The sequence below is a fragment of the Temnothorax americanus genome, unplaced genomic scaffold (assembly GCF_048541705.1).
Source record: "Temnothorax americanus isolate GAGA-0224 unplaced genomic scaffold, ASM4854170v1 Scaffold32, whole genome shotgun sequence".
Taxonomy (NCBI): Eukaryota; Metazoa; Arthropoda; class Insecta; order Hymenoptera; family Formicidae; genus Temnothorax; species Temnothorax americanus.
In genome coordinates this window covers 166,915-288,343 of record NW_027509464.1, presented here as the reverse complement: position 1 = coordinate 288,343, position 121,429 = coordinate 166,915, and the positions used below count along the sequence as shown (strand labels likewise).

General features: G+C 37.9%; 7 protein-coding genes and 1 pseudogene across 13 annotated transcripts; 4 read left to right on the top strand and 4 right to left on the bottom strand.

Moving 5' to 3' along the window:
* Window positions 1-7,047: 7,047 nt before the first annotated feature.
* On the bottom strand, window positions 7,048-45,509 carry LOC143901173 (ATP-binding cassette sub-family G member 4). 3 transcript variants are annotated; one of them, XM_077413226.1, is made up of 13 exons: window positions 45,114-45,509; window positions 42,024-42,137; window positions 32,643-32,773; window positions 19,059-19,176; window positions 15,141-15,330; window positions 14,590-14,735; window positions 12,876-13,114; window positions 12,384-12,680; window positions 11,317-11,480; window positions 10,860-11,028; window positions 10,643-10,743; window positions 9,848-10,189; window positions 7,048-9,761 (listed from the first exon to the last, which is right to left on the bottom strand). In XM_077413226.1, exons 2-13 carry the CDS (start codon window positions 42,080-42,082, stop codon window positions 9,603-9,605), a joined length of 2,115 nt encoding a protein of 704 aa, XP_077269352.1. In that variant the 5' UTR covers window positions 42,083-42,137; window positions 45,114-45,509; the 3' UTR covers window positions 7,048-9,602. The 3 variants fall into 3 exon arrangements, with proteins under 3 accessions (XP_077269352.1, XP_077269351.1, XP_077269350.1); XM_077413225.1 differs by lacking the exons at window positions 42,024-42,137; window positions 45,114-45,509 and adding an exon at window positions 34,075-34,468 and having other exon boundaries at window positions 32,643-33,003; XM_077413224.1 differs by lacking the exons at window positions 42,024-42,137; window positions 45,114-45,509 and adding an exon at window positions 34,075-34,468 and having other exon boundaries at window positions 32,643-32,968.
* Window positions 45,510-46,392: 883 nt separating this feature from the next.
* LOC143901178 (small ribosomal subunit protein eS28-like) lies at window positions 46,393-47,064 on the bottom strand. Its single transcript, XM_077413234.1, has one exon. The coding sequence runs from the start codon at window positions 47,047-47,049 to the stop codon at window positions 46,702-46,704; it is 348 nt and encodes a 115-aa protein (XP_077269360.1). The 5' UTR covers window positions 47,050-47,064; the 3' UTR covers window positions 46,393-46,701.
* Window positions 47,065-47,557: 493 nt separating this feature from the next.
* Atet (ABC transporter expressed in trachea) lies at window positions 47,558-72,690 on the bottom strand. Its single transcript, XM_077413223.1, has 12 exons — window positions 71,895-72,690; window positions 64,395-64,564; window positions 55,808-56,037; window positions 54,779-54,896; window positions 54,512-54,701; window positions 54,190-54,397; window positions 53,950-54,126; window positions 53,364-53,728; window positions 52,405-52,573; window positions 52,226-52,326; window positions 51,990-52,145; window positions 47,558-51,795 (listed from the first exon to the last, which is right to left on the bottom strand). Exons 2-12 carry the CDS (start codon window positions 64,553-64,555, stop codon window positions 51,451-51,453), a joined length of 2,220 nt encoding a protein of 739 aa, XP_077269349.1. The 5' UTR covers window positions 64,556-64,564; window positions 71,895-72,690; the 3' UTR covers window positions 47,558-51,450.
* On the top strand, window positions 61,192-63,649 carry LOC143901176 (uncharacterized; annotated as a pseudogene).
* An 11,790-nt stretch (window positions 72,691-84,480) lies between the features above and the next one.
* LOC143901175 (uncharacterized) lies at window positions 84,481-97,055 on the bottom strand. Of its 5 annotated transcripts, none has more exons than XM_077413232.1 (10): window positions 97,026-97,055; window positions 89,155-89,247; window positions 88,573-88,692; window positions 88,256-88,376; window positions 87,107-87,368; window positions 86,511-86,627; window positions 86,351-86,441; window positions 85,259-85,404; window positions 84,937-85,069; window positions 84,481-84,768 (listed from the first exon to the last, which is right to left on the bottom strand). In XM_077413232.1, exons 4-10 carry the CDS (start codon window positions 88,362-88,364, stop codon window positions 84,718-84,720), a joined length of 909 nt encoding a protein of 302 aa, XP_077269358.1. In that variant the 5' UTR covers window positions 88,365-88,376; window positions 88,573-88,692; window positions 89,155-89,247; window positions 97,026-97,055; the 3' UTR covers window positions 84,481-84,717. The 5 variants fall into 5 exon arrangements, 4 of the variants coding, with proteins under 4 accessions (XP_077269358.1, XP_077269354.1, XP_077269357.1 ...); XM_077413228.1 differs by lacking the exon at window positions 97,026-97,055 and adding an exon at window positions 90,384-90,598 and having other exon boundaries at window positions 89,155-89,771; XM_077413231.1 differs by lacking the exon at window positions 97,026-97,055 and adding an exon at window positions 90,384-90,488.
* On the top strand, window positions 90,653-95,300 carry Tbc1d15-17 (TBC1 domain family member 15/17). The gene is made up of 9 exons (XM_077413227.1): window positions 90,653-90,809; window positions 91,558-91,650; window positions 91,741-92,239; window positions 92,706-92,876; window positions 93,190-93,284; window positions 93,369-93,567; window positions 93,646-93,863; window positions 93,947-94,261; window positions 94,336-95,300. The coding sequence occupies exons 1-9, from the start codon at window positions 90,687-90,689 to the stop codon at window positions 94,636-94,638; spliced, it is 2,016 nt and encodes a 671-aa protein (XP_077269353.1). The 5' UTR covers window positions 90,653-90,686; the 3' UTR covers window positions 94,639-95,300.
* LOC143901177 (uncharacterized protein F10E9.5) lies at window positions 95,983-97,036 on the top strand. Its single transcript, XM_077413233.1, has 2 exons — window positions 95,983-96,339; window positions 96,422-97,036. Exons 1-2 carry the CDS (start codon window positions 96,110-96,112, stop codon window positions 96,912-96,914), a joined length of 723 nt encoding a protein of 240 aa, XP_077269359.1. The 5' UTR covers window positions 95,983-96,109; the 3' UTR covers window positions 96,915-97,036.
* Window positions 97,056-112,291: 15,236 nt separating the features above from the next.
* Window positions 112,292-113,989, top strand: LOC143901214 (protein dachsous-like). The gene has a single exon (XM_077413309.1). The coding sequence runs from the start codon at window positions 112,292-112,294 to the stop codon at window positions 113,987-113,989; it is 1,698 nt and encodes a 565-aa protein (XP_077269435.1).
* The last annotated feature ends 7,440 nt before the right edge of the window (window positions 113,990-121,429 follow it).

Sequence of the window (121,429 nt, the reverse complement as noted above, 5' to 3'; positions counted from 1 at the left end):
TATATATAATACATATATATTATTTGGAGGAACTTTTTTGCTGTACGTTATCTTAATGAGATTCCACTTTAAAAAAAGGCGTGTTAACTGAGTGATTGGCTATCTCGCGAGGTTAATATTATTATTAATGTGATCTCTCATCATTATTATAAATATAAAATCGTTTAATTCTGAATTTCGGTCGCGTCACGCAAGGATCGAAATGCCACGCGAAATATCAGCGGATCGGAGATAGGAGATAGGTAATTATAGTGACTCCTCTTCTAAAAAGGGCATGTCGTAGGTATTGTTGTCACTTTTCCGCGATGCCGATTGGTTCTCTTGCTGCGCTTACTTCATTTGCAGCTGTCATTGTATATTTTGACAGTTGTGTGTATCAAGGGTTAATAGTGTAATAGTAATAGCATATTGTTAAAGCTAAATAGCGCGCGCGAAACGCGCGTCTGTAGTGTCTAGTAATTAAAAAAATGCGTGATAATTAAAAAAATTGCGTGTTTTCAGTCTCTTACCGGAGAACTTTCCGGAGAGAATAAAATTATTTTTAAACACCTCAGGGTGACCTCTCCCCTCTCCCGGCCTTCTGTTTTACATTTTTGTATACATTATCGATGAAGTTTAGTATTCGAAATAACTTGTCCGCTTTTCATTAATAAAATTTGAGTAACCGTCATCAACATTACGTATTTAAAATTATTAAATACTGATGTATAAACAAGCGTTTAAGTAAGCTCGTAAAAGCTGGTTAAAGAGTTATTGCTGATCTTTATCTTTTCATAATTCTACAATGATTATACCGAAGGAATCTCATTTACTCCTTTTGCGGAGATCAGTCATGTAAAAAAAATGTTTATGACGCTTATTCATCGCTTCATCGGTCTATTTAGAGCTTATCTAATTTGTATATTTATAGTTATCTGATTGAATTATTCATCGTATCACACATATAATAAACTCAAACTGATCGTGCGTTGATCGCACTTCAGAATGTACGTCGCAAATCAATTATCGAAATTTTCGCGTGATAACGATTGATTCGTACGTAATCAGTGACTATTATACTTACGTTTAAGTAGTCACCGCGCACTTCTCTCTATCGATCGATCGATCGGGGTTATTATAAAATCTTTTTAAGAAATCGCGAAGATTCGGCGACAGATCATCGCGTTGAATGAGAAATTGACAGTCGATCTTTATGGCGCGAATCTCCACGGCAAATTGGTGTTAAACATAACATATGATAATCTAGGACAACGATAACAGCGTTTTCCGGTAAAGGTATAACATGTGCGTTGCTCTCTCCACGCGCGCGTTCGCAATACGATGTATTTATTAATCTCGATACTTTTTGTTATTTATTTTAACTAATGCCAGTAAGTGATACTAGAGTGATACACGGTACTGATGGTTACGAACTCATAATTAGCCTCGATATAAGTATATCGCTATCGATTATGCCGTAGAGTTTTATAAAAAAATTATCAGCGCTTGTGTCCGTGTAGTCGAATCTTATCGCTGTTCTTTTACATTAATTAATGTCATTGACTTAATAATCATTCTTTAATTATTTAAATATCTGAGTTGTGATTCATTTGCAAAGTATCAAAACACAATAATAATATTGATTATATCACTAAAAATACAGTACTTTGAAACAATGCAATATGAAGGACTTTATTTTTACACTACCTGCAAATAAAATATTTTACTATTTAGCATAATGCCTATTAAAGAAAAATATATTGTATACAATGTACTATAAACGGTAAAAAATATTTTGTATTTGAGTGGATTTCTATTAGTAGAAATTTTTGTGTTAAACTTTTGTGTTAACATACACTTATGTTAATGTAACATATATATAGCTATTGTGTTACTATTTTGTCTTTTCTGCGTTAAGTTAATATTCGCGGTTTCTATAAGAGTTAAAATAACACAATTTATATGCGTAAATGCACGAATTCTTGGCTAACATATATTTTATATGTTAAAATAAACACTTAAGGATGTTCTACATATACAATCCCTACCCAAAGTTAGCTTTCAATAAAAAATTATTAAAATGAAGACTTTGCATGTATGTCAAACAACTCAAAATTTTTTAAATTTTCGAAGTATAGGTTTTAATGGAAATCCGCACGAATGTAGAAACTGAGCTAACTAAGAACCAGAGCGGTAAATGATGCGCGAAAGTTTTATTTATATTTTTATTTTACATATTTTCCAATTTTTAACTGCATGCCGACTAGATTAAAAATCTTTCAAAAAAATCTTAAAACTTACTTTAAAGAAAAACTTAAAAAAAATTAAAGGTTTTGGACACTTTAAAAAACTATTGTTTAAAGTAATCTTATAACTTACACTAAAAAAAAAATATTCTGTTATTTAGTGGCTCCCGCTTGACTTTAGAGCATTTTCCTTTGAAATATATAGTCTCAAGAAGATATTTTAAAAATAAAAATTTTTTTTTAAATTTTATTATTTAATTACAATTTTATAACTAAATATTTGTTTCTTAAGATGCAGTCTATGATTATAAATATTTTCTCGTATTTGAAAAACACTTACCTGGTGGGATTCGAGAACTCGGGACCTCTGTATCGTGAGCTAACTGCCTTACGTGGTAGACTACTTCTTAATTTGATATAAAGTGTTATAGTCTACATGTCATAACCCCAGCGCAAATATATAATTTTTCAAAAATTATCTTAAGAAACAAATTCAGTTTAAAAAGAGTAATAAAATTTTGAATTGAACATATATGATATAATATTTCTTAATGTCGGGTGAATGTCAGAAACCATGCAGTGCCGACTCATTAGAAATTTGCGGCTCTATTTGTTAAAATACTGCAATTATTGTAAAACATGCTACTTAATATATTCAAACCTGACGATAATTTAATACAATTTTGTTTTTTACTTGGAATTCTTTATACGAATCCTTTATTCTTTATACTCGTTTTAATAGAAACAAACTATAAAAACTAAAGAAAATCTTATAAATTATCTCTTCCTAATATAAGTACAAACATATAAAAGAAAATAAATATTTATTTTTTATTTTAAAACTTAAAAACACATTAAAAATTCCAGATGCAATATAGAAATAATAATAAAAAAAAAATAACTTAAGAGTTATCTTCTATAACTGTAAACCTTATAACTTTAAAATACTTATAACTTTAACTTTATAACTTTAAGGCCCAGTTTCACACAAGTGTCGGTTAACTTTTAATCGTAGATTAACTCACTCTTCGTCTCCTTCTAACATCCACCTTAGAAAAAGACGAAGAGTGAGTTAATCTACGATTAAAAGTTAACCGACACTTGTGAAACTGGCCCTAAACCTTGAAGATTTAACCACATGAGATAAATCTTCTTAAAAGTTTGCTTTCATGTAACTTTTAAGTTAAGATCGAGATTCATAAAAAAACTTTAAAGTTTAATGATTTCTTATGATTACCTAAGATTTATTAAAATTACTTTAAAGCTACTTTTCCACTCCTTTAGAGTATCAGAATGCTATTTTAAAGTCAGTTTTTAAAACCTTTGGTTTTCTAAGATTATTTGACAGTCAGTTTTGAAATACTTTTAAATTTCTTAAATTACTTTAGATTAACCTTGTACACACTTTAATTTACCTAAAAATTTCTTAAGTAAACTCTTGAATTTTTAAAATTATTTTTAAGAACTTTAAAGTTATTTAAAGTACATTTTCCCCAGGGATTTTTTAAATATCTCCAGAAATGGTTTTTGCTACTGTTTGCAATTCACGCGCGTCTTAAAAAAATAATAATTGACTCAAGATTGCATAATGGTATAATAGTTTCCGACATCTTCATTGCATCCTTTAATTGAACGACGGAAATTCTACGTTTTTATTGTTAGATACAAGTAATTTTAAAGCCGCTAATGTACACAGTAAAAAAACGTGTGTACTAGCGATCCATATGTTAAAATTTTCTTGTGTCACCAAGATTTGATTATTATTTTAATGTAAAATTAACATACAGCTGTTATTTTTTTCTTAACATTTTTATGTGTCACATTTATGTCAACGTAATAATTTAACACTTTATAGGTATATGTCATTTAGAAATTAAATATTATTTTGAGTTCTTTTAAACACAATTATTTTAAAAAGTCAACACGTCTTAAAGTTATTTTAACACAAACAAAAGTTAAACATAAATGTTTAAATAATATATCTGAGCAAAATATATCTGAGATATAGCCAGATATCTTTATGCCTACATCTACAGTCAATATGCCATTATGTTCTGTCAACAGATTCTGTTACATTTCTGCTGACATTCTACCGACGAAACTTGTGCAGCAGGCACTTTCAAAATAATTTGCTCTCGACAGATTTGGCTATATACATCCGGGATTATATATATAAGTTATAAATGCATGCCATAAAAAACAAACAATGTAAAACGCCGCATTTACGATTTGTCTCGGAACTATAATTACTATAATTTTTTATTCGCGAATTTATTTAAAAAAAAACGACATTAATTATAAAATGTAGATTTTATAGCATGTAAATTCAATCGAAAAAGTTAAAATAAACGTTCTGTGAAATTGATGCATCACCATATAGATATAAATCTTATATTTGTTCTTTGATCTTTGATCTGCCATTCAGTCATATCACTAATAATCACGTAAACGTATTACCAAATATATTTTATCACGGTGTATGTTTCAATCAGTGTATTATATTGTTCTTGGATAAATTGTAGATAATAAAATCCAAATAATGGAGTTGAATAAGAAAACAGCCAAACGAGAAATCATTAAATATGACCTTGCAATGATTTATCTGGTCAAAAGTTCAAAAGTCCAAAAAATTGTGAAAGAATTATCTTTATAAATGTAATTATTGTGATTAAAATATTCTTTTAACGCACATAAATCTAACAGGATATATATTATTAATCTCTTACATAAAGATCAAATGAAAGAATAAAAATCGAAATACAGAAATCTAACAAAATAAACTTATTGTTAGAGTAAGAGGGAAGATGCTAGTAAGTCAAAGATGCCTGCACTTTGTTAATATTTTATTCATTATCCGTTAGATGGTAATGTTTTTTAGTCATTAACGTGAGATTGTGTGTGTTATTCATACAACGAGTGGAGACACATACAAATTTCTCCAGTTTTATCTTGTGTATCCGAAGAATCTGGGTAGATCTGTTTAAATCAAGTAATGAATAGGCTTTATATAATATATTATATACTCTTCTTTGTTAAGATCTTTTATAGTTTCTTTTTATTGAAAGTGGATTTATTTAACATATTTTGAAACCACGTGAAATAACTGTCTCATGACCTGAATAACCATTTCTTTTATGACGTTAGTCGTTAGTGTATGAAGAGTCAGAAGTGGAATTTTCTCCTCGTCATCGGGATAAAATGCCACTTTAGGAAAAATACTAGGGTGAGTGCACCAGTGAATGAACGATTAAGCGCACGGTCAGTTTTGGGAAAGGTTTTCTTTGTACTGGATGGTTATGGACTGACAAAACCAATTCTATTCGACATATTATATCCTAAATATTTGGATTAGATCGTTAAAACGTATTACTCGAACAGAAATATATATAAAAAACCCTATTGAAAGTGAAAATAGCAGTTCCCCCAGTAATTGAACACTCGGACCCAATCAATGAACAGCCTCTGCACCAGTAATTGAACAGACCAATCCAGTGAATGAACACTATCAAATAAAGTATAGTTATAGGTATTATAACGTATCATTTATTTTGCAAGATTTTATACATAAAGTAGGTATCTGCAGTCTTAACAGTAATAATTATCAAACATTTTTCAATAAAGTGATATAACAAAAGTAATATAACAAATAATTAGGAACTTTAATTATTATTGATAATTTTATACTTTTATTCTTGCACAGCGGTGATATGTAGGTGTCTAGTAGGTAAGTGGACTAATGTCAGTATGCTAAAAAAATGATGATCAGGTATTTACTAGATATTTCCTGTACCCCGCAACGAAAATAATTCAATTCTGATAGGTATTAGTATTATCAAAAAACATTTTAATTCAAATAACATCTCATAGTCCGGGAGCCCACCGATTTGTTCGACACTTCTTAAGTAAATAATATTACCTATAAGTGAAGATGAGGGGAAGCGGCCATACTTACTATTTTTATCAATTTCACGCGATGGGCCGCACACTCTCGTCGAAAACAATTTATAATATTACTTCACGAGCGAACTTCACGTATGTGACGAGTGGTGCTGCTACATAACGATACATAAATTCCGCTTCAAAAAAGTGCGGAAACCAAAGACTATGCTGACACCTTATTTCTTCGAGAAAAACGTGATACTGTTCATTCACTGGTGCACTCACCCTATTAGCGCGACGGATTATTTTATTTACACAAATATTAACATAAAATATTTGTGTTCTTATATTTTAATTTTTTAAATTATTGTGAACGCTATAATATTCGCATATCTAAATATATATCTAAAAAATGTATATCTAAAACAAAAATGTCAATTTTTCTGAAATTGTGTGTTTACTAGTTGTTAAACTAATGGTTAAACAGTTTATTGTTAAAAATAAATCTATGCATGTTTTTGTACGCGTATTGCACTTCATTTATTGAGTGCTGCATGTCTCTCACAAAATTTATATTGTCTTCTTCCATTACAAGTGGCATCTTACCTATCCAGGTAATTACTACGTTTACGCGAGCGTTACTTCTGTAGTAACTTACGATAATTCCTTCGCGTAAACGGGATTTTGTAGTAACTTACGATAATTTACTCCGCGTAAACGAGTGATATATCGTAAGTTACTACAGAAGTAACGCTCGCGTAAACGTAGTAAAGATTGCCAGTTTTGCAGGGATGTAATCAAATTACATTTTAATGATAACTTTTAGGGTGGCTATTTTCAGCACTGCTATGTGAAAACTTAAGTCTCATTTTGCAAAAATTTCGAAGCGATTGTGATTATATTGGTATATGAGGATTAAAAAAAATAATAATAACAGAGATCATTAAAATTTAAATTTATCGTAATACGAAAAGCATATTTTATTCGTATTATACATACAACATAAAGTTAATTACCTATATATTAATGATCATGCCAAACCGACATAATCAGGTACGTGCACATCTCGACAAAACTTGTTTTATAAAAGTATATCTATATTAACAATCGAATATGCTATCGATTGATTATTGTTCATTTCATTTTTAGGTAAAAATACACATATCGCATCGTAAAAATTACATTATCCGTTTAAGCGTCATGATCGTATTAGTATGTAATTGCATTTGTAAATCGTCGATTCAAATTCTCAACTTTGGTGAATTATGAGAATATACAAAGAACTTTATTTACTAATTTACAATTAGATCGTTTTTTAAATCGCTGTTTTCCTCTCCCGTCCTTAAAAGTTTTCTGTTATTTTTTTTGTCACTTAACGACCCAGACAACCAAGTCTGTCAAAAGTAGATCTTGCCAAGTATTTGCTATAAATTTTGTCGATAGAAAGACTACAGATTTGATACCGAATCTGATATATCACATAATGTCGGCAGAACGTCAATAGAAGTATAACAGAGTCTGCTAACATAATCAGACAGCAGATTCTGCTGGAACCGTTCAGGCTCCGCGCGGTTTCTGTTGCCAATCTACTCACGTTGCCTGTCAGTAAGCTCTGCTGCGCGGTTTCTGCTACCAATCTGTTGTCTGATTATGTTAGCAGACTCTGCTGGCAGAACACAAGCTGAACGCGGACGCAAGTTGATGTCAGTCTGCTGACATGTCTGATCAAATCTGTTACCAATCTACAGACTGCTATCATTTTGCTTACTAGGAAATTGATACTTGACACTAGAAAGATCGGGGTTCACGCTTGTTTAGAAGAATAACCTCGTATTCTGTGTATAAAAAATAGTAACAATTCATAAGTAAAAACAAATCAACTTGATAATTTAATCATTTGTTCTTGAAAATTTGTACAAACTTGATTTCTGAACTGATACAAGTGTAGAGTAGCGTAGAAAAGTTCGTCATTATTCGTGATGAGCTGTCAAAGGAATATCCTTACGTACAGTTGCTCGCCGTTATCTTTGGCGACGAAATGTGGCTGCGAATATTCATAAGCTTTTACAGGAATGCGTAAACACTTGTTTCGACATAGTCTATTTATCGGAACCGCTGTTCTTTATAAAGCGTCAAAAACATCTGGTCTTCAAAGTACAAAATTAATCTGGCAAGATACGTAGAAATTCGTGCGCTTATATAAATCACCTTGGACGTTCGTTGTTTGGTCCGAATATAATTTTAAGAACACAAGCATTCACATTTGATTTTTTCTAACTCTTTCTTTTTTTTTGCATCATGAAACTCACAGCCATTGGATAGAATAGAGTGATCGTTCGTGAAATACGTCATCGTTTAAGGCCGCGTATTCGTCCATTAAGGGTATTATAGACCCGATCGAGGGCAACTGATAAGTCCTCCCAAGGATCACGCGTGAATTGATCCTCTCGCTTTGCCTTCCCGTAGAGCCGCATAATTTAGTGATAACCGTTTGAATTCTTCTTTTGAAAAATTTTTCAAATGACTCAAGCGTATAAAAATTCGAATTGCCTCAAATATTATTCGATACTGGAAGAGTCTTCAGTCTTGAAAAATCTCGAAAGTTTCGAAATTCTTGAATTTGTAAAGAATCTCTCATTTGAGGTGTTCGAATATCTGAACGTTTAAAGTTTTTAGAAATAAGATTATTTTTCGTCTATGAAATGGATAATTGAAATTAATAAAAGTAACATAAAATGTTTAAAGAAAAAAATTTTTTCAAAACGTTCAAGATCATCAAAATAACTTCAAACATTTTTTTATTTCGACTAATATTCGAAACAATTCTGGACGTTCATTATATAGAAGTAATTCGTACTTAATGTCTCGAAGTCATTCTGCGATCGCATCGCGCTGACAAACGCTTGAATTTTGACGATAAACTCAAGATCGATGCGTGTGCTTGGTTGTGTTCTAACGAAAATGGGTACAGTAAAACAGGGAAGATACATATTTTGGATATTTATACGTGTATACTATAGAATAGTACCCTGGATAAATATGTTACAATATCGTTAACTACCAGCCGTCGTCGATATATTAAACTAAATCATATAAATAAGTTACATTAGTATTGGTCCTATATATCAACTAAGCAACCCTAAAACACGAAAGAAGTAAGTCATATTTTGTAGTACGTTCGAGACGTACCTCTTCGACGGCGAATGGTTGTCACCGTGAGAGTTCTCACCGAGAAATGCTGCGGAAATCTATCATTCGCGTAAAATTCCCTGTGTCTTGACTATGTTGTGAGGCGCCGCAAGCGAGTCTTTCTTATCGCCAATATCGCCATTTTACAATATCATTACGAGATTACCGATTACAAAAAAAATGCGTCCGTTGTTGTCTGCGCAGTTCTACGCGGTAAAAGGTAAACGTGAAAGTATAACACTTGTGCTAACTTGTTCGTCCACTCGCAACCACATCTGATTTTACAAGATGCTTAAGCGCACCGGTAGTCTACCGGGCGGTCTTGATCTTCCAACGCAGGAAGAGATACGCGGCAATTCGCAGCACGACGAAGATGAGTAGGAGAGCGAGAATATCCAAAGTAAAGTCAGCGTCGAGCATGTCCAGTTCCTCCAGGGTCGTCTCCGGATTCTTGAAGTGACAATACACCTAAAAAAAAAAAAAAAAACACGAAAATTTAGCAACATTGTTTGCCCGCGGGTATTAACGTCATGCGGATGCGGCACCAAACCTACCTGGAAACATTTCAGTTTCTGCCGGCCATAACCGTAAATGGTCAAAGCGGTGCCTTCGAAACCGTATCTGATATAACTAAGGTACGTGATCCATCGTAGATAGACCGGGATCGCGTCGAAGCTGACGAAGAACCCTGAGAAGAGGAGGAAAGGCACCGACATCACTGGCGCCAGGAACACACCGTTCTGCACATTCATCGCCGCGCCGACCACGAGACCCACTGATTGCGCGACGAAAGAAATCAGTAGACAGGTGCCCACGAACATGGAGAACCGCGTTATATCCGCCGGTTGACTCGTCAGGAAGTACACGACGGTGACGTACAATATGCAAAATATGGTCTGAAAAGCAAAGGACGTGAGAGTAACCATTTATTCGTCGTACAACGGTTACATATACATTGACAGCTAAGTCTGTCGAAAGCAGATCTCGCTGAAGCATCTGCTACAAATTTTATTGGCAAAAAGACTACAGATTTGATGCCTGTTCTGATATAAATATCACATAATGTCGGCAGAACCCCAACAGAAGTATAACAGAATCTATTTATTATCAGTCAGCAGATTGGCGGCAGAACTTGAGCAGATTTTGTTGAAACCGTTCAGGCTCCGCGCGGTTTCTGCTACCAATTTGTTGTCTGATTATGTTAGCAGACTCTGCTGGCAGAACACAAGCTGAATGCAATTGATGTCAGTCTGCTGACATGTTTGATCAAATCTGTTACCAATCTACAGACAGACTGCTATCATTTTGCTTACTGGGTTTCGCTTATATCGTTAATCGATGAATCTTACCTGGAACGGTAGATCTGAAACGGTAATCGCTAAGTAATACGACTTGAGAGAGTACCATCTGTTAAAGTTTTCTTTCAAAAGCACAGGCAGTTCCAGCGGGACTACAAATAAAAAAGAAATTAGTGTTTTATAGATATGTCACGATGTATCCATGAAAATAGTTTTTCGCGGTTGCGAAAGTAATAAGTATGATAAGTGTAAGTTGCAGACGACTTACAAGACAAAATTGTGATTGTCATGGAAGTGTACATGAGGAACAGCATGTTGAAGAACAAGAATCCCAGATTGCTAAGTACTTTAGCGCCGTCATTTCCGATATCGTAATACAATGCGCTGATTAACGCTGCCACCAGAATATGAGCGAAGAGTCGGAGATACATGAGAGTCTGTAGACATAATAAAGAAATATTAGAATTAGATAATATCTAAAAATTGAGAAACACATATTAGAGAAGTAATGGTATATTTCATTATAAGTAGTCGCGGTTATATTAAAGTTCCCAGACACCACCGTGTTCAAAATTGGGACATAAATCATATCATACGACGTCTTAAAAATATCTTAAATGTCTTTAAGACGTCTTATGTACCGATTTTGGACATGCATACTGTTTAGGTTGCAAGTATCGTAGAATTCGCAATTACAAATAGACAATGTTTCTTCAAATACCTACCCAATCTCTACGACTGAAAAGTAAAGCACGTTTCAGAATGATGTAAAATTGCGTTAATTCAGATGTGGGATATCTTTCCGGTGTAACTACGATGGAGTCGTCGAGCAAGGCTATGTTAGCATTGTCCTTCTTATCCGGATCCATAGATATTGCCACATCCAGTGCTAAAACATTAATTTTAATATATACATTACTTTATATTATTTTCAAACATTGCAACTGTAATATAATCAGAAGGAAGCCTATGTGGTGTCAAGGTCCACATACACAGAAAAAAAGAAAGTGTCAAATCAACACTGATATACTTATATCGAGACTTATATACTATATGCAAGAATATAATCTTAAATGAGATTATATATATTGCATTAAATGAAGAAAACTTGCTTGAATGAAATTATTTATATAGTTAAACGAAGTTTTATATAGTTTAATTAAGAAAAAAAACTTGAAATAAAAAGTTGAAATTCTTATAAGAAGATTACTGATACAAAGTATATCAGTCGAGAACAGAAAAATATCTGCTGCAAATGTTGCCGATAGAATGCCAGCAGAAATATAACAGATTCTGCTAACAGAATGTATATAATGGCAGATTGATAATAAGTGAATAAAATCTACCATTTAATTTTAAATGATGTATTCCATTTACATGTATATATATATATATATATATATATATATATATATATATATATACATATATATATAAACATGTATTGTATATATAGAAATGGATATATTATTTAACACTTTTAAGATTCTATAACTTTTGAAAAAATATGCACTTAATTTATCAATACTTTATTCTTATCGAAGTTAACAGTTCTTTTTTAAATTGACTATATATAGTCATATATAATTAGATATAATTATATATAATTATATATGATCATATAGAGACAAAATTCATATATAATTGCATTATATATAATCATATATATTTATATATATGATATATAATCTTTTTCTCGGAGGTATATACCATATATGAAGTTATACATAAACGACTGAAAAGTTATTATATCGCAGACATCATTATACCAATATAAAAAAGTGTTATATACCTTGTTTAGCAATGTCGTTTGTAGCGTATCCGGAAATGAGTTTTCCATTACTAATCTCGCTAGTTTTCTCTTCCGTGAATTTCTCCTCCAGATTACTGATGTCATTCTTGTTTTTGATCTTCAACTTGTCCAAGTTATCACTGTTCTTCAAAATACCCGCCGCAGCGGTGCAATTGTTCATTCCCTCTTTCGTCTCGGGGAACGGGTGTCCTTCGCGTATATCGTATTTGCCGTTGTTTATCGCGTTAATTAAGTTCTTGATATTATCGCCGTATTCGCCGCATGACACCTCAATGACTGAAAAACAGATCAGGAATCGTGCCATAAATGTTTGCATAAAAAAAAATTACTAATCTATTATAAATAAAAGCAGATCTTACAGAAATAATTTTTTTCGAAACTATTTTCCTTAATATATATCGCTCTAATATATAAAACAGTTATTATTATAAAATGCTAGAGAGCGCATTAGTATCATTTAACAATACTCACTAAACGACGCCGGATTGTGATAGCTCGGGCAATTAAGGCCAATTGTCCTTAGGAAAGGCACCAGTTGCGATGTAGAACCTTGGTAAACGCATTGACCCTCGGCCAATGTGTAGAGAGCATCGAACATCTCGAAAAGTCTCGCGCTGGGCTGATGAATGGTGCATATTATCGTTCTGCCCCCACGTGCCAGAGTCTTGAGTAACGAGATACATTGGAAACAGGACGAGGAATCCAGGCCGCTATAAGTGTAAACAGCCGAATAAATCAGTATCGTTACAGTGTACTTATACTTTCTTCTTCATATTCAGTAAAAAAAGTGCAGTAATATCCTTTAATATATATATCAACACTAATAAATAAGAATTAAGTCTTATTAAAAGTCTCCCCATCTCCAATATTAACGTGTAAACGGCGCCGGTGGCGCTAAATAAGAGTAATCTTTTTAAAGAGAGGAGAACCAAAAGTTCTTGATTCAAGTATAAGCCTTGAAAGGACCGGTCACGGGTTTACCCGCGTGACGTCGCGTTCTGTCATCATGGTCCATGGAGGAAAGTGATATACCGAGCGATCCGATCCTTACAGAACCGGTTGCGAGACAAAAGAATGTTTCGAGAAGACGCGTGATACGATAGGTCAGGAAACTGACTACCGGACTTAAACTTTGAACAGCATGAGTAATTTATTATTTATGTCGCACTTATCATCTATCAAAAGCATTGCGCGCGATAATTCGTGGAATAAGATGCGGCGCCATTGTAAATGCAAAAATTCCAATGTAGGTGTAGGTATACATACGGCGCCTCAGTGAAAGTTGTCGGCGAGAAAGAAAACATTTCAAAAACCGAGTTTACTTTCTCCCGTTGCGTGTTAAACCCTTTTGTATCTCATTTTATCTAACGTAAGCGAGATGATTCCAGATATTCACTCGGTATTCGTGTATCTAATGATTTTTCTACATATATCAATATGTGATTTAAAGCGTGGATTAGTTTCCAACCGATATTAAGTAGAAAGCACAAAAGCCAAATTAATTCAAGTTACTTAATTTCCGGTGACAGATTTGATGTTTTCAAGAATAAAAAAAATGTTCGTGTAATTATTTATCGTTAACATAGCTGATAGCTGCATCGATATTCCTTGAAAGTTGCAAGGAGAAATTCAACCTGAATTATACACGTTTTATTAAAATTTAAAAAAAGTTCGCTCGTTTCCTTGCAACCTTGTAGAAAGATAAGAGATACCATGGCATTGCTCGTGCCATTGCCCGTGCCATTGCCCCAAGATCGACATTCGAAGATCAAGGAAATTATTGAGGAAAGGCGAAGTTTCTCTTATTTAGAGAAAGCAAAAGAGATCGTTATACTAGATTTCCTGTGGGTTGATTGACTATAGAGATCAATTCGATCAAACGCTCTTAAGCATTCTATACTCTTTCTTTATTCTCTTTTCATGCTTCATTTTCATTGACAAATCACATCACAAAGTTCGTTCTTGAATTAAAATTGTTGTGTACATGGGGAATTAAAATTATAATACGTGATACGTCACTTATGGACAGTTTATCAATACATCGTAATTTTTATCTAGCTGCAACATGTTTATCTGAGTTAATGCGTCAGAGTTTTAATTTTTAAAGGCAAAATTCACTTTCAAATTTATGTGAACACGATCATAAATATTGAATTATGTATTTTGCATAATAATTAAAACTTACCTAGTTGGTTCATCGAAAAACATTATAGGGGGATTGTTCACTAACTCCAGAGCGATGGACAGCCTTTTCTTTTGACCGCCGCTCAGGTTCGAGGTCATGGTACGGCGGTGCTCAGACAAGCCGAGAGTCTCAAGGATTTCCTGGATCTACGCGGAAGGATCGACGAAATTCATGGCAATAAACTGAATAGCATGTAAAATCATATTGACCTTAATTGAGGATAAAGGCGGAAGTTGTCGCAAAACGGTTTGAAGAATACATTACATTTTTATTTGATATAATTAAAATAATGCCGATAATTAGCTGTAAAATTGCGCAGATTTCCTTTTAATAAATAATAATTTTTTCGTAGCGCCAAAGTAGATAAAACAAGCAACAAGTACAACGATAAATTTTACTATTTATCACTATATGCAATATTTTTATAATGCAAAAGATAAAATTTATATGTATTACATATCTGTACACGAATAAACAATTTCACTCAACCGTTATGCACCTTGAAGAGTTCGTCCGAAAGGCAAAAGATTAAATAAGAAGATTTAACTTACCACTTCTTCTTTCTCTGCTTGGCTAACGTGTGAGCCGAGCTTGAGGTTCGCTGCAACCTTCATAGCTTCCGCGACCGTTAGATTCATGTGAAGCTGATTATCCTGCATGATGTAGCAGGAGAGTTTCCTGAAGGCACTGAGGTTTCTTTCGTGGCCGTTCATCGTGACGCTGCCTTCCGCGCCTGTCGTCCTGATAAGAAATTTCTAATGAATAATTCTAAATATTGGGGAAAAAACAATCTTGATACATTTTGCTGCCAGCAATTCCCCGCAGATCCATATGTTGTATCATAAAGACGATTTATAGAAGATGCAAATTTATGCACACGCATATCTCTTCGCCAGTCTCATTGTCCGAATATAAAAACGTCTTTTATCCGCTCTTACGTCAGAACGATGCTTTTTTACGTCAGTAAAACGTTCGCTGAAGAAATTAGAATTTAGGCTGCCCTGATGAAAAAATTTATCATATTTTCTCAGAAATTTTGTAAAAATTGAGAACTTGTAAAAAATTAAAAAAAATAAAATAAAATTTCTCAGATACTTTACGGAAATAATTGGATGAGGATTTTCGAAATATATCAGTATCCATATAGAAAATTTCTGATAAATTGCATAGATTTTCTCATATTTATTCACATTTCTACAAAGTTGATATGTTGATTGGAAAAATCTGAAATATTTTATTCTTATTTTGTCTGAGTTTTTCTGAAATACGTTCCAATTCGTATAAAAAAATCTGAAAAATTCTGAGCATTCTGATGAAAAAGTCTGAAAATTTTAATAGACATTCTGACTAATATTATAAAAAATTCTAAGACATTTTTCCACCAGGGCAGTAGTAGACGCTCCGTTCTGTTGGCCAAAAATACAGTCATTAATGACTCAACGATTTTTCGTTCCGTCGCATAAAGACAGGCTCAATGTCAGATCGTCGTGCGTGCATCGTGAAAAGGTTCTCAATCGCGGATGCGCGAAACGCGATTCGACTCACCGCGCTGGTTGACTGTGAAACCGGTTTGGAAAATGCGATGGAAAAGAAGCGAACGAGCGGCGAAACAACTTTTACGTGCCAACAAATACACCGTAGGTCACGTTGCTCGCAGGCAGACTGTATCGAGCCTGCCAAGCTGTGTACCACTGTGCAAATATTGCGGGGAGCAGAATCGAAAAGCTGATCGATCTCGAGGCGCAATTAAGCAGGTGAAATCGGGTGGATCGGAAGAAATCACCGGTCGTATTCGTGTCGCACATTTGTGTTCATATAATTATTCATATCTTTTATATATTTATATATTATATATTTTTTTAAATTTTAACTTAAATTATGCGCAGAATATTCATGCATTTAAACAGACCGCGACGTACAAAGTCGACGACTTTGAGCAAAACAATTTATTATAATTGCATATATTGCTTTTTATACCGTAATTGACTGTCTCGATCGAAATGCGATCATGAAACGTCGTTATATCGAGCAATTAGCGGCCGAGATCTGCGTGCCGGTTTCTACAAAATATCGAAGACCGGTTCAAATAACAGTTCAATTTGAGAGCATTCCTCGGAAAGGTGTCATTTGCAACGCCCTTGTACATATACGATTTAGAGGCAGCAAAACGCACGTTGTCACGCTATAGTTTCTTGCTTGACAGTTGTACTTACAATCTCTACGTAAAATCGGAGGCAGGAACGCGCCTTGACATCGCAACTGCTCTATTCGATTTGTACGCAAATGAGAAGGAACTTTTTTTTACTATGCGGAATGCTAAGTAGGCAACCTCTGACTAGGCGATAGCTCTCGACGCTCGTAACATTTTGAAAGATAATTTATTTCTCGGACAAGTCAGTTCGGTATCCATTGATTTATTTAAATAGATGCATAATCGTATTATTTGCATTGCAGCATTAATTAGCTTAATATTCCGATGCAATAAATAAAAAATATATATCGCGCTTTAAAAAAATACGCTAAATGAAAGAACCCAGAAAAATTTTTCTGACAATTTACATAGTTCTTTTGGAGTATTCTTGAAAAAGTACAAATGTAAACTGCTTCATCAAGCAGAACGTTTTGGTAGAAGTTAATCGGTCGAAGCATATTGCATGAAGTAGAAAATATCAAATGCGTTGTCAATTTTTTATAAATTAAATAATTCCGAACGCTTTTGCGGAGTGGTTTCTATACGATACGCAGCTGAATTGTACATACGCATGGCTGTATACAAATTGTCGCGCGATATATGCGGGCATGGATATTCCTGTCGCGCGTATAAGCAAAATTTTTTATTATCTCAAATATCAACGGCGGAATATTTCGGTTCCGTAGCAGTTTCATAACGGTACAAAATGCGAAGAAAGTGAGAACGTACACATATCGCCGAAGAAAGCGAGACCGTAGCATGGCGAAGAAAGCGAAACGTTTGGACAACGTTTGGACAAAAAACTGAAAGTGCGTGGCGACGAGGTCATGGCGAGAGATTACGCGACGAAATCTTTCCGCAAAGAGACGCACGTTACTTTCCGTACGCTGCATACACTTAAATTCGTAGTGTTAAATTATACTCAACTATAGAGTCATTTTTAACTATTCCTATAGGTCTGCTACTCCTATTCAATATGTCGTTAATTTAACTAAACTAAAGGCCATTGCACGTAACAAAGTTTTAGTCATAATCGTATAAAGCCGTAAGAAAATAGACCACGCACACTCGATTATTCTTCGAGCTCAAGGAGAATAATCGACTTACGATTATAACTAAAAATTTGTTACGTGCAATGGCCTTAATGAAGTTAAAATAATACTGTTTTGTGTTAAAATAATAAATTCTGACGCGTATAATAATCAAAAATAACAAAATGTTATTCAACTCAAGATATTGGTTTTAAATTTCCTTTAATATTTAACAGTGTAGATTTGTACGAATGCCCTAATGTCCAGTAATGAATTAAAACTTTAGACTAAACTAAACTTTATACTCAATTTTTGCGGAAAAAAAAGACGTTGTTATTCTCTGTTCGCGCATTATTCTCCTGATTGCAGTTTTCCCAATAGGTGTCGCATTTATTTATTGACGTATGAACAACAGACGCGAGGATTTCTTTTACAGGAAATACCTGTTACTCGGCGTTTCGGTTAATAATCTGACGTATATCTTTTCTAAAAAAAAGGTCCGACGAAATGCTTCGCGCTTTGATGCTGGAAGAGACTGCGAATGTTCTGCGATCGGAGAAACTGAATAAAAAGCCGCTGATGGCGACATTCAAACCGCTTGAATATTCTTTTTGTTTCAATATTCTTTTCAACTGGTCTTTGAGAAATGGAAGTTTGCAAAGTATATGCAGTATTTTGTAGCAATATATCAAGGTAATCGAATAATATAATAATATGATTTAATATGATTTAATATGAATAAATAGCGAGCAAAAGAATTCTAATTTATGGAGATTGTTCTGTATGATAAATTAAAATCGACTTTTTCGAAGTCGCTTATTATTCCCGAGTGAATTTCTTGTCTCCCCGATTTTTCTTTTAGTAACTTTACTTTCAATAATACAGAATTAGTGACAAAATGTAGGGGGAATAATTAGAACGAGAGTCGTACACTCGAGTGAATCATGGAACACTATCAAGCTGTTCAACGGCAAAGAATGAATAAAATGACTTTTCATCTGCTACTACTACCAGCCTATTTGTATATATGGTAATATACATTAATTGCAACATGTTGCAAACTATTACGATAACAAGACGACAAGTATGCGCGAGTTTATATCTCGTTCTACCGATTAATATTTGCGCAAGATATATTTAATTCGAAATATGCGTGCGCCTTTTCGCGCCATTTTAATGCGCCGTTACAGACGTTACAGTATTATTTTACTGGCAATAACTGTATCATGTGGAAGCAGCTGACTCACTTGTATCCGGTGAGGATATTTAGGAGCGTTGACTTTCCAGCGCCTGAAGGGCCCATAATAGCCGTCAGTTCGCTTGACCGCAGTCTGCCGCTGACGGATTTGAGAATCGTCTTCACATCTGAAAATGGAATAAAACTTTTAGATCCGTGATAATTAAGAGTAAATCTTAATATTTTCTGTTTGCCAATAATATTGGCGATAACCTAGACCATTAAAAGATTTGCATTAATTGACAGATTTGAATTATAAAGAAATGATTTTCTAAAATAATTATCTTTTAACAAATATTTTTTTTTTTAATGCAAATTAAGATAATAAAGAACAAGGATAGATTATGCTTATTTATTTTTGAACATGAAGTATATTTTCTAATGACTTATCGGATTAAAATATTTGCGCGTATCGTGAAAAACAAGTTTACGGTACGCACGTATTTGCAATGGCAAATAATTGAGTATAATTGGTACTCTCGATGAGCTCATGGATTAATCAGAATTAAGTATTTCTTTTTTTATACAATCAGTCAACCGTTGACCGTCGTACCGAGATGGCACAAGTGTAATCTCTACTTTTTATGACTTACGACTACTAATACATATCTTAGGGATATCGGACAAAGAGAACAGGACAAAGTCCAAGACAAATAAACTTATACATTACATCGCATTCGCGTGTACAGCTTGTATGATTCATATATAGACGCAAGGCCGAAAGAGCTATTTTAATTGATAAATTCGCTGCAACGTAGAAAGCTAAATTATTCCGTTATTTCAGGCTCAGTGTTGTTAATTGCGATCATTAAGTGATTTATATAATAATAAAAGAAATAAAGCGATCAGGAGTGATAAAAATTTTTGGTAATAATTAAACGGATATGTATAACGTATATATTTTTAATTCGTAGTTAATTATATGAGGATTCGGTTTGACGCAGTTTCTACTTATTATGTTTTAATATGTTCAAAAATCGAAAACGCGAATCACTGTATACATTTTATTTTATATTTTATCTGATCACTATCAACTACTTAGTTGAATAAATAATGCGTAATACCTGTTCTACATTTTGTATTCGTTAATAATAGCCTTCCTTGAGGAATAAAGGGATTCCTTGTTCCTTATTAGTTATTCTACATTTCATTAACCTTCCTTGATCGATCAAAAAACCTTAAAATTTATGAAGTGAAAAATGAGGAACAAGGAATCCTTACTCAAGAAAGTACTATGAATACGGCTATAAATATCTTAATTTTAAATCAAAATTATGACAAAAGAAATTCATCCACGTATTTTCAGACAAATATTTTTCTTGCGTTGTAATAAATATAAATAATATTTATTTACTCCCAGTAACATAAAAACATTTTAATATTCTTGAAATACGGGAATCCCATTCTATTTCTGCCAGTAAAATTATTGTTCCATTCGATATCGATTCGATCGAAAAACACGTTTTATTATTTACCAGCCAAAAAGGAGAAACAAAACTTATTGCTTTTCAACGCAAAAGCAAGTGTAATCTTGTTTGAATTCCGGTATGCAAAAAATTTTTTTCTATTTCTGCCAATATTGGTAAAAGAATTTACAAAGCGAAAGAGAAAAAAGTATCTGCTTCGACTGCATGAACATGAACAAAATTTATCAATCTGACTTGATACGTCAGAAGCGATAACGATACGATTGTCTTACTATAGGGTCGTATAACTTGACCTCCCGACTTTATAGCTCTCGATTTCACTAGTGTTCTTATTTCAAAATCGTAAGTGGAGAAGTGGATAATGGCCTGAACACGATGCTTTAGCAATCGCAGTCCCCTTAACAGGAACACACTTTGATTTAAAGTTAGGCTACTATTGCAACGTACGTACGTACGTCTGTCCCAAAGAAAAAAGACATCGGGCACGTTAATGTATATTGTTGACCGCAAAACTTTGCATATTCTTTCTCACGTCACGAACTGCATAATCAGTGAAACAATGAGCTCTGCAGAACAAAAGCTCGGCAGAACGATTTCTCAGAATCTGTTCTTCGACTTTAAAACTTTAATACATTCGCAGAGACTATGAAAAAGCACATAAAAAAAGTATATAAATTATATTATATATATATATATATATATATATATATATATATTATACATTATATATTATATTATATATTATATATATATATATATATATATATACACTCTTAACAAAAAATATATAATATAATATAAAATATATAAGAAATGCACACACAAATTTTACTATATACAAAATAAAAATTGAATACTTTTTAACTATTGTAATGTTGCATTTTAAAAGTTTATTTTATAGGCACGCTTTTTCTCCAAATCTGATAAACGAAAAATTGTTTAAAGGACGTTTTAGTCTCTGAGATGTCTAAAAGCGTCACAAGAAATATTTCGTTCGCTAATCGTTAGCCGTTAATTACCAAGGCAAGGAAGTACTGTCTATTTTCATTCATCTGACCATCCGGACGAGGTATTTCGTACGAAAGTAACAACGAAATAATCGCTTAAAGACACACTCCGCATTACATTCACGTGTTGTCTTGCCATAAGATGGTGGCGTTACGTATGCACGCAAAGTGGCAATTTAACGTTCCCTGAGGAAGATAAATGCCACCGTTGTCACGTACGTCATTCATATGAGTATCCTCCACCTGGCCACCCGGTTGCTCGCTACGTGCGCAAATATTTGCGAATCGAACGTGAAGATGCATAAAATCGCAATGACACAAGCTACTAAAATGCTATTTTGATTTCAATTCAAGGCGAACCAGTTCCAATCCACTTTTATAATACATGCCGAGACAGTGCCCGAGAGTTCTAGGATGTGATATTAGTGACGAAACAGATCGCATGCAAATCTCTTATAATGTCGAACGCAAATCATTCTGAATTTGCAATAAATAGCGTACGAATTTCGATGAGATATCTTTATTGTCTATATCAATATATATCTTTGTCTTTAAGCGCGTCTGTTATATTTGTCACGCATTATATTTGGCAATATTTGCACTTAAAAAATCATTATTTGCAAGAAAATAGGTTTCTTTGAATTTAGTTTCTTTAATTCAAAGAAGTATTAGGTAGATTCGAGAAAATATTTTAAACTCGCAATCAGAAAAATGTTTTATTAAATCTACCTAATACTTCTTTGAATTAAGGAAACTAAATTCGAATAAATTTATTTTCTTGCAAATAATAAATTTTTTTCCAGTCTATAAATTCGCTTTAAACTTTTATTAACTATGGCCAGTATTCATAGTCGGTTCTTATATGTAAGATCGTTTTAAGTTCATCTTTAGATACTACGTAGCCAATCAAACATTATCTAAAGATAAACTTAAGACAATCTTAAATAAAAGATCTGACTATGAATACCGGCCTATACGTCTATTGTTCTCTCTGGAACGCTCTGGAACGTGTGTCACTCTCTCTTCACCAGGCATTGTTGCTGTTTCTAGGAAATCCGATAATGTGTGGGCGTTGTGCGTTCTCTTCGCATGGCTTTTAATGTGATCAACAGGAAACATACGATTTCTGGAATATCCTGTACATTATTCCCTCCCCACATGCTTGGCAAAGTTAACACACGCGAGGCGTTTATTGCCTCGTAAGATAATTTCGCTGTGACAGTTTATCACCTATGACGTTTATTGCTCGAATGCACAATATTATGATCGTAACTACTATGACCGTATATACACGTTGATCTTATATAATTGCTTTTTCATGAATCAACGTTATACCCTACACATGTAAATATGACATTATACGCGCGAATATCGCGGATAAATTATTATGAACCTATCTCCTAACTCGGATTTATCGTGCCACTTATAATTAGGCCAAATAACAACTATTATTATCGATTAAAAATTAAATAGGGACATTTCGTATATAATGCCGATATATCTAGATATATATAAATATATACTCATACAGTGAGTCACTAACTATTCTCACATTCGATAACTTTGTAACTATTTTGTTGCTAGAAAAATTAGTTCAAATCACAAGCATTTAATTATATATGTGCATCTTATAATTTTCTCGTTATGTTTTAATTTGCGTTTGTGAATTCATTTTTGTATAGTAACAATAGTTACAAAGTTATTGGATGTGAAAATAGTTAGTGACACACCCGGTATATATATACAAATGTTAATGACTCATAAATATAATTAACGTTTCTACTTTTAAAATCACCGGTATATAATTTTTACGACGTTTTCTGACTTCAACCTTTGTGTATTCCAGAACACTGATGAGAACACGGCCATGTGTTATAATCAGAACGCGGGTTCCTCGTTATCGCTCGAATAGAGAGCGGTTTGTTTGAAGAAAAAGCAAAATATACAAAGTGCAAATACTAGCTGTTAACCCGGTCTCTGTTCCTCGATCCTCGAAAAGCGAAGAAAGCCAATGACCTATGCACGCTGATGGCTGCTTTCCTAAGTAGCAAAGAGCTACGTGCTCGATTAATGTAATTGAAGTAAGTGTCTTCGTGGAAAGATCCGCGTCTTTAATATACCAACTGTTTCATAAGCTTAAAAAAATGGAGAATGAAATACGACGAATCGTGCATGGCGAAGATCGTCCGACAATCTAGATCAGGAGGTTTCTGATATGTGCCGCACTATCATTTTAGATCACTATTACCGATACGTTTTACGATCGTTGCAACTTTCCAAAATGATTGCGTCACACAAAAATATATTTAAAAAATGTAAAAGTTACTCCTTAAGAGGATTCAAACTCGTTAAATGTTGTGAAATTATATTAAAAGTTGATTAATATCACAGTTAATACATTTTATTTAATAATAAAATATATTTTAGACTTCAATCAAATAATTTCAAGATGACTACCGCTCCTCAGTGACAATATAAAGTAAATATCTACTGTCTGTAATAACGTCCACTAATTGCACCATTACCGTCGATTGATCACGTACGTAGAATATCGCCGACCATACACGAACGAGCCTTCGGACTTACTCGCAAAGAGAAAGAGAGGCGAATCGAGTTTGCCAATTTCGAGTCTGGAAGAGGCTGCATGAGGCGAATTGCGCAAAACGTGGATTGCAAAGTCTCGCTTTGACATACGGCAGTTTACAACGCTTAAATTACTCCGATTGCTCAGGCTGTATGTTCTACGACCTACGTGCATGCGGATACGTTTATGCATTGAATGTATATAAATACAGAAGCAGAAGATATATATATATATATATATATATATATATATATATATATATATATAGAGAGAGAGAGAGAGAGAGAGAGAGAGAGAGAGAGAGAGAGAGAGAGAGAGAGAGAGGCAGGAGGAGAGAGAGACGAGAGACAGACGAGATCTCAAAATCTCATGCCCGGCTAGCTGTCTTTTCGTCATGTTAACATGACGTCACGTTAAACTTTCTTCATTTTATGTTGCAACTGTGCGAATACAACAGCACAAAAACGCTTCACGTACGTTTCATCGAGGCGCTGTACCTTAATTTCACAAATGTATTGTGTATCGTATGACCATCAGCCGCGACGAGCAATCCTATCTGAATAGTATTCGCACACGTCCGATAATTTCAACACAATATTTGCATAAGACAACACGAGATAATCTCGCGCGAGAAATCCTCAACATACTATAGAAATTATTCCTCGTGGCATCTTCGCAGGCTGCTCTGAAGAATCGCAATTATCTCGAAGAGAACGAAAAATTCTGTGGACATTTTTTCCTTACTCCGAAGAAAAAATATCGAGTCTTTTATTAATATAATAATTTCGTGGTGGGGAAATGAAAAGTGTCCAGGATTTGTTCCAAATTTTTCGTAATCTTGAAATATGCGTTTACTCACGAGACGACGCCGACGTTCGACCCCTTGGCTCGTCGCTATTCTTATACATTATTGATAAACATTTTAACGACCGTAAGGAAAGTGATAATTGCGAGCAAGGGTATTTGATAAGGGACGCTCGATGAGAGAGTCACCTTAGTATGTCAAGTTTTATTATGTGAATACTGCGTTCTTGATGAAACAATGACATAGGAATTTCCGTAGGGAGAAGGGGGAGGAAAGAGATTGTAATAAAAACCGCTAAAGACAGCATCGCAATTAAGAGTAAGTTATAAAAACGTAAAAAGTGGGAGCCTCGGTAATGGGATGCAAAGTTGTATTGTTCCATGCACGAAACAGGTTTCTTTACTTTTTGCGCACGTCGAAACGTGTCGTTCAGCCACGCGAGCGATGTAGATTTTACTGCTACTCGAAATGCATCTTGCTCTCTAAATCAACGAAAAAACACGCTCGATGGCCGTTACAAGACACGAATTCGATAAGTGTAAGCCGAAGTCACAGCTCGTGCTTTCCGCGTGCCGCGATATCTGTGCGCTGATATCAGTTTATCTGTGATACACCGTGACATAAAAGATTCGTCCGAGCTCGTCAAGTACGTGCACATAAATAAATTTACTCGATCGAAAACCAGAGGCACGCGATTATGTTTCCCTATAGCGCAACGTCTTTGTAATAATGAAACGGGTAGACTTAACGGCGGATGAGCAAATGATATATATCTTAATTCAAGATATTATATTAATAGAAATAAATTTTATTCCTAAATGTAATGGATATAAGGTAATCGTTTCGAATTTACTTAGTCTTCTTCAGTATTAAAATAGAATTTACTTCTATTTTCGTATTGAAGAAGATTAATTGTAAGTGAAGTCGAAACGTTTATATTTATTACGCATTTAGGAATAAAATTTATTCCTATAATAATGTAATTGTATCTTGAATTTAGCTCTAGTATTGTTGGTCCATTATTTTCTCCTATATCTTTACATAAAAAACGAGCCTGATATTTCAATAATTAAATATCATATCTCGTTGTGTTAATGACAGTCGTCATTATTATTTATTTTCGATAAGACACCCTTATAAAAGACAAGATCATCAAAGTACGAGTGTCCCTGCATCCACGAATGCACACCTACAACCATATGTGTCCCGCGATAAGAATTATCTAACACATTGAAGTGCCGTTCGTATTTTTATCTGGACTATAACAATAATTATCGTTTGTAATACACGTTTTCTTGGTCCCGAACAAACAATTAGTCTTCTGATAATGTTACACATTAAACGAATGATATTTCTTGTTCTATCAGTTCTATTCCGAGTTATGAAAGCATGGCATCCGAACGATTGATCATCGAAATGTTCGCCGCGCCGCGCCGGCGCGCCATGTAACGTCTATCACTGGAAAAGGGAAAAATAACGAATATATACGACGTATCATCGTCCGGTGCTTAATTATTGCCCATACACGACAAGAAGATGAGTATTATTACCGGAGGTGTCTCTCCGCAAAAGAGAGATAGCATTACTAGAATAACGTAATAATGCTACTACGTCCTGAATTACGTGGTCGCGGCTGTACTTATAGACTCCAAATGGCGGTCGTCAAGGCCGCCAGAGTATGATTTTCAGCACTCCCAGATGATGCGTTATCGGCGGATTGCAAAAGATATTTTGATTTTCACATTCGATCTCACGATAAGGCGCGCGATCGATCGATATCGCGTATCTTCGCCATCTGCTATATACGTATCACGTTCGGATGCTTCAAATCCATTACCAATCAATTCCATAATCAAAGTGTCTAAAGTTCTAGAATATCCAAAGTAGAATCATGACCAGCGGGTGATGCCAATAAAATGAAGTTTTAGCGTTACAAGTGAAGCGATTCACTTCGCGCTCGCGAGAGCCACGATAAGACGGAACAAAGACTCTTCGATGATGTTTACCGCTCGATATTATTATTATACGTTTATCTGTCGACTACACGTCGATTCAAGCGTGCCATGCGTTTCGAGCTAGAAAGAAACGTGTTCCGTTCTCGTTTCTTCAAGAAAATCACATCTATTCCCTAAAAATTTCCCCGAAATATTTTCAAATGTAAGAGGACAGGGCTAGCGAGTAAAGCTGGATATATGTTAGTGCTTAGAATATGTTGATTTTTATATTCTGACCAGTATTTTTATCAAATCTCTCATAGCACAGGTTTCATATACACACCATCAATTATGAGAATCATCAGAACGGTGAACATCTTTTTCGGCACTAATTATGAGGTTTTCATACATATGAAGGGGTAAAAGCCATAGTGATGTAAGTCAAATTTTTTAAAATATTGACTTACACCACTATGGCTTTTACCCCTCCATATATGTACAATATATCGGCTCTATTGTAATGCGAAATATTAAATTAAGTTTTTTCGTTGGAATTCAACAACTCTTATTAATTTGCGTTTTTCCGTTGAAATAATTTGTAATATCCATTACGCACTGAAGATGACCATATTGAAGGTTGAAACGTTTGTTTTTAATGTTACTAATTTATGATACATATTTTAAACATCAACATCCAGCTTTGTTCGCTAACCCTGTCCTCTTATATTGTTTATAATTATACGAACGTGGTAATATATTTACTTTTACATATTTTCCAAAGTATTTAAGATACACGCACACAGTTCAACTCAAGATTCATGTGTTTCTTTGTACACTCAAGAATTACATGCCGACATACCTTGGAGATCTCTAAGATACCATGTCGTAATCGGCCTTCTTGCAAAATTGCAGTCGCTAATCCTATTCGTGAAAAGCAAACATCGAATTACACCTCTTATTACGAATTCTTCATCGAAAACTTGGAGAAACACGCACGTTGCTCACGTTACTTTCAAATCGGTTTGCGCTGACGCTAATAAAGGATAAAGAGGTGAAGGCAATCGTCCAGTGATCTGATTCTATAACGTTATAATTTCAATAATAACAAGCAGCAGAGTGAACGATCGATTTTAATACTCGGTTAATACCCTTACATTCATCAAAGATTGATTCGTTGCGGAAGTACTTTCATATGAGCTATATAAGAAGAGAAAGAGGCAAGACGAGTGCGTCATGTTCTCAGGCTATAAATAATCGGAATATACAACGTAATCTATGACGTGTATAGCCATAAAATATGCGGCGAAATGTCACACATCGCGAATATAGTCTGACTGCGATACAAAGGGCATTACGGAAAATTAATCGTGCTTATGTGTATACGATACGACTTCCAAGCACTATTATTAATATATCGATCTGGTGCACATCAGGTACAACGGTTCACCTGATACCGATACCGAGCACAACAGGTGGTATTGCTTAGCCTGCGCCCGCAAACCGCGCAGCATCGATCGTATCGGATGGAGTTTTCCTAGGTTTTTCCTGTTCAAAGTACGAAAGAGAATCATTTATGAATATTTCCTTTATGAACCGCGTTCCGGCACCGCCTTATCTTTCGCATGCCGTATCACGATGATAAGAATATCCAAGAGTGCATTCGCGGGCGCCCGTTGCACGCGGTTACACCGTGCCGCATTTCTTCAGACACGCATTTCTTCGACGTGTTTGGCATGCGAACGGTGCACTTTCACTCGACGGTCAATGTCATCGGAAACCAGTTTCCAACCGTTTATCTGACGCCGGCTGGTTCCTGCATACGGGAAGGTGCGGAGGATATAAAACCGGGAAATCCGGAGTTCGGTTTAGGGGTCCTTTCTCATGGGTATGTGCAAATGATCCGTAATACATTCACGGACGTTCCTGAATAATGGAATTATCTGCTACCGCATTAAAAAATATTCCACACAAAGTTTATAAAAAAGCGTGTAATACATTGTGTTACACTGTGTTAATTTTGGTCTACATCGTAAGTTTGAAGCGTTACTTACATGAGGCAAATTGAACTTTCCGCGCAAAAATGATGTGCGCCTAAGGGTCGGTTTCACCATCTCCGATTAACTGTAACCTTCGTTTAGTTCGTTTAAATCACTCTTCGTCTCTTTTCAAAGCCGGGTTCAGACTTGTATCGTATCACCGTATCGTACCATGATGTTTTCTTATCAAAATACGGATATGTTATAATGATCGATAGGATGGTTATAATTTATAATGATATGCCAAGGCTTTTTGTTTTCAACCTGTAAGATACGGGATACAAATATACGGATTGAAAACAAAGGCCTTGGCGTATCATTATAACCAACATATCCGTATTTTGATACAAAAATATCACGATACGATATACGGTGATACGGTACAAGTCTGGACTTGGCTTTAGGGAGACAGTTAGAAAGAGATGAAGATTGAGTGAGTTTAATCGAAGGTTACAGTTAACTGACGTTGGTGAAACTGGCTCTAAAGCAATTCAGATGCAAAAAACTATTCCGGTATTTATAGTGTTGCGCAGCGCCCAATTTTATGAATAAAAACCGGGATTTGAAATGTATTCAAGATAAATATCCATCTAAAATTTTACATACATATATATATTACATATACGGAAAATAATGTTTTGCTTAGTCAGTGACCAAAGGAGGATGTTAAAAAAGGCCGATTTTCTGACTATCTATGGATGGAACCTAAATTTCGAGTTGCATGGATATCTATGAGCCATATAAGAAGTGGAAATCACAGCCCTCTTTTCCAGGAGACCTGTGGGAAGGGCAGAAAATCCGTCAAAATTGTTGAAAATTGCGTCATTCTTTCTATCTATCTGGAGACAACTAGAATCGGCGACATTTCAAATCCTAACACTAGGAATTGCATCAATGATTTTGAAAGCTGTCACTTGACTACTCGCGCCCATTTTTTATATGTAGTGCAAAACATGCAAAAATCACAATTTTTTATATTCTGGTCCGTCATATTGGGTCCGCCATCTTGAGGCCGCCATTTTGAGTTTCGGGATCTCGATATTGAAACATTATTAGCCATCTCATAAACTATTAGATAAGTATTTAACCGAAAGCTGGTTTGACTGAAAATTCTTCCATGTCGCCGATTTTAATTGTCTCCGGATAGAAGAATGACGCAATTTTCAATAGATTTGACGCCGATTTTCTGCCCTTTCCACGAGGTCTCTTGGAAAAAGGACTGTTATTTCCACTTCTTATACGACTCATAGATATCTATGGAACTCTAATTTGAGGTTCCATCCACAGTCGGAAAATCGGCCTCTTTTGACATCCTTCTTTGAAATGATAAAAACATCGAGGGGCAAGGGAGTATATTAATTGCGGGAAAAATCATATAGGTACTTATTACTTATTATTATATGTATATTTACTTTTATTATAAATACTTTTATTATTAATATCAGTAATATATAACATTATTATATGATTATGTAATATTTATCATTATTCACATTTAACAAAAAATAATTTTCGCAGTAATTACATTTCTGTCTCAAAAATGTTTTGTTTATCAATTTATTGAGTTCAAGAGTGCAAGAACTTCAGGAGACAAAGAAGAAATCTTCTTCGAAGGCAATTTTCTTAGCAACGTAATTGCCTTCGAAGAAGAATTCTCCTTTGTCTCCTGAAGTTCTTGCACTCTTGAACTCACCACAAATTGATAAACAAAACATTTTTGAGACAGAAATGTAATTACTGCGAACGTTATTTTTCGTTATGTGTTAATAATGTAAAATATTACACACATATATAATAATAGTGTTATAATAATATTATATATTACTGATATTTGTTAATAATAAATTTGGCGTATGCTTGCTAACTGGGATATTTCCAGTACAATAAAATATAGTTGAATTATTTTTATATACGCGTCCTAAATAATAAAAAAAATATAATTTATATTGCATAGGAAGATTGATTGTCGCTCGTTATTAGTAACATTCGAGCTGCTAGAGATAAAGCTCCCATCTGCGTTTCTAATTATAATGACCCAATAGTGAATCATTATGTTCGAACATCCCATGCGCTACAATAAAATATATGCGAAGTAACAATATCAATAAATTACAATTTCGACATTCATCAGACTTTATTTATAACTCTAGCAGGAAGTTAGATTTTAAATTTTAATTTTGCCTTTTATAAAAATAAAATACCGTATAATAAAGTAATTTAATTTGACATTGAACTTTTTTGCATGCTTTTTCGAAAAACAACTTGTGACAACTCCTTGTGTTACATTTATTCGCTTACATCTGCGGTCTGTATGCAAGTTTCAGCGTATCATGTGTAAAAATACAGGATCATCGCGGACTTTACGTAATTAAATAAATAACGCAAATCAAATTATTACGCAGAAGTAGATAATGTACGATAATGTGTGATATTTGCGAGGAACACGAGTGTTTCTGGATGTTCAATAGGAAGCTATCCGATTTCCATAAGTTATGTATGTTTATTAAGCAATTATGGTAATTACATAGACCAGGGATCAGGCGAGTGCTTTTTAGAAAGAAACTCGTCATGCTGAATTCGTATAATCGTATAATGTAACACGTGGAATGCAGTTCAAGGGCGCGGCACGTTCACATACGGTATGATTTGCGAAACAATCTTTTTACAGTTTCTCGACTTTTTTTTCTATGACACTACATCGTATTCAACTATAATAATGTATTATCATGTCCGGCTAATGCCTAATCGGGGTTGGGTATTAATGCTATACGTTACGCTCTGACCGTTGGCTTGTCTTTCCACCTCCAACCAAGTTAAATCGCGACTTTTTAACTGAAGTCCCATGGTATCGGCTTGCCCAATCAAACCTTATCCAATTACTGTAAACCTGAGGTATGCCGACCGCGCGCATGTTGGATTACAAAAGTCTCAGATGATATTTAAATAAAGAATATTCATTATAAACTGCAACACTGACAGAATATACAACAATTAATTAAAAATCTACTATACTATTTTTATGCAATTTGGCGATATCCATCAAGTGTGAAATTGGTTCTGACATTTCACACGTGTAGAATACTAAGAGTTGTAGGTGAATTAATATTATATTATAGTTTATGATTCAAATACGTGCGAGGAACGGAATGAAGAGTCATCTTGATTCTTCGAATGTTTGTAAAGAAAAAAAATTGCACGCTAATTGGCATCGCATTAACGTTGCGTGTGTCGTCTGTTAAAAAATGATGTAACTATTTGTAACGTGAAGCTTAAGTTCAGGGTAGCGATCATGTAACTTTTTCCTTAGAGCGGAAACGTGAAAAGTAAAAAGTTTTATGTAACTATCTCTTTTTATTGCTGTTGAATAGAAAGAGATAAACTTTTCACTTTTTACGTTTCCGTCCTAGGGGAAAAGATACGCATGATCCCCAGATCGTGTCGAAGGTAGATATGATAACACCATGAGACGCCCCTTGGTGCTGCGCGTTAGATTGTAAAAACGCACGAACATGCGAAACGCATTTGGAAATATTGTGAGATGTTACAGCAATTTAGTAAAAGTTAAGCGATATCGATTTTCTCTTTTTTTGCAACACTCAATTCTTTTGTAATATATCGCCATATGTATTAATCCACCTTGCCTGAATCAAAAGTGAAAACGCGTCGGGGTCTTAATTATTGACGAAAATTATTCGATGTACGACTTAATTATTGGCAAAAAGGCGTTGAAGGACGTGTACGTTATTCGACCGCGTATTGAGATCAAATCGACATTAAGTATAAGAATAAAAGTGTACTTACTGCTTTTGCGGCCTTCTCGAACTTTATACGTGAGATCGGTGAATGCCAAGTCGACCGGCGGCCTCTTCGGCAGATGCGTGATCGTTTTCGGCTGCGCCGGCACGATCTGCAGTCGCACCGCCGAACTTTTTCTAGTTTGCAACAAAATTCCATTGCAGTCCTCCGCCGTCGAGCAATTTCCCTCATGCTTCATCTTTCAGCGAGATTGTTCTTTGTACTTTCGTCCCGATCCGCGCGCGTATTCGCAACGTTTAGAGATCGATGAATCACCTTCGCGCGGGTAACACGCGAAAATATTCCGTAATCGGCGATTTATTTTTCACAACCTGCAATATCGTGCGCCCATATGATGCAATGCACTCTGCAAACCGACCATGTTAGGGATAGCGTTTTGTTTCGAGGGGAAAGAGAATATTATATCCGTGTTACATCCGGAGCGACAACTTATTTCGAATTTACTTAAGTTTGCCAATCTTTTCCGTAAGAAATATTGCGCTTCTTTCAACTCAACCAAGGCGTCAAAGTTTTAAATCCTGCTTTACGATGATTTACCCCATTCACGAAAGATTGCAAAAAACCATGTTTGTGGTAGAAAGAAATTATAAGTGTACAAAGACACACGATAATCGAAAAACTGTTATTTGTATATATTTGTATAAATTATTTCATTATTTTTCAAACAGAAGTATGACTGTAACATTAGCATTGGCCGTTTCACCGCAGTACAACCATACGAGACATAAAATTAATGCGATTGCGGCTACTAACTATGCAATTTACGTTACTTTAACGAATTATTAAAGATTTATTCCATCAAACTACTTAAACTAACTAGAGTACTTATTAAAAAACGCAATTTAACTGTAATTTCAATATAATGATAACATGGAACATCGATTGCACGCAGAAAGATTATATGCCATAAAAAATCTATATAAAACAAAATGAGGAATAAACAAGATCTAAAATTGACCTTGTTGTAAATTAGTGTTTTATAAAACAGCGCGAGCAATTTTTAATCGCCATCGCATATCAATCGCTAATTTTTTTTATGATGTTGATTACGATTTACCCGCATGCTTCACACACAAAGCTAAAAATTTTTCTTTAACTTTATTCCTTCCAAATATTTACTTATGCAGTAAGAAACACTTGAGCCCCGTCGTATCGCGTTGTGACAACACCGCGAAACAGGAAAGACCATTCGGTTCTCGCGGGAACTACACGCAAATCAACCTTCGTGGAAACGTTTAGAAAATTAATCTATATCTTTCTTATGAAGTAATACTATAGTACTACTCCAGCAAATCATTTCAAGAAAACTCCATTTCTTGACGACAAAAATCACAGGATGGAGAATGTCTCTTTATGAGATACTCTTCCATGGAAAAGAGAAAAGAAGAGAATAATTTTGATGCACTGATTCTCTTACACTGTCCGACTTGGCGGTGTGCCGTTGAGAAATCTTCGTCGTTGGAGAAATCTCTCCGCGGACGCCGAAGCCTAGCCCTGAGATATAACGAGGCGCATCTCCGGAGTTTGACCCAAAACGATCGCGAGTAGTACAAATGTGTGGACAATCAAGAATGGTAAGACACGACGACGCGACGCACTCGATCCGCACGGCTGCACGTGTCGCGGTGCACTCCCGAGCGTGCGCGACTCACCGCGGCTTTTAGAATCCCACCGGATGCGCTCCGATAACAAAGCCCGCGGCAGGAAGAATCCGGTGGGGTAACAGAGTGAGAGGAGCGGCGCGCTTCGTGCCTTCGCACCTTGTCCCTCGCGATGCACTTGCCGCTTGCCGCCACGACGACGACTCGAGACCAACTGAGCTAAAAAGCTACGAGTCTACTCCTACTGCAAGTCCGTCGCCGTTGACCGCCACCGTGACGCGTCCCTTTTGTCTCGCTCCCCTGGCCTTCCTTCCCTTTTTCCATTCCGTGCCGATCAAGGAAGAAGGCATTCACAGTGTTGCACATGGGAACAAACGCGCTATATCGACGGATCAAAGTCTGCGCAGAAGGCGATGACTAACGTAATGTTGGTAATATCCGCGCCGCGGGAGGTCAGCCATCCTCTTTGATCTTATCACAATCTTTTCGTAATTTGTTATCGCGGTGGAAAATTAGAAAGCTATATATAGGCGGATGTGACTTCCGTCGAAAATCCAACGATCTCTCACCGCGTTTTAACGAATCGTGCTCGGATAAGGAACACCGTCCATGCTGTATCCCAGTGAATATAATGTCCCAAATCGTGACATTGTCTTTTAGACGTCTTTTAGATGTTATATCATCATAAGACGCCTTGAAGACGCCTTATGTCCTAATTTGGGACATACGTGTTGTCTAAGATGTAGCGAATTTAAAATAAAATTAAATATAACAGTTATTTTTTAATCATGCACTTGCCGTCAGTTTTAGGACTGGATTATACAATATATTGCGTTCTTAATGAGCAGGGCGTAAATGGATCGCGTCTTGAATTGCCACCGTGGAAACTCGCGTATAAATGGTTTCAGAGACAAAGATGTTTATCCATCGCAATGGTTCGCAGAAGAAGAAACAGACTCTCTAAATCTCATAGAATTGTTTCGTCACTAGTATATGGTGAATGACGATGCACTAAAGATCGACTGATTTATGATTCAAACAGAGTGAAATTTCCCACTCAAAATTGGGACATAATTCACTCCTATTATAGGGACATTGATCTACTGCACTCGAAAAGAGTGCCCTTTCACTCAAATGAAGTGCAATTTTATTGCAACTTATAGAACGCAATTTTACTCTTTCTCAAAAAGTGGCGAATCACTCGAAGGGCACGGGCTCAATTTTCACTTTCCATTACACTTGCGTTTCACTCTTCAACTTTTAGACAGGAGGAAACAGAAAACGAGACTTCTAACTTTATCCCTATTTCGAATTAGAAGACATAAATAGACTGCGAAGAGTGCACTAAAATGGAGTACAAGACGTAAATACATTAGTTAAGGATATCTCAGTTGGTTGTAGCGCGTCATGAAAGAGCTTAGTTGTCCCAAACTCAAAGTTTTCGACGTTTAGAATCAGGATTTGTATGTTACGCGCTCAGCAATAATGCGAATACCTAGCGATGACCCTTCTCGATTTCATTTGCAGTCAATCATCTGAAATATACCGATTGATAATGCATTACGCAAGCCATTGCTGCTGAAACAGCACTATCCACGTGTACCTGTATCGATGTTTCATAAGCGAGCTTATCGTCGAAAGCGGTTAATTAACATCCTTCGAGGCTATGCACGCGTATACTTATGTATACAACATTACGGACTAGACGTGCGCGCTACAACATTAGTTATAAATGCGCGATCGGAAAATTTTTTATTTTTCTTTTTTTAATTTCAATGAAGTGTGCCTCCTAAAGGCATTCTTTACTTTAGGCTTCCACTGGATTATTAACGAGCTGAGGCATCCAAGGTAACGTATCATATAATTGCGACAGTAACAGAGTTAAATCTCATTGAAGCCCCATATAACTATTCGTAATTTTGACGAGACGACATTCTGGAAAAAAATTTCCTAACAGCTACGTATGGAATTAGTTTGCACGTCATATATACTCATTCATAATGCAGAAGAGATGTAGAGCGGCCATTGTAGCGCCGTTAAAGGCTCGAGCCATTAATCGATTGACGTAAGTGCGTAATGATTTAATAGGAATCTATAAAGACCACTACGGATTAATTACGATTATCACGATTCTTTGTTCTCCAATACCTTTAAATCATTATTACGGTAGTTGTTGAAAAACTCTTGCTACTTCAGTGCGCAATAATGACATAATGTGTTAATAATAATCATAAAGGACAATTTTTCTTTACAAAAATCTCTTTATAATCACTTCTCTGCATCTTCTATCAGGTTAAAATAAGATACCAGCCATACAATTCGACGTAGACTCGTTTGACGTCAATTGAAACCTGTGTGTACTTCGCATGAATATACAATCACCGGAAGACTGAACGGTCAAGCATTGAGACGCGTTCGCAAATCGAACGCGGTTCGACAGCAAAATTCTGCTTTATACGTCACGCGAATAAGCGTTTCCACTCATTAAATTAAATGCAACTTGTACATTTTTTGCGCGTTTGATCGGCTATAATTTGCCTGAGGTCATATTACTACAGACCGAAATTTCGGCATATTTGTGGCTGTATTTCGCTACATTTTGTTACTGCGCTCGTGCAGAATCATGCAAAATGAAAACTAACAATGAAGAGAATGTATCGCCGAAACCGGAAAATATGCAAATATTATACTTCAGACATTGAGAGAACAAAAATTTGAATTTATATTAAATACAGACCGTAAAAACAATGTTGCTTTTTTTAAATATCCTCATAATATCCAAAAATATATCCTACGTTTAAAAAACAAATAAGGAAAATAAACGGATAAACAAATCAGCAAAACATATAATAAAGCATAACAGTTTTTTCCTAAATGATAAAAAAGAAACAAAGAAAAAATAATATCGAAAAATGAAGAAGAAATAATAATTTCCTCTTAAATCACTACGATGATTACACGATTGCACTCGCACTTGATCATTTTAAAGGTTTATCAAATTGGCCGACAAAACGCGAAGCTAAAATCTGATCGCGAGCGTAAAATGCGCATACATTTACATCATTTCAGAAGTGGTGCCTTGCCGAAAGACGCCGTCAGGCAATTCGGTGACGCATGTCAAACTGTCGTGCATTCTTTCCGTTTAACGTCATTGTATATGCGCGTGTGCGATACAAAGTGATTTGAATGCGTAAGATGCAGCCATACCTATATCGCGGCACGGGGGCTACTTTTTTTTATTCTCAAATATTCTTATACCCGAAATATTCACAAATTGGAACGAGTAAAAAGCTTCCAATAAAATATTATATCGCCAATCGCATACAATTCCATCGTACTTTTATTGGTCTCTCGCGTTTACGTAACTATAATAACAGCTCATCACGCAATGAGAATTATGAGATAATCTCTTCCTCGTTTCCTCAAGTATTATATATACAGTCACACGAAGTGCAATCATTTTTTTATTTTGGTTCGCGCGAAAATAAGATTTTTATTTCGAAGGAAAAGAATCATGAAACTATGGACGACAAGTTTTGATCTTTAATTCGATAAATTTAAAAGTGTGTCATAATAGCGGAAATGCTGAGCACGCTGCCACGCTGTCGTGAACGTGACTCTTTTGCCGATGATTTTTTTGTGCTGGAAACCTTAGAATAGAATTATACGCGGAAAAGCACGAAGGATTACAAAATCCGTGAAGAAAATTAAATAATTGGAATTAGAAACGTAGACAAAGTGTAATTTCCTTCGCGTTTCCTGAAAAGCGGCAGTACAGAACTGTAGGTTGTGCATAACAGTTTCAGAAAGAGCTATTTTGTCGTATAAATGCTCCGATAAAGCTGATAAGTGCCATTAATTGCAGTGTAATTTTACCGCAATTATATGTCATTAAATGCGAATATGATTAATGTCATATATGCTGAGAAATTTATTTAGCAGAATTATTTAATTCTAATAAATATGGATTAAATAATTATTTTGAATAATTTAGAATAGTTTAGAGGCTGTCTTCTCTTTTTTCCGCGAGTTTGTGGAGTAAAATCTCATTCTAAATAAATCTTGCGGCAAAATATTTTCTAAGACACGGAAAGAATCAAAACATTTAGCCTTAGCTATAGCGTGCGTGCAGCAGCCATTAAAAATGTTTCGCTCAAAGCATGCGTTTCCATTATTACAAGATGCGGTCTGTGCAATTACATCATAATATATAACTTAATTACACGATTAGAAAAAACAGCCTTGAATAAAATATTCTAAAACGAAAACAAAAGCGATAAAAATGATGTAGAAGCGAGATATCAGACGTTATCACGTTGCAATATGGAAATTATTAATAATTATATATAATGAAAAATTTATAAATTCATGCAAACGAAATAAATAATTTATTATAAGCGCAATTTATCGACAAACAAAAAGAAGTTTATATTAACTCGTTGACTACTCCGGATGTTTGCAATTGCTAACACTCCACTTTCTCAACTGATTTATCAAATGTAGCAGAAGAATTTCGTACTTTTATAAGGATCGCGACACATGGATCGCAAATCTTGATGATGAAATAAGACAAACATCTTAGCGAACGAATGTGCGGTTCGAGTAAATACGAGCGAGTCTCTTTAAAGATTATATATTTTCAGAAAAATAAATTTCCGTCACGGTGGATTATCGATCGATAGAATCGTTTTGCGAGTGATTCACGCGCACGCTGCCGCGGCCAAAGCGAATGTCACTCGTAGAGTAAAAAAGAGAAGCGCAAAGTCCGCTCGAACGAAACACCAATGGGCGGGATAACAGTGTAACAGCCGCAAGAAAATGGTAGAGATTTTGCTGGCGCAGTTACTCGACCGTGGAATCATCGCGCTCTTTGTTCCCCCGTATCGCGACATTGGCGGGTTAATTAAAACGATAATAGCGTCGCCCATATACGGCGTATCTAAACGTTAACGGGACGGATTTCACTTATTATTTCGGCGAATAAGTGCAGATAAATCGCTCTCTCGTGACGTAAGAAGATAATCACGAAACTGTTAAAAGAGAAAGAAAACAAAATGGAGCGCTCGTGGCACGTTTAATTCGGTCTTCAACCGACTTTTACCTAACAGTATATTTTGATAGATCATGGCATACTTTCTTTGTAAACTTTTTGAATTTTTGCAATATCTTCAAAATTGAAGAAAATATAGTACACGAAAATGTGCGTGACGTCATAATGTTGTTGCGAAATCTTTTGAAGTTGCCGTCATCAAAGAAACTTTAAAGACTAGAAAGCTATAACTTTCTCAGATTTGGGTTTTTTTTTTTAATTCAAAAAGTACTAAAAATCGGCTTAGATTCTCTACATTAATTATGGATACCGCTTAATAAAAAAATTTTACTTGAGAACCCAATTGGCGATAATTTTAATTTACATTTTTCACAACTGTTTTCGTAAACCGCCTACTAAAGTAAAGATCGCGGCGCGCGTGTAAGTATTGAAGATAGAAAGTGGACTTTAGTCGGGTCAGATAAAACGCGTGGAAAAATGAGAAATCGCGATAACAATTTGAGACAAAGTATCGTAAGATGAACGCGAGATTCTTCACACGTGTCAAGCACGCGTTCCCATTGTCTAGGTCATTGCAATTATGTAAATCAACGCTGGCAAATCGCATGTTGTGCTGCGCATAAATATATGTCAAAAAAATCATCCTTAATGATTCGCCAGAGCCGAGCTACATCTCGTTAAGAAAACTGTCTGTGTGTGCTCACATTGATCTGAGTATAAACCGGTTTGCATGATGCGATGGCGAAAAAAAAAAGGAAAATTCTTGTCGTTTTTTTCTCCTCAGAAGAAGGATTGCGAATGCCAATCGAAAATGGTTCTTCGGCGCTGATGTTCTATAGAGTCAACTGGTTCTGACGTGCGAGAATGCTGTCTCAAGAATGCCTAAATGAATACGGCAGACAGAAACTTATTATTTTACCGAAATATAAAGCGAGTCATGTAAAAGGTTACATCGCTTCGTAATTACGTTATTATTTTATCGTCGATTCACTGAAAATATAAAAGGAAACCGATGCGTAGATCCGGAACCAACGTAGATTTTATTTTAATTCATCGCGACGAGAATAATATATTATTTTGAGGGGGGGATTGTATTTAATCTTATACATCACGATATAAATATTCGCATTATTTGCCTTGCTCTTGCGTAGAAACCTTGATGATATCTCTTAGTATTCGTTCGAAGATCAATGCGCTACAATTGATAATAAGAAGAAACAAAGTATCAAGTAGGTGCGAAGTCCTCTACCGTGCAGCATTAGCGACACTTCATCGTTCCCTAAGCGTCAATGATACAGACGCTGAAGTTTTCAAGATTAGAACGTAACATACTGTCAGTTAATTTTTCTCACGGCCGCGATAAGCATAGCAATTTAAATTTCGTAACACATTCCTAACACGTTTAAGTGTAGGGCCTGGCATCAAAGATCGAAATCAAGAAAATTTGCGAAGAAATCGGATTTTTTCTAATACTCATCAAGACACTTTACATCGTCAAAACATAACTTTTTTTTACCGTCAACGCTTGTCTACGGAAATGACATTGTAGCTTTTTATCACGTTCTAAATCACCGCGTAATTTAGAACGTATATAATTTATCGCAGAACGCGCGCGCAAAGTAGAATGAAATTACTCTAATACAGCAAAAAGAACGTATCAAGACTCGTTATCTAATAATTATTATTCGATAGCGGACATATGAAACGATTCCTTGCAGCCTGAGACTTCAGGTTGAAGGCCTAAGTAGATTGCCGAAGACGACAAAGTTCAAATTCCGAATATCTTGAGTCTGTTCACGTCTATATCATCAGACGGATATCGATTGTATCGCATGAAAATCGTAACTCTTTAGCCAAGATTAAGGGGTATCATAAAAATTTTGTATACAATGCTAAGTGTATCAGTGAGGTTTGAACTGCTTTCAATTTGAGGTAGAACAAGATATTACCGGTATATATCATATATATATATATATATATATATATATATATGTATATCAGATCAATTAATTGATTAATTAATGTAACGGTGTTTCACTATTTTCAACTGATTTAACAAATGTGCGTTATTTCGATGTGTTAAATTATAATAATTTTGTTATATTTAATTGATACATACGCCAAAAGCGTATAACTTCTTAAATTGTTATTTAAATTTTCTTTTCTTAATTCTGCTATCAGTTGCGATGATTAAAAATTGGTAATTCCAAAGTACTTGAACAACAAAGTCCACTGGATATTTTTCTTTTTAGAAATATCTTAGGCATTACGTAATTACGCGATTAGAATACCAAAACGTCATCATAAATGCGAAAATATAGTTTAGTTAAAAGGAAATGAAAACATTATTAAGCATATGGACGAGCGAGGGTATTCTGATAACACTGAATTAACGCTGCCAAACACGATAATAACAAAACAATATTGCATCAGCGTTGTTTTAATAGCGTTATAAGTGAGTGCATTGCATTGTCCTCATAAGCTGCAAAATTTTGAAGATTCTTTTCGTAAATGCGCCGTTTCCTGAATTCCCTTATTATATACTACACATTATTAGCCGTAATTTATTGTAATTTAAATCGCGTCGCTGATATGAAGCTTGAGGGATTTTTTTTATTTCTTATTTAACTTACGAACTATGTTCAGAAGTTATACGTTCGGAAAGTATATAAGTAGCAAAATATAAGAGAAAAATATGCAATTTCAAAAACTCACCCATTAATCCCATTACTGAGCAGACCGTTCTGCATGCTATTCTTTCCGCCTTCCACCATGGTCGAAGTTACGTTGCTCCACACACGCTCGACTTACAATACATACGACACAGAACTGAAATTAAAAAAAGAAAATATTAATGCAAGAGAACATGTGGAAGGCCGCTATATGTATCGACACATTACAGCGGACATTCGCTGGAAGTAAGAATGTCTATGGTAATTGCAACCGTGTAAAAAATTACTTATTCACTGCTGAACACTTGTAAGAAAATACTAACGTTGTACCTACTGGAAAAACAGATCTCGCAAGAATGAGTGTAATTCTAGATAATAAGAATAATTATATACATGAGCACAGAAGTCATGCAAATATGCCAAAAAGTAATCAATGCATTTTTCGTTATATAATAGGTACTTTATAATCACTGTTAAATAATTTACTTTTTCAACTTTGATAGTCAATAGTTATTTTAGAAAATAAACGGTAAAATATCTCATGCATGCTATATTTAAAATTGGAAGGATTATTGGAAGGATTTAGAATGTTTATATATATATATGGAACCTAAGAGATTCAATAAATAATTATTTATAATAGTTATCATTTTGAGTCATTAATTTACAGACGGTTTACATTGTAAATGGCACGCGCGGGTCTGATTTATCAGAATGCATACAAATTAATCGATGCCCGTTAATTGATTTGTAACCCGATGTTCCTCTTTCGATCGCTCACCGTTTTCTAATTATAGGAGTTACTTCATCAAGGTTGATGCAACTGACAGACGAAGTTCATGTTCAACACCGCAGACTTGCAAACACTGCACCTTACAATATATATTGCGCGCACGTTGTTACCCAGCGACATTCACGAACGACTGTGATCGCGTGTAAAATTCAAACTTCATTTACGGATGATTACGGTGGAGTTCACGGGTACGATATTATGTATGAAGAAACGCAGAGCGATTCGTTATCCTCAACGTTATGCGCCACGTAGCGGTAAACACACGCGGGTTTCATAATATCCTTCTTTCGCCACCCTTTTCGTCGTGCTCGTTCCCGCAAACAACCGAAATAACTGGTGTTTCGCTGAAATTCAAGCGTTGTTCCGTAATATTTCAGATTCTCGAATTTTTCGCGGAATTTTCGTTGGCACCGTGAACAAAGGATACTTCCTGTTTAGCATGTTTACATTATTCATTAACGAATCAATATTCGCGCTCGCGTTATCTTCGCTCGGAAAACCAGAAAAGAGATAAAAATTTTAATCGCTTTACATTACCGGTTCTATGCCGATTGCCTCTTTTTTTTCTTCTCAACGGTACCTACGCAGATTCCACGACACGAGCGAGGGATTTTTGAAGTTATAAATCCTTCGTACTCTTTCTCTCTCCCTCGCCCCTCATCAAAATTCCTCTGCTCGTGGCGCGAGTATGCCGAAAACGCGGAATTTTATTGGGAAACTGTATATATAGAACACACCTCAAAGAACGAGCGATATACGTGCAGGCAACATGCAACGCACGTGGTTTCATCGTAAATTAGGGAAAATATTTCGAGTTTCGAGCCGGCTGTTTCTCTTGGCGCGGTACACGTGCAACGCACTCCCAGCGAATGACGATAATCGCTACATAGATACCGTTGCACCTGGCATAAATATATATAATGGCCAAAACACGCCGGCGATGCATCTCGCGCAACTTTATTTCACACGCTCGTCAGAGTACAATACATTGCTCTTAACTAGACTTTTATCTAGTTTCTAAACCTCTACACATTCTCTACAACGCCATGTGACTTAGAAGTTACATATCCATGTATATCAATATTCAAATCTCAATAATTCATTCAGTGTCTTTCATTTACGCCGGTTATGTAATTTCTTTCAAAAAAAATCCAATTACAGGGGTTCAATGAGTCAATTACGTGAAATATCGAACAATTGGTATAACTTTGAATTGAAGTGCCTCGAATAAATATTAGAAACGTATCTAAATACGATTTTTGTGTGCTACCTAAATATTATTATATAAATCGACCCCAAGCTATCGATTGAGCCTACTTAGAACTCGATTCGTTCACCGTTATTGAGATCTCAAAATCTCGGGCATTCGCAACTCGTCGCGTCGCGTAAAGATACATACGATGCGATCTCGCGTCGCGTATACTTGGCTCTTGATTTGTATAATTATACACGCATAATAATAATCAAATTTACCAAATGCAAGTTTAAGATACACATTCCAGACAGCACCATGTCCAAAATTGGGACATAAGACGTGTTAAAGAGGTCATTAAGACGTCTTTTAGACATGCATCATATCCATAAGACGTCTTTAAAACGTCTTATGTCCCGATTTTAGACATGCGTGCTGTCTGATGGAATGTTACACTTGTATATATATTTCTGCATATACAGGGTGTTTTCTAAGTAAGTATAAAAAATTGAAGGCGATTTTCCGTGGCTTATTTTAGGAAGGAAAGGTCCTATAAACATATACGCCCTAAACTACTTCAAAATACAGAGTGTCAAAGATGCACGCACGCGCTTCTATAATAGATCTAAAAATGTTTTGTCGGTACTGGAAAATGGTTCTTAATACCACATGTACGCATACCAAAATAAAATATTTTTAAACGTTTTCTAGATTTTCGAAGTTTTCATTTTTTTTTTTTTTTTCCACACCTTTGACACCCTGCATTTTGAAAACGAAGCAATTTAGGGCATATGTTTATAGAACCTTTTCTTCTTAAAATAAGCCACGCCTTCAATATTTATCGCCTTCAATTTTTTGTACTTAGGTACTTAGGAAATTGATATAAAATCATCTTGGCATATTTCATATCAATTTCTTTTTGTATATATATATATTTCAGCTAGAACAATACAATACTGCAAATGTGCTTCGCGAGTAATGTAAACTTTACCTCAATTTTGTATCAAATAATCGTCAATAATGTACCTATTTTCTTAGTCCCAAGGCGATTGATCAATGATCAATGCAGTTATCAATCGAGTTACTAGCGAAGTGTATAAATATCTTGGTCGCACATGGTCGAAATAGTGAAGATTTAACATAGTTACCCAAATGTGCCGCAACTCTGCTGTCTGCAAGTTTCGTGAGCTAGCCGGCGCGACGCGAGCTAATCAGAGCCCTACTGCTGCAGCCCTAGGCGAGGAAACGATGGAAAATGGAATCGGATCCAAATGACGGAGCTATCTCTGCAGCGCGGCGGCAAACGGCACTCTCACGCGCGTGCTATTTCGCGACGCGACATCGCACTAAGCTCGCCGATCGATCGCACGACGGCTACGTCTTCTAATCGGCTCGGACCTCGGCTCGGCGTCCCCGTTCGCAAATCTCGCGCAGCGGATTGGTCGCCGATAAAAGCCTTCGGCGTCGGCAAACTTTGACACTCGCCCGACTCGCCGCTTCTCCCGGCCCCGCCAAGCGCAAGCGGCCGCCGCGTTGTTCGTTCGCCATTCACGCACCGCGGCCTTTAATCGCGCGTGCGTGTATGAGTGGCATATGACTTTTGTATGCGCTCGGTCATGGCGGCCGCGCTTTGACAGCGAGTCAGCTGACTGAGGCTTGACGCTATATGACGCATGTGTGATGCGCGACAGATATTTGTGTATGTACGTTGGACATACGGATTTGTAGATCGTACACACACACACACACACACACACACACACACAATTGAAATCGGACCTTGTTACCAATGTTAGGAAGCAGAATACCTACTATATATCAGATTGATGTTTCTTTGGATTTGGAGTAAAGTTATATCAGGAATAAAAAATTATATCGTTCAACTTAATATAAAACTTGTTTTTTTCCGATTATCACTAAAGCAACAAAGAAGTTGTCATCATTGATGGCATCTTGCTAATCAGCAACCGAACTTTTTATCAACCATCGGTGTGGTCGCTAACTGCTCGATCGTCATTGAAAAACCGATGCATGATTCTTGCAAATATTAGACATATCGGAAATCAAATACGTAGCAAAAACATATTTTTGTTTGGAGTATTTTTTTTAAATAAATGATTAATATATATCACTTTGAATAAACACCTTGAAAGCTTATAATTATTAATCTGTTCATATAACAAGAAGATTTCTGAGAAACCTGATGTGTCACCATCTTGCGATGGCGGAACGAGGCGCATTGGGTTTGGCTAAATTTAATCGCGAATATCTGAAGAACTACGCATGCATCGAGCAAACTGCGCATGCTACTATTTTAACTATTTTTAGTCCTTTCTAGGAAATCTACGGAAAACATATGAGTAATTTTGGACGTGTCTATATACGGCACGTAGAATAATAGAATGAAGCATGTACGTTGTACGTGGATATATATAAACTGTGTAATTTATTGGTATGCTAAAAGTGGAAAGACAAAACAGAGGATACAATAAGCAAATTCCACTTTTCGCAAACATAAATAGAACACGTGTGTTTTTTTCTTTGTTTGGTACATTGTTTCAAAATTTAAAAATAGACGTGATGAAACGCAAGAACCATGCAGTCGCAGTTCCTTCTTCCTCGTCTTCGTCGACGTGCTTATTGCGACCAGAATATCATCAATATTTAATTTCGGCTCTTTTGATGCGTCACACCAGTTTTCTTCCATCAAGCACGCGACGAATTGTTTCCTCCGGTTCAGCGGAGTCTCCTGGCCTCTCGTTCGGATTCCAGCAACGTCAGAATGTCCCCTTCGCGCACGGGACCTTTGACATTCCTGATAAGCTGCCTGTTCTGCTCGTTCAGGAATTCCACTTTGACCTGCGTGCATTGTCCCTGAGATCCCGTTCTGCCGAGAACCTTCACCACTCTCGCTCTCACTATGGGTTTCTCCATGCTCTCGATACGCGGCTTCTTATATCTCACCGCACAATCGCACACGCAGACCGGCTCTCTCGTGCGTGTCGCAATGCTGCACTGAACGTGCAGCGTGCAGATCGCTACCAACTTGGACCGCGCGAGAACCGCACGCAGATCAAATGTCATCTTGACAATGTTCCAAGAGAGAAAGATAGAGAGAGAGAGAGCGGAACGTGCCAGATGAAGATGCTAAGAAGTTTTTTAGACTTAGTAGAGTGCGCGGACAATGCAGGAAACTATATGTTGATCGCGTAATAATATAATAAATGATTTTTTTTTTATTTCTGAACAAAGATTACATTTATTTAAAATCACTCAAGGATTTTTTTAGTCAAGATTGGTAATCTACTGGCGCCGCTGTTGCGTTTAAAATAATTGAGTGATGCGCATCTACATCGTACGTGCGCACGTGATTTTGATGCCGCTCTTGCAACTCAGCTAATGTCGCAAACATCTGTCGTTAAGACGCGTGACGCTATTGTACAGAGTATTTCTGCGTCACTTCTACGAAACTTTGTCCGCAGCCGCTTTGGTCAATTCGCGAGGTCGGCACTTCAGCGACGGAAATTTGACGCCGCGGCGAACGTAAACACTTTGATGATCAGGCTTCACAGGCAAGGAAATAACAACTCGCTCATCGATACAATCGTTTATTCATTTGTGCTTTAGTACAAACGTGACGTTCCTCGATAAAATCAAGACACGCAGTACATTAGCGCCGAAATCCGGCGAGGTTCACTCCCCGTTTCTTTCTCATCATCTCAAAAAAGAGATATCTCTTCTACGCTCGTGTCTCTATGTATGTACACACTCGCGTGCGCGCAATCACACAATGCATTCACATTCTTTCCGTCATATAAAATCACGGTAGTGGAAAAAGACTGCGGTATTCGGAATGGAGGTCGTGTAACGTTAAACATTGTACATCAATGTATGTATGTATGCGTTGATGTGTGTAGGTGTGTTGGTGTGTGTGATGTGTGTTGGTGTATGTTGGTGTGTGTTGGGATGTGTGTGTGTGTGTGTACGCGTTCAGACGCATGATAAATGGATTTGAATGGATTCTTACATGCTGCAACCCTTCCCTATACACATTTTGCGCTTCCCTCTTGATCCACGAGTGAGATCCCTCTTGATCTATGGGTTTACAATGAAGAATTCGCGCGCTTTTATACCGATAACGCTCGTGAAGTCTTGAACACAGAGCGCGTGATACGATCAAATACGATCATTATTCCGACCTCTCAAGAGTGCGACTTGCGCGGCGTCATGCGAAGTTGAAGTTTGATCAACAGGAAATAATATCACAATCAAGCATAATCGGGATTAGCCGCTCATTATCAAAAAAGACGATCGATACGCCGGCGTACTGCACGTTCAGATCTCGATTGTGTGGCTGAATATAAATCGGGAAAAATTGTACAGTACACTATATATAATATTGCTATATGAGGATAGCGTGCGCGTTTTTTCAGGATAAAACTTTCCAGAGCAGCACATCGAGGTCTGAGTGCGTTATAACAATTATCATTTTAACCACGTATCGCACGCGTGCATGTAAAACTGTCATTGGGATATCGATACATTTACAAATGCCACTGTAAACACGAACTTTAATCACAGCAGATCAAACTTCTTTTTATACCTAGTGTCATGTAACATCTGCCTTCTCTTTTGGTTAATCAAATCATTGGCATTCTACGTAATAACGCAGAAAGCTAATTAATCAATATGTTTTTGGCATGATATATGTATAACCCACTCATTTGTCGATTCAGCAAATAATCGGCATAGAGAGAAATTAAATTAAGTTTCATAATACAATAAGAAAGATACGTATAATAATTTACAGCAAATTTGCTAAAATTACTAAAATTGTGCTCCTCATTGTATCGTGATAATTATATATACCTTGCTATATCTATACCTCCTTTCCTTTAATAATAAGTACAAATATAATCAATGAAACCTATAAGATATATAATTCTAAAAATATACAAATTTATTTTCCACGGCTTAATGCATACGTCTTCTTCTAATATATACACTTAATATCAGAATCATACAACGCGGAAAGCACGCGCACAAATTCTTTAGCAAAAAAGAGACATTTGATTCCGCATTTTAATGCTGCGAAAATATATTTTGCAATAGCCAGATTTATATAATATAAAAATCTCAGTAATATTTCCAGTGATATACATATATTTAACACTGATAATTTCTGAAATAAAATGAAATAAAAATTATCAAATTACAAATGCGTGGATTATAATTGTATAAACAAATTAGTATCTTAAAAATTAATATCTGCTATAACGTCATCTAAAAATTGTTCTAAATTCTGTTCTAAATTGTTCTGGAAATGAAATTGTTACATGGCAAGAAAGAAAAAATATTGCATAGTCAAAATAAGGCATTAATAACTTCGATTCAAAGAAATTATTTCAACTATCGCAATATTTCATATATAAGTAAATCTACGTACTTAATTAAGCTCAAATATTCTTATCATATTGCCATGCATTTACAGTAATCTATAATAATAAAGTAAATAAATGTATGTGTAAAATAAAATAATATCAAAATATAAATACTGTTTTCCTATCACTTATGTGGATAACGAAATCGTCAATTGGCTAAAAAAAATGTACCATTACCACGATGTAATAGAATTACACTTGTAATAGAAAACATTGCACGAGAGAGATTATTAAGTAAAATATAAGAAATTATTCCTTTTATGATAGACTCTATTGCCTTGTCGTTCTATCATTATCGTTATTTACTCATTGATACAAATAAAAAAATGGGACACATTCATTGTTATTTACACCTGTAGCTTTGTGCACATTATACAAACAATTACCGTTGTTCGTTAACTCTTAAAAATAAAAGACGCCCTAGATTACCTGCGAAATCAATATCTATATTGCATAAATCGTTTTTCTCCCCAAATTTATATTTTTCCTTCGAGCAAATCTCAACTGTGTCCAAAATAAATTGATAATATCTACGATTTTAATCACTGTTGTCTTTGTTAATCGTTGAATAAATAAATCCGAATTAATATACTCAAGCATAGGCCGCGAATCGCATTATTATAAAAAGGAAACCTATTCATTGACGCATCATTTATGTCACCTTTATACAGGTTTATACAATTTTCCCATCATTTGAAGAGTAATTTTTTTATACTATGATAAGTGTAACAACACTTAGTACTCGCACTTAAAAGCAACGCTCAGGCAGCTAGTGATTGGTCAAGTGTGAGCTTTTTACAATAAACACTTCTCTTCCTCATCTTTTCCCCTCTTATGATAATTATTATTAGCTATTAGGTAAATCGTTGACGAAATTACGATATGAAGAAAGAGCGATTATGTGATTATGCGAGACATGTCGCGTTTCTACCGTCTCGTTCATACGAAAACGCCATTTGTGAACGAGCGTTTGCTCTCGGAGTTGACGAATTTTTGTTCGGGCACACTATTACGATTAAATGTGCGATTCGTTTACCACCGTGATACTCGTCGCGATCGTACCTAATTGAAAACGTGGCCAACTATGTGTAATATGTAAGATGAGAAATAATGAAAGACTTATCTTAACGATCCGCATATGTCCTACCTTGCCTACCTATAGAAACCTCTATTTTCGCGTTTTCGCGCTTAAACGCGCTCGTTGGAGGGACACGGAGTCTCAAATGGGCCTTAAGGCTCCTGGCGAGTTCGTAGTAATTGGCTATAAACGCGTTCGCAGTTTCAATTCGATATCAGATAGCCCGACGTATTGCCATATCGCAAATCGGCCTACTGTTGTTAATGCGCGATTGAAGATAGCCTAACTCCTGCCTGGACTATTTGTTTAAATGCCTATCTAAAAGATTATGATTCGTCTTTAATCAGAGATTCGAGTCCTCTCGTCGAGGTATATAACTCCCGGTAGCTACTTTACTCTTACTCGAATTAACCAAGTACGATAGAGTGTCCTCTTTTGCCAACGGCAGAGATCATTCGGTTTGGTATCGCAAACACCGCTACGATCAATTAAGCACCCTTCGAAGCGTTACCGCTACACGATTAAGATAATAAAAAAAAATGTTATAAACTTCGATAAAGAGAGAGAAAGAGAGAAACGAAAAATTAAATAAAAATCTCTAACGACTTAAATCACGTATCAAAGTTCGCAAATATCAAACGATTGTTCGAATCAAAAGATAATTTACTGCATTACCTCAATGTCTCTATTCGAAGCGTATATTCTTTTCGTAGGATACTTTTTTCACACTGCGTTCCTTCGCCACTGGCGTTTGTCATCACGACAAAAACGACGTGTTCTACCTTTCTCAATCTCGAGATCGAAATAATCCTCCCGATCCTCTTCTTCGTCGTTGGTTCTTTACGGATCATACGAAAGTATGAAAAAGTATGATCTTGGATGATATTCAGATCGTGGTTTATGGCGGTCGTAGAGTCATGACGTGATCGATTATTGTCTGTCCTGGACTCCTGTTAGTCAGAGTATTTAACGAAGGGATCGCAACTTGAGCTTCAGCACGAAGTAAACGATCACTCTGAGAACGAGCAGGAAGCCGAGCAGGGCGACGACGTCCACCCAGTAGACTGCATTCTCCATGGCCATCTGTTCGAGAAATTTCGTCGGGCTCTTGAAGTGGCAGTAGTACTCGGAACACTTGAGCTTCGCCCGATTGTAGCCGTACACGGAAATCATGGTGCCCTCGAAGCCGTACCTCACGTAGCTCATGTACGAGAGGAACTTTAGATACTTCGGCATGGCTTTGAAATTAACGAAGAAGCCAGAGAACAGGATGATCGGGACCGATATCACGGGTCCGATGAACACACCGCTCTGTGGACGATAATATCGACTGAATAACAGAGAACGTTGGAGGAAACAGCTCAGCAAACACCAAGTAACACGTAACTTACGTATGTTACTTGGTGTTTGCTGGGAGGAAATTGGTCGTGCACATGTTTTAAGTATATGTAATGAAGGAAGGTTGTTCTTTATGGGTAATACATTTTGCCGATCATCGACATTACCTCCACGCTCATTGCTGCTCCTATCAGCAGACCGAGGGATTGCGCAACCAGCGATGTCAGTATGCATATATTTAGGTACATAAGAAAACGCTCCACCTCCAATGGTTGCGACGTAAGGAAGTAAACGATTATCACATAAGCTATAGAGTACACCATCTGCAATGATTTACCATCGCGTGAGTCGTCTCGATATGTCTAGCTCTAATTGGGCATGGGGGACCGTAATTTGTACTCACTTGGAACGGGATGTCCGCCAGTGTTCTCGCGAGGTAAAAAGCTTTCAATGAGTACCAGTAGTTCAGGTGCTCCCTTACAAACACGGACATTTCCATCGGAACTGCGATAAAAGTGATATAGTGACAATAAAAGCACTGCGAATAATACATTTTGCGACGGCGCAGCGTCAATCACTTACATGTACATATTGTAGGCATCATGGCGGTGAACATAAGAAACATCACCGTGAAGAAGACACATCCAGCATTGCTCATGACCTCCGAGGCCTCGTTGCCGATGTCGTAATAAATTGCGCCGATCAGGAAGCCGACGATTACGTGCGAGATCAATCTTACTCTTGTTAATGTCTACAAACACAAGGCGAAAATCAGATAGGTATCTTAAAGTTGCGTCTATGTCACCAATATAGAAAGTTTCCATAAAAGAACTTATATCTTCTTTTGCAATAAAAAATTATGTCACATCTATTCAACGACTATACAATTATTTGAACAATTTTTTAGGATCTGTCCAGACAAACTTTTGCATAGCGCATAAACATAAACATAAGAAAATTGATTGGTTCATATATACGTGTGCATAAGAAAATAGACCAATCCATTTTCTTATACATATGCTTACGCATTTATGCAAGTATAGATAGATTAATTAGACGCAGTTTTGCAATGCGGAACCAACTCCAAAATCTTACTTTTCCTAGAGTCGCGAAATATTAGAAATTCTGTGCTAACGTTATCTCTAATATAATGACCGATCTATAATCGTTTTCAATTACAATTCCATGTGTTATACACGTTTTTAGAAAATCTCCCGTCCTGTGTACTTAATTGCAATGCAGAACTAAAAATTACGAAAATGACATTTAGTTCCTTATTGCATAACTGCTATCCAATTAGGTTCCAATTAGCTTCTGACGTGGTAATGTCATTTTCTTTAGAAAAGAAGGTAGAAAAGAATATAGTTAAACAAAGTTTTATATAGTTCAACCAAGAAAAAAAGTTGAAATAAAAAGTTAAAACTCTTATAAGAAGATTATAGATTGTTGCGTATATATGAGTATAAGTAAGTTTTAACTTGACACACACACACATACACACACAGTTCTTTTATTTCTGTGTATAAGTACATCGTGCTTACCATATCTCGTATCTGCGATAGAAATGTCCTCTTGAGCAATATCCAGAATTGCACCCAACCGTTCGTCGGGAAGCCGACCTTCTGCTCTATGCTTTCCGCGCTGTCCAGCAACGACGTCGTGCAAGAAACCGGCATGTTGATCATCGTCGCGCCAGTCGGTGGCTTCGCGACTCCGTTCGGTATCAAAGCGGCTCCCTCCGGTTTTGTCTGCTCCTGCGGCGACTCCTTGGCGATGTCGTTCGACACCGTCTGCGCCGCGGTGATGGCTCCCTGATGGTGCTGATAATTGTTGCACTTGCCGTTGTTCACGGCCATCACGAGCTTGTGAACGCATTCGCCGTGCTCTCCGCAGGCAACCTCCATCACTAAAACGATAAAATTTGGTTAACGCACCGCATAAGAAACTTGGACGAGGAGTATTAATCTTTGTAAGATGCTCAAAATCTCGAGATTGAAATTATAATCTTATCCTGAAAGTTTATCTGACAAAAAAAAAGCATAATTTAAAATCTTGTATATATATATAGAAGCAACAATTGAAATTTGGATCGATTAGGATGATGGAAACTCCATCGAGTATACTTGCCGTAATCTGCTGGATTATGGTAACTTGGGCAATCAAGACCCATCGATGACAAAAAGGGCACTAGGCCACCAACGTTGCCTTGATATATACACTGGCCTTCGGCAAGTATGTACAGATGATCGAACATCTCGAACAGTCGCGCACTCGGTTGATGGATTGTACATATGATCGTCCTTCCTGTAAGAGATACCAGCACGTATCGGTAACGACTCCTTTATAAACTCCTTTATAAAACTTTACCTCCTCTGCTTAGGGACTTGAGCAAATTTAGACACTGGAAACAAGAAGAGCTATCCAAGCCGGAAGTAGACTCGTCAAAGAACATAACCGGAGGATTGTTGACGAGCTCCAGCGCTATCGACAGCCTCTTCCTCTGCCCACCGCTGAGACTCTGGGTCTGCGTGTTGCTGGCTTCGCGTAGGCCAAGCGTTTCGATAATCTCCTCAATCTGTCGAATTGATTACAAGGAAAGAATTCAAGCATGAGACTCGCTGAAATAGTCTGACTTATGTCTCTCTCACGAGGAGAGACACGAGAGGAGAGAAATCATGTTTATTCGTACCACTACTTTCTTGGCATCTTGGCTGATGTCCTTCCCCAACTTCAGATTCGCCGAGACGGTCATCGCCTCGTAAACGGTCAAGTGAGGTAGAAGCTGGTCGTCCTGCATGATATAGCAGGACATCTTCCGAAATCTTCTGAGATTTCTGTCCTTTCCATTTATCAGCACCGAGCCGCTCAAGTGCGACGTTCTAGAAGGTATCGGAAAACGATTACAATTCTCGCTCAACCCAAATGCGCCGTTAATTTTCCGTCGAAATGGTCTTACTTATAGCCTGCTAGAACGTTCATAAGCGTGCTCTTTCCAGCGCCGGACGGTCCCATAATCGCCGTCAGCTCTCCAGATCTGAATTTTCCGTTCACGCATTTTAGAATGGTTTTGTATCCTGCAATATAAATCGAAGATAATAAATAAAAATGGAGGATACGTGAGAAATATGTTCCTCTATAATCTAAAACATATTGTCCGCAGTGCGGATTATATCGCTAGAAAGATTCGTAAATTTTTAAGAAAATTTAAAGGTTTCAGAAATTGAGACTTTCCAAGCGTGTATCACTATTATGTACAGTTATAGAAGAGATACATTAAATATGAGTGGCATTATTCGATTTTGATTAACGTGAAGTGACGAATATATCCAGCAAAAATAAATAAATTAGTATTTTATAATAAAGATCTAAACGCGCTACCCAATTCTGGCGATAGCTGATTGCCAACATTCTCGCTACGATCTTGCCAATGACGTTCGCCAGATTATTATATAGAGATACATTCGAATTGAATATCCCTCGGGCAGACAAAAACCCTTGGCTGACCTCTTAATCGCTAGTGCAGTTGCACCGCGCGGACGATGCAACTGCACCGAAACGTCTGCATGCCCGTACATTTCTATCGATTTTTTCGGCCAGGTCGTTCACACACGTTGCGATGGGACGAAAAGCCTACCGCATGGTACCCCGCATATTCGATTCGCCACTTCAACCCGATCACTCTAACTTCTTGAATTATCTATACGTCTTCGTTCCACAGCGAGCCGTTATTGAATCGATACGCGCGGCGTCGAAAATACACCGTGCCGATACGTTATCCCGAGGCATAAGCATCAGTTAATTTGATTACAGTAGGCGGCTTCGTTCGTCCCACCTCGGTTTCTTTTTTATTTCATTCTCGCGATAACGATCGCGCGATTAACGATTGATATAACGAACTCGACGCGCGCTGCTAGAACGCGAATTAGACTTTCTGCTGGGAATTGGACGTGTGTAATTGCAATTGCCGCTCATCCTCGAGACTCACCTCTCTTTCTACCCTCGGACACGCTGTAGGCCAGGTTCTTGAACTCCACGTCGACCGGCGGCCTTTTCGGGAGATGCGTCAGTGCTACCGCCGGCCTCTTATTGCTCTGTCCGGGACTGGCGCCGCTGTGATTCGGCACCTTCCTGGCCAGAACACCACCGGTGCACACCGTAGCCGCAGCCCCGTTCGACGTGGTGCCGTTGCAACTGCAGTGAAGGTTGTTCTGCGAGCTGCAACAACAATCAAAACGTCCATTCGTTAATTTCGCCCACCGAATGTCTGCATTCGACCGATAACGAGCTTAGCGTAGGGTGCTCTATAAATCGCAGAAATCCGCTGAACTTTTACGTGTCTTAGCGTGACCTTGCCAAACATATGTTGTACAATGATAACGCCCACGTATTGCAGTTATGTCTCCTGCTTGAGAAGCGCGAAACCGTTGCACACTTTAAAAAATAGCTATCTATATGCGATCCTCGCTACGTTGAATGCGGACTACGAATCAACGAAATTTTTGGAGTATGCTCCATAAGACTGTAATTAACTGAAAAATGAGTTCGCCTTATTGTGCACACGATATCGGATGAAGCAAAACAATTGGATATTAAGCGCACATCTTCTTCAACGTTTCAACGCAATTCGCGTTTATTTTGCGTGTGTGACAAGCAGTGCCAATCCCATTAATTAATCCGTAGCATTGAGTAATGAGACCGATTGTCTTCGAAAACGTAGAGCGTTGTTGAACGTGAGATAGATGCAATATTGCGGAACACGGAACATTTAGTTCATGGTCACTTTCAGCATTCGAAGAACAATGGTGTACGTACGTGATGTCTCCTCCTATCTTATTAAATTTAGGTTCTCCGATTTATACTATAATTTGCAAGTGCTTTAGGAAGAATTTATTACCGCGCAATGTCCAATGAGCATAAAATACGATATCGAATTTATCCAATGGTATTATAATCGCGTGTAATAAATCCAGCATGTAGAAGAAATTCAGTTCGTCTCTTCGGAGTCGTTTCTCTTATATTTGTGTATCGTACATCGTTACGGTGCATCATTACGTCTCGTAGCTAATAACGATTTTACGTGTGCTCTGAGTTTTCTGCTGTAAACGTAAATTTTCTGCAATTTCTGCCGCGGTTATGGCCCGCGTGAAAGTTTACTATTTTCTAACGTTAAAGGAAGACGAAAACACGGGATCAGTTATTTTTACTATTTTGCGCTCGGGTAGACGCATGAATAAGAAACTTTTGCTGTATTGAAATGATCGATATAAATATTTCTGTGACTGTCACTAATCACCATTTGGATGATTCACTATCGTGATTTAATTTTTTGCGAGAATCGCGGATCGATCATACTTATATACGGGAAAATTTTTCCTCGCCTTTTTATTATACTCGCCAAAGCGATCAATTTTATTGCGTATATCCGTCTATCGTCCGGTGATCGCGCGCGTTGGAAAAACTTTCAATGGAACGCAATAAAAGTGGTAAGTAAAGTTTGACGTTGCGGTAAGTAAATCCCGAAGAAACAAGAGTACGTTGATATTAATTCGCAAAAAAAGACCAAATAACTTGCACTCAACGGACAGCGCCAATGAAAATAGCCACACTTATTCGGCAGTTGGGTAATCGGAATGTCTCGTAAAGATTTGGAGTTCAAGTAGAATCAATAAAACTTCATGCATTTATTTTGCCACCCCGACGGATATTACTAACTTTCAAAAGCTTTACGTATCATGAATAAACGCATTTAAAAATCAATGACTTAAATATTGAACCAAGACATCACAGAACCCATAAATTTAAAAGAGCACAATGCTATTATTATCTTTTATCATGTAAATTAAACTACTTTTAAATTTAGTTTAATTTATTTTTAAATTATCTAGCTTTACAAAATATATGACATTATATAAAATTACTAGTTTATTTTAATTTGTTACTTTAATAAATTGCAGAGAGAAGTATGCGCAGATTTTTTGCAAATTTAATAAATTTAATGGAGTATTTTTCAAAGTGCGTATTTTTGTATTTTTGACCGCGTGGCAAATGAGTCAGTCGAATAGACAGCGTGATCAAAATGTGAATGCGTAATCTTCGATACTTTCGCTGACGATAATATCAGGTAATAGAAATATTGCGTGCGAAACTTCAACTCGATTCTATACGCCTGTCTGCATTTGTATAGCCAAGTCTTACAAAACCTTGCCCTCTGCAAACTTTCGTCTTATAAGTTCTCCTTGTTGTCTATCGATTTTTCATACATATGTATGATATTAAAACGTAATAACACTATAAAAATTTAAAATACCAAGTACCAACTTCCTATTTTTCCGTAATATTAAAGAATCTATCTTACAATATAGCACTGAATTACGTTCAACTACTTAAGAAAGAAGTACTTTATATTCCGTACTTACAAGTAAAAAATTCCGTGTTAAATTTAACACATTTCACATGTCCCAATTTATCCATTCTCATTTTTATGTTAATCTAATAAAAGGGAAATATGTAAATAAATAACGGTAATGTGTAAAAAATTAGCACAAAATTGTAACACATAGACGCTATCTGAAAGCAAAGTTTAAATTAACATATTTATAATGTTAAATTTAATTTAAAAAAAATTGAATGTTATTCTTTTTCCTCTTTTTCTTGCAAAAAAAAAACAGAAGACAGCGTTATCTCTTTATAATACAGAGATGTGCATTATTTGAAATAGATGTATTTGAAACGGAAATACAAAATGTGTAAAATGCCTATTTTGTATTTTGCATTTAAAATACATTTTTTTCAAAAACTTTTATATGTCCATTTAAATGGTTTTTATTAAGAGTACCCATTTTCTATTTCAAATGCATTTTTCTTGAAAACTAAAAATTAATCGTGATATCAATAACACCGTTTAACAAAAAAAGGGCACACGAACAAGAATACAATCATTTCCCGTATTTTTTTAACGCTGAATACGGTCCCATTTATTAAATCGTGCGTTCGCGTAAAAGAGTCACGGTGCGGTCTCGCTTCGCGTATACTTGGTGCGAGACACTGCCGTGTCTCTTGATTGCTCTATCACGTCACAATTTTGAGAAATTTGCAGTTAAAATTGCAAAAGGAGACTATTTCAATATATTGTATTTTGTCACATTATAACTACAATAGTATATGTGACGTGTTGGAGAAGTTGTAATTAAATTTTTGCAATTTAAATTTATATTAAAAGAAATAAGAATTTAAAAGTCAAGTGTATATATATAAGAAATAATAGTAAGAAATATAAATAACAAACAATAATAATAAGTAAAACAGAACCGTTGATATACAATTAAAATTAGAGAGAAAAATGCCACTTACGATCTGGACTGGACAAATAATAAAAAATAAAAATTTAAATATAAATAAATATAAAAACAAATATTAAAAAAAACATTTTTATTTTAAAAACCATTTTAAAAATGCCTATTTTCCATTTCCTATTTTAGTTGTCTAATTGTAAAAGCATTTTGTATTTTGCATTTTTAAATGAAAAGATTTCAACCAAGTATTTTGCATTTTTTATTTCAAATGGGTTTGGACACCCATTTTGCACATCATAATATATAACATAAGAAAATGTCGATTTAATAAATGGAGACTCTTATAGAGAGGGAAGTAACACAATTTAGGTGCTCATATTAATATTTATAAAATATGTCACCAAGAAATCGTGCATTTACATATAAATTATGTTATTTTTACGTTGACTATTAACTTAATGCAGAAAAGTCAAAATAGCACAATGGCAATATGTTACATTATCACCAGTGTATGTTAAACATTTGCCATGAAAATTTCTACACAGATAGAAATTCTTTCAAATACAAAAGGATTTTTATCGTATAAATTGCTCATACAAAAAAATAAAGAGAGAAGACATAAAAAATATTATATATATATATTTTTTAGGATTTATTTAAGGGGGGAGAGAGATATTGCTTCGGACTAGTTTACATCTTCATCGTACGAAATATGATGAAACGCAGTAACATGAAGATGTATCTTTTTACTCGCTCGACTGACTCTCAGGAATCATCGAGAGAGTCGCACAAAGGAAAGGCGTCTTTGTCCGGTGCGTTACGGGTGCACTCGACGATGAGTCAGAGAGTCGTGAATACCGACTGTATCTCGCGACACACACACACACACACACACACACACACACACACACACACACACACACACACACACACACACACACACACACACACACACACACACACACACACACACCGATGTTTACTTTCAAGAAATTGCAATTGAAATTACGAGTGAGAGCACTGAGAGCTTAAACTACACACGTATATGAAAGTATGAGTTCGTGCATTTCTCGGTCTCGGGAAATGCTCAAGTTCGAGAAATGGTTAATCGAAGCTCCCGCGAGGTCAAAAACCTTGACCGTGATCGTCAATACGAGCCTTGAAATTAGAATCAATTGTCATGCTAATAAGCAATTCTTCGATAATCTATCAATACAGAATATCCTTGAATATTGCGGAACTATATCGCTGTTCTTTCTATCTGTAAATTTTAGTTTGACTTTAAGAAAAATTGATTTATTATTGAGTTTTCCTATCGTTTGAGATAATAAACGAGATAAAAAGCTAGCGTGATTAATTAGTTGTGCATTATTATGTTTAATTATTATTTTTGTCTCAATTATTCTTGCACGCGAAAAAGATTTATATCGCAGGGGATTTTCATTCCGACTGTCATTAGCTTTGACAATAACAAGTTTACTTGCATGATACGCAATTTAGGAATAAGTTACCTAGATAGACAGAATAGGTTACGTCATTTTATAATGGAGCTCTGTATTTTAGCATGCAAATTGAACGTTATTTTTAGCGGTAATAGATTAAATTTGGTCGAAAACCAAGTTTAAGGACAAGCCTTGAGAAAAGCACGATCGAAGCTAAAGCCTTGAAATCCCTTTTAGACCTCAGTATTTAAGGGAAAAGGTTGCGTGTAATCCAAGGGTTGTATTCTTCCCCTCCCTCATTCACAGTCTTCATGACGCACGGCCAAATTCTGACTTATGTACATCGGAATGAATCTATTCTTGATAATAGCTTGATCTTCGAGATTATGATACAAAGGTTAATTTACAACGAACTAAACTAATCTTCATATGATTATTAGATTCATTAGTTACAATTCGCTGCATCTTGAAGCAATTTAGTATAGCACTATTATATAAAATAAAAAATTAATTTAACGTTTATCACATATAACAGATTTAACATAATTAATTGAGAAAAAAATCAATTTAATGTTAAATAATAGTTTATGCTGATTCTAGAACTGTTTGATTAATTGAACATTATAAGAGCTTAGTGCGGTCGTGAGTGCGGATGGACGATGTTAATTTATATACAAATACATATAAATGTGTATTATCTGATACAAATTTGTATCAAACAACATTTCTATAAAAAAATCATGAAGTAACATCGTATAGTATAAATCGATATCAATCGACAATCGTAGTAAGTAATCGTAAGTAAGTGTTATAGAGTTCTAAACGGTAAATCATAAGCGGTTTATATTCAACCCGAGGCCGAACAAAGAAACTAGATTCCCTTTTCTTAAGGCCAGAAACGAAGGCTGTCTGATAGAGTTCGAGGTAATCTGGAGACCTTCTTTCTAAGTACTATTCCATACTGTTCCATCTATTGTGTAGGTGAATAATGTAAAAATTCTTCTTTAACACAACAGTTTTATTTTATTTTTACGATCATCAGCTATTAATAATATATTAGTAACAATTTTGATTTATTTATTTAATAATCTCTCTTTTAATGAGAGAGAGAGAGAGAGAGAGAGACATAGCAGTTATAAAACATTAAAAACCCTCTATAACCACAAGCAAGCAAGATAAATTATATTACAGTAACGCATAATGAGTCCACTTCTGTTCAATCTGTATATAGCGGATTTAACTGAGGTAATGGAAAAGAGAGGAATAGGAGGAATAGAGGTAGATAAGATTAGGGTTTGGAATTTAGAGTATGCGGATGATATTGTGATGGTATGGTAGCGAGAAATAGGGATGCATTGATAGATATGATGAGCACACTGAAAAGATTCCTAAAGGAAAGAAAATTAGAGCTATGTACAGATAAGACAAAGATTTTAGTGTTTGATAGGAAAAGAAAAGAAGGCAAGGAGGTATGGAAATGGGGTGAAAAATATATAGAAGAGGTACAGACTTTTAAATATTTAGGATTTACATTTATCAAGAAGGGTAACTATAAGGACTATCGCACATTAGAGAATTGATGAAAAAAGGTAGGATGGTTAGAAAAGTCTGGGGACTAGGAGAAAGAATATGTAGGGAGGATTTCTTAAGGAGGTGGATGATGTTTAAATATTTAGTGCAGAGCGTTATGGCTTATGGGGTAGAAATTTGGAGATGAGAAGAGAAGGTAAAGTTGGAAAAAGTAATGATGGACTATATTCGTTGGATATTTGCTATAGAATTTTGTACACCAAGGTATGTGATATCAAGGGAACTAGGTATGGTTAAATTAAAGGTGGAATGGGGCATAAGGGCAATGAGATATAAAGAAAGAATTTTAAATGGTATGGGAGGAGATATTGTAAAGCACTGTTGGAAGGAAAAGGAAGCTTATGGAGGAAGGATGTGTATAGTATTGAGAGAGAAAGATATTACAACAGGAATGGATGGGGAATAGACATACTGGAGGAACTGAGAAGAGAGGGAACAAATTTAGAGAATAAAATAATAAGTAGGGAAAGGGATAATCAGAGACAATGGGAAAGAAATAAAATCCTAGAGGCAAGGTATAATAAAAGATACAGAGTGTTAGATAAGTTAAATGGAGGTCCGGAATATTTAAAAAAGGATAATTTAAAAAGGGTAAGGATAGGTGATGATGTGAGAGCTTTAATAAAACTGAGATGCGGAAATTTGGAAGAAACAAACAAATATTGATTAGAAGAAGATTGTAAAAAATGTATTTTGTGCGGCGATGGCAATGACTGTATGGAACACTATGTAGAGGAATGTCAGAGAGCAAGTGTATGGTTTAAAGATTTAGGTAATGACGGGGCGGAGAAGTGGTAAAGGCTGTGGAGTGATGATCTAGATTTAGATAAGGGTAAGATGTTGCGGAAATTATGGAAGGAGAGGGAGAATGGATTTAAAAAGAGAAAGGAAATAAATTAAGCCAAAGATAAGGATGTGATAGATTAGGTTTAAGTAGTTAGGTTAGTTTAAGAGAGCATGGCAGTGAGTGTACGCATGGTATGGACGGATGAGTGAGGATAAGATTTAATTATAAACCAAGTCCCTTCCTAGCTAATTTTTGTAAAGCTGAAGTAAATAAATTCTATTCTATTATACAGTAACGCAATCTCTATTATTTCAATTCCATCAGCCATCATTTTTGCTTTCATCAATCAAATTTTTTTGTAGTACCAATACTTGTATGAGTCAAGTAAATATATAATAGCTTTGATATTACCTAATTATAGTGTTTCAAATTTTTATCGTTTACATAAGGAAAGAATTTTATGTAATCAGGTGCGATATATTCCTCATTTTTTCTCCGTACTTTTGCCTTTACCGTATAATTTCGTAAGAAATTTAATGCATTTTCAGCTATTCATTAATTAACAATTTAACATCTAATCTATACATTCGGCTAAAGTTTAACTCTTACTTCAATGGTGCCAGTTTACTTATAATAAGATGTTTTGATTGGCTGCATGTGTTTTATTTTTCTCATTTATGTATAGAACTTATGTATAGTGTTCATTTTTATGTATAAAACGCATTATGCGCACGGCACTTATTTATGATATACAGATTTCTCTATTATAAAAAAAATATATCAATTATAACAAAAACTGAATTATTAACACACTAATGTAATATTATATTAAATATTTTTAATGGAATATATATATATATATATATATATATATATAATCCGTCGAAATTTTCCGTTAAATTATACAAAAAATATATTTCACAAATTTATTTTGAAATAATTCACCTTGATCATTCTCGTGTTTCGTGTTATTAATTTTTCTAACTCGTTACCGTTGACTTTTATTTTATTATTAACTGATTTTGATTTTTTACCTTGAAGCTGAACACAGCATCGTGTAAAGTTCAAAATCACAATTATGTTTATCGTGTACATTTATATATCAATGATTCCATTAATCTTTACGTAACTGACGTTTTTATTGTTTGAATATAATTTTTATTTTTAACTCATCGCAGGAGAAAAGCAACAATAAAATTCAATTCAACTGCACAGCTCTTTTAAAGATAGATTACTTATCATTACGATAAGTATCATTACGATTATTATGATCATTACGAGTGATTGTTACGAGTGATCGTAAGCACTAAAAACGATAAATTATTGCTATTTTAATTTTTACTTATAGCAGAAAATTTATTTTCTTTCAATTTATCGTTAATTTAGCGGCCTCAAATTGAAATCCAAACTTCGAACAACGCACAAATAATAATTAAACGTATAACAATAATAAATTCTTACCCGTGGACCACATTGTTTAGATTTTCCAAATGTAAGGAGAGAGGGGGTGATCTGATCGTCACCTGATGACTCCCACCTGGAATAAACTGCACCTGCTCATCGCCGCTGTACCTGGATGATCCGCCACCGCCCAGGGTGAGATTCTTCAGGTCAGCCATCATCCAATCGTGCTGTAAGCACATTTACATGTTAGAATAACTTTTCATTACACCGAGCAACACACAAACTTATTTCTACGCTCGACTTTTATTCCGACAAGACAATAATGATACTCGAAAGCGTGGACAAGTCCAAGTTGTCAAAGGTACAACCCGTTGAGAGTACTCAGGCAGCGTGCAACACTTGGAATTTCATTATGATATCCTGCGCACTTAAAGTAATGGCTCAGATCTGTCGGGGCATTTTGCAGCGTAAGAATCGTGTCGCGTCTCCATCAGAAGCAACATTTTCTGTTTCGTCTTTGTCATGCGGTTAGCTGAACATGCCGTGACGCACGATATCGTAACTGTACTGTATATTTCAGTGCTGTATTATCGAAAAATTTTTAAAAAAGACAAAACGGAAAATTTTAATAATTTACGACCAGTCGATTGAGAATGGTCTCTAGGAAGCCCATCGATTCAACAATATTAGATACTGTATATATAAATGTTGGAGATAACCAAATGAACATCTCTTCTTTCAAGTCGATAAGATTCGTTGCGTGAATCCGTGAATTGTTAAAACGCGTGACTCGATAGATTTTCCATTTCGTGTAGAAGAATGCAAAAAATTAAAGGCACAAAATAATTTCTATATTGTAAACTTAAATTTAAGTTTAGAGTATAAAAATTACTTTTTGGAAAAAAGTTTTAACTTACAATTAGACTTATTAGAACATTCTTTTGTATTTGCAGACTTAATACGAACAACAAAATAATATAATTCATTAATTTTGATACACGCCACTCATAATTAAAGTAAAATATATATTGTATACAACGTATCGTACTAATCGCAAACGCGCATCTATTAAAATAATGTGCATATTGAGTTTTCTTGCGTAATACCAATCCAGAGAGTAACCGGAAAAACACTCGAAAAAAATAGCAACTGTGTTTATCCATTGTGTTGCTGCAAAAGTTGCAAAATTATTAAGAAAAAATAATATGTTATCGCGATCGCGCATTGTTATCGTTTTTCGAACAAAGTTTGAATAATCGTCGCTTTCAACCGGAAAGAAGAATATCGCTTGGTTTCACCAAGGAATAATAGTGGTTGTCTTAATATCTGATGTAATGCGTCTAACATACATACGGCGTGGTAAACGTGTCAGCATTAAAACCTACCAACATATACTTTATTCGAATTGTCAGCGGTAGATGTAGAACAAAGAAATCCATTGCGACGCACGAGAAAGTGTAATCGGTATTTGCGTCATTATAACGGCAAACAGAGTTTCCTAATAGGGCTTTACTCTCTTTTCAGGAAATTGGCAGATGCAATCTTACTGTTGATTACCACACAGTGACGTTTTTCTCTCCGGGAAAAAAGATAACTTCCACAATGCGAACTTGAATTTTGCTCTTTTTGATAAGAACGGATTATCCGTATCGCGTATAGACGACGTATTATTGCCGGCCGAAAGAAAAACAAAAGAAGGAGAGTGTTCTTTAATCGAAGAAACAAATCAAATATCGGAGAGACAATAAGATACACGGAAATTACTATACACTTCGCACTTTACTAGAACAATCAACAATCAACCCCGTCAAAATAACTAATTTCAAATTTCTTGTTTTGAATTATAGAAATTATTGAGGTGCTTTTGTTGGAATTTATCTTATCTCAAAAAGAAAATGATTATATGTGCCAATTTATATTTCCTATCAATCGCTCTATATTTCGAAGTTCTGTATTATGGAATATTTATATGTAGCAAAATAACTCCAACTAATAACTGGTTGCGTTAAGGGGATCCTGGAGTCACGGTAATTACCGACATTTCAGTTAGATCAATTTTCTTCGAACTGGCTTTACAGAATGGAAAACCCATTTACACGTTTAAAGTACGTACAGAAATCATGTGCGGAATAGTCAATTTAAGACTAAAAACTTTAGAAAAATATATTTAATACTAGTTGGTGTTGCACCTTTTGTACCTAGAGCTGTCATTTCAAGGAAACGTTCGCTTATATACAAATTATATAGCTTACGCGTACATCGAAAATGTCCCGCACCTCGGACTAGATCAAAGAACAGCGTGGCATCATTGAAACTAAGATTGAAAGCCTAAGAAAGATTTTTCACCCAACTGATTTTATGCATGTACACACACGCAGTGTGCATGGCGTTGCAATCTGACAAGGGCAGATATATCGCAAATATATCTCGTTAAATGAGGACATATATAGGCCGGAACATAGAAAACGGTTAAAATTATCGACCCCGTCGGAATTCGGCCGTCACTCCAGGATCCCCTTAAGTGTTGAGTATTAGATGATTTTTTAAATTATTAGAATGATAGGCTCGTTACATGCAACGCAAAGAGTAATGGGATAACGGACCAATGAGCTAAATACGAGCTAAATAAAAACATATTCTATTAACAAATAGTTTATTTACACAAATATAAAAGAAACGAAATTTAATATGTACGTTTCGACTTGACTTAATCTTCTTCAGTACCAATATTGAAAATATAAATTAAAATAAAAGATGATCATAACAAAAAATTAAAACGGCGATATTATCATTGATCATATGTAACATTGTCAAAATTACCAAAAATAATAAAAAAAAGGTGAGAAATGTGAATGTAAGGTCAAAAAATAAGAGGCCACGACAATAGAAAGAAATAACATGATCTTTTTATAAGTAACGTTGTTTAACAATCAAATGTTCGAGTTATTATGTCGTAAATTCAATAGTTAAAATAAAATTTGACGCATTCGTCGTTGAGAGGCGAAAATATGCTTGTCCAAAGTGTCCAGAGGAATTATGTCACGTGAAAATTCGAGTCAGATGGTGTAAGATTTGAGTCAATTAAAAAAAGAAAAAGTCTGTATAATTCAAAGTAAGAATGCAAAGACTAATTGCCGAAATCCAAATTGAAGTAGCCTGAAGATATAAACATGATAATTGCACTTCTCTTAACCCTTCGCAGAACAAGTAAGGCATTAAAGACCCGGTCAATATTTCAGTTTCGAATTTTTCGGAGACTTTACGGACTCATTAAAAAAATCCTAAACAAGAATCAGGCATATATAACGGTATAAATTTCTGCGAAGGGTTAATACATTTTTTTTAAGAGAAAAAATTAATGAAAAACTAAAACTTATAGGAATGTAAAGAAGTAATAGAAAAGATGTATGCCCAACCAATTGTCGTTTGCCTCTTATTATCACGAAGCGTAATCTGAGGGTAGGGCGGGAGACCGGGGCAAACTCGACACGATTTTTTCAAAGGCAATATTCAACAATTAATTAATCAAGCAAATTTAATGGTACACATTTAAAGAGTGTTCCTTCAGGTACAAAAATTGCTTAAGGAAATTTTGCTGTACGTCGCTTAGTTTTGCTCCAGGAAAAGAAAAGTGACGCTTTCAAATTTAAAAATGCCGGGGCAAACTCGACACTTTGCCTGATCGACACACGTTGATCTGGAACTTATTTTTTATTGTCTGAAACTAAACATACATTGTTCATCGTGTATTTAGAAAGTACAGAAATTCGGAATTAAGTAAAACAATCATTGGAAATAATGAGAACAAAAATTGTTGAACAATTATTTTCAATTATTTTCATCTAAACTCATGTCTGAAAAACAATTTATGCAAGTAAATTCGCGATTAGACAGGCGCACACATTTGTCTTAAGCCATATAGGTGTATGACAAGCATCGTTTGTTATTAAGAGCCGATAAAACGGCATGGTGTCGACTTTGCCCCGAACCTCGTTTTTCACTTTTGTCACTTCAAAAACATGAAATTTTGAAAATATGCAAAACTATTATCGGATTCGTATAAAGCATCGAATTTTGTGTCACCTACCGATAGATTCCGGCAAGAGTAAAGTTCGATGAAAGAGTATAGAAATTTTTGAGAGATCAGAAAAATTACTTTTTACCATCAAAAACGCTTATGTCGCGCTAAAAATTACACCATAACTCAGAATGTCACCAAATTCCGTTGATAATACTGGTACATAAAGACGCATTTACAGTAAGAAAGGCAAGTTTCTACGATAGATTTAAATTGGCAAAAAGTGTCGAGTTTGCCCCGGTCTCTCCTATATGTCAAAAAATTGATAGATATAGTTTATTAAAATTACAACTAATGAACATAGTAAAGAAAAAAGAAAGAATCTGCAATGTTCACACCTGAGATGTTAGAAATTTCGTCAAGGATATCAAAATATACGCTGTCAAGAAACTTTCAGGCTGGTATTCATAGTCGGTTCTTATATTTAAGACCGTCTTAAGTACAATCTTAAGACGTCATGAACCAATCACAAAGTCGTATTAGCATCTTAAGACATTACTTAAGACAGTCTTGAAATAAGAACTGATTATGAATACCGGCCTCAGTGTTTTTATTAGAATTAATTCCATTGTTTTCATTCTTTGATATGAACAATTTTTTTTTAAATCAAGAACTTTAATGTTATCGCAGTTGAAAGTATGATGTAAGTTTAGGGTATATTCAGAAACTACCGAGTGTCTTGAAGGGTCCAGCCTAATATTTTTTATGTAACTATTGTTTAATTTCTCGAACGCAAAGTCTTTGTACACGATATTTGCAATGTATGCTTTTTGCACATCGTGTAAAAAGCGAATTTCATTAGAGAAAATTACTTTTCAGTGAAACATAAAGTAATAGCAAATTTCACACGGCGAAATTGTAAAAGTAGTATAGCAAATCTCGTGACGATGTTGCGAGATAGAATGGGCGATCTTTAATTTATAAAAATTTCTGATCAACGTTGCTTGCAGATGCTATCAGAACAGGTAAATCTCGAAACCTGAAGCCTCTCTAATTTATTCCCTTGAATTTCTGAGGAGTTTGACATTTTGTAAGAATCTGAACAAACACACGTTTCGGGAGTCATAAGTTGACGGAGTTGACCTGAACAATAAAAAAAGATTTTAATAACATAATATTGAAAATGCCGAACAATCCAAATTTACTTTGTAATGTCAAGATAATGTATTCCTAAGAAAAAAGGGCAAACGCGATTAATTCTTCGTTTAGCGCAACTGATTCAATATTCTAAAATGTTTCAAATTTTAAGCATATTTTTAATAAATTGAGTTTTTCTCGCTTTAAACAAAGAGAAACGTCTCTACATATATTTGAAAATAATAATAATAATATACAAACGGAATACTTAAAAATATAGATAATAAAATTACTTACTCATTAATTATAAAAATGGAGGAGAGGGAAGAGAGAGGACCGGCTTCGGGTTCGAACATCATCGATAATCCTAAAGGGGATTGAGTCAGCACTGTGCGTACGTTATGCTATAAATTCAGGGCATATCTCTCATTTACACAACACACAGTATGCACACAGTATATCTTGCTGATGCTGTTTCCGCGTATCTCCCGCGAGTCCCGCGTCAGAATCTCGAAAATCGAAGATCAATTCGCGGCTATTTTGGCCGTTGGAAATCACCGCCGCGGCGAGATCTCTGTTTTTGCAGGGCGTGCACGTGTCAGGAATTACGCCGGTCGCGTGTTTGTGATGCACGATGCGCGCAGTTGCATATTGCACACGACGACAACGGCGTACCCACCGCGCGCCGTTTCCACTGTTTCCGCCGCAACGTTCATCAGTGTCAGCAACCCCCGCAGCTAGGCGCTATTCGAAATGAGATTGTTCGGGTTTTATTATTCCGGGACGACTCGTTCCAGAATCGGTCGGTCGGCCGCCAGGCGACCTTCTTTGTTTGAACAGCTAAACGTCCCGATCAGCCTCAGAGCGGCAATAGCCGCTCGATCGTTCCGAATTTTCGTTAATTAAGCGCTCTGCTCACAACAGAATCAATTCTGCAAGTCTGATAAGGTACCTCGGAACTCGGAACTACCATGGAGTGCGCGGAAAAGCGATTCCCGTTTAGTTTTAAATGCAACGCTGAGATAAAGTTCAGTTTGGGATTCCCGACGAGCTGCACTTAACTCATGTAAGATTTATTTTCCCATATTAATCGCGGTGACAATTGCACTAATGAATTTATCCTGGTAGTACTCCGATTCTTTCAATTCGGATATGGTAAAAAAAGCACAATTATTCTATCAATTTATTTAAGGAGTAATACAATTGTGAATAAAATTTATGATCTCTTTCCTATTCGCATGATTAATTAAATTTAATCATTTAACAGGATATACTCAATGTATAGATAAAAAATTGAATAATAAGTCAAAAATTCTTCGTAATATAATTTGATATATTTCTAAATTTATATATATTCGTGCAGAATATTTTGAGTGAAATCTCTCTCGGGTCTTTTTTTAAATAACTGGAATCTTCTAAATTTTTACTAAAAAATATGTATATATGAATATATTGTCTGCCAATGGACAACAATTTTCTGAACGTAAGTACGATCGATCATATTGATATATGCAAATTCTTCTCGTTAAATGCGATGTTATGCACATATATGACACGTGCTCGATGCAATTCGCTTATCGTACATTTGTCCTATATTGATGTTGATTCCAAGGCATTTATTAAATAACCCGGATCTTGATTCTAGTTCCAGATACGTTTGAGTCTGCCTTTATCAGACAGAGGAATCTCTTGTTCCGCCCTACGTGGCACGATAATAATGTTGGAAACTTCATTTAACAAATTATCTCTAAATAGAATTATAAAAGCTATACAGCAAAATCACAATCGTTTAACGAACGCAGCTAATATAAATGCCGTCGCGCATCTCTAATCGAAGATTCTTCCGTATGTTGCAAATAATGCCGTATGATCGTATCGCGAAAATAACAAGCGAAATAACGATGGCTGTTTCACGAGAGCCACAGATCTTCTCCCGTTCACCAAATCGCCAAAGACGAGAGATGAAGACGTCAATCGCAGGACGAAAAGATCGAATGGAAGCAGAAGCACTTACGATAGAGACTGAAGAGTAATATGTCGATGACCGTGCGTTACTACGCGATTAGTGCGTTAACATCGTTACGCGGAGCTTGATTTCGCGGCACGTCACGATACATTCACATCGTCGCTTTGCGTATAGCGAGGCTAATTAATTGAAGGCTAGTTAATTGAAGGATCGGTGATAAAGCGGAATGACCGCTGCACTTGGGAATAAATTAATTCTTCCTTCTATCCCGTAATTGATTGCCGCATTAGTGGACGAGGGGGCAGATCCGCGGTGTCTATATGACGCACAGCTAGCAATAAGGGTGGCTGAAGAACCGCACCGATGTAGTTACACGCCCGTCCCATTGCACGCGCGCATCGTTAATCGACAACGTTAAGTTAAGGAGACAACTCACCCTCAGACAAAAGTGGGTTCAGCTACCGCCGCGACGTTCGAATTCATACCACGGCGACGACGCTCCGCATCTTCGGCCTGATGTCCGAAACACCTTCGGGTGGACCGCGGAAGAACAGAAGTGTCTCTGGGTATACAAAGGGGATCACCACTCTGGTCCTCGCACTCGATCAGGAATACGCCACGGTACCAAGCCGCGATTCCACCCCACGTATCGAATCTCTCGTGTCGTCTGATTACTGATGCACCGCCACCACTATGTCCGTAACACCGCATTCGTTCGGGGACGCACACTCCGGATGAACGTTCAGGAGCGATCGATCGCGAACGCTTTGCACTCACGCAGCTGATTCTCCGGATGACCGGTCGAACCAGGATCGGAGCAAACGCACCGAACGGATCCACAACGCGCACTGCGACTGAACGCAGGGAGAGCGCCGATCTCTCCGCGACTCACCACCGCGATCAGCTGTCGAGCTCTTGTGCACCTCCATACCATCTCCACCGACGACCGAGTAAGCCGAGCTCGTGAGCGGTAGGGTCCCAGGGACGGCGGCGACGATGCGATGGCGCGATCGTTACTGCCTCATAACTTTCTTCTTTTCTTTTTGTCGTTGTTTGTTAGGCCGCGCGAACGAGAAAAGTTATTCGTTCCTAATGTCAACTGCATGCTTTTTCTCTCCTTTACGGAAAATCGATTTGGTGCGGGCTCGTATAAAAGGAGCGGAAGAGTCGTGTGCGCAAATAAGGAAAACTATAAACACACGAGGCATGGAAAATTTGTCATCCAATTTTCTTCCCTCGTCCCGCAACTAGATTCGTAAGATAGCATTTTCCGGCATTTTCTTATTCATACCTTTTAGTATGTGCAACGCAGTTTATCAATGTTTCACGCACAAACTTGTTATTCTTGAGAAGAAACAAATTTCTAATTTTTCTTCGTTGTCTCTATTTCCTAAATCTCTACTTCGATCTCGAGAATATTTATATCTCGCTCTAACAGCTGTCGCATCTTGCTTATCGTTATCACGTGTTAAAGTCAAGGATAGCCCTTGTCCTGGTTGTTGTTAAAACATTCATGGCAAATATTGAACTTTGGAACTTTATCGCATGCAATTAACTTAATCATACAGCGGTTACGTTTTATCGTAGTATAGATGGGTTACTTAATTGCGTATGTTTTAAAGAAATAAATTTACAGTTTCCAGTTTCAAAGGTCTTCGTGGTATGCTTAATCAAGGACTCGATATTAGTCTTCATCAGTCTCCGATATTACATGCTAGACGCATTAGTCATCACATTACTGATATGAGCACATTGTTGCTTCTACGAATTTCCTTTACGTATGAGAGAACGTAGCTGTAAAATTCCTGTAACGCGTTTCCTGGTATAATCGGGATTCAGAATAATTCAGTAAGACACACGCAAGTTTGTCATTTTCTATCGCTTGCTCACGTAACTGTCCGCTGCATTAAAAAAAGTGGGTATCGCTTTAATTGTTCAAGATAAGAATAATCGACAAAAATTCCGTAAAATATTACTTAAATTCAAGCAATAAAAAGAAAAGATTACAATGCTCGATGTGTTGCTGGATATTAGTCAAAGAAAAGAAGCTACCGAGAGAAGCAATAAGAAAGAAATAAGATAGAAATAATTATCGTTCGACGAGGATCTCGGCTCTTTAAAGACGCTGGACGGGGTGCCTCTTCCTCGTCGTACATCGTTGATCACCGCGCATGTACAACAAAGCGAGGTCGCACTAAACTGGCGGAATTCCCGTGCACGTTTACGCGAGTATCGACCTTAAAGTAGCGACGGCGGAGTACTCTAGAGAGAGCACGACGAAGAGCGCAGGCGGAAAGCCGAGCGAAACGATGATAGAAAATAGGAGAGGGAATTGTAATTTCTCGTGCGAGCGAGGAGGAAAGGAAGGAACGAAGGAGAAAGGAGAATGAGCCACCACATGCCGTGGGTCGATACTCTAGCACTGAACCCGCTGGTGATACTCATTGAGTACGGCTGCACCGGCCCCGGGTACGACTGCACCAAAGGACGGGACCAAAGGCTGTTCGCCTGCATGGCATTCACAAGCGCGACAAAGAGATACGGCCGGTTCGTAAGAGAGGGAGGGAGGGAGGGAGAGAGAGAGAGAGAGAGAGAGAGAGAGAGAGAGAGAGAGAGAGGACCGTACACACACACAAGCCAGTGCTGAAGTTCATTTGGCGGACATCTGCACTCGTGAATGAGAATCGAAGTTCGGATTCGGGTTCTTGGTTTCAGAATGACGCAAGTATCATTTAGCCACGCCGCGATACATTGTTTATTAAGTATGTTAGTAATGTAGAATATACGCAGAGAACACATTCCTTCATTAATAATTAGGGCTCCATTGTTCGTGCATTCAATTTGGTGTTTCGAAAGCATCATAAGCAGCTGGAACAATGATCGCCGAGAGAGAAATGCATTCTGACAGGATATATGGGTTTACCGAATTTTCCATGTTTCTTTTCATATTCCATTTCGGATATTTGAACCAATTCGGCGATGGTTCTCTTTTTATGATTTGAGAATCATCGCTACCTGAATAATTTCATTAAGAAAAAACTTATATTCCATTTATTATTGGTTCTAATGGGTCCATTCTAGCGGATTAAAGAACTAGAAAATGCGGAAAACACTCTTAGGACTTTACCATGATTACTTCGCCTCTGCACGAAACGTGATAGTTGAGAATTAACGCACGGCTGGAAAAATCTCTGACGATATTTCCGGGAAATAAAGAAGTGGATTGTTCTATATGGCAGAAGAAAAATGCAAGGCCCACCGGAGCACGGCTTATTCGTTCAGCTCGCGTAATCCTGGAATTTTATTATCCGACACATCCTGCTTGGACTCTCGAACTTCAGATTTTGTATCGCATTGATTAATTGATGTAATGATGTAGATTGATCTTTGGATGGTTGTTGGCGTTCTTTATTCCGAACTGCGCGCGGAACATTCCGCTATTTTAGATTCGCTTTCCTTTGTACCGAACTTTGCACCTGTACGGTTACGAATACCGTTCTCCTGTCTTCATCACGTAACCTTGAGTCCGTCGATACTGCGTACTGTTGCTGGCCAATGGAAGACAGTGAGACATGTACTTTCCAAATTTGCGTTTTTTGATGGAAAATCTACACTAACGAACTTTCCTGCTTTTCACAAAGCGATTTGTATCGTTTGGATTTTACTCAGCGACCTTTTAATAGTTCTTACTTAATTTTATCCGTAAAATTGCAATAATTATATAACTTTTTGCTCAAAATTTTTATCTAACAGAGAAGAGCGATTACGAGAAAATGATACACGCCGTGCACGTTGCAGATAAAAAGCGTTTGCAGTTTGAACCGATTTTTTGTGGTACTTGTTAAGAGGATCTTTGTAAATTGTTCGACAGTTCTTTTTATTCACAACCGGGTATTAGCTCAAGGATCCCCCGAGCGAGCCAATAAAGCTATCTTGCGCACGAATATTGGATGCACACGTTAAGAGCCTCAGGTGTTTTCTTGATAAGGATGACAAATGCGCGTGTCGAGATAGCCATTGTGGATATTCCTGTGCTATAACAATACCTAACAATACTGCGTACATACTCAACTGTGTCTCAACATCCTTAATGCTGTGCCAAGTGAAAGGAAACTCACACACATCATGATGATAATGATAATCAAGCCTGCACTATCAAAGACTGATAAAAGTATTTTGTGAAGAAACGCACAATTTCCTTAAAATTCATATTATTTAAGTTTGCAATTGAGAAATAAAATAATTTAATCAAAATATTCCAATGTAACGCAAAATATTTAACAAAATATATTTCTTTCCAACCATGAATCGTCGCAGTACGAAGTACAAACTCAGATAAGAAGTTTTCGGTAAACGGTATTTCATTCTGTTTGCGCTACCGAAATTATTTGTGCCAGGAATTATCTGTACTCTTAGCGTGTCTCTTTAACGCTCGCTAATGCTGTATTTCTAGAAGCTCGGCTGGAATATGCCAGTAACGACGTGATTTCTCGTAAAGCGATGACTCACAAATTGGTTCCGAATAACGTATAATTAATTCCTTATGTGTCTCCGCAAGATAGGAAATTCCGGATTATGGGTGGGAGATTGAAGTTCACGCTGCGATCCCCCCTCTCTCTTTTAGGCACATTTCCGCTGACGATCCTCGGAAAGCGTCATCGTTGGCTGTTCCAAGTGCGCGTGCACTCGCAGCAATGATAGTCTCTATCCGATAGATTTCACGACTAATGACCTCGATCTAGCGCAGCATGTTTGATACGCTCCGGCGCGTATCTCGTCTTTGTCCGCGGTAGAAATCGTGACACTCATTATACATCGGAGAGATAGAAAGGCTTTCCGCGATTACGCTTCCGAACGCGCTTCGAAAGCAATCGATTCGCTCGCTTTCGTGAAATGGACAACGCATTCGCGTGGGTGGGCCACCAGAGACAGTATCGCTTAATTACGAGCAGATGTACGTAAGCTTTTATGTAATCGAACCGTCCGTTTCTGGCCGTCGCTATTATTAGAGAAGTCACGCGTAAAAATTCTCGTCGAAATATCGCGTCTATGCGTTACCCGTAATTCAAGTGGCGTGAAAATACCGAGAGAAAATACGTGGGAACCTGCCGCGACGAGTTCCCGAGGAAATAACTTCGACCCAAATTTGCAAGCGCGAATTTCGAACTGCAAATATCGCCTATCCTGGTCTTTACCTCAGCCAATATACAAGTCACTTTAAAATACTTTATGTTAGAAGCGGGGGATGTTCGTCAATTGCTCATTTCTCTTTTCTCCCGCATTTTCCCTGAACAACTAACGTCTCCCAAGGACGTGGTACGTATTGGAAACCTTCGTCCTGGTGCGTAAAGTAAGTACCTTGAACGACGTGCGTGCTTAGCGAGATTGACTCGCACAAGATGCCACGAGATTGCCGCGAACCGTAAAGCTTTGTCTGAGCGTTCAGTAATGGAGAAATTATTTTAATAAGCGTAAACTGCAACCCTAATACATCAAATGCACCGAAATTAAAAGAGTCGGGATAACTTCTCGTTCGTCAACTCCTACTTGCGTCTATTTTCTCGGAGCAGTTAATTGCCGGCAAATGGCATTAATCAAAGGCGAGAGAAAGATTATTGCATGCAAAAACGCATTTTCATGAAATACGAACGTTTCCTCTACGTTGCTAAAATAAAGCGTGCGTACAGTAAACTCGATTTTGCAGCTCGATTATAATTAAATAAAGCACTTAATTAGAACAATTGTTGCCTTTGTCACAATATTGTCAGCGAGAGGCCGAGCGAAAGGCACGTGCATCTCGAATGCCAATTTTTTTTTGGGGCCACTTTTCTGTTCACCGTAATTGACCGAGAGAATTACGCGTTTCCTCGGGAACGCGAAACGTATCCCCATATAATTACTTCCTAATAATCGAGCCACTCGCGGCGCGAGAGCGAGGGTTTCAATTTGCGGTGCAAAGAAGCAACGCCTCTTACGCCGAGAAAACGCAGTCGGAACCACTTTTCTCGACTCCTCGCGCCTCCCCGCCGCCTCGCTCCCTCTATTTAGATGCTCTCCTCCCTATTTCTCTCTCCGCATGCTCCTCCGCTTCGAAATACTTGCCGAGCTGCCGCACAAACTCGTCGTTCTCACTCGATTCCGAGGAACGAAGTTTCTCGAGGAACAAAGACCTGAAAGAAGAGATGCGCTGCAACGATTTTCTTCAATCGGCACCGTCGATCGCAAATCGTAGAACGCGCAGCCTTATATAACTTCAACCAGCGACTGTGTGCCGCCGTATATGTCATATGCGACTATTAATTAATTCTCTCGAAGGCTGAGGCAAATAAACGTATCTCTGAGAGACGTTATTAATTCATGAATTATATTATACTATGAATTACAAATGACCGTCGGGAACTGTGACGCGCAATCATATCGCGAAGAAATATACTAATCGACTTTTCGTCAGACTGGTTCTCCACCCAGCTGCATTATAATCGAAGAGTTCGGTGTAGAAATGAGATAAATCTGTAATTAGTGAAATAATAAAGAGAAAACACACTCACAAATTACAGATTTATCTTATCCTCGCACTGATCTGCTCGACTGCGAACTTCGTATCATGTTTTACGAGAGATGAAATCCGCTTAAGATTCTGCCGGAGACGCAAGAATATATTTAGAAACAAAAAAAATATATTACTAATACAAAAAACATGTCATGATGGCAATTATGAAACGATTGATTTTTTATTTTTTAGAAAAAAAATACTTGTCTAAAAGGCCGGTATTCATAGTCGGTTCTTATTTTAAGACCGTCTCAAGTAATGTCTTAAGATGCTAATTTGGCTCTGTGATTGGTTCATAATATCTTAAGATCGTACTTAAGATGGTCTTAAATATAAGATTCGACTATGAATACCGGCCTAAAACTTTGTTAAATAGCTTAAATTTTTCAATAAAATAAATAAAATTTATTACACACACACACACTCGTACATATATGTATATATATATAAAATTATATAAAAATTAGGTATATACATATAATTATATCTAATTTAGCGCAAATAAATTTGCATATAATTTGATGTATCTCAACTCGAAAAAGAATTCGAAATAATTTTGCATAATTTGATATAGTTATAAATATTTTGATATAATTACATATAATTACTTTTTATTCAAAAAAGAGTTCTAATATAATGTTGTATAATTTGAAATGGAGTTATAAATATCTTGATATATAATTACATATAATTAAATAAATAAATAGATCTTATTGTATGAAATTATATGTAATATGATATAATTAATAATTATACATATAATTAGATATAAACTTTTTTCCTGCCAAGAAAAGAATATAATTATCATAGTATTTTATATAAAACTATATATATATATATATAGTTTTATATATAACTATGTTAGTTACATACAACTAATAAAATAATGTTAATATCCCACGACACATTTGTGTGTGTTGCCGCGGTTGTATTTCTCAAAACTTTTGTTCTCATGATTTTATTTTAATATTAGTTATATGATAGTGTTATATACGATACATTATAGTTATATGAATACTTAAATTTCAGTGCCATCACATTATAGCTGGCAGATTTATTTTGACATTCCCCGTCCTTTTTAAGAACGTTGCCAGTAGAATTTACACAATCAAAGCGACAATAATTATATGTTAAGACACTATTCCAGTAATTTTCTTTTAATTTGGCTGACGTTGATTTTCAAGCGCAACTGATCTTGTTTCTTCTTTATATAACGTGATACTATACATATATTAGCTGAGATAAGACATACATTATGCCAATTTTTATAAATTAGAATAATATTTAAATTTTTTACTTTAATGCGTAACTTGCTATACTTGCGAGGATAACGTCTTTTTCACAAATTTTCATATAATCCTAAAAAGTCTTTACAAAAGAAAGAAAAAACCAAGTATATAACAAAACAACTAGTATATGTGTGGACTTTAAAAGTAACAGTTGTTTTTTTTTTAAGTTAATTTTGCTCCAAAGATGAACATGAGATCAATACAATTAACCAAGTACATAATTGTGTATGTACTTACATTGTGTACTTCATCTACACATTTACGTACTTGGTTAATTTTGTTTTGTTATGTACTTGGCATTTTGTTTCTTTTGTAAAAACTTTTTGTTAAAATTATATAAAAATTTGTGAAAAAGACGTTATCCTCACCAGTATAGTTAGATATTTTCAGATCTTGAAAATTTCATAACCAGTTTAAGGTTCGAAATTTTAAAAACAAAGGATACAATTGGTTTACGAACCAAGCAAGGTGTACGTGCTTAACAATGTATTATAAAAAGTAAATATAGCAAACGTTTCGATCTGTAACAAAGTCTCATCTTCAGCGCGATATAATATACAATAACCGTCAGTTACAGAGAAAAAATTTTCTCTATAACAATATTAAAATGAATTGTAATCTAACCACACACACATTTCATCGATTTTAGTTCAAGTGACGGTTATTGTGTTACATCGCACTGAAGATAACCCTGTTACAGGTCGAAACATTTGTTATATTTACTTAAATTTGAAATACATTATTAAAGCACGTACATTTTGCTTGGTTCGTAGATCTCTTTGTATCCTTTGTTTTTAAAAATTTTAATATATTATTCTAACTTATGAAAATTGGCATAAATGTTGCATTATGTTTTATCTGAATATATCGTACGTTATACTATAAAGAAGAAACAAATCAATTGCGCATAAAAATCAACGTCAGCTAAACTAAAGGAAACTTACTAAAATGATACAGAGTGTCTAATGTGTCTTATTGCTCTAAATGCATAAATTCTACTCGCCAACGATTAATTTGAATTGCTTATATTTCCGAGACTGTCGTAAGTATTCCCATGTATCGTGTGCCAGAATTTTTCATTGCTTAAGAATCATATATTCTCGGCATTACATATTTTAAGAATCGCCGAATCCCGCTGGCGCTCATTCTCGAATTCTCGCCACCCTGGATACCTGGATACCCCAGCCATCATCGACCAGTAATCTCCCGTGCGTCCCGACAAGGTTGAGTGAGCTACAACGGGGCGTCGTACGCGCTCGGTGCAATCGCACTCGGTGCAGCCGCACTCGCCGTGACACTTGGACCGCGTACGTGAAAGGAGTGTATACGCGTTCTCCATTTCAAAGAGTTTAGACACACAAAGGTCCTGGGTACGTCCTCGGCGTGGCCGTCCTTCCTCGCGCGTATTACTGTCGATTCAACTGCATCGCGATATTGACAATTACGTAAACGAAAGTTTCCATTGTTTTATCTAGAAGAGGCAGACAGATGTTTTATCTGTAACAGCGTTTTATATCCGTTGTAATAATCTCGCGCGTATACATGCCTAATATAAGTCGAGTTTGGACATTTCTACGTCTCACTCAAGACTTTTTGCAGAAGAAAAGATTTATAACGTAAACATTTCTGTATAGAAAAATGACAAATGCGCATTTTGCTGTGTAGGTGCGCAGCACGGCGACGTTTTTTTTTCACGAGTAGCAAGTGATATGTAATTATTGCTCATGTACACATGGTTATCTGCGCGATTATCTATATCGATATTATCATATGAGATTTATACGCGAACGACATAACGAGCGAGCGGTAGATCAACAACTGTGTCGCGTGATGCTTTCGGAACTTCAAAGTACTGTAAGATGAAGATCTCGACTAGTTCTCAATTAAAATGCCACTTTTCTAGCAAAGGAAAATTCCATCTAGAATTTCGTAACATCGCGTTCGTACAATTTTATTTATCCTTTATTCATGATATTAAAACAATACGTTACGTGCGCACCGTTTGTCTTGGTTTACGTGCGATAAATTTTGCTAAAATATGTAATTACATTATATCTGTCTGATGGCATAACCACTGATCTGTAATAGAATTTTTAAATGATATGCACGCCGATCACTCTTCTGCTATGAATTTCCACAGTTCAGTTAACATCGATTTTTATTGTTCAATTGGTTTCATTTTTGCGAAGTGCTTGAACTGCGAGCTTGTTTTATGGTACTCGAGGTACTACATAAATTATAAAAATTATAAATTAAAATTGAAAAATTATAAATTGTAATTTAATAAATATCCCATCTGTAATCTTGATCATTTCTTATAAGATGTGTTAGATGTGTATGACTTTGAGATTAGCAAACTCGAAAATTCTGATTTTAATGAATTAAGATATGAAAGTCAAATATCCTAAAATGATCCACGCGCGAAATGATACACGTGCGGCAAAATTTGTTAGGCATCAGGGCAGAGAACGAAACGTATATAGGCTCTTACGACTATTATAGTCATATATATACCGTGTCTCTTGATCACGGTCGGTCTCGCTCCGCGTGTACTTAACGCGAGACACTACCGTGTCTCTTGATTATTGCATTGTAAACGTAATAGTATTATGTTTATTTATAAAGCATCTATATCAAGAGACACGGTAGTGTCTCGCGACAAGTACACGCGGAGCGAGACCGACCCGTGACTCTTTTACGCGACGCGACGGGTTGCGAGTACCCGAGATGTTGAGATCTCGATAACGAGTGAACGAATCAAGTTCTAAGTAGGCTTGATCGATAGCTTGGGGTCCAATTAGGGGGGGTTTTTAAAATTTAAAATTTCGAGGTCTAGCAGCGCCAAGTTTTTTTACAAGAAAAATTTATGTATTTTAATAAAATATTTTTATTTTGTACTGTTACCTCTGTAATTATTTGTGGCCATTAAAAAATACACATGTAAATAACTTTGTATTTAAATATCTTGTATTATTAAATAAAATTTTTTAATCTTATAAAATTGTTATTATACATTCTTTTCTAATTTACACAATGTAAAGATTTTTCAAAGTAGTGCAACAATTATTTTTTGAGGCAATATACATGTTCTCTCTGTAATTGGCGCTCTAATTTAAAGAGATATCATTTCTTTTTTGTAATTGTAATGGATCACTTGAAGCGCGACTCTTCTTTTTGATAAGGTAACATAATTTTGTGACGTGTAACACTTGGGTTATAATTTTTCGGAAATAAAGATACTACTGCTTAGATTTTTTCGAGATTTTTCGAGATATAAAGATCTACCACTTGTTACTTAGGTTTTTTCGAGGTATAATACTACCACTTTCTTTTTTTTTTTAGGTAACAACATATACACTACTATACGTGTACTTGGCGCCTTTTTTTACCTTTTTTTTAAAAGTTATATATGTACCTAATTTACCTAAATAGAAATCTTCCTCCTGACAGATAAGTCTATCGACCTAATTTCGAAATACGCGCGCGATATCGAAACTGGCGATACCTGCGCCGCCAGCGTCGAAAAAGTGAAAGTAACGTTTCTGATTATGACGTCATCATATAACGTCTGCGTTGAGTATCTTAATAAAAAATTTTCGCATTTGGACTTTGCGTCGCAATATCTCCGCTCGTAGGGCACGTAGCGGAATATTATGAGAGAAACCCCCCCCTAATTGGACCCCAAGCTATCGATCAAGCCTACTTAGAACTTGATTCGTTCACTCGTTATCGAGATCTCAACATCTCGGGTACTCGCAACCCGTCGCGTCGCGTAAAAGAGTCACGGGTCGGTCTCGCTCCGCGTGTACTTGGCGCGAGACACTACCGTGTCTCTTGATAATAATATTCTAAAGAAATTAGAATAGTATAAATTCCTTTACATATAATTTTATATTTCGTCTACAAATTATAAATATAAAATCAGAAACGTCTATTTTTAAATAAATATATCGAATAAAAATCCTCATTATCTAGTTAAATTTCTAGAATGTTATCTTTCATGTTAAATCACGTATAATTTTATTGGTATTCTAATTGAGAAAATGTAAATTGTGTAAATTGTTATTAAAAAAATTATAAGCATAAATCAATTTGATATATTTAATATATATATATACTCTGTGTAATGCATGTAGCAAGGGAATTAGAATATTGCATAGCTATTAGAATATTGACACACATACTTGAAATATAATTCCAGTTGTAAAAATAATAAGAATACAAATATACTGAAGTTGAGTAAATTTCGATTTTTTATAAGGCCATAGACCAATTATTAACAGAAGAGTTCGAGTTAAACTAAAATGTTTATCCATGATCATTTCTCTGCTAACTCTAAAATACTTATGACGGGGATAAAGTGGATGAAGTTCTTCTTGTGTATCCCCCTACCACCTTCGGTCGGTCAATTATACATATATATTTTTTGCTATATTTCTTCTTCTAGTGAACTAAATTACGGAAAATAACTTAAATTGCAACACACATTAAAATTGAATATTACTAGTAATGTTACAGTTTAAGTTATTTTCCTTAATTTAGTTCAACTGTAATGCAAAGTACGGAATATTGCTGTTAGAACTGTATGCTCGCAATTTAACACTATATCGTCGAGACATAGTCACCAATTCAGTAATCGATTCAATAGCCGAAAGAAATTCAACAGATGTTCTTTTCTCATAGTATATTGTTCACGAGAAAAGTCCTGCGATGTAAAAATTCGACATGCGCAGTAGTCATGTCTGAGCGACTCTTATATGCTTCCCACATGCTTCAATTCGATATGTAGGTACATTCGTACATTACATTTGATCCTTAATAGTGAGAATTCCTTGAAAGTATTATGTCGACTACACTGTGAGTACTATATATGTATGTACATAACATATATAGTTTATATACATATATCTAACTACTCTTCTAAATTACACATGTATACATATATAAATATTGTTTTATAAAATATAAAAGAATATAAATTTAAATATTAAACAAAAGATTAAACAACAGTGGCAGAACTTAAAATAATGTCTATTTTCATAACACAAAGTATAAAAAAGAAATAAAATAAAAATTTAAATAATATATAATATAAAATTAGATTAAAATTTCTAAAAATGCTAAAATAGTACTGTAATAGTAACATAAACTAGTAATTTAGAGAAAACAAATAACATGTAAAATATAGTCATTATTGTTTCATTTTATTTTTATCATATAATTTATAAAAATTTAAGGTAAAGGCAAATACATATTAATTACTTCTTTTCTTACGTTAAGTATCCTACGTTGTAAAAACATCATTTTCTATTTATCATTTTCGCATCCTTTATGTAACACGCAGTATTCATATATATATAGAATGCTGTCTTTCGTTAACTTCTCATAATTATAATATTAATTGAGACATTATATTGTTATTATCGCATTGAATACATGATAGTAAAATAAGATATGGATGCATTGGTTAGCTGTAACAAATTATATTTGTTCTCATATCATTGTATTAAAATATGTCTAATTTATTATAAAACAAAATTATTGTAGGTATATATTGTATATAATATTATTGGTACTGTATCATATATAAAATATTTGTATATTGGTGTATAAAACATGATATATAAAATATTTTGTACCGTGGCAAAACATTCTATAGATGCTATGAACAATCCACCGATACACAGGCCAAAATTCTTATTGCCTCTTTGTAACAGAAATAATATTAATCTTTGTATGTGTAAAGGAGTTGCGTACCACCGAACTTTGTATCTAAAAGTAATAACAATATAAAAAAAATTGCGGAAAAATAAGTACATATACATGGGGTTTTTACATCATATGTATATCCTATACACCTGTACTCTATATACATTAATATCTATTACTTTATTTTTCTCTTTTATGATAGTAGTTAAATTTGTAAATGTATGTAGGATATAAAGTAAATATATTACTTACGCAGTGGCAAATACGCGGTTATTGTGATCTATAATTTGTTGTCCGATAAAATTGGCCATAAACATGTATAGAAAACAGATAGATGCAATTACAAGATTCATTAAAAATTCTTCAGAATTATATCCGAATAATACAATCTGAAAGACCTAATACACACGAATATACTACTGAGATCAACTCCTAATAGAAACATAATATAAATATTTTATAGCAATTAACTATATAAATTAATGTATTGACCTTTAATAATTTTACTAATAAATTATCATTTATAACTATTATATAAAATGTCTAATTTTTTTGGATATTATAATATTATTTAATAAAATCACATTTATTTTTCATGTAAATTTTAATATTGTACAATCCTGTTACACACATTATTGAAATATTTTGAATAAGTTATATATAGTAAATGGAGTTATAAAATTAATAGCAATTTTTTTCTTGTTATAATTAATATTTGAACCAACTTTAGAAGGCTATTTTCTTTTGATTTTGATGAAATTTTATGATATATTCATACACTAAATGTAGTCGAAGTCACTAATATAAAGTAACGGAAATACCTAGTTTTCGAGAAATTTCAATTATAATTAGAGATATTCGTTTTTATTTTCTTATATCAAAATCTTGAAAAACGTTAATTAAGTCGAATAATTAAAATCATAATTTCTTGGAAACAAGGCATTTCCGCAACTCTGTACTAATGGCTACACCTACATTTAGAAATTATTATAAATACCTATTTTTTTATAAAATTTCATCAAAATCGGAGTGAGGTAGCCTATTAAAGTTATCATATTCTCTTGTTATTCTTATTAAATGTAAAAAAATTTTTTTAAATAATTTTAGAATCTGCATAAAAATGTTAAAGTCAAATAATTTTAAATTTAAATCATTGGATATGTTAATAGCATTAAAACCAAAATTTAGAACATTTTTTACAATTGTCATATTAAAATTCTTAATATAAGATATTAAAATTGTTATTAGTAAAAAAACAATAATAAAATTATTAATATAAAGCAATATAAAGAAATAACATTCAAATTATTAAATGTGAATTTATGAGTAAGAACAAAAACTTACTCGAAAAATATTTAGACTTAAACTAAGCACTCCGACTGCGATTAAAAACATGAATGATATTTCAAATTTAGATTTTAGACAGTTAGAGAATCTTTAAAAACAAAAGTGTGTTATTGCAAGTATTATTCATATATTATATGTAGAACATGCAAATACCAACATCATAGCTTTTCGATGAATATCTACAGCACGAATTATGCCTTTATAAACCATAATCTCGTTCTGCATGTTAATATTCTTTGGTATATAAATCTGTATCGCTCTCTCAATACGGTAACTGTAAATATATAATTTAGTTACTAATAATTATGTAAAGTTTTATGGAAAAATAGGCAATAATTTTAAAAAAGCAACAGATTATGATATTGTTGAGTTAATATTAGTAAAAAAATTTTATACAAACATATTAAAGTTGCAATATTCGTAATATTATGTAAACCCTATTAAAAATTTTAAAATATAAACAGAAATATAAAAAAAATATAATATACTTTATTTTATTCGAAATTGCACTTTTAACGGAAAACTAAAAAGTAATTTAACATATACTGTATTTTATAATTAAAAAATCAAGATTTTATTATTATTATTTTAATATGTCAATTATTTAGAGTTCCTATATTTAGCATTCTTCTATTTACAAAGTAAGACATAATATTTGCATTAAAAAAATGTTTCTCAAATGTGAATGTTAATGGAAAACGGAACTAATTCCTAAATTCAATTTCTCGGTTATTCTTAAATTCATTATCTTACCTAGCAATTTTAAACATTCCACAGGCATGTTGAAGATATGCAATTAGCATTGTTCCTGTCGCTGTCAATACGAAACATCCTATGATCATAGCTGCATTTATATGGAAGAGCGATAAGAAAAAATATCTTTCTTGATCGATAAAATATTCAGTGGAGATCTGCAGATTACGTGATCGAGATACGTTTGCAGATAATATAATGTGTATAAAATCTGGCCATACTTGGGCACCCACAAAAATAAATAAACCAGCAACGATAATCACTAAATAACATTATAAGATGGTAATATAAAATATACTAACGACTTGAAAATTTTCCTTGTTATAATTATAAATATAACATCATAAAATATTTTATACGCAAATCTTTTTATTTTAAACAAATAGGTGATAATCTTTATTATACAAGTTACTATGTGTCTCTTCTTTATTGTCTTTAATGTCTTAAATTATTTTTATCTACGTAGCAAATAAAATATTCATTATTTTAACATTTGTTGCTCATTATAAAAAATTATGAGAAGTATCATGCACCCTTATTCTACATTTTAGTGCAATGTCTATATATATGTATATTATTTTACCTCAATCATATTTCTTAAAATATAGAAACAAAATAAGTCGTTTTATTTTCGACCCAACTGGCCAATTGAAACAAGATTGCACAACGTTTCGACCGAATTCTTGTTTCAATTGGCCAGTTGAGTAAAAAATAAAACGACTTATTTTGAATTATTCGCTGACGACGGAAATTGTTTTGTTTATAGAAACAAAGTTGAAGTTACTTTAAAAAAATGAAATGCTTTTTACACACAATTGTTAGATATTGTATTGTATTTTATAAGACATTTGATATCTGATAAAATTACATACATTTTATTATAATAAGAATATACAAATAATTTTATCTCTTAATCACATAAATATAATTATTGGAAAAAAAAATACAGAATAAACTATTTAATTAAAAAAATTTTAAGAATTGATTCTTGCTGTTTTCATTATTATACCTTTTAATATATTTATAAATAAATTTAAATTAAAAATGGCGCTTTGCTGAATTTGAAATATTTCTTATGTTATAAAAATTTCAAACTTTTGGATATAGTTTAGATATAAAACGAATAAAAGATAAAACATATTGTCTTACTTGTAAATAATGTAATCGTATAACGTTTTGCGATGTCCGCATATCTATCTATGATGGAAATTTCGTTTTTGTCCATTAAATCATCATAAATACACTGAAGTTGCTCCATTAAATATTTTATCTGTTTGTTTAATAAGATCTTATGTTATTTTTGTATCTCTTACAGCTCCTACACACAAATCGCGGAAGCGGCAAGCGTTTCCGCAGCCTGTATGCTGAAGCAGAAACAATTAGTAAAAATTTAAAATAAAAAAATTATAATATTTGTAGAATTATAAAAGTTTATTTTAAAAAAATATAATAAATAATTAACTTACGGTATTACTGTTAACGCAAAACGAGTTGTATTTTATTACAGCGGCACTGATACCAGAAGACAAAGCGAAAATCTTTATAATGTGGTCTGTAGTACATTTAGTAGTTATAAATGTTGTAAACTGTAATCAATAATTTTCTAAAGAAGTTAGAAACATACATATTTTTATCTCTTATCAAAGTAATCTATGTATATTCTGCCTAATCATACGATGTAAAAATGTTTGATTTATTGGAGCCAAACGCTTGAAACAATTCGCGCTGCTTTCTATCTGTTTTCTATTTGCCGATAATTGACCATTCTACTTTGTTTAATATTGTAAAATGTAAAACAATAATTTATGATTATTTGATAGTGCCTCATATATTTAACAATCTATTTAGAATTATTAATATTATTGAAAGAACGTAGATTTGATTACTCGTTAACATCTTTGTAGCTTAATTTAGAGGAATTTTAGATACTCAATTATTTGTCACTCAATCTATGTTTTTATTAAAGAAACATCTCCAAATTAGTCGAAGAAAATATCGAGAATGTCCTGTATATTAAATAAAATAATACAATCAGAATATCAACATACCTGAAATATAATAAACGTTACAATAATACTAATGCAACAAAATGAGTGTAGTCGGGCAAGTTTCGATTTTTGGTAAGGCCATAAACCAACACTCTGCAAAAAAGTTCGGTTGAGACTGAAATATTTATCCACGACACTGATCATCTCTCTGCTAGCATCAGAGTACATATAATGAAAATAAAAGAATCGAAGGTTTGCTTATCCCCACTATTTGGTTGATCTATTAAATATTTATATCTATATTTCCTACGTCTTTTCCTCTAGCAAAAATATTAACATTCTACAATTTGAGATAATTCCGTAATTTAATGTAATTGCGTAAAAGGTATGAAATACCTTCGTGAAATTGAAACAATTGCACAATTTAACACTATATGCGGTCGCCGATTAAGTAATCGATTCAATGGCGACAGAAATTCGACAGATGTTTCTTTCTCATAGAATATAATCCACGAGAGAAGTTTTGAAGTGAAAGTTACGCAAGCGCAGTAACCGTTTCTTACTTGCCGGTGGTGTATTGATCTTCGTTCTTTCAACGGGTGCAGTCGTAAGTTACTTTTAAAATTCTTCAGAATAACAATGTTTTAAAAATATGATGTTTACTATAAAACAACGATCTGTAAAGTATATAATATCATTCCTAGCAAAATAAATAATTTTGTTTTATATATTTTTCTATTATCCAGTATCTTTCTTCCTTTTTTTATTAAAAATTATAAAATTTTAGAATATAAAAATGTATGGATTTAAACACTTAAGCAAAGAAAGAATTTTGTAAAAGTAATAGTAAACCATGAATTTAATATCTACTGCATTACAAGCTAATTGTTCAAATATTTGTGTTCACGTCAGGGACGGATTTATATAGAAGCTTATATAGAAGCTTACAATGTGTTTAAGCATATCAGGGCTTTTAACGAAAAGGGCTCCTAAACAACGACAATTATACCGAATAATGATACTTATGAGTATAGGTATGTACAGATCTAAAATGAGAAATGAAAGACTGAACTATTTATCAATTCTTTTAACGGAAAATGGCATTAAAAGAGCTTACTTATAAAGAAACCATATAAGAGAATATGTATAAACGCGCGAAATGCAGAAGAAAATGAAAAATTTAAAAACTTTTGCTCTAGACATTTTTGTTTCTTCTCATCTATATTTATGTTTTTAATATATGTATATATATAAACTATAAAAAGAATTCTTTTTTCAATTCTCCTTACTATGCGTGGGAATGTTCGGGAATGTTCTCTGTCACGTTCGCCGCTCGCCCCAAGAAGCGGAGGATCCGCAGTTTCAACTCGGTGAAAAGCATCCGGTCCCTCCTCGCAGCGCGCTCGTTATTACTTTAATTCGCGAGGCAACGCGGGATCATAGCCGCGCAATAAACGGCGGGCCGGGCGCCCGCGACCCGCGAGCGAGCGAGACGGGTGCCTCGGACGCGCGCGCGATAGAGAGAGAGAGAGAGAGAGAGAGAGAGAGAGAGAGAGTGAGGGACTGCGAACTGCGAAGGAGGGGGAAGCGGGATGAAGGGCAGTGCCGCGATGTGGGACAGTTGCGATGAGAGCGAGTGCAGGGAGCTGAATTCAACGAGGACGACGGCTGATCGTGCGAGGCCCGAGATGTTCGAGCCCACGGAGCAGGGAAAGGTGAGCGCGGGTACGCCCCGTTTCTTCCTCCCGACGTGGCGCGGGTGAACGTGGACGGCGCGTGCTTAGCGCCGGGCTGTGCTCGTAACGTGTTCGCGTTCCGCGCGTGCGATCGCACGGGCGGGATGGGATGACACGTTCGTCGAGAGTGCACCCGCCCGCGTGTACGTACACCCGTGTGCGAAACTGTCGCGCGATTCGACGGCGGGCGCGGAATTTCGACGTTCCGCGTTCCGCGTCCTCGACCGATCGACCGTGACCGCGAACGCCCGGCGTTCGATCCGATCGACGGTCTCGCTTGGTCTCGCTCTCCGAGCGTTTTTTTTTCTGTTTGGCCAGAGAGGTTAGGTTCGCGACTCGACTCTCGGCACCTCGCGAACGATCGACGCGCAGGTGGTTCTTGCTTAGGACTACAATTTACATTTGATATTTCGTTATTTGGTTACAAATAGTATCTATAATTCACTGTTGGCCATTGTCTTTGATTACATCAGCAGCAGCACTCGCGTTATAATGTTCCGAATTTCCGAACCTGCAGTTCTACATTTCAGAGATGTATCTACCCAAGCAGAACAGAGTCATAATGAGATCAAAGTGACGTTAAAATAGCGTTTAAGTGATTTTTAAGTGACGAATAAAGTCCTGGTGACGTCATCCTGATGATGTCATTATGAGTTTTATGTACTACCTGGGTAGCTCTATTGCTTCTTGCAAATCCTTGATTTATCATTAATTCTGTTGATACCAGGATCTCTGCATCCATACGGGCGTTGTACTTCGTGGAGCAAATGCCAGAGAAGACGAGGTTCACAGTTCAGGAACGCTCAATATCGTGGAATATGTAAGATTCTGTTATTACATGTTATGTAAACATGTAGATATATATATACGCAAACCTGTCATAAGAAGCTTGTTTATTTTTGCATCGCAGAGTTTCGGCAAATGCATAGAATGGAAGCCTGTCGAAGTTTCCGTGGTATCGGAGTGGCAAGATCAAGATCCAGAATGGTCCTTAGTGGATACGCATACGAGAAGGACTCGCACGAATTCAGAAGGTCCGGACTCCGGACGTACGAGAACCGTTAAAATATTGTTCTCCGACTTGAAGTCGTTTCGCGTGAATCACGGTGGACAGCAGCTCATATTTATGCAGAGGGACGGTACCACCTACGTTGCCTTCTTTCAGCTGGCTAACGCTGAAAGTTTTGTAAATTCGCTGAAGGGATTTATTAAATTTGTAAAATCACGCTCGGACAAAAATTTATATCTGGTGATGGACGAAGTTGAGACTGTATTGAAGAAATCCTTCGCCGAGTTAGATCTGTTTCAAGAGAACGCTTCTGATTATGTGTGGAAGTTTGTGAAAAACTTACATAATCGTCCCTATGAAACAACGCTGGAGGCATTCAGCAAACTCGCAGATATCTGGTGTAAGAGGACAGATTAGTAATCTGTAATGAATACATCTGAAGGATCAAAGTCCACTTTTTATCGAAATTGATCTGATCATGCTATCTTGTGACATTTTCAAAGAACTTTCATAGTTCTTATCTGTTTTGATCGAGAACAGTTACAATTCATGGGAAATAAGGCCGAAAGATGTACCGCTCTGGGAGAAAACGATCATAGTCCGCGCGCTTGTGAGGTAGAACCATTAAAGTCCAGAATACAATGTAAACACTAGGTAAACACTACGCATTCTGATATTTGCACTGTCGGTACTATTTTCAAGATATAAGATATCTGGTGTCTTGAAACTTAAAATTGTATTTTTCTCGAAATTACTCTGGATGGACATTGATCGTTCTTCTCCTCTATCCTTCGTCAGTAATAAATAGATCCTAATTTTCATTACATCGGTAAAAGTTTCATATACGTATATTACTAATGTTACAGTGTATAAAGAGCCAGTAAAGCGACCAGTTGAAGAAGCAGTCGCCGATTTATTAAATCAGTCTCTTACGATCGATCATCATCCGCATGTATCTGTGTCTATAGGATCTGGAGAAGAGTACGAAGTGATTGGAGTTGGAGTGGACCTACCTCCGCGACCACCATGTCCACGTGGTAATAATACATTATTGTATACATTCAAAAATTCAGATATAACTATATTATAGGATGTTTGCTTATAAACATTTTTAATTGTGTATATATGGAGGAGTAAAAACCATAAGCAATTTATATATTGCAATTTATATATTGTATAGTTTGCATCTATGCACACGAGTCAATATCTTAAAAAATTTGACTTACACCACTATGGCTTTTACCCCTATATATGGCTTCATATATGTGTGTGCGCGTGTGTGTGTGTGTGTGCGCGCGTGTGCGTGTGTGTGTGTGTGTTACGCTTAAATAAAAATTATAATTCTGTCAGGTGCGCCATTGACACAAGAACAGTGGGAGAAATGTAAAGATCGACAAGGAAGAATCACTAATCCTAAAGCTGTCAAAGAAATTATCTTTCGAGGGGTATGCGTCTAAATATTTTTTCATCAATAAGTATTCTATATGGTGAAAACATAATTTTATGATATATTTATGATAATTCATTAGGGTATTTGTCCATCGTTACGTTTTGAAGTATGGAAATTTTTATTGAATTATTACCCATGGAAATCGACGCATAACGAAAGATTAGAACTTAAGAGGAAAAAGACTGACGAGTATTTCACGATGAAATTACAATGGCGTACATTCACGACCGCGCAAGAGAGCCGGTTTTCTGATTATAGAGAACGAAAAAGTTTGATAGGTAAAGTAGTAAAATTGTTATTTTTATAGGACTAGTTATGTTTCGAATTAAAAATTGAATTTCCTAATGTTATTTCAGAAAAGGATGTTAACAGGACAGATAGAACACATCCTTATTATGCGGGGGATAATAATCCACACTTGGAGCAATTATACGACATACTCATGACCTACGTAATGTACAATTTCGATTTAGGATATGTTCAGGGTATGAGCGATCTTCTTAGCCCTATCTTGTTTTTAATGGATAATGAAGTAGATGCGTTTTGGTGTTTTGTTGGATTCATGGATAAAGTGGTAAGAGTGATGTTCTCTACATACATACGTAGTATAATACGCAGTACGTATACCTGCAAGTAACTTTTATTATTTTAAAACAGAGCACTAATTTTGAAATGGATCAGAAAGGTATGAAAGCACAATTGTGTCAATTGTACACGTTATTATGCACCACGGAACCGCAATTAGCGTACTATCTGAATAGACACGATTCTGGCAACATGTTCTTTTGCTTTCGATGGTTGTTGGTATTATTCAAGCGGGAATTTAGCGCGATCGACATATTGAAATTATGGGAGATCCTATGGACCGATCTACCCTGCAAAAACTTTCATTTGCTTATATGTGCAGCTATTTTGGACACAGAGAAGAATATTTTAATAGAGAACAATTACGGATTTACGGAAATTTTGAAGGTAACTCAAAGCATTTTCCCGATATAATCGCGAATTTGTCGAGATCTATCCTGTTGTAATATTACTGTTTACAGCACATAAACGACTTGTCACTTCATATCGAGTTGCCTTGGACAGTCTCTAAGGCAGAAGGTATTTACTATCAGCTGATGTCCGTGGAACATCAGATTCCTGATGATGTTCGTGTAATTATCGGATTGGAGCCATTGCATAAATCGTCATCGACGAATGGAAGCGATGACGAAGCGTCCAGTAATAATGTCCGAGCTAATGGTCCTCGTAGCGATTCGAGAAGAAATAGTTCAGGCAGCGCCAATGTTAAATTAGGAGATGACGAGGTATCGTTTGAACGCGGATTGAACATGTCCTATATGTGAGGTCAGGACTGGACCTTTATAATCATTCACTAACAGAAAACTGATTGAGAGTCTACGCGAACGGAGGATAATATATCTGTTGCAATCTTTACATCTGCAAACGGGAGCTCACATATTATCTTATATTTTAAACATATTATTGACAATAATTTTCACGCAGCTTTCATCGAAATTAAATCGATGCTTCGAGGCATAAACGATAGGAAGCACGTTCCTAAACGTATATCGATTAGATTTCTTTTAATTGGACGGTAGATGCAATTCTTTTGCTTTAAACGTTGTGATTGATTGATTGTGATTGAGATTGAAATTCTAAACTGTAGAATGTGAATGTAATCGATAAGTTTCGAAAAGTAACTAATTGTAGTGTTGAATTTTGAGATATTTATAACACTTACTGCGTGTACAGAAAAAAAATGGAAGGGAAGAAACAGATTATAATCGCTGCGCGTTCAAGAGCCGTGCAGATATTTTAGCGCGAAAAAGGACCCGCGACGATTGTGATGCACGAAAACATAACAAAGACGACACCCTCAGACCTCGATAAGTGTTATATACGCGTAACTTTCACCTAAGTTACAGTCTCTTTTCTAGATTTGTATAAAGCTTCACGATATTACTGTACATTTCTAATAAAAATCACCTATTTAATCTTTCATATACTCCTGATGTGTTGTTTTCTCCCTCTTATAGTCATTCTGTCTAGTGTCTATAAAATAATTTAAAAGACGGGGAAAATTAGTAAGAAATACACTAACAAATAAATATCAACTGACGTTGATAAATGTGTATAACACATAATATAAATATTGATATTATCAGGCGGGGTTTTTCTGCGCTTAATAATTTGGTGAATTTTACATCTTGCTTTAAATTATGCGCTGACTAGTATTTTGTTTTGAAAAGCAATTTTATATCAAAGCTGGAAATATATTGAATGAAATTGGTAATTTTACATTACTAATAAGTGGTATATCACTTGCTATTTTTCGCAATGAATTACTTAAGTATGATGCTTTGCGTTCGAGGAGCGCGCTATTAGCGCTATTGCATCATTCTACCATCAGGTGTAAAACAAGGATAGAATCCAGCCATTCAAAATTACAATTTGGAAGGACCAAAATCAATGGTCGATTTGTTATAACGACGATAGTCATTCGAGTTGATTAAAAAAAGTCTTAATTGTCATAACTTATTGTTAATTGATAAGAAAAAAATACATCGAGATCCATGATAGAATAAAAAATATCAATTTGTTAAAAAATTATTTTTTCGATATTTTATCGCTGATTTTTATTCATTTTATAATATAAAAATATTTATATATTGCTTCAAAAGTTCCGTCGCTTCGCGGTGGATGTCATGGGCGTTTGTGTACGGTTCGCGCATTGGGAATGTAAACAATGACGTACTTATACGGCTGTCAGGTATGCTCAGCTGATTTTTCGTAACAAAGAAAATTCGACCGAGCATGGAATTTGCCGTCAAAACGAAACGGCACGGGAAGCAGAGAAGGAAGCGACGCTTGAAGAAACAGCGGATGCGCGAGCGGATCAAGTGTGAGGTTAGGGTTAGGTCCGAAAGGCATTGGAAGGTCTTCCCCGAGTATGTCACCGACGCACGCGAGACGCTAGCGACGGGCACGATGCAGGCCGACGCTTTCTGGAAGAATTACGCGGTGGCCCAGGAATGGCAGAAACGGTGAGTTCACAAGTGAAATAGACGTCGAAGAGAAGGTCGAAGAGAATCGTCGATCGTCAAAAGGCATCTTGCCGATTTGCAGACACAGCATAACCTGGTGGAGATCGCGTTGCGTCGCCCTCGAGCACGAGAACAAACTGCTGCGCGACCGAGTGAGACTCTTAGCTCGGCATCGCGGCTATCGTGACACTCGGCAAGACGATTATCACACGGAGGGCAACAATGACGACGACACGCGGGACGAGAACCACGCGGAACTCGGGACGGATAATGAGGACCTGGAGTTCAATGTGACCGAGGACATGTTGAACTTCTTTGAGACGAGCGAGAGGCATAAGCGAGAGATGCGGCAACAGGACGGATTTGACAGGGCCGCGCGCGAGGAGAATTCGGAGGAAACGCCCTTCGTCGGCGCCGCCGAGAAGACCCAGGTGAGAAACAAGGAGGCAGAGCTGCTGTACGGCGACGCCGGATCCAAGATATTGGCGATGGAAACCGCTCTGCGGAGTACGGTGGAGCGATACGAAGATACAGCGAATCCACAATACTGGCCCAACATTCCTCTCAAACCTTAGGACAACTTAGTTAATCTAGTGCGCTCTGGCAGTTAATGTTTACTTAAGAATATTTTGAAAATAAACTTCCAAACTCTTTTTTATAATATATAAATCGTAATACAGCATTACCGAAGCGTCAATTGCCTCCTCTTTCGCGATTGCATTCCAATGTCTCACACCATTTCACACTTCCAACTCCAACATTTCTCCGTTAATGCAAAGAACGATCGTTAGAGAGTGCCACCTTAACGTTTCTGCGTCTCTTGGTTGTCGTTATGTAGCTGTAGATGGAATTACATAGCATTATATTGAGGCTCATCTCGATGATCTCGATAAGATATTTAATTTTTCTTATCTTTTCTATTTCGATAATATATAATATATACATCTGTATATATACTTCACCAAATAATTAAGAAATCAAGAAAAATTGGCTTAAAAAATAAGCAAATTTTAAAGCTATAACTTGTTTAAAAAATGGGAATCTAAATATATATATATATATTTGATATATATATTTGATATATATATATATATATATATATATATATATATATATATATATTATATATATATATTTTATATATATATATATATATATATATATATATATATATATATATATATATATATATATATATCAAATATACCTTCTACATGACACGCCTACGAAGCGACAAGAAAATTTCTTATTTCGTCGAATTCGTATTATATTATATATATATATATCAAAGCTTTAAATCTGCTTTCGAAAGGTCGCAGCTGTTTTTCACTTTCTTCAATTATGGTAATTTTAACGTAGAAAACTACGAATTCGACGAAATAAGAAATTTTCTTGTCGCTTCGTAGGCGTGTCATGTAGAAGGCGTCATTAATGCCTTCCTAGCTGTGTTCTTGAGATTTCTATAGTGCACGTTACATGTACTATGCTTCAGGTGGAAGGGATTAATGACGCCTACTATACACGAAAAGGACTTAAACAAAATTTTTTAGCTTTTCATGTTGAAACCTGAAGTTTTTCCCTAGAAGTCTTTTTTCTAGATTTTAATTTCATTTTTTTCTTATCAAGTTATCGAGAAATGGAGAAAAAATGGGCACTTTGACTTTGATTGTTTCATAACTCCGTTAAAAATCATCGTCCAACAATTCCAGAAATGGTATGGCTGATTTTTTAAAAACTTGTGGACATGTTACAATAAGATGAAGATAACGTAAAAAATTCGCGATTTTTCTTTCTTTCATTTAAACCTCGGAAAAGATTATGTAAGGTAATTAAAAAAATTTTATCTAAAATTTGTGTGCCTCTTAGTACTCCAAACTTGAAAAAAGTTACAGACTTGCTGTGATAATATTTTTATCGAAGGGGTGACCTATGACCTAGTTTAATGGTAAAGCGCGCCAGATTCGTAACCACAAAAAACCAGGTTTGAGTCCAATTAATCACAGGAATTTTAATGTTCTAAACTGCACCTCTCCGCACGAGAAATAAACGAAGTCTCCCGTGAGAGAAATTCCGTGTTTCGCAAGAGACGTTAAACCGTTCATCACGTTCAAATAAACACGCATAATGAAGCGTAAACCCGACCGTACAACTTGTACGTGGTGCGTTTTGGGAGAAGTTAAAAAAGACATTTTGCATTTTTTTAATTTTATGCTGAGGAAAGTTAAACAGTTACGCGGATGCTGAAAAGATTTTTCTGCAACGGATTTTTAAAATTTTTTTATCAAAGCAAATCAAGTATTCCCACATGATACATTGTATGCATCGATCCATTTAAACGTGCGGATCATTATAAAAAAATTATCACAGCAAGTTTATGATTTTTTTTCAAGTTTGGAGTACTATAATTGTAAGAGGCACAAAAAGTTTAAACGATAACATTTTTTCAGTTATTTTGCATAATTTTTTCCGAGGTTTAAATAAAAAAGAGAAAAATCGCGAATTTTTACAATTATACCATATTATAGAGCAAAAATTCAGTTCCATCTATTTCTGGAATTGCTGAACGATGATTTTTAACAGAGATAAACGATCAAAATCTAAATACCTATTTTTTCTCCATTTCTCGATAACTTGATAAGAAAAAATTGAAATTAAAATCTAAAAAAAAAAAGGGAAACTAGGCTTTGACATGAAAAGGTCAAGAAACTTTTTAGGTCCTTTTTGTACACGTAACACGCCCACAAAGTGACAAGCTTATTTCGTCGAGTTAGTAATTTTCTGTGTTATGTTAAAATTACCATAATTGAAGAAAGTGAAAAACAGCTGTGACCTTTCGAAAGTAGAGATTTCAAGCTTCAAAATTTTTCTGTTAGATTTGGATTCCCATTTTTTAAAACAAAGTTACAGCTGTTTAAAATTTGCTCATTTTTTAGACAATTTTTCTTGATCTCTTAAATACGTATTTGTGTATATGTAGTTACTAGACTTACGCGAATAAGCAATCTCGCTTCAATAAGTATACGAACGGTTCGGCCTTGTTCGCGCTCGTTCATTTTTGGATTCGACTTCACGTTAAATACTCGAATGACAAATTCGATTCGGATCGTCCTCTCTCTTTCTCGGAATAGAAAGGTCGCGTCCCAATCGCAAGATCGAACTTTTGTAGCTGGTAAGACCCGTCTGAATCGTAGACACACGTACATTACGCGCACATTAAACTAGCGAACGCCCGCGGTGCGAGACGCAACCAATCGCGCCGGAGGCAGTATCAAGTTGTTTCTCTCGCGCTGCAACGACGCGCCGCGGCTATAAATATGACACCCATCACATGAAATACACCGAGGGGGGAAGCAATTAATAGCTAATCTAAACGATGGAGCAATTTCATTCACATATTTTATTATTACTCGGATCAGAAATAATCGATCGCCATTGTCGCGGTGTGAAAAATATTGCCTCGCGACACGGTTGCCGCGTGTATATGCCGGGTTACGCGCGCGTGCGTGGGACGACGAGCGTAGAAAAAATGAAGAGGAGAGAAAGCGCTTGGCGAAGATGAAAAAGTTGCACGCGGATCCAACGTGAAGACAGATGCTTTTTTGCTATCTGTTAGTTTCATCGCGAATATACAATATAGGTATGCACAAAACTCAGCGTTTTACCTAATATTTTTTGAAATCATTTAGTTAAAAGACGTCGACAGTCTTTTGACTAAAACAGTAAATAAAAAAAAACGCGTACTTAATTGCTTGATAGTCCGCCTAAAATGATTTATTCGTCATGAGGATGTCGTTAAGTTCATCACGGTAATATTGTGGTTTCAGAGAGATCAGATTCATATCTCTATAGGATATGCTGCTGATGCAGCACTGGAAGACGTTCTGAAAGCGGGAAAAATCGTTGCACGGATTCTCGTCTATCGGTATATCGCATTCCGAGGGATGTGCCCGGACGCGGTCGGGTCGGACCTGCAATTCTATCGTGTCGTCCACGTGTGTGGAATCGCTCACGGGCTCTGAAGAGTTGCCTGTGCGTGCGCTATGCCTCTGTAACTCAATTACCGCGCATTGTGTTCGTGCCTGTGGGTATACCACGGCGCACGCGGCGCACACGATTTACCGTGTGCACGACGGCGACGACGACGACGGCGGCGGCGGCGGCGCAGCGACGGTAACGCGAAGGTGCCGCGCAACTTGCCCACAGTATGGATCAAGGCCATAACTCCTGCGTGCGCGGAGTAAAGTGGTTGATATCAAGTATTCAGAGTCCCACAGCCAGACCTCCTTTGTCGTTGATTGAACGTGGCGTCCCTAGAATTTCAGCGCTTACTTACATACGACCCGAGAAAACGTGAGCATAGCGAAGATAGACCGTATCGAATTCGGTAAGTTCGTTAAATTGTGAAACAATTGTACGATCATGTTTTTTTTCTTGTCGAAGATAATTGATTTAAAATATCTAGTAGGAAAAAGCATCATGCAACTAAACCAGAGAACAGGCCTCATTTTCTTTTTTTTCATAAATGGTCACCTGGGGTTTTACACTCCAATTAAAAAGTCATTGTTATTAATAAAAGTCATTGTTATTTAGGTACATATTGCATATTTTTTTATTGTTCTATAATTTAATAGTATTTGAGGATAATATGTATAGATTTACTTCAAATAAAAAAAAACCAAATGATAGTATTTAAAAAATAAAAGAAGCACACATTTTAAACGGCTTATTACGACAGTATTAAAAAAAAAACGAAGATATTAATTAATAAAACGCTTTTATATGGGTTTTTGATGAAATTGCATATTTAAAAGTTCGTAAAAAAATAGTTATTAGAAAAAAAAAGAAAATTATTATATCATATTTATTTTATATAGTAATCTAAAATGATAAGGCTATTTACGCTATCATATAAAATCATGTATACTGTGTTTGCTCGTCCAGAATTATTAAAAACGATTTATTTTTATGATATTTGTTTATTATATTATATATATAAATATAAATTACATAAAGTATTTTTACATAAAAATAAATATTTATATTAAAACTTGATTCTTCCTAAAATCTGTTACATATTAATCGGATTGAAATATAATTAATTTATCGAAAATATCATATTTTTTATTAACAAAAATATGTTTCGCATTCGATAAATTTACAACAATTATTTTATTACTTGTTACTTTTTTCTAAGTTTTTACACATATGTTTTCATTAAATTTTGTTATTTTTTCTATTTTATGTTAACTGTTATAACATTATTATTTATTTATTTATTGTAAACATATAGGTTTTCATAACTTTATTCAAATACTGTTATTTCGAATTTATAATACAAAACTTTTACTATACTTACTATTAATTTTTGTAACGTAAACAGTCACTTGATTCCTATACCCCAGCAAGTTTTAATAGGTACTATGAAGGTACAGGTCCTAAATTTTTCCTATTATATGGATTAGGTTAGGTTTAGAACTTTTAAGTGAAAGGTATAGATATGGATTCTTGATCAATAAAACAATTACTGTGACATGAGCTTCACTTTTTCGACACTGCTGGGCCTTGCTCGCCACACTCCGGTCCAGTGGACGGCTGTTTTTCGTTTTCTAGTTTTCACATAATAACATAATTTTCTAATTTGCTTATAATAAGTTTAGTTTAAACTCGAATTATTTTCTTGGCCTAATATTATTATAAACATCTTATTCAAATTCTGTATTTTTAATTCCTTTACGTTACGAGATTAAAAATATTAATTAGAATGAAAATGACAATGCGACAAAGTCGAGCGGTCCGGAGTGTAGTTAAGGACTTGAAAAAATAAGTGATTACTTATTAGCTAAGGTTAAATCACTCTAGATGTCCATTCTGGGGTTAAAAGTTTTCGGTTTCGTGAGATTTATATCTTAATCGTCTGCAAGTCATTACGATGGAAAGCTTCCTGAAGAGACGATCTTGCGATATATCGGAGATAGATTGAACCAGGACGCGGGAGAGACAACGGTCGGATCATTCAGGCGTGCCTTATCTGTAGACCAAACCCGCGTACAAGGGCCGTAGGATTCCCGGACCAGTTTCGTGAGAAGGCAGTATCGATACCTTCGTCCTAAGAAGAAAGCTCCTAATTATCGATATAACGCGCGCGCGCGCGTGTGTGTGTGTGTGTGTGTGTGTGTGTGTGTGTGTCGCGGTGCCTAATACTCCGGCTACGTGTTGGATCGAGCTCTATCTTTTCCTACACTCTCACAAGAACAGGATCCCGCGCGTTCCTTCGGATCTAAATTATTCCGTTCCCGTACCTTTTTCACGAAGACAAACGCGGACACGAGGTAAATTAAAATCGTCCGCATTGTTTGTCGCAGATAGGACGCGAGAGATGCTGTAATTGAGACCTAATAGATCCGAAAGTAACAATGCGATGAGAATCACCGATGATGAACGACGACGATCAACGACCGTCGTTTTTCAACAATTCCGCGACGGCTGTAAACGTTCGCATGTCGATACATGCGTAAGAGCGTGTACGTTGCATGGTTTGCGTGGTACGACTAGCTCGGCTAAATTATTTATTTTCGTTCGAGACGAGCTGTGACTTATAGGCGGCAAGTTCCCAATCAGTGTAGAACACGTAACGTGCAAAACGTCTTTCCTCTCTTTCCCTGGTAAACCGGTCGGTCCTACGCAAAGTAGCTGCGCTCCGGAGAGTCGTTTTATATTCCCTCCGCGACTTTCATTTAGATCTTTATCGATCAACTTTCACGGTGTGCACTCCGCGCATTGCACTTCGTTACTTTGCTTCCGACCTCTGCGGACTTTCGCGCGAATACAATATCTTGAACTCGTACGTTATAAATTCGCTTTTCACTCCGTTACATCCACGTTAGATCCACCGTTACGGAGCTTTCACAAATTACAATAAATATCAATCGATCCCTAACGAACGAATGATAGCGATGTGTCATTAAATGTGGCCCCCGAGTACGACTTTTTAATCGACAATAAGAGATTTCGAGCGCGTTGGAATTGGAAAGCCGGGGAGAAATAATATTATGTAAAGAACGAATGAGATAGCAAAATGCTAACTCGCGAACGCGTGCAATGTATTCTTATGGCACTTAGGCGTCGTGCGCAATGACAATTATTGTCCATTATTCGCGTGAATAAGCATTCTTGTAAAGTCACGCTTTTTTACGCTAATGTACTTTTTTCAAGACGCGCCCATATTTTCTTGCGAAATCCATTCAACGGAAGTAAAAATTACCAATTAAGTCTCTCGGCATTGCCGAGTGTACACTTTTGCAGTTGCAGGCTTTCAAAGCAATTTGTCTTCAATTATCGAGAGACACGCTCTCGGGACGGAGACGGGCGAAAAAATATCGAGAAGTGTTTCGTTTTGGCAAAGTGCTCGGGGATCTTTTACTCCCCGGCTCGCCAATTCTCAGAGGTCGCACACGACTCCTAGGGGTTTCGTGCCCTTCTCCTCACTCTTCCCTTCGTCGCGCCCCGCGGGAATCCTGCCGTTGCATTTGCAATCTCATTGGAACACTTTAAGGACCTCCTTTCGCGGTACCAAAATGGCGCCGCTAAGGACGAGGATGGAAAAAGATCGCGGCACGAAAAGAGGGTGCTCTTGCTTTTTATAGGGTCCGTGTCATTGGCGGCCATGGCGGAGTTCCTACAAGTTCATATCGGATATCCGCGCCTCGAGAGAGGAGAGTCCGCGAGTCGCTCGAAAGGACAACGAGAACGAGGACGCCGTAGAGGCACCTACGATCGCTCGCCTTATTAAGCGGATTAAGCCCCTTATCTCCCACTCCTTTCGCCCTGTCCGTCTCTCTCTCTCTCTCTCTCTCTCTCTCTCTCTCTCTCTCTCTCTCTCTCTCTCTCTCTCTCTCTCTCTCTCTCTCTCTCTCGCTCTATCGCACTGTGCAGCACTTAAAATCATGGCTGCACGTAACCGTCTACTGATTATATGGATTCGGCGATGATTTCTGATGATGCCCCCGACCCCCGAAATGGTAAAATAATACAGTGTCGTGTCCTAGCCCCGGACCCTTTGGGTTCTGTGGGCCGGTTCGTTAGCGGGGCCTTGGCGCGAGGCACCCTGTCATTATGCGGCTGGTCCCCATCATCCCCCCACCAGTACTCAATTTTCGGTGCCCCTCCACAGCGCGCGAGCTCGACAAATCCCCCTGGCACCACCGCCGCCGCCGCCCTAGCTCTTTTCTTTTTCTGCCGTACGTGCGCGCGCGGTCTCTTCGCTCACCGGGGGCCCGGGCCCGGTCGTCCACGGTGCTACTATTCTACGCCGTCGCTCCGCGACATCGTCGCCTGTTTGTTTACGCTGCGGGTCGCGTGAAACGTCGTCGTGAGAAAGTATCCGCGCGCACTCTCTGCCGCACGACGCGCGTTACATGTCCACGGTTGTTAACTCTTTTCAGGACGAAATAGAAAGAGCTTCTGTAGAGAAATATGTCATAAAACGCGAAAAAATTGCATTTGTGACGTCCGCAAATGCTCTTATTCATCTCTTTGACCGTAGTATCTTTGTGAAATGGACTACCTTGTATTTCATGACGCCGTTTGCCATGTCAAATTACGGGAACACTTATATACTTGCCTCTTCATAGTGGGGTATTTATTTAACCCTTTGTCGTATAGTGTGTCCTTATATGGGAACATCTATTTCTTCGCAGTTTTTTTTATGCAACGTATTTCATAATTGGTTTGTGTAACATATTTAGCATCGTTATGTTTCTAAAACTTGTATGTGTACATGAATAACATAAATATTTAATTATTTTTCCGTTTTTTGTTTTTTTATCCTATTACTGATAATTTATAAATTCATCTATCACTTCTAAAATAAAATTTCATTACAATCGAAATTTAAACTTTTCAAGATACTCTTGTAAGAATTTTTAAAAATTATTTATGCATATTTACGGCATATATTTATATTTGAAACTCTTGAGAATTATTCTAAGAGATTTTTTCGTTAAAAAGTAGCAAAAATTTCATCAATATCGGATCTGCCATTTTGTATTTATATACATTTTAATTGCAGATTTAAAATCAGAAGCTTAAAAAAACTCTTACGTATAAAATTTTATACGTAAATAACCATTATAGTTAACTTTTTTTCAATTTTGCTGCCATATTATTGAATCTGCCATTTTTATTAATTTCGATTTTAAATTTGCAATTAAAAAACCCCAAAAATCCTCATATACTAAAATTCAGCAAAATATGTTCAACGGAAAAATTGTGCATCAAGGGGTTAACAAATATACACCGTAAACCATTTATCGAACAAAATAAAAAAAGCAGCGTGAAAATATATGCGACGTTTACTGACTTTAATTTTAAAAACAAATCAAAATGAAAAAGATAAATAAATATTGATGCACCTTCCATAATTTTTCAATCTCTCAATTTTAATTTGAAGAAACGAAGTTTTGGAGGAAGCCTGTTGGATGAAAGTAAGAAACGGTATAATTTTTTATCGTTGGGTTTTATCAAGTAGAATAAGGATGAATAAGAATAAAATAGCAGACACAATTAGCGTGTGACATAACGCACGATATATCGGGGAGTTTATGTTAGTATGGCCCCGACGTTCGTTTTCTCACCTCCAAATAGCATTTTTTACGAAATTTGAGCGAGCAGTCACGACCGGCGGACATTCGAAACTCGTAACTCGATCGCGCGCTGACTTCGCCTAGCAACGTTTTTCGTCGTGGCCTACGCTCGCAAAGCCACACACACACACACACACATCATTTCCCTATCCTCACGACTTTGTATAATTCGATTTCTTCAGCACTGAAGATAGATCTATTCGCGACCGAGTTGCAAAAAATAAGTTAAAGCGACCGCTTGCGACAAAGCCAGTGCGGGAGTCTCACTCTCGCGGATGCAGAATAGAGATTAAAAACGCCTAACGATATTCCTTAAACAGCCATTTACCGGTGCATCTATCTTACTTTCGAGAATAATGACACGACGGCTCGTTTTTGATCTTTCGAAATACTTATTCCGCGGCACAGTAGCGTTTGCTTGGGCGGCCGCCGACGTCGGCTGATTGGCTCCGCCGGAAGTGGATCGACAAAACCGCGGGGTTCCTATTCGTACGCGCTTGTAAAGGCGCGCGGTCGTACCAGTATCCTTGGGGTGCCACCGTCCTTGGGACGCCTCTTTGCGGGTGTAGGTGGTCCCCGCGAACGCGGCAATCATTTCGCTTAATGACGAGACCTCGGTCCTTTCCTTTCTTCGGTCTCAGATTATCGCGCGCAGTGGTTCTTCCCCCGGTATTCACGGGACCACTTGGGCTCCTTCCTCCTCTTTGCGTCCTCTCGCCCTTTGCCCCGCTACCACCTTTTCTCCCCGAACTCTGTAATTTTCCTCTAGCGACCGTGCCACCACGTCGCGCCGAAATTGGTGTACGGCGGAACGATTTCGTGGAAATATACGTCGTCGTCTAAAAAAGAGGGGAATCGGGCGCGACGGTGACGGTGGCACTTCCACTCCGCGACCTCAGAAGGGGGAAAAAGGAACGACGGGAAAGAAGAGAGAATTGGGCGAGAACGAAGACGAACAGAGCCGAAGGAGAACGACGAGAATTAGGAGAGGAAAGGTAATAAGTAGAGGAGAGCAGAAGAGATAGCGGGAGAGAGAGCGAGTCTCCCTTCGTTCCGGGAACAGTCGTATGATGAGGAATCGTACCGAACGGTCTCCGTCGCTTTCCTCTCGACGACGGCGACGGTGCGAGGTCCGCAGGTGCGCCAATCTCTCTCTCACCCGCGGTGCCGTACGTAGGTAGGGACGCCGAACAAGCGTGACAACACGCAACATTTCTTTCTATCATGCCAAAAATGATACACATTGGTCGCGCAGATGGAAGTCATTATTATTACAAAGAAGCGTTTTTGGTTTTTGCTGCCCGCCGTCTGTCGATGCAGGATACATAGACGCGCTGACGACTTACTGAGAAAAGCTCTCCTCCCCTTTCTCAAATCTCTTCGCGAGACGAGATTGCTGCGCACCGAAACTCGCGATGCGCACATTCCCACGTCATTAAAACCAACTATCGCCGATCCCGGCCATTTTTATGGAATTTGCGCGCGGCAGGCACGATGCGCGACGAGCGCATCCTGAAATCGCGCGTCATTTCCACGCGGACACACGGGGACTATGGGGAGCGGCTTCCGCGGGCGAGCGACTTGAATGACTTGATTTCCGGGAAATATCCAGCGCGCGCGCGTCGTCATGTTACGTGATGGCTAAAGTGCGCGCGGACACGTTCCTCCGCTCTTCTCCGCTTCCAGCACCTGCGAGAAAAGCCGGGCGGTGCACCCCGTGCGCCCGTTGGCCAAGCAAACAATACGGACGATGATGCGCCGTCCCGAGCGCATTGTCCGCCGCACCGCGCGGCGCGAGGTAGTAGTAGGCGGCGGATTTATCTACCTACTCGTAGAGTCAGGTAGAGTCAGGTAGAGACGAGAGAGAAAGAGAGGGAAAGAGAGAGATTCAGGGGTTCTCGACCCCCGGGACACGTCGCGTCGCCGCTCGGCGACCGACCGGCTGCCGCCGTCGCCGTCGCCGTCGCCGTCGGAAACCGTCTCTGATGGAAAGTAGGGGGATGTTCCTTTCGTTCTGGATTGATTTCGCGCGGCCGGCGGCATCGTGCGGTGATCTATCAAACGCCTATCATCTCGCGAAGTAACAAACCGGCGCGCCGCATCCTCCTCAAGCAACGGGTCTCTCGAAGCGGAGCGTATTGGCGGATAGTTGTAACGTGCGAATGAGATCCGATTTGCGACGGTTCCACGGTGATCGCCGATCGTTATCTCATCTCGTAATCCTCGTTAAACCTCTCATCTGCAAACATACTAACTTTTCGATCGCCACGCGCGCGTTTGCGTGCCCGGCGAATGCTATACAACCGCGAGGAGAGGAATGTCCCGCAATTGAGGAAACGCCGACAGTCTAATGTTAACCCGATACCTTGGGCTCCGTATTTTACGACAGTGCTTACACTTTTTTTACGCTACGGTGATTGCAGTTGTTAAGGATGTCCTATGACATTGATTGACAAAGATATTGGCACTTGGAGCGATCGAGTACTTATGATCTCCCGACAAGGAAGTGTTTATATCATATATCGTTGATATCTCTAATTCGCCTTATATAAAGACATTTAAAACAATAATATTGCAGATTATATATGTGAGAAATTTGTTACCGATGGGAATTGTCCGTCTGCATAAATTATTGCCAATCGATATGCGTGCATTATAATCTTTGTGAAATGGTTCGAAATACTATATTGTCCAATTACTAGAAATGTGCGAACTCTATATTCGAATAAGAATCGAACCGGGTGAGATTTGATTTGATTCGAATTCGAATTTCTATGATTCGAATTTGAACTCTTCAAAAGTCCAAATCTAGATAGTTCGAATATGAATCATATATAATTGTCAATTTTATAAAATCATATTTTCCGTTAATAAGCAAAATAGTATGTGATCATGTTAATAGTTGCATTCATTGAGTGCATTCAGTATTACAGCCGCTTGGAGCGACTAAGTAGCTAAAAAGTTTATTCCTAATTTTTTACATGCTCTGTGACTATCAAATTGTAAGTAAAAGTTTGAATATACGTAAGAAATAGTGAGCTATGAGTATTCATAATAAAATAAACTATATTATTTATGTTATTTGATTTAATTACGTACGTAATTGGGTAAAGAGTTATTGGATACTATATTAGAGTATTAATGTGCCCCGTGGGATCCAGCGGACCCCAGACCCTTTAGAATAAAATGTTTTCAAATGTTCTTGCCAAAAATGGAGCTCGTGCTCCCATTGATGACAGTTGAGTGCGCGACCTACCCGTTTGTACACTTAGCAGTACTCAGTTTACTTCAATTTTTATACTATGTTGAAATTGAAATTCCAACAATATAAGCATTTTATTCTCTTTTCTAAACCTTGAACAACATTGAAAAAAATTTTCGTAACTAAAGATAAAAAAAATCACGGAGTAAGGAGACATTTTTCATGCTGGGGTCTTTTAGACCCCGGCTCATGTCATTTACGAGATTCTTGAGAGGTGTGGCATTTATAAGGGTTAATACTTTATCTATATGATTTTTCGTCTAATAATTGCAGTTAAAGTATTTGATTAGTTTTACATTAATATTTAAATATGTTTTTGCCTTAAAAAGAATTTATAATCAATATCTATGATTTTTCCACATCAAAATATTCTCTTATTATCTACGTGTTAAAAGTCAATCTAATAATAATTATATTGTTAATTAAAAATTATATTTCAAGGATTTAACTCTACTTTATTCCATTCCGATGAAATTTTGTTAATACGATTTGATTCGATTTGACATTAAAAATACTTGATTCGCACATCTCTACTAATTACATATATCTTATTACATTTGTGCAATTAATACTAACTTTGATTTCCTAATCTTAACAGATTATCAAGAGACACGGTAGTGTCTCGCGCGAAGTACACGCGAAGCGAGACCGCACCGTGACTCTTTTCGGAATTAATATGACGCTGGAAATATATGTTTATAATAATTTTTTTTTACTTCTAATACATTGTAATTCGTAAACATCATATAGTCATAAAGGTACAAATTTACGATGTAAATCTGATTCGAAGCTTGTTCGTCGTACTGTAATACCCGTGGGAATTAATTTAGAATTTCTCTTTCGATTTAAATTCAGATTGCAACTTACTCTATTCATATTTATTAGACGCTATATAGCATTTTGAAAATGCGTTTTTATATCTTATAAGCATTCCTCTCACAATTCGTGTAACACGCATGTCTAAGAAACGGCACGTTCCCGTAGCCGCTTTTCCCGTCACGTCACGAATATCCAGGACCTTTGTGTCTCATCTAAAGGGTCTTGTGTCATTAGTCAATTCGTGCGATACATTGCCTATCGTTCGAGGCAATCTCTTTCGTGGAAAATGTTTGTGGAAAAACGTCCCTCGGGGCAAGCGTTTCTCAGGTCGCAAAATTCCAGGATCCTCACGATCTGCCGGGTTTGATTACCTTAGGCCGTTAGACAATCCGTGCGACGCATTCGGGTCTTTGCGTTTTGCGAGGGGCATAATATCCCTCCCGCAGGTCCGGCTCGCGTACAACATGCGTTTCTAGGAGACGGCACGTTTCCTACGTTGTCGCTTTTCCCCGTTTCGCGTCACGAAATTCCGGGACCTTTGGTACGAACTATATACGAAGAGGGTTCTCGGTACAGGAGGCTCGAGCTCGAAGGGCCGGGCGCGGAATGAGCGCCGACGGTAAGTCAGTTTTTCGCATACCGAGGCGCTCAGGTGGGTAGGTAGAGGTAGAGGAAGAAGCACGCGGCAGGGGCGGGGGGGGGGAAGGAGGAAGATGGAAGATGAGGAGGGAAAGGGACGAGAGCGAGAGGAGCGCGAAAGAGAGAAGGCCGAGAAGGAGAGAGGCGGCATGCGAGCAGGCAGGCAGGCAGGCAGGTAAGAGAGTTTGGTATGGTCTAGCTGCTTGCTGCCGCGCGAAGCGCGTTGAATGCCGGGGCCCGGTACCAGCGCCGAGCGGCGCGGCGCGGCTCCCCTCTCCAAGATGGCCGCCGCTGGTCGGGCCCAGCCGCCCAGCCGTGAGTCCCCCCGACCGAGCCAGGCGAGTACGTCGGGTTAGGGGAAGGGTAGGCCTCGCAGGTGCCGCCATGTCAGTGCATGCCTAACCTCGAAGCCGCGCGGAACGGACGTTGGGTCCCCGCGATTCGCGTACCTGTTACCTGTTGCGGATCTGTAGCTGCCGTTGAACCGGGGCCACGATCCCATCTCGTTCGGTTCGGGAGAGAACGGTGCGCGACCGAGGAGAGGGACTCCGACCCTTCGGGATCGAGAGGAGGCCGCGCGGAGACGTGCGGTCGGACGACGACCGGGGCGTCTCTCCTCCTCCGTGCACGCGGGGCTAGTCGCGCGTCTCGATACCGCGATACTCGGCGCGTCTCGCGTCGCGAGGTTGGGCAAGGGCGCGTCGTTTAATCCATCTACTTTGTGATTTCGCGCACACGTATCGACTGGTGTACGATTGACAGTTCGGAGTGTTCTTTCGACGATCGTCGTTCCACCTACTTTTCCGCTTTTCTCCCGGTTTCCTACCTCGATTCGTCAACGCGCGAACTGGTGGACGGACGTCTCGAAGCGGTTGACCAGCGAAAATGACAGCGGCAACGACCGGCCCGTGACGTCCTGGGACGAAACGCGCGATCGGAGATCGGATTCGCGAGGTGTCCGACGGGACGGGAACACGGCGGTCATGGTTGGGCCGGTTTATCGGGACGTGGATCTGACGCCGGGAATGCCCTACATCTCGCCGTCGATAGTCCGCTGAAGGAACCTGGCGGAGAAACCGGGAAAGGAGTCGCTCTTTCTAGGGAAAAGTGGAGCGTCGCGAATAATTCGGTTCCCGGACGCCGCTATGTCCTCGCTAAGGGTACCGAGACCGAGACGCGGTTCGCGCGGCCGCTGGTGCGAATTGACGACGCGGTGAGACAATTACGGCTACGGCGGTACTCGAAACACGAGAGTTCGCTTAAAGTGAAGGGAGGCTGGTACTTGGTATGTGTGAACGTAACGGTCGGTGGAAGTGAATCTTATCCGCGAGAGACCCGCTCACGGGTAAAACACAGTGATATTTGGTGGTTGCTCGTCGCGTTGGTGCTACAAGGTTAGGTTTATAAGTTGGGTGACGAGAGGATAGTGCCGGTGGAGAAGCGCGGCGAGAAGCGCGACGGGAAGGTGCACGAGGACTCGGGGTCGTCCCCCGCGACGCGATCGGCGGCCGCGCGGAGAATGGAAAGGAGATAATATCGCGAGTCGAGGAGGGCGAGGTGGGCGAGGTGGCGCGGTGTTGGAGGCCCCAGGATGTGGCGTCTGCTACTGTTCCTCGTCCTGGGAGCGACCCCCGCCCCGGGCGCGCTTCCCGAGCGCGTCAAGTACCTGGAGGTGTCCGAGAACGCGCGGCCGGGCACCCGGGTGGGTTTCATCGACATCGATAGTCCGCCGTATCTGATAGCGCTGGTGCCGGGCTCGCCGGTGGAGACCGACCTGATCGTCGAGCCGGCGACGGGCGAGATAAGGACGCGGGTGCCGCTGGACCGCGAGACCCGGCCGTCGTACAGCCTGGTCGCGCTGCCGAGCGTGCGGGTGGTTGTCACGGTGCTCGACGAGAACGATAACACGCCCACCTTCGCCGAGGCGCACGTGGACGTAGAGTTCCCGGAGAATTCGCCCCGCGACGTCAAGCGGCCCCTGCCGCCGGCCTACGATCCCGATCTCGGCCAGTACACGACGCAACGCTACGAGATCGCGTCCGGGAATCACGGCGACGCGTTCCGGCTGTCGCAGCAGCGCGGCCGCGACGGCGTTCTGTACCTGGACCTTCAGATCGCCGGCTCGCTCGACCGGGAGGCACGCTCCCGCTATCGTCTGGCGATCGAGGCGCTCGACGGCGGCACGCCGCCGCTCCGTTCCCGCCTCACCGTCAACGTCACCGTGCAGGACGTCAACGACAATCCGCCCGTCTTCAACCAGACGCGCTACGTCGCGAGCGTGCCGGAGAACGCGACCGTCGGCACGCCGGTGCTCGCGGTGAACGCGACCGACGCCGATGCCGGGGACAACGGCCGCATCGAGTACTCCGTCAATCGCCGGCAGTCCGATCGCGAGGAGATGTTCCGCGTCGATCTGGAGACCGGGATGGTCTACGTCAACAAAGCCCTCGACTTCGAGTCCAAGGAACGTCACGAGCTGGTGATCGTCGCCCGGGATCGCGGCGCCCAGCCGCTGGAAGCCAGCGCCTTTCTCTCCGTCCGCGTGACCGACGTCAACGACAATCAGCCGGCCATCACCGTCATCTTCCTGTCGGACGACGCGACCCCCAAGATCAGCGAGAGCGCGCAGCCCGGCGAGTTCGTCGCCCGGATATCCGTCAGCGATCCCGACTCCCGGACGGAATACTCTAACGCGACGGTCACCCTGACGGGCGGCGAGGGTCACTTCGGCCTGGCCACGCGGGACAACATCGTCTACCTCGTGGTGGTCGAGCGGCCGTTGGACCGCGAGGAGCAGCCCGTCTACGAGCTGTCGGTAGAGGCGACGGACGCCGGCACGCCTCCGTTGTGCGCCGTCCGCACCTTTCGGCTGCTCGTCACCGACGTCAACGACAACGCGCCCAAGTTCGAGCGCGACGCGTACGAGGCCCATCTCCTGGAGGTGTCCGAGCCCGGCGCGTCGGTGATACAGATGGTCGCGACCGATCTCGACGAGGGCGCCAACTCGGCGATCCGTTACTCCCTGGCGAACGCGACGTGGTTCGCGATCGACGAGACCACCGGCCTCGTCACCACGGTGACGCACGTGGACTGCGAGGCTGATCCGGCGCCGATCTTGGTGGTGTACGCGACCGATTCCGGACGTCCGCCCCTCAGCAGCAGCGCGACCGTGCGAATCACCATTCACGATTTCAACGACAACGAGCCGATCTTCGAGAAGCCGCTCTACAACGCCACCGTGCCGGAGGACATGCCCGTCGGAGACTGCTTCCTCAAGGTAGGATTGTGAAAAGCACTTTTCTCCCGTGTTGCGCGCCACGGAAATGTGAGAAAGCAGGGTAGACCCCTTTGAGTGGCGATCTTACTGGAGTAACGACGAGTAAGTTTTTGTTGACGGTTTCTTAAAAAAAAAAGTTGCCGATTGTTGCCGAAAGTTTCTTGAAGTTGTTTCTTTATCTTTCCGTTCGTTATGTTAGCATTGTTGCGCTCAAAGTGTGAGCGAACGCCGCGCTCGCTCGCATATGAAGTCGTATATAGCAACGCTAACGGGCAATTGTTTCGTCAGTCGGGTTGCAACGCAAAAAGTTGCGGAATAGGTCCGCGGGCTGTTGCAATTTTGTGAATTGCTTGTCACGCCGTTTGATATCTATATGACGTACGGAATATTTTCCACGCTTGTTCGGACGCAACGCTGTCATCTCCCTTAACAAGCGCGGTACTGTCGGTGTCTCTCTCGGCGCGTAATTGATATTTATATTCCGTGAAAGAGAGAGAGAGAGAGAGAGAGAGAGAGAGAGAGAGAGAGAGAGAGAGAGAGAGAGAGAGAGAGAGAGAGAGAGAGAGAGAGACAGTTCGACTCGAGCTTGAGGTTGAGGTGTCTCTTCGCTATCTTAATTTGTTAAACCACCAACGTCCGCGCGCGAGAAAGCGCCGATTATACAGAAGTCGCACAAGCCACGTTTCGCCAGTGCTCATCAATGCGAGATCGAAGTTTAATTGACGTACACTTGAGAAATCACGCTAATCCCTACCGACCGGTCGATCGGTGAAAATCCGTCATCGGTCTTTATGCCGCGGGTTCTAATTGACCCGTCATCGGAATCGATTGCGCGAGAGACGTTTACCGGCCGTGTTGCACGCGCCTCGCGACACGATCAGCCTCTATAAATTAATATCTTAAATGTCGCGCGTCGGCGCGAGAGAGTGACGTTACACGCCCGGTGGGTACTTGGCGTTTAAACCCTTACATAAGCCACGTCGTTTCGCGTAAAGTCGCTAAGATTCACATTAAAGGTTCCTCGTTGCGGTCAGCCGGGCAAAAGGGCACGAACGAACGCTCGTAACTAGCCGCGGGCCGTCAGGCACGTATGTTAAAGCCGGGAAAGCTGGTAATTGGTACTTGGAGCGAGAGAGGGAGAAAGAGAGAGTAAACGGGAGGGAAGGTTTTCTTCGGCTGTTTCAATTAGTAACGCGAGTATTCGGACAGAGCGTTCGATTGATTTTCGTTTCGTTTTCTCATTCCGCGAAAAAGGCACCCGGTCCATACGGCCCAAATTTGCATTTGCATACGGCCCGCGTGTCTTTCTCTCCGCGAGGAAAGAGAGGCGGAGTAGCGTTCGAGCGTATACGAGTGGGAGCCACGAGCGGCGACCTGAATGAGGAAAGAAGTGTTGCGTACGCACGGGCACGCATAGCGGCGACGTGAGTCGCTCAGGGGCGTAACGTCGTCGATCCGAGAGAAGAGGGGGGGGGAGAGAGAGAGAGAGAGAGAGAGAGAGAGAAAGAGAGAAAGGAAAGAAAGGAATGTAACGTCTTCCCGGTGGTTCTCCCGCGCGCCTCTTCCGGCGCTCTCCTCCGCGTATAGACCGCGCGGCGATCACGAAGAAGAATCCCCCGCTGACGCGTTCTCTTAGCGAGGCCGTCGCCGCCGCTGTACACGCCGAGACGCCCTTTCCCCCCGGAGCGGTGCTAGAACGCGAACAAGTTAGTCCCGACACCCGATGGGTGCTTCACGAGCCGGCGCCGCGTCGTTACGTCCCGCCGTGCGACCGGCCGCGCACATTTGTATACACCCCGCGATGACAAGGCCAGGACGCAATAAAGGATAGATCCCGGAAAAGAGATAGGACAAGGGATAATAGACGGCGCCGCGCCGCGCCGCCGCCTTCCGCACGTGTTCGCAACGCGTCACTGAAATTTGAGATGTCGCACCGTCTCGGAAAGACGATTACGCGTGTACCGGCTGTCGCCGCACCGACGTTACCAGTGATCGTATTACGTTCGACGTAATCGTCGAAAGTTATATTACACTGCCGCGGCTCCCGATTGTGTCAGAGCGTAACGAATTTACAGCAAACTTTCATAGACTGGCAGAAATAACGAAGGGATTCATCTTATAGTTCTCCTCGCGTAGACGGATTTGTTTTCGAAAGCCGTTAAAAACTGAAGCTTTAAACACGTCGATAACACCAAAAATAATAATTTGTTGGCCATTGGATTGCCTCAATGAATGATCAATGCGTTTTCTGTACGCTTTGACGAAGCGTTTTTCGCCATTAATATATTAGAGTGATTGCGATAGTTACTCCAAAAGAGAGGGTTGTCACTCTAATTTGAGTAAATGCGGGCACTCATAAGGTAGGAGTGAAGTTTTCACTCAAGTTTTTAGAGCAGCTACTCTACTGGAGCTTTAGAGCTGTATACGATCTCAATCTAAAGCTATAGTGAATCACGATTTACTGATTGACCGATAAATGACTCTAACAGAGTAAAATTTTCAATTTAATATTGTACAGTGACATAATTCATTCCTATGGACACTGATCTACTACACTCGAAAAGAGTGCCCTTTCACTCAAATGAAGTGCGGTTTCGCTTCAACTTATACAGCGCAATTTTACTCTTTCTTAAGAGAGTGGCGTATCCTCGGGCGTATCATTCGAAGTGCACAGACTCAGTTTTCACTTTTCGTTACACTTGCATTTCACTCATTTTGAGTGATATTTCACTATTCGACTTTTAGAGCGTACGCTTATCACATTTCAATTGCCGCGTTTCTGACGGAAATGTTCATCCACGACGGAGGGGACTTCGTAATAACGTCCGTCATTCATAGTAACGATTTGTGAACCGTAGATTCCTGCGAGGAGGAGGATGAGGATACGAAGCAAGAACGCGAAATGAAGGGAGAGAAGAAATCTCTTTCGCCTTCCTTCTCCCACATCCTGTCTGTCTCGCGCGGACGCTCGCTCGACCCTTTTTTGTCCCTCTGGATTGTCATCCGCGTGCGGCGCGGGTACGCACCGCCGAATACCGATGGAAATTGCACCGGGAATAATCCGAGGGTATTTTTCAATCGTGCGCGCCGGGCACGGCGAACGCATCCGGCGAAGCCGTGCGCAACGCGACGCCGGTCGCCGCGCTGCACCGATGTTAATGTCTGCTCCCGGTACGATATATATTTTATTGGCGTTTCGCTGCCTAGTTCAATGATGATTTATAATTGTTGTTCGCTCGGCTGTAATTATTATAATTACAGATTTTTCGTCCGGGCTCTCGGAACCGGGCCCCGGCTTGGCCCGGGCCCGGGCCCGGACCCTCTTCGCTCCATCCCCCTTCGATGCGGCTCCACCCCTTTGGTCCTCCGTCTCTCGGGCTTCTCGTCTCCTTCCCCTCTATGCATTTCTTCCGCTCTCGCTCTTGCTATCGGTCTCGCTTCTCTTCCCTCTCTGTCCCACTCGCTCGCCGTTCTTTCTATCTCGCGAACAGAGACCAGATCTACGGCGGCTCCGACGTAGAAACGGGTTTTGGAAGTTGGACTCGCGCGATGTCGAGTCCTTTGCGCTCTCGGCTCCTGAGAAACCTCTGTCTCTGCTCTCGCCTTCGTTTAACGCGAAACGCGGCCATTTGATTCTGATAAGGATATGTGCCGATAGATTAGAGCGGGGCGGATGATTAAGAGAAAAAAAAACGAATATCAAACACAAACATCATTTTCGTTGGATCGGCAAATAAATTCAGTTATGAATACAATTCATTTCTTCAACACGGTAACCGTGATTCGCGTAGGAATCGCGCTTTCAGCGGACACCTTCGTCACGCGCGCGCGCGCGCGCGCATTTATTTCTCGGATCTAACGATATCCGCGCATATTCACGCGTGGAATAACGGAACGCGCGCGCGCGTACGTATTTATGCGCGCGGCCTACACATCGGGAACACTGGTTCCAATTCATCGTCGCGCAGGTCTCTCATTATCCGTCCTAACCGGCGACGGAGGATCATTAAGCCACGGCGCCTTTTGTCCGTTTCTCTATACGCGTCCGTCTCTCTAACAACAAGCTCGGAAAGAACGAGGGACTTGAGAAAAACGCCAGCGAGGCGTGCTCCACTTCGGCGTACTTTCCTTCCATCCTCCTCGTTCTCGAGGACCGGGAGACCTCGCCTCCCTCCCCTGGCGCTCTCCTCTTCCCGATACAGTCGCTACACTTTCCACGGCCACTGCTCTCGAGTCGAGAATCGATTACGAATCGGACGATCGCGGCGGTGCGTGGCAGTCGATGCGAATGCGAGAGCGAATGCGAGAGCGAATGCAAGAGCGAGAGCGAGAGCGAGGCCGCCGTTGCATCGGCTCCGCCGGTGCACACACACGCCGCGTGTATATCGCGGTACGAAGTGATGACCGTAATGACTCTAACCACCGTCTGACATCTGGCATTAGGCACTCGGGCTTTCGAGTGGCAACGCCCGCAGCAATTGTTGCCGTTTACGACTGCCGTGCGCGCTCTCCTTCTCTCTCGCGCACCGCGACGGCGGCGACGGTTCTTCTTCCTCCAGCTTTTTCTCCATCTCTTCTCTTCTCTTTCGCTCCCTCTATCTCGTTGTCGCTCCTACTCGGACGAATCCGGCTTCCTCGTCTCTCCGCGTCTCTCTTCTTCTGGTCCTTTCCCTTTCCCTCGCGATCTTTCGCTCACGGTATCTCTTTCTCTCTATCTCGCCTTTCCTCATATCTCTCCTTCCCGCTCTTCCCGTATCTCCTTCTTGTTTCCTCTGTCCCGTTCGCTTACACGTCTCCTTCGTTCTCTCGCTCTTTCCTTCATTCGCTCCCGATCTCTCCCTACTTCTCGTTGGTCCGCTCTCGATCCTACGCGCTATAGACCGCATTCCCGAGCGCAAACGACGAGGTAGAGATATATGTATATGCATTCGCATGTGCACCATTCGCGCGTCGCCGTCGCCGTCGCCGTTGCCGTCACGAAGCGCGCAGCAGCACGCTCCGCGATAGCGCTACTCCGCGGTCCTGAAAAGTCATAATTGCGATATTCACATTCGCGCTACACGCGCGACGCGCGATCGCGGATCGCCTCGTCGACAGGTGACGCTCGCTTGCATTCTTTCGGGGCGAGCGAAGCGAATGAACGAGTGTGCGGGCGCGAGCGCGCGGCTCCGCTTATTTACGAGCGGATTATGCAATCGAACGTGCTGCTGCTGCACATGCACTCGGCTCTAATCGTAATACCGTGCTACATAATGCGAATCTGATCCTTTTTTTACCTAGGAGACTCGCGCGCTCCACTCGGATTGCAAAACGTGACACGCGCTCGTTAACCGCGCGAGCACGCGTGGCTCTAAATTAAAAAAGCAAATATGAAATATGTAATGAAGACTGTAGCGCGCATAAATATGTGTTTATAGATCCTGGCGGATTGGAAGTGAAAATACGCGGAAGTCATTTATCTCTAAAACCTAACCGCGATGCAGTATTCTTGATACCCTCAAATATGAATTAAGCGGGTTTTTTCGTATTTCGTATCAAAAGTGATTTCCATTTATGTAAATCTGCATGTTATTATGCATGTGTTGACAGCGCAACACAGTCGCTGAATTGAAACTTTCGATCCTTTTACCACAGAATCATATTACGGGTTGTGTAAGAACTGTGCGCAGTATCCGATGTAATAAATTAAATCCGTGTGGGATAATAAGGCTTAAAAAACGATATTTTATATAATCGTCGCGTAAAAATAAAATAATTTTTAATTTTTACGAATTAAACGATTTAATTGAGAAAGGAGTAGGCGATCGAGTCACTTCGTGTCTCCACAATGTATTATTATATATATATATATATATATACTTTTATAAATTGCTAATTAATTCACGTTTTTTCGTTACTGCTCGCAGAATCGATACCTGACCGCGTCGAGAAGTCGTTAATGTGATTTAAGTCTTAGCGATCCTGATACTGATTTCTTCCGTATCTTTCGTTGTATCGTTTCGCGGTCGTTTGCGCTCGCTTTAATTCTCTCCGCGCTGAAAATTTCCGCCTTACGGATCGTGCGAAAGTGTAGTCGCATGTGCGTAACGCCGTTGTTCTCCATTCCGCGTCTCCATCTTGGGAATAATAGAGGCCCAGATCTCGATCCTCGGGATAGTCGGTAAAAAAAAAGATATACCTCACCGAACGGGAATAACGACTTATATCGCGAGACCGTATCGGGCGGAGTAATTACGGACATTAGAAAGTCATCCTTGTTAAAAGCGGTGCTGCGGACTGTTGTGCGTTAACCAAATTTCTCCTTGTACAAAAATACGCCACGTCGACGGATAATCGTGGTCCTCGCTAATGGCAATGAAACGCAGGAAACTCTGGCGTACGAATGAATTCTGACGCAACAACAAAGTGTCTCTCTAATCTCTCGTATCTGTCTGCGCAACTCTTTTGTTTACCCGAAACAATTAAATGGAATCTGGGTGGCGGAATGTTGTATCTCTGATGGATATAACAACGTTGCCGCTTCTTAAAGGAATCCAGAAACCTTCAATCTTCAGAGTCCACGTGTTTCATCACACGAATTGCAGCGATTTTCCCTCCGTGCAAAAATGATCGGAATAATTCGCGCCGGTGCGCGCCAGCTGAAAATAAATGCCAACAAGGCGGCGATCGTTTAGCGATGAAAAGAAGAGAATTATCCTTATCGGCGTTGTTGATTACCATCATTTTCCGGCGCTCCTAGCCAGCACTGCGCGCGATAACCGAGGGACACCATTATCGAGTTCCCCGCGTGTCCCTGGATTACCCAACGTTCTCTTCTATATCTTGATAGCGGGTGGTGAGGTATCGGACGACTTGCTCCGTTCGTTCTCGCGTTCCGTAACGCCGACTACGCATGTAACACGGAGCACCGTGCTCCGTTTAAACAATCGTGAAAAAAGGCGAGAGACTTCTCGCTCGTAAATTTCGCGGAGAGACCAGTTCTTTATATCGACGAGGAAGCGTTACGCGAAAAGAAGCGACCTAAAACTTGACCGCCACACTTTCAGTGCGAGTCTTTTTCCGCGTGTTACTCCGCACCGCGGCGGCGGTTAATGTTACCCACCGGGTGGGAAGACCGCAATTCCGGGCTGAGAATTCCCGGGAGATTATTCTCCGCGCGCTCGAAATCCCGCGAAAAATTCGAGCTTTAGTACCGCGCGCCGGCATCCTTCAAAAATCACCCTTTCACACGCGCGAACACGCGTGATGCTTGCAACGGCGCGGACAAACGATGCCGACTGGCTATCGGGCCGGCGCGGCGCGAGGAGCAGATGGTAAGAAGGTGTGTACGTCGTAAGAAGTAGGTGATTGCTCGAGAACTCTTACGAGAGGGCCGAGACCGAGTTGGCGCGCTCTCGAGAATCTACGGTGCATAACGCCGTTAAGAAGAACGGCTCGTAAAATCTTTGGCGA

Coding starts and splice junctions, on each gene's coding strand:
- LOC143901177 (XM_077413233.1), top strand. CDS start 96,110: ATGGAATTTGCCGTCAAAACGAAACGGCACGGGAAGCAGAGAAGGAAG. Junction 96,340..96,421: donor GCCCAGGAATGGCAGAAACG/GTGAGTTCACAA, acceptor GCCGATTTGCAG/ACACAGCATAACCTGGTGGA.
- LOC143901173 (XM_077413225.1), bottom strand. CDS start 32,835: ATGAAGCATGAGGGAAATTGCTCGACGGCGGAGGACTGCAATGGAATT. Junction 15,331..19,058: donor AATATCCTCACCGGATACAA/GTGAGTCAGCTG, acceptor ATTTCTTATCAG/GACGACAGGCGCGGAAGGCA. Junction 14,736..15,140: donor AAGCAGAGAAAGAAGAAGTG/GTAAGTTAAATC, acceptor CCTTCCGCGTAG/ATCCAGGAAATCCTTGAGAC.
- LOC143901175 (XM_077413228.1), bottom strand. CDS start 89,322: ATGTACTCTGATGCTAGCAGAGAGATGATCAGTGTCGTGGATAAATAT. Junction 88,377..88,572: donor TTTGCGTTAACAGTAATACC/GTAAGTTAATTA, acceptor TTAAACAAACAG/ATAAAATATTTAATGGAGCA. Junction 85,405..86,350: donor TAAGTCTAAATATTTTTCGA/GTAAGTTTTTGT, acceptor CGTGTGTATTAG/GTCTTTCAGATTGTATTATT.
- Atet (XM_077413223.1), bottom strand. CDS start 64,555: ATGATGGCTGACCTGAAGAATCTCACCCTGGGCGGTGGCGGATCATCC. Junction 52,574..53,363: donor TATCGCAGATACGAGATATG/GTAAGCACGATG, acceptor TTGTGTTTGTAG/ACATTAACAAGAGTAAGATT. Junction 52,146..52,225: donor TGGCGGACATCCCGTTCCAA/GTGAGTACAAAT, acceptor AAATCATTGCAG/ATGGTGTACTCTATAGCTTA.
- Tbc1d15-17 (XM_077413227.1), top strand. CDS start 90,687: ATGAAGGGCAGTGCCGCGATGTGGGACAGTTGCGATGAGAGCGAGTGC. Junction 92,877..93,189: donor GCGACCACCATGTCCACGTG/GTAATAATACAT, acceptor TAATTCTGTCAG/GTGCGCCATTGACACAAGAA. Junction 93,568..93,645: donor AGAACGAAAAAGTTTGATAG/GTAAAGTAGTAA, acceptor ATGTTATTTCAG/AAAAGGATGTTAACAGGACA.
- LOC143901214 (XM_077413309.1), top strand. CDS start 112,292: ATGTGGCGTCTGCTACTGTTCCTCGTCCTGGGAGCGACCCCCGCCCCG.
- LOC143901178 (XM_077413234.1), bottom strand. CDS start 47,049: ATGACATTTGATCTGCGTGCGGTTCTCGCGCGGTCCAAGTTGGTAGCG.